General features: G+C 42.3%; 1 protein-coding gene across 1 annotated transcript; it reads left to right on the forward strand.

Moving 5' to 3' along the window:
- Nucleotides 1-20,512: 20,512 nt before the first annotated feature.
- On the forward strand, nucleotides 20,513-105,473 carry LOC137142846 (tetraspanin-15-like; the record flags this gene model as incomplete). Its single annotated transcript, XM_067532310.1, has 6 exons — nucleotides 20,513-20,587; nucleotides 30,386-30,481; nucleotides 48,274-48,387; nucleotides 68,048-68,101; nucleotides 72,593-72,709; nucleotides 104,450-105,473. Coding segments are annotated over 6 exons (687 nt in total), but the record flags the coding sequence as incomplete, so codon positions are not given.
- Nucleotides 105,474-134,843: the final 29,370 nt, after the last annotated feature.

Raw genomic sequence — 134,843 nt, forward strand, 5'->3', positions numbered from 1 at the left:
GAGTAATTAACCCTTGGAACAATTTTAGCATGGGGCATGGTGATGGAGAATCTACCACCAATATTTAAAATCCAGATGGGATGTTTTTCTAAAAGATACAGTCTAGGAATTACATTGGGAAGTTCCCTGACCTGCGTTATACAGGAGGGCAGACTAGGTGATCACAGTGGTTCCTTCTGGCCTTGGAATCTAAAAGCCACCTAGGTTGGTTGTCACGCTTCATACCATGACTGAGAAAACTCAGCTCCTGCTGCCATTTGGCCCAATGGAAAGTGTCTTACAGCGATTGTTGTTCCAAGTGCATCCAGTAAAGGGCAGTGATGCAGAAGCACTAACAATTGTCAAAAGAAGTGGATTGTTGCTGGAGCATAAATTTCAAGTGGCTGTTTTGACTCTCAGCCAAATTCATCCCTAATGCAACTCCCTCGACTTCGATAGACAAGTCTCCAAAACACCGGGTTAGAAGCATTGCCAGGTCACTACCCTGGGTGAGTGGTTCTCATTGGCACTGCAGATTTCGCAGCACCTAGAAGCCGCAACCAAGAGCAGGCCACCATCATGCTAGGTGGGGTATATACTACGGCAGGGGTATTCAACCTTTTCTCATTACGGAACCCCTACAAAACTGCGAATGGAGGTGCGGCCCTCTTTGGAAATCTCAGATTTAAAGCCACTGTACTATAGCATAATACATACACGCTAAGCATACCTAATAGATGGCATAGGACAGGAGGGGAAACAAGCACACTGAAGTGTCCAAGGTCAAATAGTGGGTCAGGAGCACAGCTAGGGATGGAAGTGAGGTCTCCTGACTCCTAGCCCAAACCCTACCCACTTAGGGCAGGCCCACCTCGGAAATCCTCAGCTGACTAAACCTAGTGGGATATCTGCAAGGAAGGTGCTGGCTCCAGTTCCTGCAAGCCCAGAGTGCCCTTGCACTTCAGTAGGAGTCCAACCCACTGCAGGCTGGGGCCAGGTTTTTAAAAGGTTCCTGTCTGTAGCTGTAGGGGCCTTAGTGAGATTCACAGAAGCCCTTAAGTCTCTAACTCCAATTGAAATCCCCAGGGGACTAACTGCATCCTTAAGCACCTGAAGACCTTTAAAAACCTGGCCCCTCGTGCTTAACTGCCATTTCTCTACAACTTATTGGCTCAAAACCAGATATGCTGCTTCTGGGGTATCCTAAAACCAGCGCATCTTAGCACACTTTCCTAGCACCGGCCTCGGCGTAAGGCTTGACTGCATTGGTGCGAGTCTGTCCCATCACACTACAAGGATTGATTTGCAAGACCGTGCAGGACCATTAATGTAGGTGCCAGGTGCAGATGTTAGCCTCTGCTTCCAGTGTATCTATGGGAGGGGTTTCCACTAGTGTAAATATAATCCGTGCAGTCAGTAGGGCAAATGTATTATACAAGAAGATAGAGCCTTAATGGGGAACATTTAGAGGCACTCTATAGGGATAAGAAACCTCTCAGTTTAGGACTACCCTCCACAATCTCATTCCTATCCATCCACAACTTCTAACTTGCTGCCCACTGTTCCTCCTCATTCCCCTCTTTTCCCCCTCACTTCACCTTCTGTCTTCAGATTTCTAGTATTCCCAATCTTGAGGCACAGTGTTTCCAATTCTCCCCTCATTTATTCTTGTCTGTTACAAACGGTACCTCTAACAACTGGAGCTTGAAGGTCCAAAGATCAGGGGCTATCCTGAGACTCAGAAGCCCTGGATTATTTTCCCTGCTCTGCCACAGACCCTCTGTGTGACCTTTGGCAAGTCACCTAAGTTCAGAACCTCAAAGGATTTAGGCACCTAACTTCCATTGGAGTCACTGGCAGTTAGGCTCCTAAGTACATTTGAGGATCTGGGCCTTAGTCTCTGTGGGCCTCAGTTCCCCCATTTGTACAATGGGGATAACAGCGCATCCCTCCTTCACAGGGGTAGTGTGGAAATAAATACGTTTAAAGAGAGCGTCAGATGCTCAGCTATCACAATGACGGGGCCCTGCGTAAAATGCAAGAGTAACTGGACTAAGATTCCATTCCACGTGGGTGCTTGCTAGGATGCCAGTTTGTACTTGACCTGTCACAAGTTTTAAAATCCGGGTCCCTAAAATTCTCTACAAAGAGAGACACTCGGCTGCTGTCAGGTGTATGAAAAGAATCTGTAAGAACTTCAGCCTAACACAAGAGGGGAAGGTGTGCGCGGCACTTCTACCAGGGCTGTTTTAGACTCAGACTTACAGACTAAGGGATCATGATCACCTAGTCCAGTGGTTTTCAGCCTTTTTTTTCCCCATAGGCTGACCCCTAAAACATTTCATATGAGATGCAGACCCCTTTGGAAATCTTCTACATAGTCTGCGGACACCCAGGGGCCCGTGGACCACAGGTTGAAAACCACTGATCCACTCTGATCTCCTGCACATCGTAGGCCACAGAACCTCACCCGCCCACCCTCCCACTCCTGTTATAGACCCATAACCTCTGGCTGACTTTTGGAAGTCCTCAAATCATGGTTTGAACACTTCACATTACAGAGGACCCACCATTATCCTTCATCGTTCAGCCGGCCAGAAGGCGTCAAGAGTGTTTGAAACAAGGACTGATCTCTCAGATCTGCCCAGTTTGCTCATGAGGAACGAGACCCCCATTCACTCAGCATTAAAGGAACACTACTCACTCGCTCTTGGGTGAAAAATTAGCCCCACATATTCCCAGACATTCTGTTTTTAAATTTAAGGTCAAATAAAGTGTCCCCACCGTTTTTAAGCCATGCCAAACAAATCCCTGCCTTGATTGTAACCCAGATCCTGCAGAGACAGGCTAGCGCCCAAGACCCTGACTTGTCTAGACTCGTGGTCCAAGCAATAACACAATAAGGCGACACAGTGAAAAGCAAGGCAGATTTACATGTCCCACTCATCTGCTGCATTGGAGTAACTTTGTGCTGCTTCACTGGACAGCTGCATTGCGAAAGTTGGTGCAGGCTGGCCTAGGTGCATCGCCCAGTATAAGGGGGTGGATCTTCTGGAGGCACAAAGCTGGCATATGATGCCAGTCCCACCACTGCAGTCAACATAAGAGGTGTGGCTGGGCTATCCCTGCTCCCCAGCTCTTTCCAGCTTCCACCTAAGCCCCTTGGACTCTTAACCAGAGCAAGGAAAAGGCTCGGGAATCAGGGACTGGGGCTGCATTCCCCAGCGTTATGAAGCTCTGCGTCACCGGCGGCGCCGGTAAAGCTGGGTGATGGAAACACGCCGATGTTGCAGGCAAAAACTGATTCAGGCAAGTTTTCAGTGTCTCCTCCATGATGGAGAAGGATTTTGCTGCATATATGAGCGAGTCATTGAAAAAACAAACCAAGCAGAAGCGAGCGGATGAGAAACACCGAGTCTCTCATTCAGATCCGCCTGTTTGGATTCCTAGGGTGTTTTCTGCCTGCCCAGCACCCCACACTGCACAAGTGATCCCCCGCCTTCACCTCCTCTGTGGTTTATCTGTTTGAGACGCTCCTCAGTCATGAGCAAACACCGCAGGATCTGCCCTGACGTTTATTTCTCATCCTATACATTACTATCCTGGTTACCAATCACACAGCTCCCGCAACGCCTGAGCTTTCCTTGGCCGGAGAAAGCACAGCTCGTTATTGGCTTACGCTACCAAAAATGTGGTTTAATTCAATTTCTGGTGTTCTTGGGAGGAGTAGGGCTGCCGTGTGTGTAAGTAATTCAGATCCGGCTCCATGCTCTGCTTGCCACAGGGCAGATTTTGATCTTAGCTGGAAAAGTACACCACTTTAGTTGGGGAGAGGGCAGGTATGAAAATCAGACAGACAGTCTTTAAACTTCACTTGTCCAGGGATAGATTAAAACTCAGCAGAACCAGTTACCAGCAAAAACACCGCCAGACACATCTTCCAACCTAGCCCTTTGCTTAACACAGGCTGCCTCTCTCACACTGACTATTCCTCCTCCTAGATAGATGCTTGACCCTCTTGCCTGCTTGAATCTTTGATCTTCCTCCTAAGCAAAGCAGCCCTGTCACACTCCAGCAGGCAAGGAGCCAGCGGCCATCAGCTGTACACAGTACAGAATCCTGCTGCTTGCTCTCCTATTTATATTTGAAGCAACAGAGCAAAAGATCATGACAATCCACTCCCTGGCATTTTAAATTTAAGATCCCAGGTTCCGTTGCTATACAATATCCTTGTGCTCACATGAGGTTCCTCTAGCAATTGGGTTCTAGAACTGGGTGAAAATTTTTCAAAGCTTTTTTGTCTCCCTTCCCTTTTGGCAAAACCCATTTTCATTATTTTTGGGCAGTTTTCATTTGGAGTAGGAGTGGGGGAGCCAAACAAAAATTTCCATTCACAAAAATGGAAAACACAAATTGTTCTGGACAAAATCAGCAAACATTCGTTTCCTTCATAGAATCATAGAATCAATAAGAATATTAGAGTTGGAAGGGACCTCAGGAGGTATCTAGTCCAATCCCTGCTCAAAGCAGGACTACTTCAGCTATATCATCCCAGCCAGGGCTTTGTCAAGCCTCAGCTTAAAAACCTCTAAAGATGGAGATTCCACCACCTCCCTAGGTAACCCATTCCAGTGCTTCACCACCCGCCTAGTGAAAAACTTTTTCCTAATGTCCAACCTAGACCTCCCCCACTGCAACTTGAGACCGTTGCTCCTTGTTCTGTCATCTGCCACCACCGAGAACAGCCTAGCTCCATCCTCCCTGGAACCCCCTTTCAGGTAGTTAAAGGCCGCTACCAAATCCCCCCTCATTCTTCTCTTTTGCAGACTAAACAAGCCCAGTTCCCTCAGCCTCTCCTCATAAGTCCTGTGCTCCAGCCCCCTAATCATTTTTGTTGCCCTCCACTGGACTCTCTCCAATTTGTCCACATCTTTTTGTAGTGGGGAGCCCAAAACTGGACACAATATTCTAAATGCGGCCTCACCAATGCCGAATAGAGGGGAATAATCACTTCCCGGGACCTGCTGGCAATGCCACTCCTAATGCAGCCCAAGATGCCATTAGCCTTCTTGACAACCAGGGCACACTGCTGACTCATATCCAGCTTCTTATCCGCTGTAACCCCCAGGTCCTTTTCTGCAGAGCTGCTGCCTAGCTCGTTGGTCCCAGTCTATAGCTGTGCATGGGATTCTTCCTTCCTAAGTGCAGGACTCTGCAGTTTTCTTTGTTGAACCTCATTAGATTTCTTTTGGCCCAATCCTCCAGTTTGTTTAGGTCACCCTGTATCCTATTCCTACCTTCCAGGGTATCTACCACTCCCCCCAGCTTAGTGTCATCTGCAAACTTGCTGAGGGTGCAATCTACCCCATCCTCCAGATCATTAATAAAGATGTTGAACAAAACTGGCCCCAGGACCTACTCCTGGAGCACCCCGCTTGTGACCGGCTGCCAGCTAGACACGGAGCCATTGATCACTACTCGTTGAGCCCGATGATCTAGCCAGCTCTCTATCCATTTTATAGTCCATTCATCCAACCCATACTTCTTTAACTTGCTGATAAGAATACCGTGAGAGACAGTATCAAAAGCTTTGCTAAAGTCAAGGTATATCACATCCACCACCTTCCCTACATCCACAGAGCCAGTCACCTCATCATAGAAAGCAATCAGGTTGGTCAGGCATGACTTTCCCTTGGTGAATCCGTGTTGACTGTTCCTGATCACCCTCCTTTTCCCTCTCCTTTTCCCCGGAAAACAAACTCTGCTCTGTTGGCTTCCCTTGGCATTTCTCTGTGGGGGGCTCACGACAAATCAAGCAAAGATCTGGTAGTTCTGAGGTCATGCAGGTCTCCTCCTGGAGCTACTACATCAGCAGCAAGGGGAAGCTCGCTGCTTGAGCAGCTGTGGGAAAAATGTGATGCATGTGGGCCTGCAACTAGTGGAGCCAGCTAAGACCTGGCCCTGGAGCTAGTGCCAGGCACCAGGATTGCTAAAACCAAACGGTGGGGGCGGGAGGGACGGGAAGGACTGAAAAGCAGCAGCACATACAAAACCAAATGCAACAGCGGCTTGATGACTCTGATCTAGACAGCAGCAGCTCTCACTCAGCTGCAGGGAGACACTCCTTTTGCATTCTTTTGAAGGCAGTTTTTGAAGCATCTTCCCTGTTAAGGAGGATGGATGTTGCTTGGCATGTCTATGAGATTTACAGCCATGCTCAGACTTTAAAAAAAACAAAAACAACACCCTGTCTTCTTTAATCAAGTAGCCCCAGCTGGCCTGCACTGTAGGAGGCGCTGGGAGAACTCAGACATGCTAGCCCAGAGCCAAATCATGACGGACCTAGTCAGTGCCGGACAGTTATATTATTGCAACACTAACCCTACGAAACCAGCCATTTCCTAATGGACCTGCAGCCATTTGGGGGGCTGGGCAAGGAATTGATGAAAGCCTTGTGAATTCCCACCTATCCTCATCAAAAGTCCCAACAGGCATTGATTTTTGAATCACAAGGCACAATATGGTGCTTTGCTGACTAATCACTTTTCTAAGGGGTATCAGCAGAGCAAACGATGTTTGTTTAGCCCGGTATAGATCAGTCTGGCTCACAGACCCACAGCACCATATAGAAACTGGCAGACTTCCTTCAGGAAGGGCTCCGGGACAGAGCTTAACGTGAAGAATGAATAAATCAGCTCGAGAAAGGCCCCTTCTGCAGGACATTGTCAGAGCGAGGGCAGGTGAGGCAGCCTCGGTATTGAGATGAAACAAACATGGAAAGCAGCAGACCACAGCCACACCTGTAGACTGAAGTCCGGCAGAGGTTCCTAGTACTGGACAGTCTAGCCACAAAACAACAAGTCTCCCAAACTGAATGTGAGATTGCGGGGGAGAGAAGGGTGTTTGCTCAGCTTCTCGGGGCTCGGATCACCACCAGAGGGGTCCGTGCAGGGGCAACGACTTGGAGGCTGCACAGCCAAGCTGATATTGGGAAATTCGGCGGCACTTATTGGGAAATTCGGCAGCAGTCGACAGGCGTTACGGAAGCTGTGCTGAGTAGCTTCAGTAACTCCTGTTGACTCCTTAGCTTCCCTTTAGCATGCCATCTCCACTGCACCGATGGGAAACGCGGTCCTGTCCACGCAGCGCTACGCCTTTTGAGGAGGTGGTTGAATTGGATTGACTTCCGGATTGACTGAGTGGGTCTTCACAGCTGCTCCATCGATCCGGATAGATCGATCTGACGGCGGGAAATTCGCCGCTGTCAGTGTGTACACAGCCTAAGTGGAACACCAAGCTGTGGGGGTTCGCCTCATCCCCATGACCCTTTCCTACTTCTCTGATCTTGCTTTGGATCCTGATTTCCAGCGATGCCGTGCTCCCACAACTACAGGTCTTTGAGTTATAGTTACGACAGCTGGCGCTTACTGAGAAAAGCCTCCATTGCACTGGAGGCTGGACATACTCCGTTCCAAAGAGCTTATCATCTAAATAGACACCACAGAGGGTGGGAGGGAGAAACAGAGAAGTGACTTGCCCAAGGTCACACAGTTGGTAAGTGGAAGAGCAGGGATTAAAATGCAGATTTCCGGAGTCCCAGTCCAGTGCCTTGGTCACTAGATCACGCCAGCAGAAATACATACAAACACAGAAGCAGAAATCTTGCTCTTGCTGAAATCAGTGGAGTTATTCTCTTGGATGAAACAAGCAGGACTGGCTAGAATATTGGGTTATCATTTTAGTTTACATATTGTAGGCCTTTCCTAAATGAGTTTCATAAGATGAGATCCTGAGAACTGTAGCCTTTTGTTGAGAAAAATCACTTTTCATGGTAAAATTAAGGCGTTGTAGTATATTAGAATTGCCAATTGCTATAAACAATACAAAGTCAAGGGAGACTTATAAGATGTGTTGCCTTTTGCAAACTAAGTGAGAAGTGGATGATTATTTTTCTTGGCTGATTTGCAAATGGTGCAATCATTTCCCCATGCTGTTCTTTATAATAAGTATGCCATATATTTATATTGCACCTGCTTTCCAGAATGATCCCATCTAATGAGCAGACCTCCCTCACTGAAGCTGTGAACTGTTGTTACATTCTGGATCTATTTATTCTTTGCTTTGGATGTTTTAACAAGGATTATATTTCTTAAGATAATTTCAGTGACATATGATGTAGGCACAAATGATAGGGATGTTTCTAAACAGCTAGGGAGAGCAGTTTGATATGTCATCTTTTGTCACAATATTCTCATAAGATCATGAGGGGGAAATCCGTTGTTTTTAAACTCTGAATGCCAGGTTTGAGAAAAGCTGTTTAGTTCTACCTGCCTTCGACAAGTTTCTTAATTGCAAGATGCTAAAGTTGCCGGATCAAAATTACAGAGTGTATTCTCTTTGACATACACAGACACACCACCTACTTGTAATGCTAATAAAAGATTTGTATCTCCATCAAAGTGAGTTTCATTTCGGTCCGGATCCTGCAATCAGATCAGTTAAGCATGTCCTGAAGTGCTTTGCTGAATCAAGACCGAGGGACACTACAAGGTGCCTCACTCAGCTTTGTGGATCACAGTCTTATTCCTGTAATTTTCTAGGCGCCCAAAATTTAGGTCCTGCAACTCTCACCGTTTCAACATCTAAGTCACTTTGTGGATCTGGACCGAAGTCTCTAAAATATCCCTTTTCAGAAGCAATATCTGAGGAAGCATTTATTGCAGAATGTTGATGATGCCAGTTCATATTACAGCACATTTTTGTGTTTGTTTCTGTATTTAAAAAATGAATATTGAGGAAAATAATATTTTTAAAAAAGAATCATGAAGCTGTGTGCAACAGTGTCTTTAGCTGGAGTATCTCGCAGTACCTTACAACCAGGGATGACACCCCTTGGCACCCTTGTGAAGTAGGTAAATATTGTACCCAGTCTACAGGAAGGGTGGCAGAGGTACAAACAGGTGAACTGAGTTGCCCAGGGTTGCACGAATCAGTGGGTGGGAGCAGGCCCGCGAATGGGGAGTTAAAAGGGGGCAATTGCCCAGGGCCCGGCAATTTAAAAGGGCCCGGGACTCTTCCACCTGCAGCCCCGCCCCACTCCATCCCCACTCTTGCTGCTTGCCAGGTCATTCCTTCCCACATCCCCTCACTCAGCCCACCCCGGCTCTCGCTCACCACTAGGGGAAAGGGGAGTGTGGAAGAGAGGAAGGGGACCGAGTAGGGGTGGGGGAGAGGGTTGCGGTGGCAGGTAGGGGAGTGGCAGGGGTGAACTGTGGGCAGGGCCACTGGTGGAAGACGTGGAAGGGGACCATTCTGCCCTGGGGTCTGGAATTGCTGTTGGTGGGCCTGGGTGGGGTGCAAGAGTACAGAACTCTGAGAAGCCCTAGTTCTTGTTCTTATCCCTAACCAATACAGCTTTCACAGTCATGTGTTATATTCATAGCACAGCTGGTCTGCGTGTTGCTTTACTGATGTGTATAAATACAGGACCTGCCCCCCAAGAATTTACAACAGCCAGCTAAGTACAAAACCCACTTCTTATTGTCCCAAACTTGCTAACTGTTGGGGGAAAATCACTAAAACAATTGAATGCCACAGAGGAGGCTGAAGTTCTGTAAAGGCATTGAAGTCTAGATTGAATATCGATGTTTGGCAACTCCTATCTCCCTTTTAGCCTGGTGGGGTAGCAAGTCACATGTTTCAGCGAGTCAGCAGAAACCACCTAACCCTCTTTCAACAAGGATCGCCGCCTGCTAAGAAGATAGGTGAGTCAGGCAAACACTAGCAGCCTGAACTGAACTGAAATCTTTGGTCTTCCCTACAGAGTTAGATCAACCCAAGGCAGCTTACATCGATCTAGTGTCTACACTTTAATTTTGCTCCTTCCTCACACTGACAGCACCATCAAGACAAGCACCCCTGGTCAGAACCTGCAGCAAAGTGCAGATACACACAAGTGATGTAATTACTGTGGCAACTGTATGCCGACTTAAGTTAGGTCGACTTAATTTTGTAGTGTAGACATGGCCTTTCTGGCAATTCTCCAACATTTTTTGAAATGACAAAGATATATTTCATTCTTGGTCAGCTCATTGCCATGTCAGTACACACCCGCAGAGTTTTATCTTACCACTCTCTTGCCTCCTTCATAAACAAAAGATGGTACCTACTTATCCCATCTCATATGCCTTGTAAGGCCAAAAACCAATATTCAATCTAGACTTCAGTGTTTTTAGAGAATCACTCTGTTCAGCTTCCTGTGTGTGGTCCATCTCCAGTAAAACCAAACTGAAATTACAAGAGATAATTGTAACAAAGAACAAAATGTAAAAAACCATTGTCACAAAAAAAGGGTACTAAAAGCTAGTGAAATCTGTGTATGTTTAGCTTTTATCTGTAGGAATCTTGTGACCACCTGCAACATACATGGGATTTTATTTCTAGATTTAGGGTCATTTTCTCTGTCATATGCCGTTTTCCTGTGACTGTTGAGCTGAAGAAGGATATGGAATTATGTAATCAAGAAGGAAAGTGCCCTGTTTACCACTTCCTGTTTTGAGTAGGGCTCTTCAAGTCTCTAAGCAGCATGCCACCTGCTGTATGAATTGCATCTTCAGAGAAAGCAGTTAAAGGTGCAAATGCAGGTAATGTCCAGAAAGCTTTGATAGAACTCACTCGCTCTTTTTTCATCTCCATTATGTTTGCAGGCCGTGTCGAGGGTAGAGATAGAGTAGAGTAGATGCATGTAGTTCTGCTCACCCCATCTCAAAAAAGATCTATTGGAATGGAAAAGGTACAGAGAAGGGCAACAAAAATTAAGAATATGGAAGAGCTTCCATATGAGGAGAGATTAAAAAGACTGGGAATTTTAATCTTGGAAAAACAACGACTAATGAGAGATATGATAGAGGTCTACAAAATCGTGTGGAGAAAGTGAATAAGGAAGTGTTTATGCCTTCACATAACACAAGAACCAGGGGTCACTCAATGAAATTAAGAGGCAGCAGGTTTAAAACAATCCAAAGGAAGTACTTCTTCACACAACGCACAGTCAACCTGGGGAATTAATTGCCAGGGGAAGTTGTGAAGACCAAAAGTATAACAGATTCAAAAAATAATTACATAAGTTCATGGAGGATTGGTCCATCAATATCCAAGATGGGTCAGGAGTGCAACCCCATGCTGCAGGTGACCTAAACATGTGAATGCCAGAAGCTGGGAGTGGGTGACGGGATGGCTCACTAGATGATTTCCTGTTCTGTTCAGTTCTTCTGAAGGACCTGCCATTGGCCACTGTCGGAAGACAGGATATTGGGCTAGATAGACCATAGGTCGGAACCAGTATGGCTGTTCTTATGTTCCTATAAAATGGAGAGCAGAACCACATTGCTTAGACTTTTGGTACTTCAATCCAATCTTTTTGCCCCCCCTTGGGGTGAAATTCCTCCATTTGCTCAGTGGTACATTAGACCTGTGCTGGCCCATTGCATGGATCACCAATCCACCTGTCCTCACCTTTTGCCCACTTTGGGGTTTTGTTGTTGGCGGGTTGGGTTTTTTTTTTTTTCCCCAAGAAATGAGCTAGCCTCCCATCCATATGTCAATCTGTACCAACCATTGGCCATCTTAGGTAGTAACTACAGAAGGCCTGACTTTCAAAGGTGCAGAGCACCTATGAAGTCAATGGCAACTGCTGGTGTTCAGTACCTTTGAAAGTCAGGCTGATAGTGATGGATTGATACCTCAGGGGAAGCTCTCTAGTGATGAGTGAACTTCAAAGTGTTTGAGGTTTGATTTCAGATAATTACCCATAAGACTGGATGTTCAGGCTCCTCCTGATCCTGGAATTGGGCTGGAAATCTTGAGGCACTTTCTGGCAAGGCTTTAGTGGCTTCCTGTCCTGCCTGTAAATATCTGTCAATTCTGGAGCAGAATCCTGGAAGTTACAATCATCGGATGTGTTTTTTCCAGCTCCTAGCTATTCAAAGGGAGCAGTTGGGTCCAAGTCCCAATAGCACCCTGCCCCAGGCCTGCCATTGGAAGGAAAGCCCATTACTCCTGTGTGTACAGCAGGAATCAAGTCAGACTCAATGAGGGGTATGTGTTTGGCTTACAACGCCCCACTGCCCTTATTATCTTGTTTTAACCCAGAAGGACAGAACCTTCTGATCTTATAGGCAAGGTTCAGAGAGGAAAAGACAGTGAGCCTGAAGGCCAAGGTAGCTGGAGGTGTTCTGCTTTGGTTTGGCCTGTTCTTTGATTTCCACAGTTCTTAGTGAAGACAGCACCTGGGTAATAGAAGGCTGAATTGTTTCTGAATACATTAAAATCCTGGAAAGGAATGGGAAAGACTATTTTTACCCATGCCTTAGTGGGATCTATTTTGTTGGCAGGAAACCTTGGTCATAGCTGAAAGAAGTTTTCCGAACATTTTCAAAGCCTGAAAAAGTCGAAGTCCCATAACTGGTGAAGTTTGGATCTGTTCCTCACCAAATCAGGTTCACGCTCCCTTACTGTTGCCTTGAGCTTCTGAAGATAGACTGAAGACTTGCTTTTGAAGATTTTGTGCATGCAGAATCCTTTCCGTAGGAGGAAGTTTGAGGAGCTGCTTTGGAAAAAGAGAAACTTTCATTTTTTTCATACATATTTAAGGTTCCAGAGAATCCCTGCAGCTACAGGGAACCTGTTTTCCTTTACATACAGTGTAAGATTCTAGAAATGTTTCATGAATTGAGACTGCTTTCATTAAATAAACATCACAGAGATTATCTGCGCCTGACACTTTTTTCAGGTTACTGTGAGAGCTTTGTCTTCTTTTCACACCGACTATGTTGGGCTCATGTGTCCTCATTCCTTTCTCTGTCCCTATAAACAGACAATGCACCTTTTTGGACAAACAAAAAATGCCACAGTGTAATCCGTTCAGCAGCCTGTAGATACATAGTGCAGAGGCCCCATTAGCTTACACTGTGTTTTTCAATTTTCAGTTGAAATGTAGCAAAGGGTGTTTATGGAGTTAGCCCTCTCTCCGTTCCATACGACTGTGTTCCACCTGGCATTGATGTTCTGTGCTGTTCTTTGTGGTGAGAGTGCTCCATGGCTGTCATGTTTCCAAGGGAGCAGACAACAGGGTATTTGCATCTTCAGGCTTATCTATAAGAGTATTTTCCAGTTTAAGGGTGTAAGGTGGGGTGTGAATTTAAAGTGCTATAATTATACTGGTGTCACTCCCCCCTGGCTTAGTGGAAACCACTTTCAAAGTGACATAAAGTAAAGAGGAAAAAGGCAATCTTATTCCTGGAATAAGAATTCCAACACAGGAGAGGTATACAAGTATTCACACTCTACCTGATACTGGTATCACTTCCCCATGTAGACAAGTCCTTATATAAGGGAATATCAGTGGAGCCCAATTTAGGGATATTGCCTCATACACTGGATGCAATAGGACAGGTGCTGCATTGCTAGAAGATTTGATTCGGTTGTTAACTCATACAAGCCCCAATCGAAGGTGAAGACGTTCTTGTTTGTGTCCATCCCTGACTGGGACAAAGGCCATTGATCATACATTCTATCTTCTTTCCCTGTGAGCCTTGTTTCTATCCTCAATTTTGCTGTAGGCAAGACTAATAATTTTTTTTAAGAAAAAAATAATGCTGGGCATGTGTAAAATGAGTATAAAGTAGTCACTGAAGTGGCTTCACAGCAATTGAAATGATTAATCTTTTTCCAAAGCATCTGAGCAAATAAGTATAATTTATTGCCCTCACTGGGACTAAGGAACTTTTTAAAAGGAACTGGCTCAGGCAAAGTGTTAATTTAATAAGAAGTGAAGAACTTGTTCCCACGTCATCTGGCCTGTTTTGAGCAGGATAAATGGGTAACTAAACCCCTTTAATATCTATTTTTGCTCTTTAAAATGGACTGGAATTTTGCTGCCTGTTTTTTAAGGTGGCTGTTTAATTTTCAGGGGAATGGACACATTGAGCTAAATGTATCCCTAGTATGACTTCCTTGACTCTAATATAATGACTTTGGCTCCTTTTGGCTAGCCATATATATATATTTATATACATAAGTCGAGCAAAGGGGCCATATTACCAAAGAATCTGCAGTGTAACAAGTGTTGCAGTTTGGCCTAGTGTCAATGGCAGGCAGGTTACCAACTGGTAAAATGTAATGGCTTCAGTAATTAAGACAAGCAAGAATGTAATATTGTTGAAGAAGCGAGATATATTAACATGCATGGGAAGCAGGGAAAAGGTTAAGGAGCAAATTCTTTTCTGCCGCTTCACAGAGTTGATGGATGAAGGCTGTCAAACTGATATCTACATGATCTCAAAAAAGAAATTCGCCATCTTTCAGGGGTTCCTAAATTTTATGGCACAGTTGGGGATAGAACTTTGGTCACATGACTCCTGCCCCTGTGCATTAGACATGCTCTTTGCATTTCCTTCTCTTTAGCTAACTGTAACCCCTTCCTGCTCACAGAAGGTTCACAACATGCACTCTTCATTGACACTGCCAATGCATTTTGTGGTACTGAAGTATTTCAAATTCTGTTGAAGTCTTCAAACATTCCCGTTTTTAGGGTGAGCCTTTAGTTGGCTTGATGAAATCAAACATGAACAGGGTGACTAAAGACAAATAGTTTTGCTATTTTAGGATTGAAAATTAAATTCAAACCAATCTGATAAAAGCAAAACCAGTTGCTCTGTCAGTTCCTTGACATCAAGGGCATTTCTCTTAATAGTATGTGCAGCCTTTAATCACTCTGATAGACATAACCACTGACTCTTTATTCAAGAGGAGGGGTTAACCTGAGTGTCCTGGACATATTCCAACTCCTCTGCCCTATCTGAGTATTAGTCATCATCCTGAGATCTCATCATCTTGATTAATTATCATGTTGTGTTTCACATAGACTAATGGTATGTCTAGACTGCAGTCACTGGATGTTTTTATGATTTAAAGCGACATTCTCAAGCCAGCTGTAATCTAGCTATCTCGGGTCACTGAGCAGTGAAGTTGTGACAGCATGTGCTGTACTAACCTACCCAGAACCCTCGGGAGCGACTCTCGCAACTAGCCTGAACCGAAGTTTGCAGTGCTGCAGCCTCACTGTTTTGAGAGCTGAGCTAGCTAAATTAAAGCTAACTTGGACATGCTGCCTCCAACCACAATTACACCCTGTGACTACAGTCTAGGCATACCGTAAGAAAAAACACACCATTTCAGTGTGGATGGCTTTTATTCTAAAGTGAAAGAAACTACAAAGGAAGACAGGCCAAATATAATGGCTACACAAGGAGAGCACAGTGTACGGGCTCATTTGAACAGCAATCACCTTGAGCTGACTCTGGCATTGTTCTGCTAACAAGCAAGGAGGCCTGCTTTACCCTTTAAGGTTGAATGGAATTCAGTTACTTAACTTCAAACCCTGCTCTCTCTGTTTTCCTAAATTCCTCCTGGTATTCTCCATTTCTTGTGCTAAACTGCCATGCAGCAGTGCTGTGCACTGTTCCTGGGTCTCCCCTTCATTTGGCAACAGTTAATGGTGGTTAAAGTGACTGCTATGGGAATGGCTGACGGGATGGATCACTTGATGAGCACCTGTTCTATACATTCTCGCTGAAGAAACTGGCATTGGCCACTGTCTGTCTGAAGTAAGGACAGCGAGCAACATGGACCATTGGTCTGATCCGATATGGCCGTTCTTATGTGTCTGTGCAATCAGTTAAAGTCTAAAGGTGTGAATTTTGACCCACTGTATCAAAGGAGGCATTGGAAGCCAAATATTGGGGAAACTACAGTATAACAGAATAGAAAAGAACTACTCACAACTCTTGGATTTATGCCAACAACATACAAATATGTTTATAAGCCAACAAGACTTTCTCCATCTTATCAGGTCAAGTGTGTTCTTAATAAACACAGAGGAGGCTGAATTCTCTAACAGAAAATGATTATCATGATTTGAGAAAAAGTATGCAATGGACAATAAGAGAGAGGGAGGTGTATTAATACAGAAAATGAACGGAGAGTATTAAAGCAAAGCCAAGAACTGACAAGGAATTCAGTGTATGCTCTGTGAAGGGCAAACGCATTAGAACGCAAAGAGAAATTACACATCTAATTATCTACTTGGGGTTTCTTTCTTACAAATTGAAGCTTTGCAATTTACAGAATTAATTAAGTGGCCTTTCTTTGCAGACTCGCTGCTTTCTAAGAAGTCTCATTTCAGTTTTCCACATACCCACATTATCAACAATTTTTGCACTCCCTTTGCTAAACAGGTGTTGGTCTGGTGGCATTTTTACCATTCTTTGAAGAGCTCATCACGTTTCACTGTAACCACAAGGAGCCTGTGGGCATCACAGTTTTGCCCCTTCCAGCATAACACCTTCTAAAACTAATTTCACTTGAGTGTCAAATCCAGTGATTTCATCCAAGATAAGGTTAACAAAAATCTGCATTCATTTTCACTGGATGCTGGTAGGTTCCATTCAGTTTTCTTGCATTTTAGCTGGATTAGAGGTGAATAAGGATTTCTAAGATCACAGTGTTAAATATTTATTTTCACCAGTGAAACATGTTCATTGTTTTTCCTTAGTGGCAAATTAGTGCAGAAATATTTTGTTCTGATAATTTGAGACAAATATAAAGTCAATGATTCAGCCCGTGTGTAAACACCCTGATTCAGGATTAAAGTGGCCTTAATTTGATTTATCTTAATTCACTTTGGAAGTGAATTAATCCAAACCATTTGCATTTTGAATGAGGGTCTTTGCACAGGGACTGAATGCAGTTTAACTAATTCACTTCAAATTCACACCTTTAATTAATTTGGATTGATTTTCCCGGCTATCCCATGTCAACAAGCCATAACAGTTAATTGTCAATAGAAACTATCAGGTTAACAAATAATCACTCCAGTTTCCAGTGGAGTTACTGTGAACCTGCATGTAATTTCATCATAACCATGCTATTAAATTATCACCACTTCCTTAAGCCTTTTGATTGGTCTTGTTGAGTTTGGTAAATGATTTCTTTATGTACAACTAACGCCCTGGGATACTTAGAATCATAAAATATTAGAGTTGGAAGGGACCTCAGGAGGTCATCTAGTCCAACCCCCTGCTCAAAGCAGGACTAACTCCAGCTAAATCATCCCAGCCAGGGCTTTGTCAAGCCGCAGCTTAAAAACCTCTAACGATGGAGATTCCACCACCTCCCTTGGTAACCCATTCCAGTGTTTCAACACCCTCCTAGTGAAAAACTTTTTCCTAATGGCCAACCTAGACCTCCCCCACTGCAACTTGAGACCGTTGCTCCTTGTTCTGTCATCTGCCACCACTGAGAACAACCTAGCCCCATCCTCCCTGGAACCCCCTTTCAGGTAGTTAAAGACTGCTATCAAATCCCCCCTCATTCTTCTCTTCTGCAGGCTAAACGAGCCTAGTTCCCACAGCCTCTCCTCATAAGTCTTGTACTCCAGCCCCCTAATCATTTGTGTTGCCCTCCGCTGGACTCTCTCCAACTTCTCCACATCCTTTTTGTAGTGGGGGGCCCAAAACTGGACACAATACTCCAAATGTGGCCTCACCAATGCCGAATAGAGGGGAATAATCACTTCCCGGGACCTGCTGGCAATGCTCCTACTAATGCAGTCCAATATGCTATTAGCCTTCTTGGCGACCAGGGCACACTGCTGACTCATATCCAGCTTTTTATCCACTGTTACCCCCAGGTCCTTTTCTGCAGAACTGCTGCCTAGCTCGTCGGTCCCCAGTCTGTAGCTGTGCATGGGATTCTTCCGTCCCAAGTGCAGGACTCTGCTATGGCAAGCGGAGCAAAGGTCTGGATCAGGACACGCAACATTTGGAGGTGTTCATAATCCAAATCTAGATTCGTATTTTGTAAATGGCCTTGTCTTTAGCATGAGCAAAACCGAATGATACAAGTATCCCAAACTTTAGAGCACTCAAAATCTAGACACACGCGCTGAGCATAAAATGTATCCCTGATGAGGAGGCACTGATTGGATAGCTTGGATCCATAGCCTAATTTGGCTAATTTTGGCCCATTTAGTAAGATCTACCAAGGCATCCAGGTTCCAAAAGCAGAACCCAATCTCAGTTCCTTAATTGGCATAACTGTGTGTGCAGGAATGTTATGGTCTTTGTCTAAGAGACAAATGCTCGCCATTGTCAGAGACAGGATTCTGGACTAGATTGACCACTGGGCTACCCTGGTACTGCAATTCTTCTGTTACTAACCTGCGTGCACCCTTGCGTGCCATAAGTTGGTTCTCCGCTCTGTGGAGAGGGCTGGGATGGGAGGGCTAAGGGAAAGAAAGAATCTCTGCCCCTTTGTGTCACTGTAAGACCTTGTCTTCAGTGTGGAAGAAGGTGCTTTTTTAACACGTTAGTACTCTAGTGTAGACAGGATAATCTGTATTTAATAAGATAGCTGGTCAGGACCAACCTTAGGGGCAGCATAGGGTTTACCTCAACTCAGTCGATTAACAGCAACTGACTTCTGCTGAGTAGAGCTGCATGGAAGCCTCTTGCTTTTCTGTGAATAAAATACATTGGTTATTGTATTGGTCATTTCTCTGCCATTTAAGTTTTCTAAACCCAGGGCACCATCCAGCAGAGATGGTGACTTCAGGATCAGATTGGCTTAGGAGCAGCTGTTAATTAGGACAGTGTTTCTCAACTAGTCAGTTGTGACCCCCCAGTGTGGGGGTCATGAAAGGCAATCACAGGGTCATGGGTCTTTACAATCTAAAACAAAGAAAATCTAATATTTTAATCATCCACTCCCCAAACACCCTTACACTTCAAAGTCAAATATTCTCTGTCAACGTCTCAAAACACACACGATTAAATCATGTAGGCTTATTGTTATCATTGTTACCTTGTTTTACACTGACAGTAAATGTAAAGTGAGGGATCCTGAACATTTTTTACTCTGAATAAGGGGTCATCATCCTGAAAAGGCTTAGAAGCACAGAATTAGGACATTTTGGGCAAAAATCCTTGAACCATCTGGGCTAATTGGAAACTATAGCGTTCAATGCAGACAGCAGTGAAGTTAGAGCCCACTCCTACTTGCATGAGAATCAGTGGCAAAATTTCCATTGAGCTCAGTGGTGTCAGATTGGGCCCTCCTGATGAAAACCAAAGGAATTTGTGTGGGATGGAATGTTGAAGAATGACATGTTTAAACAGCCCCACTTGAACAATGAGAAGCTGTATCCTAGAAGGTCCTGATCACCTGCGGTGAAAATAAAGCCAATAGGTGGTGAAATGGCTGGTATTCTGCGAGGAGAAACCAGGAGTAAATCACCCTCATTACATGTATTATGCTGAAGAGTGATAACATTAACTCAGACACGTCAGAAAGATGAGCAACAAAAGCAGAGGCATGATGAGGATAAACAGATTAATTATAAGGACTGCTACCACCAGGGAGTTATGGTTAATAAGTTATCATGAATGCATGGGTATAAAAATTGTGACCAATGCTCGTACCAATTCTCGTCACCTTCTTGGTCTTCCGGCTTCTCGCTTGTGCATCTACTTGCTGGGGAGGACACCTTTCTCCAGCCCTTCTGACTGAAACTGATGCCGGGGTGTAGGTTGCAGAAGCTCTTTCCCCCTGAGTCACTCTAGAGATTGCAGGGTTTTCATTTCTTTGAGAGTGCACTGCATGAAATTATCCAGACAATACATCTTAACAAAGGCAGATTTATTAAACAGAACATTAAATTTAAATACAAATTTTACTAACACTTTGAGATTGGCCTTTCTCATAAGTTAAACTAGATAGGGCATTTTCGGCTTATTCACAGGAAAAAAAGCAACGTGACTTCTTTATTCCTAATGAAAGCAGTTTCCTCTCTTTGACCATGTTAGTCATCCTATCAGCATTGCTTGCTTGCTTTGCACATACTAACTGCCTCGGTATCCAGAGATTTCTTATCAAACCCTTTGAGCTGGGCCAGCTTATGGATGGATGCCTTCCTTATCTAAAGCAGCCCCCCTGTTCTCCAAACCACTTTTCTCCAGTTACCAACACACTGAAAGGGGTTTGGGGCTCATTGACTGCTAGTGGCTGTCTGGCTCCCCAGGGCAGATTTTGGAAAAGTAGTGTTAATGTTAGAGCCCTAGCTAGAATCAAACTGAGTCCGTATATTCTGCTTCCCTAAAACTCTCTCTGTACTCCCAGTTGGATAGGAGATTTTTCCTTTCCTAAACTATTAAAAAGTTTTGTTGCAGCTGCTGCATTTCAGTGATGGGTGAAGCGATCCTTAATATATACCTAGTATGTGATGTGCTTTGTGGTCCTTCATGATAAATGTCTGTATATATATTACTGTTATAGCACCTTAATATTTATTCAAACTAGAATGTGATGTAAGTAATAACACCTTTAGCTCATGGCTTTATGACCACTGTAATGCAATAGAGTGAATACATTTTAGGCTAAAACAATACCAATGGCCTACTTTCTTTTTTCTGTGCAGTTCTTCTGGATCCTTCTGGTGATCTTCATCACTGAGCTGCTGTTGATATTCATTGAAATAATCTTCGAAAACAAGGTAAGCTTCTTAAACTCCTTTCTTGGAGAGTGCAAATCACATTGGTCCTGTTTGAAAGAGAATGGAAAATTGCCTGTTCAATTAATTGTTGACTTGAGCAAATGAGAATTCGGTTTATCCCAAGTCATAGTTTTCAGTGTTATGCTATTTAAGACCTGTTTCAGTATAAAATTCATTGCGTGGCTGAAAGCTGAATATTTCTCACTGACTATTTATGCCTTTATTAGTTTTTCAGTTATATAGTCTCTCTTTCATACACTCTGAATTAGGAAAAATTGTCAGAATTATTCATGAAGATATGATGCCCTTTAACTTTCCTTTTGCCCACAAATTAGGTTAGAGATACACCAGATGTTAGCATCAGAGCTGAACACCTGGTTGTTACCTTAAAAGAAATTTTCTTCTACATTATATGATGACATTGTTAGTAGGGTTTGGTAAATATTGCAAGCAACGCATGAAAATACTTTTATATCTCTTGGATACAACCAAGATTCTCTGACCAAACTTGGGGATTAAAGTTCTGCATGGGAAAATTTTTAAGGGGAAACCCTCCACTAGCCGTCCCTTACCGACGGCATTAAGGTTAAAATGCCTGTGACTGGTCTTGGGGTATTACATCAATGGAAAGTAGAAGTCAGTAGGAGTTAGGTGCTTAATGCATTTCAGTTCCTTTGGAAAATCCCAATTGGTCTTCCAAGATGTCTATTCCCTTGGGAAAACCAAGTCCTGAACTTCAACGATGAGTTTTTTCAAAGACCATTAGTGGTTTGAATGCCCAACTCTCGTTTATTTTGATGGGAATTGAGCAAACTTAATCTCCAACTAAAAATCCAAGGGAACTTTCTATAAGGATAGTGGGTTTTGTTCAACAATGCTTTGCCAGCTAGTGCACGACACCTTGCACTACTGTCCTGCTACAGTGGCAGTTGTGTTTTTTACTACAGTATAGACAGAGAAGTGCTGTGGGATGGGAGATGGTCCTATAAATATAAAATATATAAACATGTTTTAACTTGTTGCTTTAGATACTGTACTGTTTTCTTTTGTAACTTGCTGGTGTTAAAATGGGATTTCTGTTAATGCATTTCACATTGGATCCTAATTACACATGCCTAATGGGAGTGTTAAATAAGCATTGGGGAAACATAGTTTCCAGTCTTCTCTTTGTCCAGACCACTGAGCTCTCTGACTTTTGCCACTGTTTTGTATAGAAATCTAGTTAAATCTGACAAAATAATGGAGGGCCCAGCAAGAGCAGAAAGTGGGCATGAACTTTGAGTGAGCATGTCACTCCAGGAGGCTGCTTTCAAAATAGCAGGAAGGTTGGTTCAGGGGCTTGAAATTGCTAAAAGGCGTATGGAAACTTCTCCAGACATTAATTAAATTCACTCCCGACTTCCTCTTTTGCCATGTCAAAGAAAATGAAGGCCATTGATGAATTTTTCTTTGCTGAACTTGATTTTATAGAGCCAGAAGAATTGAGACAGGGACAGACTGCATCAACTCCAGTGTCTCTTCTCACGCAGTGGTCAATACCACATGCTGCAGTGGACCTGTGAAACTCGCATGATGCACCTAGTTAAATATGCAGCTCTGTGTTACAATGGGGCAGAGAGATCTTTCTGACCTTGGTTAAGGATCAAGGTTTGCCCTGAAGCATGAGGATCAATGGTCCTTTTCACTTTTACCCTCGCTTAGTTTTATACACTGGAGGGTGAAATTCACCCCTGTGCACAAGGCCCCACTCAAAGTCTTGTGAATCACTTAAACCCTTTTGCAGTTCCTCCAGCAAAGGATTGATTCCTCCCGGTCCCCCTAAGTCCTCTTTGGAACTCGCTGAGCTTTTTGCCTCAATTCTGTTAAATGACACTTTAAACTTTGCATGTGATGCCTGTATATCCCTGTAATGGACAGATTGTAAATGCTTATAATAGGTGTTCTTTTCTGCCACTCCCTGAATTAAACCAAAGAAACCCTGCTACTTCCAGCATTAACTTGACATCACGATCAGCTAAATGCTTTAAATACAGAACCATAGTCTCTGCTGGCTCACACAATACCCATATGGCTGAACAATTTCTAAAATGCATATTTAGGGGCTTTATAAAAATCTATTCTGTTTGTACAAATGATTTAATGGCTCCTTTGTGACTATAAAAGCTTGCGGGGTAGAGGGATTTTAAGAGTGTATAATCTCATGAGTGACCTCAAACCCTAAACTCAAATCAATACTCAGGAGGTCCGATCCTATACGAGTCATAGCCAAAGAAAAGGTTTGCATGAGCCCCTGTAGTGAAACAGATGAAGTTCACACGGCTAGGGGTTGCACTTCGGGAGTTGCAGAAGCTATCTGGTGTGTGTCAGGCTTCCAGTTCCTCCTCCTGGGTTGGTACCTTAGACAGATTGTTTCTGCATTAGGCCATCAAATTCCAAACAAGCAGGCTGAGACTCCTGAAGTTAGAGATGTGGAAGCTGACTCTGCATTGCCTTGTATCTTATGTTGTCGTGTATACCTAGGGACAGTGGGTATAATGCTTCCACTTGCATAGCAGAGCGGAGAGCTCTGTTTGGTGTCATTTTACACCCAGTCTGCACAACCGTAAATTATAGCACATCGTCTTAACTCTGATTTCTTCTTCGCACTGTGTCCCTATCGGTGCTCCCCTCTCGGTGTGCTTGCGTCCTCTACGTCTTTGATTGGAGATTGCTCACAGCAGTGTCCATTCGTGCCAGTCAATCCTGGGCCATTGTTATATAGAACTGCCCTCAGTTCCTTCTCCACTGCGTTAGCCTGAGGTGGTGCTCTGGCTGTTGTCCCGTTGAGATTTCCCCATCTTTTTCCTCTTCTCGTATTAATAGCACATGCCAAACACCAGAGAGAGGGAGAAAAGCTGCAAACATTTTGAAATGGAATTGCAGCCCTTCTGTTCAACTTGTGGCTTGAGAAAAACCATTAGCATCTAAATCATCCCTTAATTTAATTTAATGAGCGATATCAAAATTTAATTAAAAATCAAACAATTGGTGAGAGAGAACAGAGATTTAACAAGCGATGCATTTTCCTGACCTATAATTGTCACGCTGCACAAAGCAAACGTGAATCTGCATTTGGACTAAACTACCAGGCATTTAATTATGCCAGTTGATATGTAAATGTGCTCATGGAGTTGCAGAGGATTTAAATTAGGTACCTGTTTTTGCTGCCTTGTGCCAATTGAGGTGGAGAGTTTATGCAGCTAGAACTGAATCATTTAGCCTTTGGTCATTTAACCACTGTCTTAAAGTCTAGGTTTCATTCAGGATGATGTAAATGAATTGTACCATTGTCTAGGATATAACATTCTTTCAACTGGGGAATAATATGTCTCCATGGTACCTATAATATAAAATATTCTGGAGTGTTTAGCTTCTGGAAACATAGACATAGAGGTGGTCACAGATGGCGCTCGTCATCAGAATGTGTCTCGGTTTAAATTACTTCATCACACTAAACAAACAGTTACCTAATTATAGATGCAATACATTTTTAAAGAGTTCTTTAAAATTTCTGAATACCTGTGGAGAAGTGCTGTAGCGCAGTTGCATGCGATTGCAGTGGACCATACATCGCTTCCACCCCTGCTCCTGAGCCACCTTCTGAAAGGAGTATCTGAAATAAGGAGGGCAGTTTTCTTCAAGCCATTCACACACTGGTCCTCTGCTGTGACTGCTAACAAGGATATCAGTTACTATGGTGGGTTCTCTGATATTGAGACATCTCCACTAGAAAATGGAATAAGACCATCCACAGACTGATTCCTTTCACTTTGACCAGTGAGCACCTGTCAGACGGTAATGGCCTGCCGTCATTAATACCCCGGGCTTCATTCTAATGCTGAATGGCCTGCTACTCCATAAGAGTCAAGACCTTTGGAAGCAGGGGTGATTTCTTCCCTGTGAGACCTTGAGCAAGTCACTCTCCGCCTCAGTATCTTTATCGGAAAAAAATAGGGATAATCCTTCCCTCCCTCAGAGGGGATTGGCGAGGATAAATTCATAAATGTTTTTGAGGTACAACGGTGATGGGGCCGTGTAAGTATGTCACCAAGACTAGTGCTCCAGCACTTGGCAGCCTGAGAGTAGTGCCCCACAGGTGTTCTCAGGATGTATTTTGCCTTTTTCCAGATGAACACAAGTGTCAAAGACTTCCATCTTTATACTGCCAGCAGAGAGATGTAGCATATGCATTTGCACCTGTTCTAAAAACCATGTTGATCATCCCATGAAGACATCCAGGGGTGCGCTGGATGCATGATAAAAGCACAAAGAAAGCTGTTCATTCAAACAATAGGGCTAGACCTGTGAACTGTGGCAAACCTGGGGCTTTTTCTTGTTTGTCTTCAAGCTAAAGATGGGCTTTTTTTTTTTGGATGACCAACAGCCTATCTTTAGATGTGGAAAAATTAGAATTAACATTTTAATAAACTTCTGCATGAGCAGTTTCTTAAAAGCCCTTTCAAAATAGCCTGCTTATTTTTCCATTTCAGCAGGCTGCATGTTCTGTAACGTGCCTGTCTATCTCCTGCCACCTCTTCTTTTTCAACATTACTCCAGCATTCTTGTTACCTATTCCCCAGCTTGCCCAACGTCTTTAATTTTCATGTCAAAATTAATTATGCAAAACAACCTCCTCCCCCCCTCAGGTCCCTTCCCTTCATTAATATTTCTGAGTGTTTGTGGCCAGAAGTATGTTGTCAGAAGTCAAATCACAAACATACTCTGGGAATAGGGCCTCCTTTCTGGCATTAAAGGTTTTGCTTTGAGCAAGCTAATAAGCTTTCCAAAAATCTGTAAACTGCATTTTACATTAAAGTACAGCTTAATTTGAAGTGTCTGACATATCAAAGTATCCTTGATATATGCTCTTGGAATTGCAGGATGAGTCCTTGACTGGCTACCTCTGTCTCTCCCTTAATGCAGCTTAGCTCATAATTAAATTACTGAAAGTAACAGCATAAAGATTAAGCAGTATTATTGCTCTTAGGGGGCTTCTTACCCCTTTGTAACTTCCTTACTCCCTTGAATTTTTTCTGCTCTTCTCCCTGTCTTGTAAAGATCCCTTCATGGAGCATGGAAGTTTATACATAAAACCACACTTCTACCCTTTCTTTACTAGTGAAGAGATAAGAAGGCTTGATGCCACTCTTGTCACCCTCAGCTGGGAACAATTTTCCCCTCCTGCCATATTCCATGTAATCAGGATACTCCACCAAGCAATTTGACCACCTGGGGTTGAAAATTGACTCTCCAAACCAGAAAGTCATTCTTGAATGCAAAATAATAATGTCATTGCACAACCAGTTGAATGAAATTTAAAGCGACCTTTCCTTAAACTTGTTTTTTGGGCAGCCTGCTGAGGGTGCAGTTCAGCCTGATCGACTGTAGAGACAGGCTGTAGGAGTTGGCAGAGAAAGTGTTAGTAGAGGCGCTGCTAAGAGACCACAGCTGCCGGCCCTGCATTCAGGAATTGTGAGGTGGCAGGAATGGCCCAGCTGTGTTGAGTGAAGTCGTTTCTCTCAAAGGCTGAGCTCTGAGGAGACCAGCCTAGCTCAAGTTTGGGCAGCAGTGGGGGAAGGAACTGGGGAGGGGGAAGCCTTTTTGTGAGGGTGTGTTTGTGGTCTCAAGTTTTAGCTGCACAAAGCTGCCTCTCTTGGGGTCTAGTCCCTCTAACAACCCGGCTGAAGGACTCTTAGCTCCATTGGGGTGATTTTTCTGAGGTATTAAGTTTTCATGGCCCCCTGTCCTTTACAGGTACCACTTTCAAGAGCCTGGCTCAGGTGTCTGTCTCCTGGGCTCTCCCTGAGGTGATTTTTCAAGAGCAGGGAATTTTCTGAAAGTGACTGACTGTCCCCTCAGATTAGTTTCCCTTAACTGCTGTTTGTTTATTATTTTGAATCTGCAGTGGGAGTGCCCCAGTGTTTTACTCAGAGACAGGCAACGCTCTGAAAGAAATTGTATTCGCAGTGGGTGAAAACTGCCTTAAAATGACTTAAAAGCTGATTCTGCCCTTGTGACTAGCAGGAGCAATTTTGTCAGCCTCACTTGCTCATGAGCTGTGGGACGGTCACTTAAATATGCGCTACCTAAAAATCCCAGTCCCTCTGTTGAGAAATGCTGGGATGTCCTTAGAAAGAGGGGCCGATCGCCAGGTAGACTGGCCGGCTGCTCCTGGTACCTGCTTTTAGCTGAAGAAACTTCTAGAACACTCAGTGCTGCGAGATGGGTCTGGTTTACTCTGGGCATTCCTTACCCTCTCCTCTGTGGTGGTCAGCCATTTTGTTTTTTTTAGTGAATTTAGTGCTGCTGATGGCTGTCCGGTTTCTCATTCTGCAGTCTGAAGCCTCCTGTTTGCCCGTTGCATTGGGGGTTGCTATCCAGGCTTCCCCAGCCTCGTTCTTCTGTGAGGTCCTTGATCCATTTGGGTCTGGGCAGCCTTGGGAGGCAGGCAGTTGCTGTGAGTTGTGCAGTGTTATTTACCTGCTGTTTACATCCCACTGCAGTATGAAGTTGAGGGGTGGCTGCAGGCTGCCCTTGACAAACCCTGCTCCTGATGGTTGATTTAGTGAAGCGCAGGATTGGGTCCCCAGCACCATTGAGGCAGAAAGGCAGTTCCACTCGGGTGACCCCCCCCCCCCCACTAGTGCTTTTGTGGTAACCTAACCCTTAGCGAGAAAGGTCCGCTGTCTTGGCCATTAGCACAGCTCTGTTCCAGTCCTAGTAAAAGGACTGGTTTAAAAATTAAGGCATAGAAATAAATGGATCCTATGCTCCCCCTCCATCCCTCCTAGATGAGGTGGAGTTTGTGGTGCAAATAGTCTTCTGTTTGCCCTGTGAATTATGTCAGAAAAGCAACATCCATGATAAACTGAATTTCTTGTGGGGCATGTGCCTGCAAGGGAAGTGCTGTGGATGCCCTAACAAATCGATGCGCTGCAATCAATGTGTATCTCTTGCTGTCAAAAATGGGGCTAGAACCCTTGTCCTGCAACCCTTAAACACAGATCTCTACGACCTGAGGTAAAAAAATTCTGTAAGCTATTGGTGATATTGTACCCATATCCCCTCTCTATGCATCTAGTCATTATGTTACAATACAAGCTCTGTGATGTAGTCAGACTGATACTAACAGGATGAAAAATGTTCAGTAGAGAGAAAATAAACTGTACATAGGGCTCTATGGAGAGAATACTTCGCTCTCCAGTGTTAGTAGCAGTATAGCATTAGTTCACTAACACTAAAATGGGTACAAAGTAAAACAAAAACAGGGGAAAGAATCAGATCCAATACAACAAATCATAATTGTAGCCAACAGCAGTACGATAAATCTCATGGATCTTTCTGCTGTCCAGCCTTGTCTTCAAAGGGCTGAAATCCCAGTGTATTTTAGTCAATCTAAATAAATCCCATTTTGGGGAGGGATTTCTCTACAGACACAATCTAAGATGCTGTTGGCTTCCTTGACAGTTATCTTCACTCGTCTCACTAATGGTGGACAGGTGGATAAAGCATGCTTTTATTTACTAGAGAGAGTGTGCTTGTATAGAAAATAAAGGATTTGTGTTTACTTAGAAACAGCTGCTGCCTTTTGTATCGGTTCTGTCTTAGAGATCTTTGTCAACTTGCTGCTTGTGTGGCCCATTCTGCATGGCAGAGTCATGTGTTTCATGACCTTCACAGAGAAAAATAGTACATGTTGATAAATAAATGCCTTTTGAACACAAGGGTCATATCCTGCTCTCTATTATTAGGGTTGTCCTGAAATCTCCAGGAATGAAAGATTAATGTATAATTAAGGATTGTCATATGATGAACCCTCCAGGAATATGTCCGACCAAAATTGGTAACCCTATCTGCTACATGGGTGTAGCTTCCATTGAAATCAATAGGCATTGTTGCTGCACCAGCAGAACAGACCTCTGTAAATGAGTTGCCCATCACCTACGTTCCCTCTTGTGGCCGGGATGCCTCTGGGCTGCCGGCTCTTTATTTCCCCTCTCCCAGTCCCCTTTACAGACTCCGCGCAGCTTTGCTCAGCCACTCAGTACCCCTTCTTGGGGTCTAGGTTAATTCAGCTAACGTGAAACTCAAAATCCCAAAAATCTGTCCCTGGGCCTGGCTTTTACCTCAGAGCCTGCATGAATGAAAAAGTTCCTTCTGCAGAGTCATTTTATCAGTTCTTAGGAGGCAACCTGCTCTGAGGCTTGTTTTGTAGCTGTCGTGCTCAGAGCTGGCTTGCTTGCAGACTTCCCAGAGCCAGCTGTCCTCTGTAACTGCCTCATAACACAGAACTATTTTTATACAAGATTTAGAAAAAATAGAGTAGTTAAAGGAATGCACATTTTTATGGCCTGTCTTCGGGGTTAAGTAGACAGAACCTGACCATATTCTAGTAATAAATTAATATTGAAGTGTTTTACTGCCCTGTAAAGTTTGGACCATTTGGGAAGTCAAGCTTAAGGGGGGAAAAAACCAGAGAGCAAGAATATGCTCTCTGTGATCCAAAGGCATGAAGGGAGTTGGAGTGTTCTCCTGGGACATGCCCCTAGCTCCGGGGTGGATAAGGACCAACATGCTATCCTGCACAGCCATAGGCATGGGCTGGAAGTGGGAGTGGGGATGTTGGGGGCAGGAGGAGAAATGGCTGGTGTGTCTTGGTTTGCAGAGTAGCCTATAAGCAGCTGTTGAATGGTGTTTTAAGTTTGGGGCTGCTCTGAATTCTGCTGGGAAAGGTACTGGCCCCAAGAGTTTGCCCAGAATGAATTGGCTCCTGGGTACCTTTGGCCATGCATTCTCAGCTGCACCTCCTGAGATGTATAGCACAAAATCTGACAGTGTCTGCTGACCTGAACACAAAATGGCTGTGTCTGTAGACGGCAAAGCCCTTAGGCCTTGTCTACGCTAGACAGTGAGGTCAATGTAAGCTGCCTTGCATCCACCTAGCTGTGCAAGCGTCTTCACTTAAATTTGGTTCCCGCCAATGTAAGTGTGTCTATGCCCATTAAGTAACATCACCTCCCCGAGTGCAGTAGTAGACCCTGCAGTGCTTACGTCATCTGTTACTGGCTTTCAGGAGCTGTTCCACAATGCCCTGCACTGACAATACAATCAATACAGGTGTTCCTAGTGAGGAGTCTGTCTGCTGACACAAGGAGCCAAGCGTGTGCACATACAAGCAATATAATAACTTAAGTGGCTCTATGCTGACATACATATTATAAATTGACATAATTTTGTAGTGTGGACATGGGCTTAGATATTTAAAACTATGGTGTGCACCAAATAAAGGCAGAGGCTGTATGCAAAATTGTTAACCCCAAAGGTTCAAAAATGAAGAGTCAGGCCCCCAGAAATCATGAGATTTTAAACAAGTTTTGGATTCTTATTTGCCTTCCACTGTTTCAGTCTTTCGGAATCACATTTTCAAGCTTTTTTTCATAATCACAATGATTAGGAATGTTGGTGGGGTTTTCTTGTTTTTTAAATGAAAGCAGCAGTTCTCATGCAATCATCTGACTCCAGTAGCTGGGGCTTTGAAAAAGATCACCAAGTATTCTGAGACTCAACATCACAAGCAATGGCAATGCTGTTTAAAGAATATAGAAGGGCTAATCTTTGGACAGTGATCTAGAAAGATAGTGGTGGTTTGTAAAAAAGGCGTCATCTCTGCAGCCTTGTATTTTATCTTCTGTTCTTGGTATTTTTCCAAGCATCTTTTTCACTTTGGTATTGTGTTGCTGCTTCTTTTTGTTTCCCCAGATGAATGCAGTTTTCCATTCCAATATCCAAGAGGGGATTAGGCACTATTATGATGACCTGGACTTTAAGAACATTTTGGATTTTGTGCAAGAAAAGGTTAGTGTTGCTGTGGTTTGGATTTTTTAAAAGGGTTGGCATGTCATTGTAAAGATTGACTTGACAAAATAATTCAGTCAGTGATGCTTTCAGAAGAACCACCTGTGTTTCACTGAATAGCAACCAAATAAGGGGAATATTAATTGAAAAGAGTTATTGATCTTTGCCTGAGAACTGTGTTTCATGAGTATTAAGCTGCAAAGAGAAATATTCTAAATGCGGCCTCACCAATGCCGAATAGAGGGGAATAATCATAATAAGTTTGTCAGTTTGTCTTAAAAATACTTCTGCCCATCAATTATTTTTGGTTCTGCAATGATCCAGACCATTCTTACAAGTGCTTTACAATTGCATCTCACTGTGCCTCTGAGGTTAAACATTCTAGTCTTGTGTACTTACCATGAAGAAACTCACAATTTATTTAACACACACAATATATAATCGTGTGTGTGCGCGCCTGCTCCAGGAGAGAGTGCCTGTGTGCTTTGAAAGAGGTTATTTTTTATTTTCAAGTTTTGATGGATAATCTCAGTTAACTCCCCAGTATTGTTTCATTTTTTATCATCTGAAATATTTTTTACAAAAACCCAAGCTCCGATGCTAAGCTTTTTTGCTCAACTTTATGATGATTGAAGCTAATATTCAGAAATAAAACAATACTTTATAATCCAGTTTAAGGCTGTGGTTTACACAGGAGCTAGCTCTTCACCTATACAAGCCCTTAGGGGCCTTACTACCATTAAAATTCAGTAGTCGCTGTGTGGGTAACATTTTCAAAAACACATTGGCGTCTTAGGAATCTGAATTCCTTAAGTTAATTTAAAAATCCTACCTTACATTTGTATTGATTGTCAAGTAGTAATTGACAGCAACAAAGCACCCCACTACTCTCAGGGGAGGAAGTGTGGATTACCTGTTAGAGCACTATGATGAAATTCAGGAAAGCTGGGTTCTATTCCAGCTCTGCTATTGACCTGCTGGGCAACCTTGGGCAAGTCACATCGCCTCGCTGTGCCTCAGTTTCCCCATCTGTAAAACAGGGATAATGAAGCTGATCTCCTTTGTAAAGCGCTCTGAGATCTACTGATGAAAGTGCCGTATCAGAGTGGGCTATTTATTATTATATATTATTCTCTGCAAGTGGAACATATTCTTTTCCCTCTCTGTAAACTTAACAGTAAATTAACAGTAGAATTTTTTGCCCTTAGTTCTTGGGTTGAGGATGAAATCCGTGGTTACCAGCACCAAATAAAATACTTTGTAGCCTTCTTGTGCATATGTTGTATGTTTGTATGCCCAATATTTTGATGTGATATAATTATAGGCACACAATGGTAGGACCGTTCCTGCAGACACACAGGTATGTGACTAATTCTGTTCATAGGAATAGTACCATTGACCCAAACTTTCAATTTGCTATTGGTGTTGTAAACTGATGAGAAGCTACCCAATTGAAAGAAAGACTTTGCTTTATGTACAGTAGAGTTTGCTTTGTTTTTATGTGTGCGCGCACCTTCATATATCCTGTCATCATGCCTCTTAAATTTTCTTCCCAAATGTTATTTATTTACTATTGTATGAATCCTAAAACTCCTGGTGTCCCCATCCAGGTACACCCTCCAGGTAAAATGAATAAACCATTACATACTATATTTCAGAAACACATCCCCTAATTTATGTGCAAGTTAAAATTGCTTCTAAAGGGAGGACTGGATTGTGCTGTTGGAAATAAATTATGTAATCTGCACCTCCCTAATCTGATGCTTCGGCAAGTTTCCAGCTATAAAGTGTGTTTGAAATGGATAATGATGAAATGCCACAGCTAAATACTCTTGTAGAATTGTCTGTCTTTTGTGATTTAATTTGAATGTCAGAATCATTTCTCGTCTCAATATGTTTCCAAGCTGTGAAATCCAGAACTGGTCAAAGCAACTTTAGTTGGTTGAATTTGTTTTAATAATACAGGGGGAAAAATGAGTGTGAGGTCTGTTAGAATGTAGAGTTGCCCTGTCTCTCTCCCAATTCAGGTAATTGTTTTCTGTTTTTCCAGACTCCTATCTTATTTGGCTAAGGCATTCACTTTCTGTCCTGAACTTCTGTATAGCGTTGCGATAGGATCCATTTCATTCATTAGTAGATGAGGTGAATATTAGAGGTGGCTTTGAATGAAAGTAGAAGAATACCAGCCACTGTTGTTTGTAGGGTATTTTATGCAGTCAAGGTACCATGGCTGCTGTTTAAATAGTCAGAATCTACCCACAGTTTCCATACAATGCAGTGTTTTACTGTACACAGAGTAGGAAGATTTGCAGGAATTCCAATACTTCCATGGGTAAATATTGATTTTGAAATGGTGACCTGTGATTGACAGATTTGTTAAGTATCTGCTAGCTGCAAACATGATACTTTCCTAGCAAGAATTAAGAGGGAATCACAGGAGTGCTCATTCTACACTCTCCCATCTCTGTATATCATATTAACGGGAGGTGATCTGGCTAATTAGCAGCACGATTTAAAAAAATATCATGTGGTTTGCCTGAATCAAACATTGTAGTGAGAGTTTTTCAACTGCTCTCCGCCCTCTGACTGGGAGTGAATAGGCTCATGTTTTAGAAGTGAGGACAGCTTATGAATCCTCATGGCCACAATTTGAATTCTGCCCTGTTGGCTGAATGTCATTACCATTTTATATCTGTTCGGTCATTTATGTGAAATGCACAGATGGCATTGTAGTTCCTACAGGACAGGTAGTCATCTCATAAACCTGCCTTCACTCTGTTCTTTGCTGGGATTCTCAGCACAGAGGTCATGAAAGGAACAAGGCAAGTTGAATGATCTACCTCCTTGTGTTCATGAGCTCCCGCTGAGACACCTGTAGTGCAACTATTAGTGGCTTGACTAGAGAAACTTCCCCAGCATCTGCTGACTTGAGACGTGCATATTTTATTACAGGTATCTGTGGGGCCCCATCCCTATAGTAGCTGGGCATAGTATACATGCATTTGTGTAGAAATACCAAGCAATTCCTATATGTAGGGAGCTAATAACCTACAACCCATATGTATATCAGTCTTATGAGATTTCTCTTGCCAGTTACCCACAGCAAGGGGGTTTTTGATAAGTGACAAAGTATTAATAGTTCCATTGCCATCCTCATGAGAAGGGAAAATGGGGGTGTTACAGACTTTGTGTCTGAGCTGGTACATTTTCATAGCAATGTGACAAGGTTGCTGGGTCCTGTTTCTTTAAAAACAGCAAGATCTAATATCTCCTGATACGTCTTTTAAAAAATCGCTAAACACCAGTGATTGCACAACAGGGGTCAAGGAAGCTTCAAAATACCGTCACTCGGCTTCACTTCCTGCCTACAGGTTCTGCTCACATAGGCTCCTAGGAAATGTGTGCTTGCTGTCGGTGGTTTAAGGAAGGATAACAGCCAGGCAACTCAAGAAACATGCTCCCTGTCACAAAAAGGAACCATGTTCTCTTTTTATAGCCGTGTTTGCTGTAGAAAAGGCATAACAGATAGAATAGATATTCACAAAGTCCTGAGCAGCAGATCTTCAATTATGTGCCTCAATAAGTCCGTCAGATAAACTAGTCTCTTTTGCACTGGCTGTAAGATCTCTCTGCTGATTAGCTGGGTAACATCTGTTTTTTTGTTTTTTTTTACTGTAGAAAATAGTTCACATAGCACAGGTCTTCTCCGCCCCCCTAATTACACATTGACTTAAGCCTTTTGCTTGGGATGTTAATTGTGAAATGTTTCATTCCATTCTGGCCAGTCCATGGTTGTGCAGTGCTGCTTCCTTCCTGTTTAAAGTTGACATCCTTCTGTGCATTGTGAATAGCTGTAGTGAATCTCCATGCATAGGCATACACGCACAGCACACTGGCCAGCTAAGCCACAAAAGGGTGGCATAGGGAATAGAACCACCAGCCAGAAGGATCTGCCGCTTGATCTGAAGGAAGCATCTGTCTGTACCTGTCATGTCTATGCCAGTGCTCTACTTGCTTTGTGGATAAACAGAGGATTTGCTCCCCTGGGTGTCAGATGACACCATTCACCAGGCGCTTGACCATTTCAAAACCGAAAGTATCTTGTGATTTAAAGCATCTTGGTTCCATTGCTGGTTCTGCTCCAGATTTTGTGTTGGACTTTTTACAGGTCTTTCCTGTGGTCTGAGTTTCAAAGGTGCTGCGTACTGATGCTCACTGGAGGCTGAGCAACTCTGGAAAATCAGGCTGTCATCTTCTCTGTAGTATAGATTTCCATCTGCACAATAAGAGTCCTCCCGTAGGTCACCAAGGTCTTGCAGCTTAATTAATTAATGTTGTTCATTAGCGTTTGTAACATATTGCAGTCCTTGGAAAGAAGAGACACTAAGTGCGTTGTACCGTTTGTTTTCAGCATCTTTGTTGAATTTGGGAATAATTCCATTCAATAATTCCAATTCAAGCCTGGATTCAAATTCAGAACAGTCCAGTACTGCTGAAAAGATGCAGTTCTGAGCATAGCTGAGTCTCAGAAGGTGCACAGAACCCTACTGCAGATCACTAGTGATATTCCAGGCTTGAATCTGATCAGCGCATCTTCAGTACATCAAGTGCAGAATGCAGGAAGTGAGTTCCTTTCTGGCTTGATTACCTTCCTTTTCCTTTGTTTGTTTGTTTTGCTGTTTTTTGGACCAGTAAAGCTAGCGAGAGAAGTAATTCAAGGTGCTAATGCTGCTTTGTAGTTCCCCAATTACTGCTGTATTCTTCCCCTCATCTCTCCCATCACTGTTGCTGCTGCTGGCAATGTGCTTTTATCTCTTTGATTCAGTTGTTTCTTTTAAATTAAAAGAGCATAAACCATTTGTCCACAAAACATCCTCATATCAGGCAGTTCCCATCCTCTGTTCTGCATTGTTTTCTCCCCCCATCACTGGCTTCTCCACATATCTCCAATATCTTAAGCTTGAACTCTCTCATTATTTTACTTCTCAGCAATACTAAGCACCTAGATTTGGCTAGTTAAATCTCCAGAGTGCAGCCCAAGCCACTTTCTTATGAAAACAAGGATGCTTTCTACAAATCACTTAGGGTTTTGCCATTGATGAGCCCATGTGTAGTTTAAGCTGAAAGAGGAAAGGCCTTTAAGGTCTCTATTAAGCATTTTCTGGTGACTAGCCTCTTACATTCCATCAGGGAGGACTACACAGGACTTCTTTCAGTATCCCTCCGGTGTTGCTTTTTTGGGATGGCAGGGGTTATTGCAGATCAGTGAAAACTGGTGATCTGTCCCATACCAGGTGCACACAACAATAGCACTTTGAATGCACCGTGTACTTGCACTGTATCTAAGAACTTGACATGACTTGTCTACCAGTGATACAACAAACTTTAGCCAATAGATGTCATGCTGTTATGAGAGAGGCTGTCATCATGGCATTTCCACCTTGACCAGAAGCAGGAAACATCAGACGGTTCATGATCATGTTCTCAACTTCCAGAGCAAAATCCCGGATACTTTGAAGAGCATCTTAAAATCTCTGTGCTCAGCTGGACCTCTTGGGATTGGCCCAGAAGGGCTTCCAGTGCTGTTGGCTATCCCACCTTTTCCTGTCTCCTCTTCATACTCCACCTGCTCTATAGCCCAGTGTCTGTTGTTGTTTAATTTGTTCATTCAAGCCTTCCCTCGGGCTTCCATTTCAGGCAGCTCAGGCAAGATTTCCGTATGTTACACAAGATATGCAGTATATGCACAGTTCTTGACATTTGGTATCAAGTAATTTGACTGTACAGTAGTTTCCCTTTACAGGGTACCTGATCAAGTGTTATTGCATTTATTTGTGGTACCATCAGATGGAAGTGTGGGAGCAATAGAAGTTAAAATATTAGCATAATAAATATTGCAACCCACAAGCTTGGGGGAGTTGTCCCAGGTCCTGACTTGTAGATACAAACATCCTTGAATGAAGCTTTAGCTTTGAATCAGGAGTCAGTCCCTTGAAAGCGATGTGTTTCTTGTTCATATCTCAAGCCTCTTTTCGACCAGAAAGCAGCAGAATTAATCTTCCAACATTTCTATAGTTCTTTCCCTTATGGAATTTAATAGATGACCCTTCTGCTGGCTAGTCAATCCATCTCACAGAACTTAACAGAGACTGATGGATGTTGCCCAGAGGTTCAAAATCTCAAGAGATTAGATTTCATTTTTTCAAGTTTCAGAGTAACTTTCTTTTAAAACCATAATGCATTTCTACAGAATTCTATTGGATTTGGCCAGGATTTTCAATGGGAGATAGGCATCACATTCCCCTTGAAAGTCAATAGGAGTTGCAAATCTTGGCCTTCCATCAGCCTATTCATTCATATAGGATTTTTCCATAGGGGTTTTCTCACTGTGAAAGGAAAAACATTCTATTCCACCTACTGAGGCCTGCTTCTTGAGCTGCTAACTGGTGTAAAACAAATCTACCAAGGGTTAAATTCATTTTATGTTGACTCTTAAAACAATGCCATTTACTGTAGCCTGCCACCCACACAGGAGCACCCTGCGGGATTAGCTTTTAAAAATGGAAAGCCTTGCAATTTCACTCTAAGTTTAAAGTCAGCTATAATGCAGTACTTCACATTTGTATAGTCTCTTTCATCTTATGATGTCAAAGCACTTTACAGACAATGCACCTTGTTTCTCAGACCTGAGAGAGACGTGAGTGGCTATCCTCATTTCATCAGTGGGGAAATTGAGGCACAGAGATGGTGGGAGTAAATTTCCCTTAGAGAGTCTGTTGCAGAGTTAGGAACAGAATGCAGGAACTGGACTCCAGTCTTTTACCTTGAACAAGATCATTCTTCCTTCACGGAAAAATAAGCCAATCCCTCATATTATTGAAAGAACAAAGTGTAAAGAACAAGATTCTTGCTATAACAAATGTATATCTTATGCATGCTTGGAAATAGCATTGAAGCTGATATTTACTATTGCTAAGGTTTGACAGTGACAGGTTTTGCAAGTCATACCTCTATTCAGAACTCTTTTGGCTGTCTTAACTGAGGGAATAATGAATAAAGTAGACTTATTGTCAAAGATAATAAATAATGCAAGTAATAATGCAAAGGAGATTTGGTTAGGAGTCAATAAATCATTTAGATTAGTTTCCCTTACACCGTATGAAAAAGCAGCTGGAACATTGATAATACTGGTCTCATAATGACTGTTGATTTTTATCTACATATCAAATGGAATTCACTGTGTGGGTGTCAGCAGCATGCTGAATTCTTGAAGGCTGCAAAATCTCAGCAACTGAATTGCCAAAGGCAAAAGTCAGCAGGTGCAATTGGTGTCTTGGAAATGTCCTTTTTGTCTGACTTCATGCACTACCTTTGCATTCTGTTAGAGCAGAAATACTTTGCATTTCAATAACAACAAAAATCTCAAAGCACTTTACAAATGTCAGTTAAAACTTTGTCTGCATACACTTGCAGCAGACAGTTAGACTGGTTTAATTCAGTTGGGTTAAACTGGTGCAAATGTATTCAGACATACTCTTAGGTTATGTCTACACTGCAAAAAAAAAAAAAAAAAAAAAAACCCTGGCAGGGAGTCTCAGAGCCTGGGTCAGCTGACTGGGGCTGGTGCTGGCGCTACAGGGCTAAAAATAGCAATGTAGATGATCTAGCAGGAGCCCTGGTTCTGAGCCCTCCACCCACCCCCCCTTGCCGGGTTTCAGAGCCTGGGCTCCAGCACAAGCACAAATGTCTACACTGCTATTTTTAGCTATCAAACGTGAGCCTGAGTCAGTTGACCCGGGCTCTGAGACTTGCTGCCGTGGGAGCTTTTTGCAGTGTAGATGTGCCCTTAGGTTTGGGCTACTTACCAAGGTTTGCCAGCATAGCTGTGTTGGTTCAGAGTGTGGAGGGGAAAAAAACCTCACTCCCTAGCTGATGTGCCAGCAACTCCCTGCCCACTCCTGATGTAGCCACAAATACAACTACAAAAGCAGCAGTGAAAAGTAAAGGTGACTGTGAGGTGCTAAGTCTGCTCTGAAAAGTGATATTGACAAGGTTTATTTGACCACCGCCTCCACCCCCAGGATTAAACAAACTATTTTAAAAAATAACTTTTCTCCTTATAACAATAATTGGATAAGGATGTGTTTTAGTCTTAATTTAAAAGCAGTGAGAAAAGGTAAATTCATTTTAAACAACAGGGTTATAAATTTAGCATTTAAAATAGTGTTAAATATAAAAATGTATTTTTAATTTACAAGGGGGTGTCGCACTCAGAGGCTTGCTGTGCAAAAGAGGTTGCCAAGCAAAAAGTTTGAGAACCACTGTCCTAACTCCTCTATGAGGTGGGTATTAATATACCTATTTTACAAATGGGTAGACTGAGGCCCGGAGAGCTAACAGTTTTTTCGCAAGATCATATGGCATGTCTCTCAGTAGTACAGCCAGAAATCGAATCCTTAAATCCTGACTTCCAGGAGCCTCCACTGACAGATGGGAAATTTTCAAAAGTGCTTAGGGCTACCTCTGCGCTACAAGCTAAGGATGTGCTTCCTCCGCTCATGTACACACACTTGCTTTGCTCATCGAGCTAGCATGAGTATAAATAGCTCTCTGGTGGGTTTGTACTCAGCCTGGCAAAACCATATTTTGATTGCCACTACCTGTGCTACTGCGGCTGCACGGCTATTTATACTCGCTAACTAGATGAGAGCTAGCGCAAGTATATGTACGTGAGCAGGGGAATCACACCCCTAGCCTATAGGGTAGACATAGCCTAAGTGACTTGGAAGCACAATTTCCACTGGAAGTCAGTCAGTTAGGCATCTTAGAGCCATTTCCTCCCCCTCTGTTATGGTTCTTTTCTGAAGAATAGTTCATTTAAAAACCAATGGAAAAATATTTAAACCAAGTTAACTGCTTAGCTCAGAATATTTGCACGTAAACGACATTTTTTGTATCTTGTTCTTTAGATTGAAAATTCAGGCCCACTGCTTGCCTATAAATGGGTGTTCACTTGCAGACATGTTCTTCCTTTTTAGTCTCTTTTATAAAAAGATGAAAGGTTTCTTTCACCAGTCTTGCTCATTATCCCATGTCTCTCTGAGTCTGCCACTGGGATGTGTGTGTTTGTTTTAACAAACACACACTAAAAGCCATTTAGAAGACAGGATTGTAATACCACCATCAGATTTTTTGTATCTGCAATACCTTGCCTGTCATCAACATGAATCATTTTTGATAATGTGACCCATAAGGACACATCTGTTGGGTTTCATCAAATTGTAGCAAGAAAGAAAACATGGAAACAAGCTCTTATGCCTCTTTCAGGTCTAAAAACATATTTAAGTGTGTGGTGTCTTGTGAGAAGTAAATACTGGCACAGTAAATAGCTAGGAATATGTCTATAACTTCCCAAGAAATAACACCCTCCAAGTTCCTGATGAAGACTTTGAAGCAGATAGAAAATGCCACCATGAAGAATCCACACTAAGTTTTCTTCCAACACACAGTCATCCTTGTGTAAGACTTTTGGCATTCTAGTGATACCCATTCTGCTGGATAACTCAGTAAAGCTTCATTTGGAGTGTGCACTAGAAAAGGGTACTTCAAGTTGTTGAGCGTCAAGTAATTTTAACTCCAAAAAATTTACCAAAAAAGTGTAATCTAGAGAAACAAGAAATGATAGGGGCCAATTCTTAGCAATCGTTTCTCTCAATGCCAGTTCAGGTATATGAGTCCCACTGTTTCAGTCACATGCAGCTCTCTCCATGCTTTAGGAGACGCTACAGATAAGCCTAGCAATCACAGTGATTGATTAGGGGAAGTAGAAGTGGGTGGCAACCTAGGCAGCAGTGACCATGAGATGGTCGAGTTCAGGATCCTGATGAAAGGAAGAAAGGGGAACAGCAGGATACGGACCATGGACTTCAGAAAAGCGGACTTTGATTCCCTCAGGGAACTGATGGGCAGGATTCCCTGGGAGGCTAATATGAGGGGGAAAGGAACCCAAGAGAGCTGGCTGTATTTTAAGGAGACCTTATTGAGGGCACAAGAGCAAACCATCCCGATGTGCAGAAAGAATAGCAAATATGGTAGGCGTCCAGCTTGGCTTAACAAAGAAGTCTTTGGCGAACTTAAACGCAAAAAAGAAGCTTACAAGAAGTGGAAGCTTGGTCAGATGACTAGGGAGGATTATATAAACACTGCTCGAACGTGCAGGAATGAAATGAGGAAGGCCAAAGCACAATTGGAGTTGCAGCTAGCAAGGGACGTGAAGGGGAACAAAAAGGGTTTCTACAGGCATGTTGCCAACAAGAGGAAGATTCGGGAAAGTGTAGGCCCCTTAAAGAAAGAGGGAGGCGACCTAGTGACGGAGGATGTGGAGAAAGCTGAGGTACTCAATGCCTTTTTTGCCTCTGTCTTCACAGACAAGATCAGCTCCCAGACTGCTGTACTGGGTGGCACAGAATGGGAAGGAGGCAAACATCCCGCAGTGCTGAAGGAACAGGTTCAAGACTATTTAGAAGGATTGGACATTCACAAGTCCATGGGGCCGGATGCAATGCACCCGAGGGTGCTGAGGGAGTTGGCTGAGGTGATTTCAGAGCCATTGGCTATTATCTTTGAAAGCTCGTGGCAACGGGGGAGGTCCCTGAGGACTGGAAAAAAGCAAATATAGTGCCCATCTTCAAAAAAGGGAGGAAAGAGGATCCGGGGAACTACAGACCGGTCAGCCTCACCTCAATCCCTGGAAAGATCATGGAGCAGGTCCTTAAGGAATCCATTTTAAGGCACTTGGAAGAGAGGAAGGTGATCAGGAACAGTCAACACGGATTCACCAAGGGAAAGTCATGCCTGACCAACCTGATTGCTTTCTATGATGAGGTGACTGGCTCTGTGGATGTGGGGAAGGCGGTGGATGTGATATACCTTGACTTTAGCAAAGCTTTTGATACGGTTTCTCACAGTATTCTTATCAGCAAGTTAAAGAAGTATGGGTTGGATGAATGGACTATAAAATGGATAGTGAACTGGCTAGAGCATAGGGCTCAACGAGTAGTGATCAATGGCTCCATGTCTAGCTGGCAACCGGTCACAAGCGGAGTTCCCCAGGGGTCGGTCCTGGGGCCGGTTTTGTTCAACATCTTTATTAATGATCTGGAGGATGGGGTAGATTGCACCCTCAGCAAGTTTGCGGACGACACTAAGCTGGGGGGAGTGGTAGATACCCTGCAAGGTAGGGATAGGATACAGAGTGACCTAAACAAACTGGAGGATTGGGCCAAAAGAAATCTAATGAGGTTCAACAAGGACAAGTGCAGAGTCCTCCACTTAGGAAGGAAGAATCCCATGCACAGCTATAGACTGGGGACCGACGAGCTGGGCAGCAGCTCTGCAGAAAAGGACCTGGGGGTAACGGTGGATAAAAAGCTGGATATGAGTCAGCAGTGTGCCCTGGTTGTCAAGAAGGCTAATGGAATATTGGGCTGCATTAGGAGGGGCATTGCCAGCAGGTCACGGGAAGTGATTATTCCCCTCTATTCGGCATTGGTGAGGCCGCATTTAGAATACTGTGTCCAGTTTTGGGCCCCCCACTACAAAAAAGATGTGGACAATTTGGAGAGAGTGCAGCGGAGGGCAACCAAAATGATTAGGGGGCTGGAGCACAGGACTTATGAGGAGAGGCTGAGGGAACTGGGCTTGTTTAGTCTGCAAAAGAGAAGAGTGAGGGGGATTTGATAGCGGCTTTTAACTACCTGAAAGGGGGTTCTAGGGAGGATGGGGCTAGGCTGTTCTCGGTGGTGGCAGATGACAGAACAAGGAGCAACGGTCTCAAGTTGCAGGGGGAGGTCTAGGTTGGACATTAGGAAAAAGTTTTTTACTAGGAGGGTGGTGAAGCATTGGAATGGGTTACCTAGGGAGGTGGTGGAATCTCCATCCTTACAGGTTTTTAAGCTGAGGCTTGACAAAGCCCTGGTTGGGATGATATAGCTGAGGTTAGTCCTGCTTTGAGCAGGGGGTTGGACTAGATGACCTCCTGAGGTCCCTTCCAACTCTAATATTCTATGATTCTATGATTCTATGATTATGACTACCTTAACTAAATGAAAGGAGAGAGAGGCAAAAATAACAGCAAAATGAAACCATGTACAAACAGTGGTTACTTCAGTTCCAGTCATCTGTGGATGCCTCTCTGTGCAAGCTTTTAACAGAGATCACACTGTAAGAGTGGGGTCTTCCCTAAAAGGGACACTTATTTAAGTAAACTACAGCCAGAATATTATTCCCCAAAATTAGAAGTGAGGTCTTTCACAATGCATCATAGATAAAGGATACCGTTTATAGATGGGGAAGGACTTTCATTTAAAGGTTGGTGAGTGCTGTTCATGGATAAATAAAGAGTTTATAAATAGGCAATGTAAGGCATCTTAACTAAGTCCTATGAAACCAAAGAAACTGTTTAAATCAGTTACTTAAAATAAGCCATTTAAGGAGCTGTCTTGAGACAGACAAATTAATTAATATTAAGAATTTAAAATCTGAATTAAATCTCACTGTTTCTCTTTATTTGCCAAGATTAATTTATGTCTCCTTCCCTGAAATACATGATCTAAGCACTCTGGTGTTTCATAGGAGAAAGCTATCAGTACCTTCAAATACAATAGTATTACAATATCCCATTAACTTGTTACCAAAAAAAGAATGTAAATCGAAATCTTTGGTGGTGCTTTTGAGAACTTCATCTCCCCAATGCAGGTTGTATTTTCCTGGTGTCATGCTGCAGAAACAGTGAACCGGAAAGTTTCTACTTCTTTTTTGTTGTTGTAGAGGTGTCAGCTTGAATAGGTTGAACTGAACTGAGGGGCCTTGTGAAGTCTTCTGTGCTGCTGTTGAAGCTGAGACATGGCTGCATGGTGTGCTGCTGGTTGGCTTTCTCAGTTCAGACCTTTTATATCCCCCATCTTCTTTCCATAACTTCCCTGAAGGAGGAAGGCATGCCTCTTTCCAGGGCTGAGCTGAATTCAGCTATTAGCTGTTATCCTTTCTGACTCAACACCGTCCTAGGTTGGGTTCAGTAGTACGCGCTCCCTTCATACACGCGCAGCAGAGTTCTGTTTGTTTTTGTTCTGGTGGTGGAAAATTCTCAAGCATCTTTAAAGTTTGTTTTAACTTTTTCTTCAGTTCAGTTCATTTTCTGAGATCCCTTTAGTTCCAGCAGGGTTTAATAAGAGCTAAAATAGTGTTTCAAATGAGTCTAAACCCCCTCGTGTCATGTAACCTCAAAATCTTTTTAAAGTTAGCTAATTCTTAGGAGTTTTAATTGAAATAGTCATTATGATGGGGTAGTCTGCCCTTTTAAGACTACTAGCACCTAGTGATCAGCCTACCCCCATCGTGTGTGGGTGGGTGGATGGAGAGGAATCCCATTACCCTGCCTGTAGGGACCTGGGGCCTGGAACCTTGTAGAGAGGGTAAGGCAAGGCTCCACTCTCACCCAGCCAACTGGGGATGAATCGGAAGAAGGGAATGAGCCTATCTGCTGCCTCCTCCCTCCCTAGGAGGGCAGGCACCAGCAGGAGAAGACTGGCCTTCTGAGCCTGTGGCCTAACTGGGGAAAAGGGAGAGCTGAGGGTAAGGCCCTACATCTGGCTAATTCACAACTCAGCTCCATGGCAGAGAGCTGGGGACTTCTGTTTTGAGGGAGTGACCCCTTTCAAGCAACCCCAGCTCCAGGAATGGGAGCTGAGGTATCTCCTGAACTGGGCCGAGAGTGCACCCAGAGTGTGGCGACCTGGCGCAACTAACAAAGTGAGTTACGCTTTGTAGAACAACTTAGTAAAATCAGACCCCATGAATGGGATATGTGTCTTGAACCCATCTCAGTTTGGATACTTGACTGAAAGATCCAAGGGGCTGTGCGCAGTGTGCCTCCAAGGCCACAAGAGTCATCCTTGAGGGCAGTGCGCTACAAAAGTCATCAAAGACATTATTGTCCTTTCTTCTCAACCACCCTTGGAAAGGTGACTCTACTCTTATTGCGCTCAGTAAGGAGTTGCTTAGGCATTGCCAGATAGCTAATTAATACCCCAGTTAATATAAATATGCTATACTCCAGTGCTTCATCTATTAGTAACCATTTCTAGCATCAAATGACCTTGTTATATTGCATATAAACCATCTCACAATTTACATAACATGTATCGGGAAGTTTTTGTCTGAAGGTTTGCAAGCATGCATCTCAAAAGAGGCTTATGCCATCTTTAAGTCTTTATGGGATTACAAGGTTTTTGCCACTCAGAGGAAACATGAGCTTTAGGGCTTGTCTACTCACAGCCCCGCAGACCAGTCTATGTGGGTGTGAACCGTGGAATGCGCTAATGTGTTGCATTCTAACTGCCTCAGAGCCCATGTAGTCCTGTTTGAAACGGCTCTATGTCAACACAAACTAGGCAGTTAGAAAGCAACGCACTAGTGCTCTACAGTTCACGTCCGCAGAAACCACACTGCAGCGTCTTGTAGACAAACCCTTAGACATAACCAATATATTTCCCAAGTACACATTTTCTTTGAAGTTAAATGAATGAAGAAGACTGGAGAGCGCCTCTAAAAGAAATTATCTTCAATATTTCTGTACTTCTTTGTGTGGGTCTGAAACTGGGGTTTTTCTCTATGAAGCAAAAACTCTTGATAACACATTTCTACATATTATTTCTCTCTGAATTGTTCTGTTACTTGAGAGAGAGCTCATCTCTATACCAGATCTGTATCTCATACAAGAAGGCTGGGCCTGGGTTTATGATCAGAGGATCCTGCTGATCCAGTGGCTCTTTTGATCAAAATTGTCCTTTTATTTAAGATCTGCCATTTGCAGTACATTCACAGCTAGCCATTAAAGACATTTATCAAATATTCTATTCAAAGCAAGAATCACAATAACATTTATATACATCTTTCAAAACAGAATATAAAAAAGGGTAGTGTTAAAACAAAATAGACATTGTGAGCTGGATTTCGGAGTCTGTGTAAATATATTCGAGGTGATAAACATGGTGTTATTTTCCTTTGACACTTTGGGAACCTGTCACTAGTTGGCAGACAGCAGATTTCCTAGGAATCTCCTTAGCTGAACATATGCTTCTATTTCGGTTATTTAATTATAGGTTATATTATCAAGCTGTGTGTGTGTGTGTGTGTGTGTGTGTGTGTGTGTCTAGTTTTGAGACCCCCCCACTACAGAAGGGATGTACAGAAATTTGAAAGAGGCCCAGCGGAGGGTAACAAAAATGATTTGGGGGCTGGAGCACATGACTTATGAGGAGAGGCTGAGGGAACTAGGCTTGTTTAGCCTGCAGAAGAGAAGAATGAGGGGGCATTTGATAACAGTCTTTAACTAGCTGAAAGGGGGTTCCAGGGAGGATGGAACTAGGTCGTTTTCAGTGGTGGTAGGTGGCAGAGCTGGGAGGAATGGTCTCAAGTTGCAGTGGGGGAGGTCTAGGTTGGATATCAGGAAAACCTTTTTCACTAGGGGGGTGGTGAAACACTGGAATGAGTTACCTAGAGAGGTGGTGGAATTTCGATCCTTAGGGGTTTTTTAAGTGTGGCTTGACAAAGCCCTGGCTGGGATGATTTAGCTGAGGTTGGTCCTGCTTTGAGCAGTAGGTTGGACTAGATGACCTCTTAAGGTCCCTTCCAAACCTAATCTTCTATGATTCTATCTTGCAAGCTCATTTTCCCTCCCTCCCTTCTGAAACATATGGCCAGAGTGGCCCAGTATCAGCGATACAGGCAATGTTCTGTGCTCGCTTTAGCAGGCCGAGTGTCTGTTCTCTTCTTGGGCCATATGTGTCAGGAAGAGCAAGGCATGCTACTGACTGAGAGAGAGGAACATGGTTGTGGTGTGCAGATCTGCAGGATTCTCCCCCACAGCAGGACTGGAAGGAGGTGAGCAGTTAGGAGGTGGGAAATTTGTGGGAAGAAGAAAGCAACAAAAGAAACAAAATGCAAATCTCCTTCCAGTCGTTTACAGTGTGCTCAGTGCTACACAAGGCACTAAATACAGTCCCTGCATCCAAGAACTGCTATAGTTACAAGATGCATGTGAACACAATGCTATGGAAAGCCTAGAGCAGTAAGTGAATGGGAGTTCTTGTGGCCATCTCTGAACACTTAACCAAGAGTGAGACAGTAGTGTATTGGCTTTGGGCAATTTCAACATAACTAATCAAAGTAATTACACACCAGCAGGAGGCTTCATTATTTGGTTCGCAAACTCCTGCAGGCGGTTGTTTAAAATCTAAACAAACATTATTTTCTTTAAAATTTTCATTGAGTTCTGTTAGTGTGTAGAGATGAGCTTGCGTTGCAAAGCTAGGGTCCAGATCTTGATTTTCCTAGAACTTTGGAACGTGTTTGGATTCAATTGAGAGTTATCGGCCGTGAAGTTTGGATCATAATCTAAACATTGTTTTGGCAGTGGAGAGGGATGTGTTTCTCATGGAGTAGGGTTGATTTGGATCAAACTCTAAAGTAAATTCTGTGTTAAAAGAAACAGCACACAAGTTTGGGACATAAACACATACTAGCATTTCTTTCAAACAGCACATGCATTGCTAGGGATAGGCCAGGAAAGGAAAAAGATCGGAATATGCTGTTGCTTTTTTTAAAAGCCTGTTTTTCCTACTCTCCTGAAAGATAACCAGAGTTGCTTGTGGAGAGTACAGTAGATCATCGCCACTGACCTGTCAGCAAGAAGAATGTTTGAGGTTTACAGGATTGAAACTCCTTAGGGAAAGCTGTTACTTGCCAAATGTCATCTCTTGCTAAGGGTCTGAAGGACGCGAGAACAGTTTACTTAGCCTGTTCTCTGGGGAAATGAACTGGGATCAGCACATTGTCACTCCTCAAAAATGTCAGTCCAGCTAATCTGTTTGCTCATCTCATATTCTTGCAAAGAAACCTAAAATCCTTGTCTCTCTCTTGATCAGCTGTTTGCTGATAACATCGGGTTTGACTAGAACTGACCTGCCTTGTTCTACCTGAAGCAGGGAGTCATGTTCTAACCAAAACTCTGTCAGGCTAGGGCCCTTAAAGGACCCTGAAGGAGTGAGCTGCTGAATTTTCAGTGGGAGTTGGACACCTAATTTCCTTGGGCTCCTGTGAACATCTCAGCACTTGGGGCACATTTCACTTCAGGATTATAATTTGAGCTCTTTTAATGTCTGTTCCATAAACTAGCTCTTGAAATCCTAGCCGTACCCAGGGGAGAGATGGGCTTAGATGGATATGTACTATGTACACATGGGTTGGAAATTTTCAGCATTAAAAATTTACTTTAACTTTCCCATTGTTCTGCTTCAGGCAAGTCAAGGCTGCCTACCTAGCATGATCTTGTTCTTAGCCTCATTATCCTGATGGAGGGTCATCTGCTTTAGTTTAAAAAGTAAATGCTGCACTTGGTCTGAAACTAAGTGAACAGTAAACAATCTTATATCCTTTCTCTGCAATTCTTAGAGACCATGCCAAAAACATTCTACCTGATTCCCATAGTGTGGCTCCAGAATTACTGTGACTTAGGGAAACTCCTGTCTGATGACATTAGACAAGGCTGTGTTTGTCAGTCTGAGCTGTACAGAGCCAGAGAGAACCAACGAGTCGGTTCATGCCCAGCAGCATGAATAAGGAATCCTCTTCTCGTTAGGTTCAGGCGGATGTTGCCAATATTTATCATGCTACAAACGTGTTTTATTCATCACTTGATTATGATGCTTTTTTTTGTATTTCTTTCTTTGCAGTTTTCTTGTTGTGGAGGTGATGAATATAAAGACTGGAACGTCAATCAGTACCATTCATGCAACAGCAGTGGTCCTCTGGCTTGTGGGGTTCCATACACTTGCTGTATCAAGAAGGTAAGTGAGACTGAGTGATTAAGACAAGAAATTGAAGAGTGTTAATCAGAACAGTTATAAGAACTCACGAGGGTCTTTGAGCATTTGTCTCCTCTGTCACAATGTGGCTCATAGCATGAGAGCCTTCTCCTCTGCCTATCCAGCCTTCCCGTATCTCTTCATATCTTCTCTAATAACAGATCTTTTCTTTTCTCCCCTGCCTACGTGTGGCTGCTTTTCTCACTCTCTACCATTAGCCGTTTTATATAATGCGCTGACCAAAGGATGACCACCCCATTTCACAGCAACTTTTGAGGTTATAATTTTTTTCATTCTGCTTTGGAATGAAAACAAAATCTTTCAAAAGGGTTTCATGAAACGTTTGTATGAATCAGAAGCGTTGTATAGCCTGGAGGTTCAGGGCACTGGCCTGACATTCAGAGCAGTTTTTCATCCCAGATGATGCTAAAGCAGGCAGAGCCAGGACTTGAACCTAGATTTCTTACTTCCTGGGCCAGTAGCTATATCACCAGGCCATAGAGTCTCTTATAAAACCAACACACATTAAAGTTTTAGCAGAACCAATATATTTTGACATTCAGACCAGCTCTATTTGTCATCCCATGTAGACCAGGCCTTAGTCAGAATTCTGCCTGCCAGCCACCCCTCTAACGACTAAACTCTGCTTCCTCCCATGCAGTATCACATCACAGGGGTTCAATGTTAATATCCTCCAGTCGGCTTATATGTGTGTGCATACGCTCTGCATTTCACGGGGTTGCCCATTTGGATGACCCTATCTGCATCAACTTTTTTCAAAGCAACCTTTTGATAGTCAGTCAGTGCACTGTCCTGTTGCAACTGGTGATCTTTCACAAGCACCAAATGTCAGCTTGGAGGACTAGTCAGCAGCTTACAAAGTTGGTTTGTAGGATTCTGACAAAATCAGTACAAAGACAGGATGAGAAGTCAGGCTAGTGAGAAAATCTATAAAGTCCACTGTGGTGATGGCCTTGGCCAGAGACCCTGAAAGAGGCACTCAGTAAAAACATTAGCTCTACTTAAAAAAAAATCAATGCAGTCTCTATTGATTGGAGACCAGAAGATACTTAACACAGGGATGATCCTTTTGAACCTAGGAAGGCCTGATATTGCCTCCTTACCGTACTTATCCTTATCCTACAACTTAAACCTATTAACCACACATTGATTACACATCAATTATTGACCAGGATAGATGAATAATCCAGTCAGTCACATAATGATATAATCACATCAAAGGATTACCTAACAAACCCCATGTAAACAGGAAAAGGAGTCAAGAAGAGAAGTGAATATGTATCTAGTTCTATTTAAATGCATTGCTCTACAATAATTATACCTGAACCTACTGTAAATTGTTACATTATACATTGAGAAATTGTAAATTGAAAAAATGGCTAACATTTATGAAACTTCTTTTTCACTGGGAAAATAAGCTAAGTGCTAAGAAGTTGCTTGAGCTTCAGTCAGTGGTCTTTTTGATGGTTAACATTCTAATGCATGCCTTGTAATGAGAACCAAGAACTATGCCAAGATGCAGCTAGAGATAGAAATATACTGCAGCTGGTATAATGAGGCCAATAACACCATGCAGACTGGCTATAATAGGCTCCTCTGATACGCAACACACAGTGAGGAAAGATTAAAGGGAGTCGTGTGATCTTTCCACCTGGGTCTTTTCTTTCCAATGTGCTAACCAACTATTGACTCCATGGGGAGCTGTAGATAGTCAGCAGCTCTGAAAATTGGATCATTGTTGTATGACGTTGGACAGGCCGTGTAGGGTGGGATTTTCAAAAGTCTCAGGATACATCTACACTGCATCAGAGCTGTGACTGCAGCCTGTGTGGACAAACCTGAGCTAGCTTTGATCTAGCTTGTTTGAACAGCAGTGAAGCCACAGCAGCACAGGTTGTACAAAGCCACCCCAGATCCTGGGTATGTATTCAAACAGCTAGCCTGAGGACTAGGATAGCAGGAGTGTGATTCTAAATCAGATTACTATAAAACAAGGGATTAATAATAAATCAATAAGTTCGTCACAATCAACTAAAAGGTAATTCGCATCCTAAACTAAGATTAAAATTTCAATAGCTTTTCGTCTATGACATTATCTTACCCACAGCTGGTTGCAATGTCTCTTGCAACCAGGCCCTCCCGCTTCCTCCTGTGGATAGGTGCCACTCCTTGATGCTGCTTAAAAAATGGATTTCAGGGGAGAGCCCTGAGACAAAGACACCTCCGCTTTTAACAAGTTTCCTCAACACCCTGTACATATGTATGACACCGCAGGAAACATGCTACCACAACAATAATGTTCAGTATGCCATGAGCATTCCAAAAACACCTTACATGACATACTTTGCATCACACAATACACAGTTACACTGTAAGGGTGAACATGAATGATACACAAATCATATCATATACATGGGGTACAGCGTGTCACACAGAGGTTATGTAGGTTGGAACCGGGATGAATTAACTGACTAAGGGGCTTTAGAAAATAGCAGGACTGTGCTAGTAAGGGAGCAAAGCAGGTCAGGATTGAGGTGCATTGGCAGAGCAATGTGTGGAGACCCAGGACTGCAGCAGCAGACAGTGAGGAAGATAAGAATCATGGTACATCGGCCCATCTGTGAGCTGGATGAGTTTCGTAATACACTACATCTTGCTCAAACCTCGGCCATTTGTTCTTCCTCTCGTGAGCAGTAAACTCACATCTTTTTGTTAAAAAATGCTGACTATTTCTGAAAACTACCCCTAAATACACTACAGGCATCGCTGAATTGTTGGAAAGGTTTAATGGCTGCTCGTGCTGTGCATGTTCCTCCTTTAATCAGGAGACTTCAGATCCTTATTAATTCATAGACATTGCCTTTGCTCTGCTTCTGACTCCCCTTCTTCCTCTACCTGTCTGGTACATCGGATAGATGTTCTCTGAAGCTATAGTGGCTCTGAAAAAGTTTTTGCAGCAGTGCTTATATTAACTGCTCTTTTCCTTGCTTGTTCATGGTCTTGTCTAAGATGCCTCCTGTCCTGACTGGTTCAGCGGGTGGAGAGAGGAAACATTTTCGAAAGTGGCCACTCATTTTAGATGCTCAACTAGACACATTGAGCCTGATTTTTAAGAGGTGCAGAACTCCAGCAGCTCCCCCAGACTCTATTTTGGAGTTATGGGTGCTCAGCAGTTCTGAAAATCAGACCAAGTATCAAGCTGCGTATCCAAAATCACAAGAGGTTTTTAATCATTTTTGTTTAAATATTTACACTAAATGGACTTTGCTAGCTCATAGCTTCTTCACCTTCCATTGATAGGCTAGGCTAGAACTTGTCAAGGGTAAATTGTGTAATGTACAAACTAATTTCCTCCTCCTATTGCCAATTCCCTGCAAGTGAAGGGGGTGTGAAGTTCAGCTTTGGTGCTCTGAGTAAGTAGGGAGTGAATGAAGTGTTCTCTTCTCTCTGACAGCTCTTTACAAGGCTCAGCATACTGTGTTGCAGGGTGGGATTAGTAAACTCCAGATTCGCATAGCCATATAGATTTACAGCTAGATAGAATTTCCTTTGTCAAAGCACCTTTGATTTTACACAAATGGCTTATCAAACAAAACTATTGGCAAACAAAAACTACTTTTGATTAAATATTCTGGTTTTGGTTTGGTTTCTGAAACAGGAAAAATGTCCCCCAATCCGAAGGAATTTTATTGAAAATGGTTTTTGAAAACCCAAACATTTTAACAGAAAATCTGGCAACAAATAACATTTTTCTGAATTTCCCTCAAAAAAAAATTAGCACTTTTTCAACCAGTTCTATATAGAACCTGTCATTTCTAGCTCATTGGTCCATGCCAGGCTGTGGTTATCTGATTGGTCTGCAAGAGATGAGCTGTGCGGGGAGATCTCAATCCAGGTTTTAATAGACAGTTGCCTGCATTATAAAACACACCACAATGTGGTGAGGATGTCCCCTTGTTGGCATTCTCACATGACAGGCCAATTATGACTTCAGCCATGGAGATGGACTTGTAGGAGAGTCCCCCGGAGGGAGCTGGAGGCACAGTGGTGGGTAGGCATGCAGTGCCGCTTAGGGGCCCGCAGCAATTCTATTGCTGCATGGAGCATTCCAGTCCCCAGCACCTCTCATGCATGACATTCACAGAACTTTAAAAAATCAGACAAAATCCAGTGAGCCAGATAATAAATTTACCCTGGCAGCTTCTTGCCCAAACAGCATGGGGAGTTGGAATTTGCCCATCCTAATCCATCCAAGCTTAACTGAAATGGAAGCCTGTCGCTCACAGCACAGAATCCAATTTGGGTAAATGTCCTTCAAATACAAGACAGCATTTGCGAGTGGCTCTTTTAAGGCTACGTCTACGTGCTGAGCTAGGGATGTGATTCCCCTGCTCATGTACACGTACTCCTCTCATCGAACTAGTACCGATTATAAATATCAGCATAGCTGCCATAGCATGGGTAGCAGCAGCAGGGGCACGGCTTCGCCGAGACAAGTACAAACCCCTTTGAAACTCAGCACAGTTAAGCCATGTCTCTGCTGCTGTTACCCATGCTACTGCCACCACACGGCTATTTATACCTGTGCTGATTCCGTGAATCCCACCCCAGGCTGGGACCAAGCTCTGGGACCCCGAGAGGGGAGAGGGTCCAAGAACTGGGTTCCAACACCAGCCCGAATGCCTTCACTGCAATTTTACAGCCCTGTCAGTTCAAATCAGCTGACGTGGGCCAGCCACGGTGTTTAATTGCAGTATGGACAGACCCTTTTGTAGTATCCTGTTGCTGGCAGTGGCCAATGCTGGATGTCTTAGATGAAGGTGCAACGCATCCTCCCTACAATAATGAACCAAATTCTGCAATTTTATACTGTAAAAGGCCACTCAATTATTGCAGTGTTTTATATTGGGATGTTTAGTCTCTCAAATGTTCATTGTTAGCATATATAACTTTCAAAAGAGATGCATGCAGGAAAAAAGTACCTGAAATAGATCACATTTAAAAAAAAAAAAAAAAAGCATATTTGGTGTTGTATTATGAAACACCTGATATGGAAATAAGCTGTAAAAATAATTCCTGCCTCCAATCAGTGCACTGATTAAGGCATCTCTGCCTGCCAGTGAAGATGGCATCAGAAATTCATGTGCTGTTCTTTCTTAATATCAGTAGAGTAAGAGTTGAAAATATTCTAGTAAATTTTAAAATATTTTTATTCTCCCCCCAGTTTGTGGTGACCACACAGCAAATGAAATGTTTTTCCTCTCAATTTCATACTTCATTTTGCAAAGATCAGTCTTTTCTCTTCCTCCCTCCCTTTATTCTGTAGTGAACATTCGTGAAAAGAGATAGTGGCAGCTGGGATTCTCATACAGGGATCTTTGCCATTAGGCTTCACTTCCAGTTTTTGTGTAATAAATAAATCAATGAAATATCCTGTCAGGAGATGGCTAGTGGTCTGTGATGGTTATTAATCAGAATTTATGGTTTGTTTTCTCAGCTTGGGTGGTTGGTTGGGGAGTCAGAGAGGCAGTCAGTTGTGTTTTAGCACTATGTTGGGAAGCTAGAGAGAAGTTAAAAAAAATCATGCTTGGAAAATGAGGTGGAATGGAACCATCCAGGAGCACAAGGTGCCCATTTTGGAGAAGGAAAAATTACAGGTAGTTACACAGTAAGCACTTTGGGATGGAGACCATCTTTTTATTCTATGTTTGTAAAGCACGTACCACAAAAGGGTCCTGGTCCATGTCTGGAGCTCTTTGGTGCTACCAGAATACAAATAATTAATAGGCATGTAAATTTTATCTTGTGAATAAACAGAAATCAGATGCAGTTAGCAAGTCACTGCTGCTCTCTGTGCCTCAGTTTCCCCATCTATAAAATTGGGATAACGTTCTAGACTGCCATTGGTAAAGTGTTTTGAGCTCTACAGCTGAAAAGTGCTATATACAAGCTAGGCAGTATTGTTATTTCAGCACATTAAGGGATTCGTTCACTGTAACATAACAAGAAAGTATCTGCTTTAACACAATATGGAATCCTAAAAATGTGTTCTTGAAGTTTAGGTGTCCACTTCCGCAGATGCAGCTTGTGCTTTATAGGTTTGTAAGCAGAAAGCGAGACTTTTCATTTTAAATTAGAAGTTGCAGTTACTGCGTGGTTATTCATAAGGTAAGACATGTAGCTCAAAGAAAATTTGTATCCCATCTTAATTAGTTACTTCTGAATGTTTTTTTAGCACTCCATCTGGTTAACTCCGTCTTGTTTATAGCCTAATGTGCTGCAGACTGACAGTTTGCATAAGAGATGAACTGAAAATGATCTGCAAGGCTTTTAGGCATATGAAATGCAATTGTCAAAATGGCAAGTGAGATGACCAAAGTAATTATAAGATGGTCAGCCTGACATCTATTCAGGGCAAAAAAATAAAAAAGCTGATATGGGATTCAATTAACAAAGAATTAAAGGCTAGGAATATAATTAATGCCAGTCAACATGGTTTTATGGAAGATCAGTCTTGTCAAACAAATCTGATTTCATTCTTTGAGGCGATTACAAGTTTGGTTGATTTAAAAAAAAAGTAACTTAGTGGATGTAATATACTTAGACTTTTGTAAGGTATTTGACTTAGCACAGTATGAGATCCCGATTAAAAAGTTAGCAGTGTACACTGTCAATAAAGCACATATTAAATGGATGAAGAATAGGACAATTGACAACTCTTAAAAAGTAGCCATCAATGGGAATCATCATCAAACAGGATTGTTTCTAGAGGGTTTGTTTGGAAGCAGTACGAGGCCCAGTTCCATTTAACATTTTCATCAGTGATCTGGACATGATTATAAAATCATTACTGATAAAACTTGCAGATGACAAAGATTGGTAGCATGGTAAATGATGCAGATGGGGCAATCATACAGAGCAGTCAGGATTGCTTGGTAAGTTAGGCCCATTCAAACAAAATGTGGTTTAATACAGCCAAACGCAAAGGTACCTGACTAGGAAAAAGTAATGTCGGTCATATGTGCAGAATGTGGGATTGTATCCTGGAAAGCTGTGATGGAAAAGGATTTAGGGGTTATAGAATCATAGAACATTAGGGTTGGAAGGGACCCCAGGACATCATCTAGTCCACCCCCCTGCTCAAAGCAGGACCAACCCCAACTAAATCATCACAGCCAGGGCTTTGTCAAGTCAGGCCTTAAAAACCTCTAAAGATGGAGATCCCACCACCTCCCTAGGTAACCCATTCCAGTGCTTCACCACCCTCCTAGTAAAAAAGGTTTTCCTAATATCCAACCTAGACGTCCCCCGCTGCAACTTGAGATCATTGCTCCTTGTTCTGTCATTTGCCACCACTAAGAACAGCCTAGCTCCATCCTCCTGGAGCCCCCCTTCAAGTAGTTGAAGGCCACTATCAAATTCCCCCCCCCCCTCCAATTCTTCTCTTCTGCAGACGAAACAAGCCCAGTTCCCTCAGCCTCTCCTCATAAATCATGTGCTCCAGAACCCTAATCATTTTCATAGTGGACAAGCAACTGAACATGATGAGTGCCGAGCTCAATGCTGAAGCAAAAAGAGCTAATGTGATCCTTGGCTATAAACAGGGGAGTCGTGAGTCGGAGTAGAGAGGTGATTTTTACCTCTGAATGTGACATTGGTGACACTGATTCTGGAATAGTGTGTACCATTCTGGTGTCCACAGTTTTCAAAGTAGATTGTAAAATTGGAGAGGGTTCAGAAAAGAGCCCCAAAAGTGATTTCAGAGCCTCACAGTGAGAGAGTTGATTCTGTGTAGCTTATCAAAAAGAAGATTGGACGTGGCTTGATTACAGTGTCTAAATACCTTCACAGGAAGAAAATACCAGGTATTAAATGGCTCTTTAATCTGGCTAAAAAAACAGATCAGGAGATAATGGCTGGAAGCTGTAATTAGACAAATTTGAATTAGAAATAAACCACATTTCTAAATGGGAGAGTGATTGACTGTTGGAACAAACTCCCAAGGGGAGTGGTGGATTCTCTATCTCTTGAAGGCTTCAGATCATCAAGACTGGTTGCCTTTCTGGAAGATAGATTTTAGCCAAGCAAAAATTATTGGGCTCAGTACAGGTTAACTGGGGGAAACTGAATGGCCTGTGAGGTACAGGAGGTCAGATTAGGCGACTTAATTTAGACGCCATGAAATTAAATCAATTGTGATGCAGCAGCTGCAGTATACTAGCACAAATCCCTCATTGCATGTGTATCCTATTCTACTATTAAAGCCCCTGAGGGCTTTGAGTGCAGAAAGATTTCAGGATGGGACTAGGAGGGATCCAGTTGGACAGAAATTTGCAAGTGCCTCACTTGCAAATGCAAAATGTGGCTACGCAAGGAGGCCGTCATTTAAAAATCGGACTTTAAATCCTATAGTATTCCAGGGAATTCAGAAAATATTATCCTGTGTGTACAGCTTGGGGAGGCCCCCAATGTCATGCAACAAGTTGATGGCAAACCAAGTAAAGCGTCATGTTAACCAGGCCTCCTGCTGTAACCATTAGATTCCCTATCTCCCTTCGAGCACCTCTGTTTTCATTGGATGACCCTGAACCCCTTGATGAACTACAGATCTTGAATTCTTACCATCCCAAAAGATGCAGCTAGTCATGCACCAGTCTCTCTGCAAAGAACAAATATCTCACACCTGCATTTCTAGCTGACTTGTAATAAATTCATTGGGGTTGTTCTTTCTCTTTCTCCGTGACATGTAACACGCTTAATAAAACCAGCTCAGGCCCATGTCAAACAGCAGAGCAATAGAACATAATTAACTCCATAGTCAGCCTTGTTTCTATATCTCTTGGTTAATAAAGTGGCTTTGTTGCCACCTTCCAATGTTCGAAATCGCACAGCACTTCAATCGGTGTTAGTTGGAGCATAAATTTTTGACAACGCAATTGCAATGATATTATTGCTGGTCTCCCCAACAATAGAGGAGGTGGGGAAAACATCAGTGTAAATCAGGTTAATGAGGGTGCTTTTGTGAACGATACATGGGGCATACCTGTCCCTTTTTACTCTTACAGAGCATGATGGCTTAAGTCGGAGTGTACACTCGTACCGTCATTCCCCATTACTATCAGTGGTGCAGCTCTGAGGCCATCACTCAGCACGTAGCCCCCCAGGCCAAATCCACTTTAGAATGACCTTTACAAAATCTTTCTATATCTGCTAGAGAGTTCCATTAAACTGCCTACTGGAGTTTCCTTCCTTCATACTCCTCAGAAGGGATTGGGCACTAGGGATCCAGAGACATCTGTTGATGATGTTGAGATCTGAAAGCAACCCCTTTGCCAGTGTCACTATTCATACAAGAAGTTTTGATCAGGAAGGATTAAAAGGGGAGAAAAAGACAGCTAGTGTTTGAAAGCAGACCCTTATGTCAAATTTCCTGAACTGCTCTGCCTCTTGACTGCAGGGAAAATGCAGGGTGACACTGCTCTGAATGTATTAGTTACATTCAGAATGTTTCCTAGACCATCCTTTCCTGGTAAGACATTTAGGCCACATCTTAGGCCAAAATTATGTCTACCTAAATTATGTCAGCATACAGTTATTACATCACTTGTGCATATGCACAGCACACTCCTTGTGTCAGTGGTGTATGTCCTCACCAGGAGTGCTTGTATTGACACCGAGGTCAGTGTGGGGCATTGTGGGGGAGCTCTTGGAGGCCAGTAACAGTCAACATAAGTAACACAGTGTCTACCTAACTGGTCGGCCATGACTCTACACCACTCAAGGAGGTGGTGTTGTTAAGTTGGCGTAGCAGGAGAAAAATTTAAGTGCAGACACATCTGCTGCTAGGTTGACATAAGTTGCCTTGCGTCAACTTAACGGTGTAGTGTAGACTAGGCCTTAGGAACTTAGAGCTATGTAGACCGGTTTGGGTCAGGTTATCCTTCCTTAATGAGGTACAGTCCTCTAACTTTGGGAGGGAGGATAATCACTATTATAACTATTTCCATTTCTGGAATGGAGTAAGTAATTTGCACCTGGTAAATTATCCAATGAATGTAGTCTTAGAATTATAGAATATTAGGGTTGGAAGGGACCTCAGGAGGCCATCTAGTCCAACTCGCTGCTCTTTTTTGGGACTTCCTCAAATTTTATTAATTGTTCAGTAGCCGTCACTGTTTGATGGAAATATCGGAATATGTTTGCTGTACGGATTTGCTATTAGAATCTTAACGTGTTTTGCGATCGATTAGGTAAATTGTATGGTGGTGTTCTGCTTCCTGCCTGGATGAATCCAAAGGCAGAAATTCTTCCATGTACGACCTAGTTTTCTGTACATATTCACACATGTAAGTTGGAAATTCACTTTTCACAAACACATATGCCAATAGAACTTGGATGCACAAATGTTTGTGGAAAGCGAGCGTAAGGAGTGTGAGCATGACCAAGAGAATTTATTTGAAAAGTAAATGAATATTCATGCCAATTTTTTTTTCCATTAGTCACCCAGCTGCTTCAATTTCTTTCCACAAAAATCTGAAACCTAAGCAGGGGCATTGATTTAAATTTAACTGAGTTGTAATCTATATTACTACTTTGGTATTGCCTAAATTAGCTGGTACCTGGGGCGAAACACATCTCCTGTGCTGCCTCCAATAGCTGGTTAGTCACTTTTTTAAAGTATAGATGTTTCAATAGGATTTAAGATCTGAAAAGGCTGCTTTTGGGGTACTGGATGACACAGGACTGGTCATTGGGTTTCAGCTGTAGGTCAATGGTTCAGCTGTAGTGCAGGATGACAATGACCAAAGGATCTTCACACCTGATAGCAACACTTTGTGGATCTCAGTTCTGTTGCTAGTGGACAGATCCCCATATAACAAAACCCACCTTTACAGCTGGCAGTTAGTACCAATGGAATGGTCAAGATTTGAATGGGCCTGGAGACAGCCCTCTCACCCTTAGGGTATGTCTGCCTTGGAGGAGGAAAAATAAGCTGTGATTTACTTATTAACCAGTCTAAGTTACTAACCAATCAGGATGCTTTTACCGTGTTATTAACCAATTGTAGTTGATAAAATAATACTTAGTCAATCATTTTGCTGTGAGAATCATATATAAATAATAAATGAAAAACGAATTCACACGACCGTGGCTCTTTTGGGTAACATTGATTGCTAATTTGGCTCCTGACCCGCTGAGGTCTGAGTTTCATGGATCTATAAGTACCTGCTTTCCGCTCTGTTCTGTTAAAATTCTCCACTTTGGGTCAGGCTGTATAATATGTCTCTGTGGGGTGTGATGCTTTGCATCCTGATTCTTTGCAAGTTTCATTGCTGACATTCAGCATAGGATTTTCCTTTTGTTGGAAGAAGCAGTTTTTTAGATGAAAGGAAAAATAAAACAACTGTAGCTACATGCTTTTATGTGGAAATGTGTTAGCATAATTGCATTGCCATATGCAGTGGGCTCTAACTGAGCTTTGCAGTTTGACTAATATTGAAGGTGAACAGCAAAGCAAAAAATCCTCTGATTTTCCCTTTTATTGTTCCTTTATGATGTATAAAGGCATCAAATTTTGTTTTCTAAAGAATAAAGACTTATTTTTACGTTAGAAATATAGAATCTTCTCTTCTTTTCTCTTTAGTGGAAGACCTTTGAGTGATCTAAATAATACTGTCACCCAAGGGTGTAACCTGAGTTTCAACCTTCCCTGTCCACACCTGAGTGGAAAGGGACTATCTGATTTATCTTCCTTTTGAGGAGGAGCTGCAGCTATTAAGGTACAAACAGAAAGCAATAACAAAGAGGAAAAAGGATGTATCAGGATACCAGCCCAAATTCGGGAGACCTGAGCTTTGTTCCCAACTCTGCCACTGATGTGCTGTGTGAACTTGGACAAGTCATTTCCCCTCTGTGTCTGACCTATGTATGTACAGTGCGCAGTCAATGGAGTCCTGATCTTGGTTGAGGCCTCAGCGTGCTATCATGGTACAAATTATAAGAAAGGAAATAAAATAGATGGTGAAAAGGCAGCAACTCTGCCAGGGCATGGTACGGCACAAGGAAAAGTGAAGGAGATGGGCTTATGCTTGGAACAATTGCAAAGGTGGGTTCTAGCACAAAAATAAATAATAATAATGTGGGGAGACCATGGCATGAAAGGTATCTGATAGCTAACGAGGAAACGACTACCCTTCATTTTTCATTTGGATTTGGAGTCTGGGTGGAAATGCTATCCAGTTTTGGCTGAAAGTGGACACAAAGAGCTTTTTACAGTCTGCTGGGATAGAGGCCGAGGTTGGAATATGTATCTCCTGAATTTGCACAGCGTGTGATGACCTGCCAAAATGACATGCTGGTATTAAAGAGACAATGGGTGGGTGAGGTAATATATTTTATTGGACCAACTTCTGATCCAATTTATTGGTCCAATAAAAGATATTACCATACCCATCTTATCTCTCTAACATCCTGGGACCAGCATGGCTATGACAATACTGCATACATCAAAGCTTGTATTAAATCACTTCAGGCCAATCCACTTCAGTAACGAATTCTGCAATCTGCTCTGAAAGAGGTTGGATCCGAGGGAGGCTAATAAGTTTCAGCTACCCTGATGAGAACTTGCTGAAATATTTTACATTAAACTGTCAGCTGCGTTTAGCAAAAGGGAAGGAGAAAGTGCACAATTAAGAAAAGAAAAGATCAATATTGGATTTTCTATTTTGCAGTCATTATGAAAATCTAGTTGATTGGAATCGGCTTCCTGTGAAGAACGGAGTATGACCCTGCAAAAGGGAGAACTATCCCTCCCCCAGGCTTCCTCCGAAAGGAAAACTCCATCTTCAGTCCCCCTGTCAAAGTTAATAAGCTTTTCTCAGTATGAATACTGTTGCTGTGCATTTCCATCCTAGGATCTCCTAATGTGTGGATCTCCTATGTACAATGTGGCACCATCCAAGAACTTTCGCATACCCATCAGTAACATTCCCAAATATCACATTTACTTCTTTATTTAATTTAATAGGGCCACACCCTGAGTGTAAAGCGTACTCAGTTTTCGCTCTTACTCAGGCAAAACTCTTATCTGCATAAAGGCGTAAAAAAACTGAGGTCCACAGACAGAAAGAATCCATCATGCTGTCGTCATTGGCAATCCCTCGAATTCAGGATGATCTCTACCACGGATTTACATATGGGTTCTAGGATGACTCAGGAGTTCAATCCTGGAACCACAGATCTGCCTAGAATAGATATAGACATTTCCTAGCGGGTCAGCTGCCTGCTTGTAGAAAGTTCTTTCTTTTTCCTTTCTTCTCTCTCTCTCTTCAGCTTTGAGGGCAAGATGCTTCTCCTCAAAGCTGGCCACTGCCCAATGGAAGATCTGGCACCATTGATTGGTTGGTGGCTTATTCCTCCCAACTTATGATGTCCACATCCGTTTTCTTAAGATATGCTTTCAGTGTATTTTTTTTAGCGCTGCCTCCGACCACCACGAGATCTCTGACCATAGGTGAGCTCAGAGTAGAGAGCTTGTTTTGGGAGGCAAAAAACCTGGCATCCATGCCCAATGTCAATCCCAGAATAGTTGGTGCATAAGGATCATTATTTCAATACTGGTGACATTGGCTTCAGTGAGGATGCTGGTATTAGTGCAGCAATCTTCCCACTTGATGCAAAGGATCTTCTGGGGGGTATCATTGGTGATACCTCTCCAAACTCTTAAGGTGTTATCGGTATGTCACTCAGGTTTCGCATCCATAAAGAAGTGTAGGAGTGACAACTGTTTTATAGACCTGAATCATGATGTCCTTCCATAGGTCATGATCTGTGAAAACGCATCAGAGCAATTTTCCAAAGGAAGCACTTGCGCACTGGATTCTGTGCTGAATCTCACTGTCAATTTTTGCATTTTGAGAGAGTTGGCTACCGAAGTAGCAGAAATGCTTGACTGTCTCCAAAGTTTGTTCCTTGATACTAATTTGTGATGGATCATGTGCAAGACCTGAGGCAGGCTGATAGAGCACCTCAGTCTTCTCAATGTTAATTGAAAGCCCTAGGCTTTGGTAGGCTTGTGCAAAAAAATACAGAGTGGACTGTAGGTCATTCTCAGTATGCTCAAAGATAGCACAATCATCTGCATACTGAAGATCGATAATGGACGCCCTGAGGATTTTAGACTTCTATCGGAGGCATCGAAGATTAAACAGCCACCCATCCATTCTATATTGAATGTCAACTCCATGGGGTGACAGCCTTTGACTGCTAAATAGAACAGGATTCATAAGGCCTTGATTAGGAGTCAGAATAACTTTGAACAGTTGAATTTGTAGTGTTACATTTGTACTTAGATTCATTTTAGAACAAATGCTCAGGTCCTCAGATTTGTATCTTTCTGAAATTCAGTGCCGCTTAGCACCATTCTGAGGCATTGTTTCCATTCTGACTCCATTCTCCATTTGTATAGTGGTGTCCCATCCAAACCTTGCCTTGTCCTGCTCTATTTACCTAGTGAGTGCTCAGATCACGGCCCGCCGTGGAGTGGCTGCAAGAAACCTGAAATTATTCCTCATTTCTTTAGAATTTCTGGAGGCATTTGCATCCTGCTCTTAATCCCTGCAATCACCTCTAGAATTCTCAGAAGCCCCTACTTTTGCTGTCAAGAGATATGTCTTCTTTCAAACAAATCTGCTATAAACAAGCTAACTCCAATATCAAAGACAAATAGCAATAGAGATGTGCAGATGTCAGGTTTCCGCCTGCTTATTTTTTGGTGGTGCTGTCACTAAATGATGTCTTCTCTTCCACAAGGTGATATTTTCAGGGCACACAGTAAAACTCTTGATTTTCTTCCTTAGAAAGAAAAGTGGGGAGGAGAGGGCTTCTGGGAAAGTCCACCAGTCACTATTTATGTAGACATCTCACAAGGAATGCTCTAAGAAATTGGAATAAGGTCTCTCACAACACCCACAGCAAAGATATGTACTAAGTATTCCTTTTCCTATTAGTTAGAACACGTCCCACTTCTATATTGCCTTATGCCCATGTGCTTTGCGAACACTCCAGAGGGTTAGCACGAGGCTATGTACCTTTTAAATATTTAAGGATTATTAGAGACTTTAGTGATATGGAGGGCTCATGATGGCCTTTTGCACATAGGTATATTTAATGCATTAAAGGATTTAGCTGCTTACATGAAGTTTAGTGCTGTTATCCATCCCCATCTTGCGGATGGTGAAACAGACACACAGAGGAGACGTGAGTGTCCCAGTGTCCCAGAAGAAGAGTGACAGAGTTTGGAATAGGATGCAGATTTCCTGACTCTCCCCGTCTTGCACTTCCCTTTCAGTATGCACAATTGTAAATGACAGCACTTCTCTTAAACTAAAGCCGTGAAATATTATTGTCTAAATATCGGTAAGTGGGTGGAAGGTATTTCACAGTGAAATTCAGATTTCTTTCGTGGAAACAAGTTCAACTTTTCTACCATCCATTATGCCTGTGCGTGTGAATTCTGCTCTGCATCTTGATAAGAACATAAAAATGGTCGTACTGGGTCAGATCGACAGTCCATCTAGCCCAGTATCCTGTCTTTTGACAGTGGCTGGTGCCAGATGCATCAGAGGAAATGAACAGAACAGGATGATTCATCAAGTGATCCATCTCCTGTCATCCAGTCCCAGTTAGAGGTTTAGAGTCACCCCGAGCATGGGATTGTGTCACTGACCATCTTAGCTAATAGCCATAGATGGACCTATCCTCCAAGAACTTATCTAATTCCTTTTGAACTCAGTTATACATTTGGCCTTCACAACATCCCATGACAATGAGAGCCATATATTGGCTGTGCATTGTGTGAAGAAGTACTTCCTTTTGTTTGTTTTAAACCTCTTGCCTATTAATTTTATCAAGTGACCCCAGGTTTATGTGTTATGTGAAGAGGTAAATAATATTTCCTTATTCACTTTCTCCACCCATTCATGATTTTATAGACCTCTATCATATCTCCCCTTAGTCACCTCTTTTCTAAGCTGAACAGTACCAGTCGTTTTAATTATTCCTCATATGGAAGTTGTTCCAGACCCCCTAAGCATTTTTATTGCACGTCTCTGTACTTTTTCCAATTCTAATGTATCTTTTTTGATATGGGGTGACCAAAACTGCACACAGTATTCAACATGTGGTCATACTATGAATTTAAAAGTGGCATTATGATATGTTCTCTTTTATTATCTATCCCTTTCCCAATGGTTCCTAACATTGTTAGCATTTTTGACTGTAGACACACATTGAGCAGATGTTTTCAAAGAACTCTCCATGCTGACTTCAAGGTCTCTTTCTTGAGTGAAAACAGCTAATTTAGACCCCATCGTTTTGCATGTATAGTTGGGATTGTTTTCCAATGTGCATGACTTTGTGCTAATCAATATTGACATTCTTCTGTTATTTTGTTGCCTGGTCACCCAGTTTAGTGAGATCTCTTTGTAACTCTTCGCAGTCACTTTGGACTTAAATATCAGTAGTTATGTACCATGTGTAAACTTTGCCATCTCACTGTTTTACCTTTTTTCCAGATCATTTATGAATATGTTCAACAGATGTTCAAAAGCACTGGTCACAGTACAGATCCTTCGGGGACCCTGTTATTTACCTCCCCATTGTGAAAACCGACCATTTATTCCTACCATTTGTTTCTTATCTTTTAACATATTTCTGATCCATGACAAGACTTTTTCTCTTATGCCATTACTATCTAGCTTCCTTGGGAGCCTTTGGTGTGGAACCTGATCAAAGGCTTTCTGAAACTCCAAGTACACTATATCCACTAGATCACCTTTGTCCACATGCTTGTTGACAACCTCAAAAAATTCAAATAGATTGGTGAGGTATAATTTCCTTTTACAAAAGCAGTGTTTTTGATTCTTCCCCAACGCATTGTGCATCTGTGTGTCTGATAATTGTTAGTTTCAGTGAAACTGGCCATCACATACAGTTTGATTCATTTAAGATATTCACTGTACTTGACTCTATGCTTTCTTGCACATATAGGGCCAGTCCCTCATCAGCATGACCTACCTGTCATTACTATATATATTGTATCTTGGTATTACTGTGTTCCATTGATTATTATCATTTCACCAAGTTTCTGTGATGTCTATTATAACAATATCCTCATTTAAAACCAGCACTCAAGCTCACCCATCTCAGTATTTAGACTTCTAGCATTTGTATACATGCACTTGTAAAATTTGTCAATACTTAGAAAGACCACCTCATTATTTACAAGCTGCTATTGGCAACCTTGTATCGTAAAATTAATATCCCTGATAATGGGCCAATAATACAGCGAATATAAATGTTATTTGAAAACCCATGTTTTTCCCATATTTTATCTATCAAGGTCTTTCCGTTCAAGGAAATTAAAATAACTGTTAATAGAAAGAGAGAAGAGATTGGCAGAGATGAAATCTAAAAGCTAGGGCAGATGTATTTAAAAGCTAAGTAGACCAGAATGGGATTAGTGTAACAGAAATATCTGATGCAGCTGGGAGCAGGTGTCATGATGTCATTACTGAAGCTGAAGGCTGTGTGGGTACTGGGGCAGGAAATTAAGATGATAAAAGAACCTTGAATCATTTGATGCAAACTTGAAAATAGCTGGAATAGGAGAAAGTGCACGACAAATACATTTTAAAAAATTAATCAATGATAGTATGTGCCTTGCAACTAAGAACCCTTATGGACAAGTCCTATAGAATTTAATAGGGATTATGCCAAAATGATTTTTATTGAAATTCAATGGGTTTGCATAGAAAATACTCTAAAAACCTAAGGAATCTGAGTGAGAAAATTACCCATTCCATAGGTTTTTTGCTCAACCCATGGAATTCCATAACCAACATCATGGGTATATCGTATCAACACCCAAAATAGTTGGGCACTGTACAAACACACAGAAATGCAAGCCCAAGCAAGGTCCCAGAACAGATATCAAGGCTCCAGAACAGTAAGTCAAGCAAGATTCAGGTCTGCTATAACTATGTTGCTTAAGGGTGTGAAAAATCCACACCTCTGAGTGACGTAATTAGACCAACCTAACCTACTGTGTAGACAGCACTATGTTGATGGGAAAGAAAAAGAGAAGCAGACCCAAAGGATGAAATCCTGATCCCACTGGTCAATGGGAAAGCTTCCATTGACTTTAGCGGAGCCAGTATTTCACCCAAAGTCTATAATATGCCCTGCACAATGCGTACACGCATTCTTGAGCAAAGGAGTTATCTCAGTGATGTCTTTTTGCCACAGACAGGCAGAGTAGCAGTGCATAAATGGAAATTGTAAAAGACATGTTTTACAATAGCTCCGAGCTGTAACATATTGTCGAAATGAATATTTGTGGTAAAGAAATATTAGAATAATTTCCTCACCAGTTGTAGAAAGAACAGACTGAGGCTTAATGGTTGGAGGCTGTTCTACAGTGCAGTTTCTTTTATGCCACATTTTGCAGAAAAGCACAATTTGCTCCAAAATGTGCACATTTCCCCTTTACATCTCTGTGCCTCTAAAACATGGAAAGTTTGTTTTGTTGTCCAGCAGCTTTTACTGGTTGCCAAACCATCTCACTGCTAAAATTATTATGCTTTCAGTGTGGCCACTTTATGGATGCCAAGCACCTTTTGAAATACATCCCTAGCCTCAGTTTACTGCCTTGAATGAAGGACGCTTCTGTTTGAGCCACAAAATAAGCAGACATTACATTACTGGCCTGGTCCTGAGAGGTGCTGAGTTCCCTCCAGTCAGCACATTCAGCAGACCTTTTGCTAACTTCCCCAACAATTCTCAGGTTCCTCTGCCTTTCCGCATTTTAGCAAGAATCAAAACTACCAAAAAGCAGAAGGAGGTCTGGTCTTTGACAGAACTAGGATGGAAATGGTGAGCAGCTCATGGGAAACCTGCTTCTTTGTGATTCCCAAGCCAGTTTCTAAACCTTTGGTGGAAAAATCCCATGGAACTTAGAGAATGAGTTTATTTTCCAATGTTATAAAGTTCTCTGGTGAGGGTAAAGGCCCAGATTCCCAAAGCACTTAATCACCCCAAGGGGAGAGATGCTATTGAAGGTGGGTGTATTAGGCCATGTAACTAGGAGTAATGGAATGAATTAAACATAGAGAAAATAAATTTCTTTTCCTAATTTGTATAAACTCCCAAATGAATCAGTGAGAGCCTCTCCCTGAATAATTGAAAACTGGATTGAGCAAAGCATTGGACATCACGCTGCAGGCAGCAGTTTTGCATTAGCCAACATGGAATTGGCTAATATGGCTATACGGGAAAGACCTTACTAAAGCCGCTCTTCCATGTGGAAAACTCCATGCTTATTTCTGACACTCAAGCATCAGTTAGAATGCTGCATAGTATTTCTGTTGCTTTCGTGTTGGGATGGAAAAAATCTCCACTGATGTCAAAGTCAGAGGCTTGTTAACTACCTGCCTTGTGTTTGTGATGACAGGTCTGAGATGCAAGTTGAAGACGCAGCGGTAGCAGCTTTTATATTTCTCGGGATTTTTGTGTATTTCCGCAAATCTGTGCCCTAAGCCTAAAATAATTTTTCTGTTAATAGGTCCCTGAAGAAGTCATTAATACTCTGTGTGGATACAAGACCCTTGAAAAAGAGGTAACGTACGCCTTTCATTTGCAATACATCTCTTTGCTTGCTGGCTCCTCCTTCATTGTCTAAAGTCACATGCTATTTTGGGAGTTATATGCAGGACAGGACGATTAGCGCACACTGCATATCTTCTCTTGTTAAGAGAACTATGAGGCACGAATGCTGCTTTGAGAGGTGGTGTTGGGGAGAATGCAGTATCTCTTATTTGTCCTGCAGGTTTATTTGGTTCATGAGTTGCTATTCATTTTCATATTGATTTGTTGTGTGTCTAATCAACCACTGGGATGCCTAACATGTGAGAAAGGTGTGTCTCTGGGTTTTGTTGTCTTTTATAAATCCAGTCCTCTGGTGCATCAGAACCAAGCAAATTAATAAATGTACCTTCGTTCTCTAATAACTGATTAGCTGAGGAATGCTTAATTGGGGTAATTTGTACTTTTATGACTAAGCTATCTTTGTGATCAGTTTCTTTTTTTTTTTTTTTTTTAAAGAAAACTTTTAGAATAGCAGTCCACTCTCCAGGAGTCTGCGTGATGGACAGAAATTCCGTGTGGTGTCAGCTTTTTGGGGCAGAGACTGTCTCGCTGTAATGTCTGTACAGCACCTAGCACTGTGGGATCCATGACTGGGGCTAATAGTCTCTACCACAAGGCAGATAATAAATAGCTTATGATTTTTAGCACCTTTCATTCCAAAGGACATCATATCACCACTAAAATCCATCTCCAGAAAGGGGCATGCACTTGGTTCCCTGCACAATTACTGTAATTTAATATTCTTGTTATATGCTTAATGTTCGGGTCACTCTCAGAAGCTGAAATAAGATCAGGACCTCATTGTGCCAGCTGCTGTCCAAACAAAGAGAAAGAGCTGTCCTTGCCTCAGCCATGGGAGGAGCATAACATTTTTTTAACAACACTGTCAGAGCACGGCCCCGATTCTTACTATTAGCATCATCAGATTTGTAAGGTCTGCACAAAGCAGAGAAGAACTTGGGACTTTTAAAGTCCCATCTAGACTGAGCAAATTGCATGGAGTTCAATTTATCAAATTCAGAAAGGCAAAGGGCCAAATCCATCTGCTTTCCATATTAGGATGAAATTTGTAATGCAGCACCATGTCCTGCCACCTAGTTAATTCTATACACAACTATGTTTTATGTTTGTTGACTATAGGGGAATGGAAAGATTTCATTACTGTCAAAGGGAAAACAAACAATGGAGGCTGAAGTTTAAGCTGACGTTATAAATACAAACGTATATGCCATAAATTGCTCTTTAGCAGCTTTGTAACGAAGGGCGTTCACCCAGAACTTTTTCCAGCTGCACAGAACTCGCTTGGGGATAATTAAGTTAAAAAGCAGCTAGGCAAATAGAAAAGAATCAGAAAGCCAGCATGCTAGCACTGCTTTATAAAGGACTGTCTGATGTATCAATTATGACTGGTTTGTCACACCGATCCTGAGCCCAGCAGCTTAATGCCTGTGGAAATAAACACGTCCAGTGCAAATGGTAACTTGTGTTCACAGCTTAGAAATATCATTAAACCTGTCATCTCCTCAGCCCCAGCTGATTCTGTGTGACACACATGATAATTAAAGAGGTGAGGACAGCACATTGCAGCCTGTCAAATAACAATGAAAACAAAAAGGGGGTAAAGCAAAGTGTATGGATCCTGCGTCTTCATGACAGAAGGTGTGTTTGTCCTCTAAAAGGTGTGTTTCACCTCCAAATCTGACAGGAAGGTTGTCTCCTGTTTTACAAAGGCTTGGAATCCTTTGGGATGTGCCCCCATCTGTCATAGTCACCTACTTCACTGAGGCAGCATTTCACTGTCATCCTGTTTAATCTCTGAGTATGCATCTCAGCGGACGATATCATCTCTGGATCGCTGGGGCTGCTTTTCCTTTCCAGGGCTGCCCAGAGTTTGCTCTCCGCTGTGGGCTGACAGCAATGCGTCTGTGCCATTGCTTTTCCCTTTGTAGCTGACCCACAGTGTGGTGATGGGGGTGCTTTTACCTCAGATGGTTGACAAGCCTCCTCTGCCCCTGCTTGGATTGGGTGGCAGTCGCCAACCTCCTGGGCTGGCAGCCAGGTGGCAGCCCCCTTCCCTGGCTCAAAGCCCAGTGCCTAGAAAACTTGTCAATTTCACTGCTCTATGACAGCCCCAGATTTTAGCAGTTACCCTCTTTTCCTGTCTCTCTCTCCCTCTCGCCCCCCTTCCCTGTCTCTCTCTCACCCCTTCCTCCTCTCAAATATATGGCAAAAAATTGGGCATGGCACTTCATATTCCCCAGCATTGGCATGCCACTCAAAGCCTCCTAGCTTTGACCAAGATCACCTTTAGCCCAGATATATACTTGAGTTGTGCACCCCTGGTGTAAAGGTGGTAACTCTACCCACACTAGATCTGACATCTGTCATATCACGACCTTATATACTCAGCCCTTCTTCCAAATATGGCTCACGTTAGTCCGTAAACATAAAATCCCGTGGAAAATTGAGTGTTGGGATACTTATTAAAGTTTTCAGAAGTTAGGGGGTACTTGCTTCTTAAAAGGTTGAGAAACATTGCACTAGAGACTATCAATTTATTTAATTTAGGCTGCCTATGCTAACAATTTTTGGCCATTACTATCTTGGACTGGATTTAAACTGGTGACGCAGCAGACTTCATATCACAGACCGTGAACCTCCCTTCTGAGCTCGAGGCATCTTTCTTGGGCCAGTTCCAAAATCAGATACAACAGATGAACTGTAGTGGATTTACAGTATACAGGAATAAATGAGACCAGAATTCACCCCTTTTGTCTTCTAATTTGTGAATGGTCTCTAAAACTCTGGATTAGCTTTTTCTATCCTGGATATTTTCCAGCTAGTTTCCTCTTAGTCATACATCATCAAAATGCAGCCTCTGTTCTCTTAATGGGAATAGAGAAAAGCAACAGCAGTACCATACGCCCAATGCAGATACACAAGTTAAACACAGCTGCTGACTCAAATGAGCTCTAATACCTTAGGAATCATAGGTCATTTTAAGAGGCCTCTATTGTCTGCAGGGGAGGTCAATATCCTTAATTTACTTTGATGCATTTTGCTGTTACTGCACTGCACAAATTTTATCAAGGCCAGTTAAATTACAGCCACGTAAGAGCAATCCTTTTTTTTTAAAAGCATTTATGGCTGTCCCTTATTTTGTTCCCAGGTTTTAGCAGATAGATGGGTTCATTTAAGAAAGAGAGTTCAGTGCACAGTGATGCACTTTCAGAGATCTCTCAGAAAACACATCTAGTAACCACAGCCAAAAAGGGCAGATAAAACTGATCTGGCTGAAGTTGTTCTATTTTTAGGCAGAAAGGCTTTGGGCTTAAATGTTAAATGCACAAGGAAGGTGAAGGTGGACTGACCATGAGGTTTAGTCTGATTTCAGTGCATTGTGTAAGAACTGCACCCAGTTATGTCTTAGTATAAAAGACTTTGAAAGTGATTATGCAAAGAAATAAGTTACAACTGGTGCAGTAACATGTACCTTGGGAGCTAATCACTGGTGTAGCCTGATTTTGGGTGTTTTAGTAATTTGAATGGGGTTATAGGCTCACCAATCTCTTTGATCAGAAGATAATGAAGTGCTTGTCCCAGAATCAGAAGAGTTTTATAGGGACCCCGGGTGCATGGAAGGAAGGTTCACAGTGATAGCCAAATTTGTATAATTGTATAAGCTTTTATTAAGATAACATAAAATGATAGACAAATGACTGATTAAAAGAGAATGAATAATCTAATGGATAATACAGTCTTATTTTGGAGGCTTGTGTGATATATATATATGTTTCTACGGTATGCTTTGGATTAATATACTCTCACCCTTCCCTGATGACCTGGTTGAGAGAGAGGTCTCGTTCCTCAACTGTTGAGTAGAGGTGTGGAGAGCTAGGCAATGCTTCAACTTTTCCTAAACAAAATTTTGGAATTCCCATTCTATGGGAAATCTCCCCCACCCCCTCCTTCAGTTTCTGAATTTTTTATTTATTTTTTTTAAATTTTGGAACGTCCCACTGAACAGGAATCCCCAGCGTAGACAGGGCCTATGTGAATCTTTACCTTTTCTGTATTATCTTCCTGGCTGGTTGACGTGTGTGTCATGACCTGAGTTTGTAAGAACATTGTGGCCATTCAGTCCAGGGTGTTGTTTTGGGGTTGTTTTTCCTTAAGTAAGTTTATCTTTGCACTTAAAGGCCAACAATAGTGTGAGCGGCTGACACACGAGTTGGAACAGACGCCTGAACCTACCAGCACTTCCTTTGCGTTACCTTGTGCATAATAGTTCCTTTTAATTCTCACACACAACCCCACTTCCTTTTAGATTTGCATCAAATTGAAATGTTCCTCACCATCATGACAGAGAATAAAGCATGCTGGGAGGTGACTCCTGTCCTGGGCTCTGGTTATGCATATTGAAGTCAAAATATCTCACTCCCTGGTTTTGTTCTGCCTGCAGCGACTGCAGCTGGTTGATGTTATCCACGTGCGAGGCTGTATCCATGCAGTTGGCCTGTGGTTTAAAGACAACTTTGAAGTCACTTTGGGGATAGTTTGTTCCTTGCTGCTTCCACAGGTATGTGAGAACTTTTTGTCACTCACTGTCATCGTCCTTTTCCAATCATTACTTGCAGGGTTATGTGAAAAGGGGGAAATCTACTTTGTTTGCACCTCCAGCTTTGTGTCAGCTGGAAAAGGGGTTTTTGTTTTTGAAGAGGACATGGGGAAGGATGGTTGTTACCTGCTATATTGGTCTGCTAAAATTAGATTCACAGTTCCTTCAGCTAAGTGCCAATGTACGGGTACATCTTGGAGTGAAAGGACATGGGAAAGCTCTTCTTGTTTTCCTTTCCAAAAATTTAACAGTGGTGTGTATCCTGTTGTGAGGCATTAAGCACTTTTGGGGGTTGACTGGATTCTTGGCAGGTAAAATCTGCAAGTAATGTGTTGAACTGTTTTATGTTCCCTCCTGTAGGAGAATGGACTTTCCTGTGTCCTTTATAAATTGTTGGAATGAAATTAGGTATTTTGTCCTTAAGGCAGGCCTCTGCTTCAATGAGCTTTCAGGAGTAAGATCAGATGCCATGGGAGGTGCACCATCTTCTGGAGGATACCTGTAATCCTGACCACCTCTGCTATATTGTCCCAACAAATATTAACTCTTGCGAGAGTACTAACTCTTAACAAATATTAACTCTTGGCTTTGATTTTGCAAAACCAGAAGTGGTTTGGATTCAGGTCCTATATCATGTAAACTCCACAAAACTGGTGTTGCTCCACCTCTGATTTTTGTTTATAGAGCATTCTTTAAATGTAAACATCAAGGTGTAGACATTGATGCAAAAGGGGAACTTTTCTTGTTCCAGTGGCAGTGCACAGCATTGAAAGACTATCGATTAATTCTTAAGCAGAAACCTATTTCTGTAAGAGAAGGGTGTTCACAGAAACTCTGGGAGTTGAATGTACAGTCCAGTGTCCTCTTCTTTCACTTCTCCATGAACACTGTGATACTGTTGCCAGTATCCATGCACTTTGTCAGCACCCACTATTGTTACTGCATCCTGTAGTTCAGAGGATAAGTCACAAATAAAATATCCTAATTATGTTGGTATGTTGCCAGAAAACTTTCTTGAGCAGACTCTTGTGTCACCAGTCACATCTCTTGCCCGTTAACCAGTGAAGGCCTAAAGAATTGGATAAATGGTCGGGTTTTTTTCTATTTTTATTTATTTGCTCCTAAAGAAAGGGTGTGACATGCACTGATGCATATAGTTTATCTGTGCCTGCTACAAAACATTCTCTAAATGCACAGAAATGCAATCCATTCAGTCTTCCGGGGTGAAAGGAATCTGTATGCTGATGAGTATGAATCTGAAGCATTTATGGCCAATTTTGGGGTCTTGGTTTTGAGCTGAAGGGTTTTGGATTGCTTTCTCAGCTGACTGCATGTTAAATTGACCCAGTATTTTGACATAAGGTGCTTGGAAGAGCTACCAGAAGAACTCAGGTTGGGGGCATATAACAATACGCTAGAGGCTAAAACAGAGGGAGGCCTGATTGTGACTTGATATGAACTATGTACAGTTATTGTTTATCCCACCTCGGCAGCGCTAAGAAAGGGGTGAAGCTTACACAGAGAGAGGATATAGGTTGTTTACCCAAAAACCTATTCACAGCAATGTAGTTTTCAGGATGTGCTTTACCGTATTAACCCCTTTAAATTATTGCAAAGATTTTATTTTAATTCAGTACTGAAATTTTATTATTAATAAGGTAATAGTATATAAAAACTGAAGCTTTCATTGGAGCATACCTTACTGCAGCAAGGCTCTTCTACGTTTGTCTTTATAACACTTTTCAAACAGAAGACAAATATTGAACAACCAACATAAGGATTAACTATAAACTGGCTGCTGTGGTGATTACGTTCTGCATTACAGACTTTCAATAGGATGAGGCATTCTTTTAAATTTCCTGGCCTAAGTAGGGCGACCAGATACCAAGTGTGAAAAATCGGGACGGGGATGGGGGGTAATAGGTGCCTATATAAGACAAATCCCTGAATATCGGGACTGTCTCTATAACATTGGGACATGTGGTCACCCTAGGCCGAAGTGTCTGTGATACAATGCTGTGCTCTGTCAAATAGCTGCCAAATTTCACCTCAGAGGTGAATCTCTATGTTACTTCCTACTTACCCCACATGGGTTTTTGGTGATTAGAGCTGGCTGGGAATTTTTCATTGAAATGTTTTTTGTCAAAAAAGGCCAATTCGTTGAAACCGAAAGCTTTTGCGGGAAAGGGTCAGTTTTGACCAATTTCTCAACTCAAATAAATTTTGAAAAAAAATTGAAATTGCCAGAACATCATGTTTTGACATTTTCTAAATGAAAAATATTGGTTTTCCAGTTTGAAGTGAATTTTTGTTTTAAAATTTAAGCTTATTTTAGTAAAAATAAAAAAAAAACTTTTTAATGGAAAAATGGTTAAAATCTAAATGAAACATTTAGAAATTATCAAAACAAAATTATTTGATACCCTGATCTGACTTTTCAGATTCTCAATTGGTGAAAATTTTCAAAATTTTGATTTTTTGTCCCAATTCAGGATGGGAAAAAATTCCAAAATCTCAAATTTTCTTGGGATGGGAAAACAGTTTCCTACACAGCTGTAGTTATGATCATGAGTGCTGGAACGATTTGTATAATGCGAGTGCTGAGAGCTATTGAACCAAGCTGTAAATCCTTTAGATGATGGAAACCGCTTCAAGCCAGGGGGTGCGGTAGGCCAGGGGTGGTTGTGAGTCCTACTAAGCAGTTGTACAGTGCTTTGGATGAACAGCATTACTGAAGTATTCTTGCTGTGTTAGTTTTAGGAAATTAAAGAATATGATTGAAGTTCAGCAGATATGAAAATTCAACTTCATAAAAGTACCTTCTTTCTTCTGCACCACAGTAGTCCAAGAACATGTTACACAAGCCATCTCTAGCATTGCAATTAACTCACAAACATGATGTTCTTAACTGAAGAGGACAGGGTGAATGAACAAAGACAATAATAAATAGAGCAATGCCTGACAGGTTTCTAATGCTTGTTAATGAGCTTTTGAGCAGGCTAGCTGGCTCCTTCTGACATACAGTGAAACTCTGTCAAAGCAAAGAACAAATTCTTCTCTGTTCACTCCGAATTTTTTATTTTTAATCATAGCTTTCTCATGTTCTAATTGTAAATCATATTTGATTCCTGTCAAGTTTTCAATGGAATTAAATTATAAACGGCCATCTGTGCTGCCAAGATGTCAGCCCAGAAACCGCTGTACCCACAGCAGCTCCAATACCATGGCATAAACCCATAAAGATTCTGTGGTCCCGTAGGTGCTAATCTGAAGAGAAATGGGTGTCACACGTGGCAATGATGATAATAATCCCTAGCTCTTATATAAGGATGTGCAAATGTGTTGGGTTTCAGATCACAGATTTTCAGAACATCATCCTCATTGACGCAGAGTTGTGGTCAAGTGGATTCTGCAGAGGAGTGGGAATCAGGAGGTTTGCGTTCTATTCCTCACTCTGCCACTGACTCACTATGTGGCCTAGGGCAAGTCACTTTGCCTCAGTATCCCCATCAGTAAAATCAGGATGGTGCTTAGCTTCCATTTATAAAACAATTAGAGAGTGGTTGATTTAAAAGTCCTAGGCAAATGCATATTTATTTATTTATTTATTTATCTATTTATTATATTTAAAAAAGAATTGCATGTTTGGCTTAACCCAGCAGAATGAAAGTCAGATGTTCACATCTGGTGATATCTGCCCCCCCCCCCCAAAAGGTTATTGGATTCTTTACATGTACCCCAAAAGGTGTGGGCCTGAACATGTGACCTGGCTGGAAGGCTGAGTCGCTAAAAGGACAGCCCACCCCAGGTCACAGCTGTCGCAAGAAAGGGACAACATTTCCCAACCCGGCCTGACCAGGTGACACCGGTGGTGAATGGACTTCTTCACAGGGCACTCTGTGAATGGGTGAGTGCCACCCTCCAAGAGTAAACTATGAGATGTCTTTAAACCTAGCAGCTGGAATTAGGGCTGGAATTTCTAAATCGTCTCCTGTTGGCTGATATCATGGGACAAGGGGGTTTTATTCTTCAAACTAGCAGAATCTCCTACTGGCCCCTGGGTAGGGTGCATCCCTGCCTCAGAACCCCACACATTTCCATTATCCAAACCATCCAAACCTTCTTGCTGTGCAAAAAGGAGCTGGAAAGGGAGGCAAGGTGTCCAATGGCTAGGAGTCAAGACCTAAGTGTTCTATTCCCGGTCTGACGTGGACCAACTGGGTGACCTTGAGCAAGCCACCTTGTGCATCAATTTCCCCATATGCAAAATGGGGAATACCCAGTTTTCTCAACCGTTAAGATAAGGACAATATCCACCCTCTTCTGTAAAGCCCTTTGAGTTCTTCTGTTGAAAAGCACCATATAAATGCAATGTATCATCAAACCTCATGAAAGCATAGTTTGCTGTGAAATTTCTGCCACACTTCTGGGAATTCGTACTGCAAAAACATTCTTTCTCATGGTATTTTGCTGCCTCCTGCTGTAACCAGCAAGTGCAAAGACCCATGGGAAGGATAAGAAGCCAGCAGAAAAGTTTAACTTAAATTTTGCCTGAAGGTTCAGACTGAGTTGTCATTATTAATCAGTGCACCCAAATCCCTGCATATGGCCTTTGACCCCCTGCTTATGTTTTTTTCTAATGCATTACCAGCATATTCACTTCATATATATAATTAATTTCATAATACCAAGTGTGCCTTACATTTTGTCATTTCAAGTTTCACTCTGTTAAACAGGTTGTGTTTAGACTCTAGCCCTGGTGCTATAACATTTCCTGCCTCTTTGACCATCTGAGCAACTCCTAGTTCTCAAACAATTTGTCATAGCCCTGCCACCTTCCCTATTATGCTGACTGTTCTGCCATCACTTTTATGGTCAGCAGTTTAATCATTTGTAAATTTCTTTCTCAAGAGCCAGTATCTGTAGAGCACTTGCCATTAGACAATGGAAGAGATTAATATTTCTAAATTAATTACGTTCCTTGACTTTCTCTTCTGTCCTCTTTAAACACTTTTAATCCCCATGGCTAGCTGACATAATGGGATTTCCTGCTGGATATAGATAAATGATGAAGTATCTTTATTATTCAATCTTCAATTTCTATTTCACTGGAGGCTTTTAATAGCTATGAAGTAATATTAAATATATTAACTCGTGTACTATTTCTGACTTGTATGCATTAACTGTATAATTTGTTTAGGTGCTTTTTTTGAAGAAAAAAATATTGTAAAGAGTCACTGGTAAAGAAAATGTAATAGTAGCTGTTCCCTGACAGTCTGTTCCCTTTAAGATGTCTCGAGTTGGGCTACTGAAGTCCCTACACACTTTTGAAAACCTTGACCATTGTTCATAACCAAAGTATTGTTTATAATTTAACAGTGGGAGTGAAGACTTCCTAAGCAGTTAAACTGCCAGTTCATCTTTGTACTCTTTAAATTGTGTTCACTTCTTTTGTCTTATCATAACCTTAAGGAAATGCATCCATTAATTCTAAGAAATTGTCCAGTTCTATGGTGACACCACTTTGGTAGTGTGCTCTAGGGGTTAGAGCATGGGACTGGGATCCTGAGTTATATTCTCAGCTCTACCAATTCAGTGTGATGGTGGGCAAGTCACGATCTCTTTGTGCTTGTTTCCTATTCTGCAAAATGGGGAAACTACCCATAATAGTAACTTCCATCCAAAGCTCTCAAAGCACCATAGACACCTTACACACATACTCATGGCAAACTGAGGCACAGAGAGGCAGATTGGGCTGGCGAAGATCTTTCAGAGAGTAAGTAGCAGAATTGGGAACAGAAACAAAAAGTCCTGTGTCCTCGTTGTGATTTAGCCACACCACCATCTTTCCTGAAATCCTGGGTCCTTATCAGGACTAAGGTTTGTCTGTCAGTCGCTGCTGCTAGGCCTAAAACTGCTAGTAAAGAAACCAATTTCAAGTGCTTGCTCAGATTCCTATGATCCTCATTCAAAGGGTGAATTTCACCCCAGTGCAGCAGGCCAACACGTAGTCTATGCACTCAACTTAGGTTTAAAATGGTACATGGCCCTCACGCTGACTTTCTGCACAGGTGTTAATTTCTACCCCGAGAGAATTACCAAAGAAAAAGTTTATATTCCCATTCTCCAATGAAATACCTGCCACTAATTGGCAGAGCAAGAAATCTCCTTGTGAGCACATTCCTTTAAGCAATTTTTATTCCTAATGCTAGGTTTCCACTGTGTTTGGGAATAAGGAGTATTAGAGAAATTTTGCTAAAAGCTGGTTTTCTATAGGTGTCTTTATAAAGTAGTTAAACAATACAGTAATTTTGATGTGATGTGGGCACGTATTTGTTTTGTGTGGTATATTTAATTGATTGAAATTGTGTGTGTGTGTACACACGTGTACCCAGTCAAAACAAGCACAGTATGGAAACTCTATCTATTGGAAGCTATAACACCCCTTTAGCCCAGACCCTCCCTGATTCAGTTCAGGACAGAGGTTCTTAGTATATTTTATGCATATCTTATCTTGTTAGATCCACGATCACTTGGATTTTTTTAAGCAAATCACCCAGCAATTGAAGTGACTCAGAAACATCTAAAAAAATAATCCTCCACTGTAGTTAGAAAGATAGTAGTTGAAGATGTAAAAAAGCTATTTTTCTGAGTCTTTACCCTGCAAATATAGATTACGCTCTTGTCCGTCTGGTAAAGGATGCGTCAAAGTCAAACTAATATGACATTGGATCTAGGCCAAGAAGTGGCAGCTTTTACTTCTGGGGTCAGAGGAACAACATGTCAAGTTAAGACTCATTAAACTTCAGGGTTTCCTCCACTGAAGTTCTGACTTTTTAAAATCTCTTTTATATTAGAAAGTATTTGAAAAATGCTATTCCTCATTCCCTCCTTTGCCTGTTTATTTTGACAATGAGGGCTAGGCAGAGGTGGTGAACCGAATCTCCAGGATATTACACATGCTAGACAATCAGAGGTAAATCAACAGCATCACAGCCCCAACCAAAAAGGTCATTTGTTCTTTCAACTCTCATTAAAATGTTATTACAGGGCAGCTCATCTGTAAATAATAGTGGCAGGTGCTGGAATGCAGTACACCAATTATACTTAGTGGTGCCTGCTATATACAGTAGTATATGAACACTAGGCTTGATGCATTCTCTAGAGCTGACAGGCAAAAAAACACAAAAGAAGTTAAGAATTCAGAGCATCTCTTGCAATGCTGCCATAATTCACCATAATACATAAGCAAGCTCTGCCGCTGTATCTCTCTTTCTCTCCTCACTCCTGTACTTTGGAAATGCACTAGGGAGGAGTTCAAAACGAGTTTGAGGATAGCAGGGGCTATTTCTTAAACATGTTCTTTCTTTCCCATTCCTCAGTTTCAGCCTGGCTTGTCCCTATCTATCCCTGCTACTAGTTAGAACAGAGCAGCAAAGACAAACAGAAAAGATCACTGTAGCATAGACAGCATTTTGGAAATCGGGGAGCATGCCAAGTTCTCTGCTTGTGGTGTTTGCACACAGAGCAAAGTACACAGTACCTGTTTACTGAGCGAGGTTGGCGTGTGAAAAGGCTCGTTCTCTTGACCTTAAATAGCTGTTAACCAAAACAGTGTTTAAACATTCTGAATGAAATGCCCCTCTCAATTAGCAGTATTGCCAGCCCCAAGAGTTCAAAAATCATGAGCTGAGCCACCAAAATCATGATTGGCTTACAATCATGAGATTTAAAAAAACCAAAAACCTTTTCGGTCTTATTTGTGATATAGTTTTGGGCCTTTTTGTGTTTGCATTTTCAAGCTTTTCTCCACAACTATGTGAACAAGAAACATTTTTATTTTACATGTAATCTGTGATTTCTTTTTCATGTAATATCATGACTCCATGGGCTAGGACTTTAAGAGAAATAGAAGCTATCAGGAGGCTTGTGATAAAATCTTGACAGTTGGCAGCAATGACTCAGTTTTATGTGCTTTGTATGTGATAAATAGATGTGTTCTTCAGTTGTCCATAGAGTCCACCAGGAAGAACAGGCTAGACAAATCCTTTGGGGGGAATAAAAACAAATATTAAAAAGCCTTGCTCCTGGAGTGTTGAGGAGAGAACTTTTATTTCAGGCATTCTTCATTCACGGTAAAGAAGCAGAAGTGCACCAAACCCAATTATTTTTTCCAATTTTGCAAGATGCCTTTAAGTATTTCTTTTTTCCCTGGGCTCCCGTCTCTAGTAATGATCATGTCTCTTGCCATTAATCTCAACCAAGCTTCAGTCTGAGGCCAAACAGCGATGCATCTCGTATCACTTTGTAAAGGATATTGTAATTAAGTTGCTGGCAGTCATCAGAGAATTCACACTGCAGCTTCGTACTTTTGTTTAATTATGGCACAAACCTGTATCTCTCAACAGGTACGATGAAGCATATATATTTTATTCTTGCATATAAAATTTTTGCTATACTGCCTTTCTAGACCAGTGGAAGATTATGTCCTGGAGTTAATAGCTGGCATAAAATCTCCCTTCACTTATCCCCTTTTGGACACCCCAGTGTTTTCTCTACAGCAATAGAACCTTGGCTGCTGCTTTCATAATTTTCTTTTTGCTGACCCCGAAAGGAGGACTAATATAACCAGTTCCTGTGGACACAAGAAGTGCCTTCTAATTACAGGCTATATTTCTGCAATACTGGCAGCTCTCCCCCTCTTCTTCACTGCATCTTCCAAAGGGAAATCAGCACCTGTCAAAACAATCTGAGATTCTTCTATAGCCTGTTTGTTTTTTAATTTAAAAAAAAAATACCCACACTGTGCTGTAGGGGAGTCTATCAGCAAACATATTGGCTTCTTTGGGTGTACAGTCCAAAAGATAAAGCCAGGCTGCAGGTGAGAGAGAGATCTAGGCTCTTGAGTCTTGCTATGTATGGGAGGCACCTGGGTTTAGTTTTTCTCTGCCCTGATGTGTGCAAGATCCCAAACCTCTCTGGATTCAGTGAAACTCTACACCTTCTTTTGCAGCATCTGCTGCTGCCACTGGCAAGAAACAGGATATTAGCCTGAGGGCTTGTCTATGCCAGAGCTTTGGCCGGTATAGCTATGCTGGCTGGACCCCAGTTGGAGACACAGCAGAAGCTGATAGGAGTTCTCCTGCCAGCATAGCTACACCACCTCCCTGACTGACATTAGCAAAGGGATAGAAGCACTCTCTTCGACATAGTTGCATCTATACCAGCAGTTTTGCCAGCATAGTTATGGGGATTTTTGGGGGGGAATTTTTTTTCTCGCTCCTAGCTGGTTTAGCTATGCCAGCAAAACTGTGCAGTGTAGACCATGTGCAAGTGGACCACGGGTCCTATCCAGTGTGACATTTTCTTTGTTCCTATGGCTTTCCTTTCTTTCACACTTGTCAAACTGAGGCAATAGCAAAGCTGAATATCTGAGTTCTGTCCTGGGGCATTGTATCCTAAGGCAGCGATGGCTCCACTGTCCTTAAATACTTGTGCTGCAGGTCATCACATACAAATCTAGGGGATAAGCACTGAAGTCTTCAGTGCAGGAACTGTCTGGGGTTGGAGGGTAGGCCCAGCAGTGAGACTTCTGCATGAAAACCTTTACATTGCAGAGGTGAAAAGGTCAGTGTAATGTGCTGTATAATTTCTCCTTTCCTGCACGTAACACTTCTCTCTCTCTCCTATATACTTTCTGTCTGAGGATCTCAGTGAACTTTACAGTCCTTAATGAACCAAGCCTCACAACCCACCTGTGCAAGTGTGCAGGTATATATTATCCCTATTTTACAGATGGAGAAAATGAGGCACAAAGGGATTAAGTGATTTGCCCTAATCCTGTGCAGTAGCCACAAGACCATCCTTCCCTTCAGTGAAGAATCTGCTAGATTCAGCATCCCCATCACCCTTTCATTATTGTTATTCGTTTATATTGAGGTAGCACTAGGAGCACTAGTCATGGACTAGGACCCCATTATGGTAGGCGCTGCGTGCGCGTGCACGCGCGCACACACACACACACACAAAGCTGGCCCCTGCTCCAGAGAGCTTACAATCTAAGTATAACACATGGGACCGGATGGATACAGACACTGCAGTAGGATAGTACAAGGTAACACTGAGATGACATAGGTCAGCATAGTTGTCTCAGCACACCAACAGCCTAACTGCTGTCAACTTTTTTATAGGTCTCACACCAATGGAGGATTTTATGGAGGAAATGCAAAGAGGATAATGAGGTAGCTTTGTAGACATTCATAAGGAGCGCCTCCCACGCATGTGGGGCAGCAAGGGAAAAAACACTGTTTGAAAATTTAACAAGTGGGCGAAGGAGGCTGGCATCCTGGGCTGATCAGAGGCAGGAGTTGACATCTCAACAGTGAATGAGAGATGGTAGGTAGGCGAGTGCAGACCGTGAAGAGCATTGAACATGAAAACAAGAAGCTTATTTTTGATGCCATAGAGAAGAGGGAACCATTGGAGGGATGCAAAGAGAGGGGTAACGTAGTCAAAGTGACTGGTTAGGCTTTGCAGCAGCATTCAAGGCCAGAGAAAAGATTGTTCCAGTAATTGAGATGCAAGAGGATGAGAGTCTGGATAAGTTTTAGCTACGTGGATGGATGGCATAGGCCATGTCTTAGAGATGTTATGCAGGAAGAACCGGCAAGATTTAGACATAACCTGGATGTGAGAGAGGTCTGAGTTGACAGTGACACCCAGATTACGGGCCTGAGCGATGGTCAGGATGGAAGTGTTGTCTACAGTGATCGAGAAAGGAGGCAGCAGGGAAGACTTGGGGCGGGAGGGGAAGATTGAGAGTTCTGTTTTAGCCTTGTTGAGGTTGAGATGATATCTAGATAGCCACAAGGAGCTGTCAGAGAGACAGGCCGAGATTTCAGTCTGGACAGAAGGAGGCAGGTCAGGGGTTGAGGGGCAGAACTGTAAGTCATTAGCATAGAGATGGTGATTGAATTTGTGTTTGCAGATGGATTACTCAGAGATAGGTACAGAGGGAGAAGAGAAGAGGACTAAGGCAGAGCACTGGCACTCCCACAGAAGATTGGCAGGAGGATCCTTTGAAGGACTCGTTGAAGGAGCAATTAAAGAGGTTAGAGGAGAAGCAGTAGAAGATGGAGTCACAGAAGCCAAGGGCTTACAGTAAACATTCTTTGATTCCCAATGGTGGGCTTTCAAAATAAAAAAAAAAGGACCAAAATTGGTGATTGACTTGTAACAAGGTTAAAAACAAGCAAAGAAAAAAGCTTTCCAAGCCACCTTTGTCTATCATATAAAAGTAAAAGAGGGCACAAATCCAATTTTTTTCTAAATCCCTTGGAGGCCACTTCTAAGGGATAGTAGCTATTTAGTCTGAACCATAGCCTACTCACTGTAAATGGTTGCTGTTGATTAAAATCCACCTCAGTTTTACTTTGGTATTTCATGAATCTCAAAAGCGGTTAGTTGTGAGCAAGTGCTAGCCTGTTATAGAGCCGGTTGTGATATTGCAACAAAGTACTGGAATGTGTATTTCCTTTCTAGAACATGCGAGTCCAGAAAAATAAATGTTAAGGGCCTAGAAAATTCAGCATTAAGGTTAAATGTACAAGATAAGAGCAGAGGTTAATGCAGTAACAAATCACTACTTAGAATCAGAAACATGTGTTTGGGACAGATAGTAAAACAAGTGTTCTGGGGCACACATTTTCAGTACTCAGCAGCTGCTATGCCACCATCTTCCCTTCTTTGCCTGTATCAAGTCTGGCTTCCTTGCATGTGAATTTCCATACTTCCAAAAGATTGGGTTTCTTGGAGGTTTAAACTTGACTGTGAATTTCCTGGGTTTCTAAATCTAATCATGAAATGTGATATACACTCAAACCAATGAGACTTGCCTGCAACCTTAACTTCATTGCAGTGAAGATTTTGGTGAGGGGTGTAAAGGAACTAGTTTCAACCACCTGACATGGCCTCCATGAAAACCCTACCTATAAATAGCAATTTGAGGAAGTTATAGCCATTAAGAGAGAAATGCATATTCTTTATTTGATTAGCTGCAAAGCAAATTTGAGATCATTAGATTTTTGTTTTATTTAGCTTTATAGTTGTCCAACCAGAGAAGCATCTCACTAGCTGGGGAGAAAGCATGTTCATGATTTACGCAGAGACAGATTCAGTGTACAGTACCCTCCTCTGCACCATTATCCAAACCTCCACATTGTCCAAAACCCTTCCTTTCCCCCCAGCATGAGAGAGAGGCTGCAGAGAACACGCATCTCATGCTGAGAGACAAGAAAAGATTCGGATAATGCAGAGGTTCGGATAATAGGATTTTGGATAAACGGGAGTATACTGTAAATGATTGTTAGCCAATGCATCTAGATTTTCTGTAACACCTTTTTGTAAGGCTACTTCACAGATGGGGGCTTTGTCCTGGAGCAGTCCACATACTATGCATCCTCTTCAGGTGAACTGTCTTCCTCTCCTGGTCTCAAAGCTATAAATATATGGTATAAGCATCTACTACCCACTTTTGCACAAGTAAATCAGGATTTGTGGTCAAAGTGTTGCTTCTAATATTTGCACCCCCTTGCAGGTGTCGCCACAGGGGTGAGTTTAATACCTTAAAACCACCCTGAAACATCTAGCAAATCCTATAGCACACCATGAGCCCAGGAATTGGCATTTAAGGGCTTCCATATAATATAAAGCAATGTAATGCTGTGGCTAGGAGAGCAGGAGAAAGACCATTTTGGCCCCCTGAAGTTGTAAACATTGCCTGAGGAAGGCCATGTGGGGCTGTATTCTGCTTTCTGATCTCTGTCTACAATATTAACCCACTTAATATACAAGCTCTTGGGCTTTGATGCCTGTCTCTTGGCAAGCCAGAGGACTTGCTAATTATTTCAGAATTTCCCTTCTTTAGAAGCTTTGATGTTTTACATTTCGCTGGCTGATGGATTAGCTCCTTACTGTACATAGTTATTTTAGCAGGAGTTTTTGATTCAGTGCCCTATTAGAAGTTTGACCATGGGCCCCCATTCTTCACATGATCACCTGGCAAACTTAACTGGATTATCCTTCTATTCTGTAAATGTAGTGCCTGTTGGTGGTGAGGGCTGGTCTAACACCTCTGGAGATAGAGATGGTCACAAAGTGGATGCTAGCAGCATAAGTTTCCTGGCACTTATCTGCCAACATGTCTTAACCTTGCACTAGGGAGATCACATCAACGACGGATCAACCTTTGCTTTTCTGCTGAGGTGTCAGCCAGTTGTGACGTGGATTTTTGTCCACTAAGATCTGTTTTGAACCATGCCATTCTTCTCACACAAGTCACGGAACAGCAATTAGATGAGCTTAGGCTGGCTTCAAACTGATACCTGGCCTGTGTATAGCATTTTTCTATCAGTAGATCTCAAAGCTCTTTTATAAAAAGAGGCATGTTCCATTATCTCCATGTGAAAGACTCCGTGTCCCAGTCCCTTGAGCCGTCTGTTTCCCAGTTTTTCCCAAAGTGAACAGGATACAAATTGGATCTTGGGTAATTGACTGCCCAAGAAAATGCTCTCCAGCTTTCTGCTTTTTGCAGGATGCAGTGATGTCAGATTTAAGACTTCATTTGAAAGGCAGTTTGCATTTCATACTTACACTGACTCCACTTACGATAGATCCTTGCTGCCTTTGATGCCCATGTGCATTGAGGAGAGAAGCTGAGCATCGTTTGGGTACAACAGAGAATCCCAGAGTGCAAACTTTCACTGACTCATCTCCCCCCTGACTAGGCAGCTGAGCAGAGCTGCTCTGCCCTAGATCACTCGCACACCTCTGCTGCTGAGGGGAAACATCTGTTGTTTTCAAGTTCTTTAATCGTTACCTAACAATTCGCAACGTATTGTTTAGTCCCTTTCCTGGTTTGCTTCCCAGAAATGTTTCTGAGTTTGAAATCTCTTGCAACAAGTGACATAGATTGCATAGGGTATGTTCCATCCATTTTTTTTCAGCCAGTTTTATTTCTGGCAGAGGAACTTCATTGCTAGGAGGACCTTTCTCACATGCTAATGCAAATGTAATGCTGGGCTTCTGCCACGCCAACATTTCTGAATTGAACATTTCTCTTCCATTTTCCTCCAAACTCAGTACACTGTTGGCAGAAGGGTTAATTCGTAGACCCTAGTTTTTGCAATGATTAAGTTTTCTCAATCATCAGAGTGCCACAAGTTAGCACTATGAAGAGGTCAGCTGCTTCAAATAAAACAAGCATCAGCCCACATCTCAAACCTGGTGGAACCTGAACATTTTTTCAGTACTGTTCTGAAAAGTACCAATGTAAAAATAGCACCGGCTTACTCAGTAGACGTATTTCTGCATGTAATGGGTCAATGGTCTCTCAGCTTTTCCTCTGTGCAAGTGAGCAAGACTCTTTTCCTCCTGTGCATCTTCAACACAACGGTTTGCTAAGTTCCAACTGGACACACACATGCAGAATCACTAAGAGCAGAATTTGGAAGCATGTTCCAACTGCATATTAGAAACCCTTATTACTGGCTGTGGGGCATGAGAAGGAAAGAACTCAGGTTGATTCTGAGCCCAGGCCCAGTTTGCGTGGTTGGTAGTTGGGAAAAAAAAAAAAAGTACTTGCTTTTTTTTTTTTTTTTTTTTTTTTTTTTTTTTTTTTTTAAGAGAAATTTTTCAGAGTATTACCATATTCGGAAAAGTTATTCCCCCCTGTGGCCCTGACAACCCCAATGAGACTCCTGCCTTTTGAAATCTGTGTCTAAAACATTTCATTTAAAAAACCAATTAAGATTGCTAAGTGACAACAGGTTATTTACCAAACACCTCATTTATAAAAACCCAAGCACTTAAAAGGAAGGAAATGAGTAGTTAAGGGCTAAATAAATCATAAATCTTGTGCTGCCCACATAATAAACTCAGACACATTATTCATATCCAGTACAAAAACATGTATATTTCACCTCAACACAAAAATCTGAACTCTCATCCTTGGAATTTTTTTTTTAATGGATTATGTCTGGTTACTCTGATTGCAGGAAGACACAATAATAGTTTCATTTGCATTCAGATATGTATCCAAAACTTTCAGGGTTTATACAGACCAATCCCTAGCTTTTTGGTCTTTACAAGGAGAGCACCTTGGCCATGGGCAATGGGCCATGATCCTAACCCCCGCTACCTACGGGTCATTCTCAATCACAGCCTTGCCTAGCAACCACATCTGAAGCAGCTGAGCTATAAAACAAAGAGTCACATCAATATCATCGAAAAGTGAGCAGGTTCTAGCTGGAGTTGTGGTGCTCGAATGCTACAAATGGTAATGCTGGCTTCAGTTTATTCTACAGCCGAGAACGGCACATCTGTTTGGGGAAGAGGCTTGCACACGAGCCTCATCAATATCCAGCTAAATATGATGATGAGACTTCCAGTTCTCACAAACATCCTTCCTCCAACCATCCAGAGAGAGGTGGCTATGTTTTGCAAGTACAAGAAAGCTCTTGCTGACCGAAAGCGCCTTCTCTGTGACAACCTTGATCACCTGCCTCGCGCTCACCTTAAATTCCACCACCCATTCTAGGCAGCTGGAGATCTTCTGTCATTCAGAAGACACCTGGCAGATGCAATAGACAGGCTCTGACGTAAACAACGAGCACCTCATAGATGATCCCACTATTAAACCGCCTGGTGTCTTGCTCCACCAAAGACCGTGGGTGACCGTCGACCATATTAGGACGTTAAATAGAAGATGCACAAATGGAAAACCAAGGATTTGCCATAGTGTGAATGCAGAGACCTTCAAATGATCAAACACACTCTGAAGAAGTGGCCTCATCTTTTTATTTCCAGGAGGTGTAGTAGGGATGCACTCTGCATCTCCTGAAGCCTTCATATGGATTTCAAACCTTTCTAATAACTTGTAAATGTTGCTATTTTCCATATGAAAAAAGAAGAATGAGATGGATTAAGTTTAAATGTGAATGAATGCAGCTACTCACGGCTAAGCTTTGCTTACAATACAGGGTATCATGGCACATCCCTTTCTATCCCCAGGATTAGTCCAGGAATTAAAGATTAAACATTAAATCTTCAAATACAGATGGTCGTGATGAAACCTTCAGGAATACATGCAATCAACCCTACTAGCCATCTACGTTCTGTATGCTCCTCACATCTCCTCTCGTATAAAAAGCCAGTCCCTCCATTTTAGAATGACAGAGCTGAATTAGCTGTTTGCTCTCTTGCCTGTGGAAAGCTGTAATCCTTGTCTGTTTGATTAAATTGAACTCACTCTGTCAGATACAGTAATTATTTTACTTCTCCCACCAGCTAGCATCCCTGTGAACATCAGCTTGGGGGTATGACACTGGCCCACCCAGCAATACAAACCAGGACACCTGCTAATACGTTAATTTTGTATTAGTTCAAATAGTGTCAGTGCTTCAAGTTGCCCAAAATAAAATTCCTTGGATCAGTAACTGGAATGAAGTTCTTATTCTTCATTAAGGGCTGGATCCAGCACAAGTTGACATCAGTGGGGAAAATCCCATTTGCTTCACTGGGCATTGGATGAGACCTTAAACGCTGATTAGTGCTGCTCCTTTTTTCCAGCATCATAAGCTATACCAAAGGGGTGTCAAATCTGCCTTTATTTTACAAACAAATTATCTGGTATCTTTCAGATGAGAAACTCAGAGCTCGCTACCGATAACAACGAATTCAGGCTTTACAGCATCCTATGGATATTATCGCTATTTAACACACAACTCTTCCAAACTGGCATCTAATTTTGGGTGCCCCCATTTCTGGGTATCCAGCATCAGACACCTACTGCCTGATTTTTTTCAGAGGTGCTGAGCACCCGCAGTTCCCACTGACGTCAGTTGTAGCGTGGACCATTGGTGTCTCAAGTTGGGAACCCGACAATTTGAAGTATTCAACCTTAGGGTTTTTAAATGTTTTTAAAATGTAGAAGTAGAAAAGGAACTTTTCTGCTTTACACAGACAGAGGCCAATTTTAATGTGGATGTGAACACCTGTCCACTAGGACGACAACAAGTAAGAGGAAGACATGAGTCACTCTTGGTTGATTTGTCAGTTCTTCTGAAAATTTGGCCACATGTGTCCAGATCAAAGCTTTTGACTTCCAGGTTCCTGCTTTAACCATTAGACGCACTACCTCAGACATCTCTGTGAAGCTATCAATCTGCAATCACACACCCCATAGCCTCACTGTCTGCACCACCAAGCAATCAGCATAATGTCACAAGAGCCTTTAATAACTTGTCCCTGCTGCCATCCCTTTCTCTCACTCAGTGAAATGCACATGGTCTCTCCCATTATGCAGATGTTCCCATTGCAGATTTCTTAACATCAGACTAACACAGCAAGGAGACCCCCTTCTAAGACTCTTGCTCTGAGCAGAAAAATATGACTGAGCCACTTGATTAAGTATAGCAGGGCGGTTTGCTTAAAGCCTCGCTTAGGCTTTGAATAAAAAGCAGCCCTTTTCTTTGGGGAATAAGATGTTTCTATTAAAAATGGAAAATATGGCTCTAGAGAGAGACTGAGACAATGACAGGGTTTTTAATAGATGGATAGGAAAAGGATCAGGAGTACAAACGACACATCTGCTTCATTGCCTGTCAGCATTTGCACTCTCAGGTGGCCTATAATAACCCTACGGTCCTGGAAAGTAAAATAGGATTGAAATTACTGAGGCTTGAGGATACTGGTGCTATTTCTTTTATTTAAAAAAAAAGAGGCAGCTCTGATACAGTTGACTTCACTCTCTGATGCTGCTGGTTTGGAGAATGTTAATTCACAAGCAATAACTAACCTTCCAGTTAAGCCTCCCAGCTCTTCCTGATAGATAGCTGTCCTCCCTGCTCCACAGACGGAAACTGAATCACAGAGAATTTGACTTGCCTACGGTCACAGGGTCTCAGGTGGAGCACTGACGGGCCTTGAAGCAACACAGTCTGGGAAGAGTCCATGTGCGGACTAGTCTGGGAGAGTTGCACAGGAAACCTGCTCAGAAAGGAGGGAGCAGCGTGCCAGCTCTGCCTGCGGAATCAGAGCACCTAATACCAAATGTTTCAGCCCAAGGTGTAAATCTCCCTACTGTGCCGTGTGCATCTAGTCTAGTGAGTTCCTCAGCTTTGGTCTGTTGGCCACCTGCTCATGGTCTGTGGAGACCTGGCTTTGCTGCTTGCTGTGCTGCATCCACAGGCCTCCGTGCTCTTTGCTGTAGAGAGAGCCTGGACCCATAAGAGGAGATAGTTAACAAGAAGGCAGCTCAGCTCCATTGAAGGCCACTGTTGAGTATATGGAAGAAGAGAGGAAACAGTAGCTGCATTTGTTGGCCAGTGTCCCCAGCGGAAGGAAAATGTCCAGAGGAGCAGGTCAGAAAGGGGACCACGTGGCTGGGTAGCAGGTGCAGGGGGGTAAGGGGAAGGGATCCACATGAATGCATCAGTGCAAATAATTGCATACTCCCCACTTAAATTCTCCTGCAGATTCAACTGAATGTGGTTCAGTGCTTCACTTCCTGTCCTAAACTCTTAAGTAATGTTGCTGGGCACACTTAATCCGCTATGGCATTGCACTTCCAGAGTGGCTGCTTCCAAGGGCTTATAGCTCAGTTTCTTTGTGAAGTGCTTTGAGTTTAAACATGTTCTATACAAAGTGGACTGGGATGCAGAAAACCTGGATTCTGTTCCTTGCTCTGCTGCTAGCCTGCTGGGTGACCTCAGGCAGGTCACATCCAAGCTCTGTGCCTCAGTTTCCCCATATGTAAAATGGTGTTTATGATACTGACCTCCTTTGTAAAGTGCTATATGAGATCTAGGTTGTATTTGTGTTATTTTTGGGAGGTGTTTGTACAGCACCTAGCACAATGGGGTCCTGGTCCATGACTGGGGCTCTGAGGCACTACAACAATACAAAATAATAATATAAATACAAAAAATGTTGGGCCAAATTCTGTGGTGGGTGTAAACGAGTAACACTCCAGGGAAGTTAGTGAAGTTGCCTGCATTCACATCAGCATAGAATTGAGCTTGTTGGGCGTGTGGAGGTGACACACCCCCGCGTGCACACACACACACACACACCTCTCCTTCCCACACACCCTTCCTTCTCTTTAGTTTGCATAGCTACAAATATTCTTTGGCTATAAATATTATCCAGAACTTTCTTACACCCAGCTGCCATATTTGGCGCTGACCTTCTCTACGGAGATGCTATTTGCTCTGCAAAATAGCATTTCCTTTTATTTGTTCTAATTAATAGGCGGTAATTCGCAAGGGGGCCCTGAGCAACCTGTTAGTGATGGTGGATCAATTTTTCAGACCAGAATTAATTACCAAGATCAGATGCATCCTTCAGTGCAGTTGGTGAATGTTTACAAACACCCCATGCTGGCCTTCCTTCATCACACTTTAATTAAGATACCTCAAAGCCTTTGAGCAAAAGCTGAGCCATCAGATGTTTATGACAGTCACCTGGGCAAGATTTGAATTGGTGAGTTAAAGGTGAAATGCTTTGGATGCCATTTCTAATCCCAGGAGCCGACCGGTCCCACTGAGCCTCATTACTGTTGTTACGATTATTATTCAGTTCTCATTCAGCACTATCCATGTGCCCAGCACTGTCATGACTTACAACAGTCAGTCCTTGCACCCCACAGTCTATTGTTTCTTCCGGTAGCAAGAAGATCACTTTGTTGTAGCTACCTGTTACTGAACAATTCTCTCAATTATAAAAATATCTGTGGACACGTTATTTGGAGAGTTTACACCTTCTATAGAAATTGCACTGAATGAAATTCACCCTTTTGCAGAGACCCAGCATAAGGTCTGGTTTTCATTTAAATCCCATATAAATCCCAGTAGAGGCAGTATGTAGGCCTTGCACAGGGATGAATTTCATCCAAAATGAACATGCAGGCTTGTTAGAACACTTTAAATCACTGGCAAGCAGTAACTTCCACCTACTTCTCCAGTCATTCAGAAGTGTTCCTAGAGGTAATGGGAGGAAAGTCAGGGAAAAGATAGAGATTTCTTAGATAGAGATTTGCTACATTTCGTAACGTGTAGCTAATGCTCTTTTGTGCAATAATATGTCCCCTGATATTGACAAGTAATAAAAGCAGCACTCACATTAGAAGTCTGCCTCTGAACGCATGATGCCTTCAGTGACTGGGCTATGGAATACATCTATATTCCTGGCAGCTTGTTATATTTTCATTCAGTTAAAAAGACATTTAGGGCAAGTTGTTATGGAAGCTTGTTCACACTTGGAGGAAAATGAAGACCGTGGGATGTGGACTGGTGAGGTTTGAAGCTCAGATGCCTTTATTCTTCTAAAGGGTCTGTGGTTAAAACCTGAAATCAAAGCACGATGTGAATCTTCAAAGTTCACCCCCCTACGTTGTAAGGTGAGTCCATTTATGTCTCAATCAGCCTGATTCTGACATTAAAGTCAAAGGCTAGATTCCAGTTTTAATACTCTCTTCCTGTTCAGCAGGGCCTTGATTCAACAAAGTATGTACGTGCACGATTAACGCTAAGGGTCAGCTAGGTGCTTTACTGATAGCGTGTGCTTAAGTGCCAGATCAGCGCCTCGTACCTTGCACCACATGTAGCCCCACTGAAGTCAGTGTGGCCATGTATGGAGGAGAGCACACTTCAGTCTGAGTAGGGGCAACAGAAACTGGCCCTAAGGGACTTGAGGGCATTCAGGGTCAGATTCTGCACCCATCAATGGAAGCTTTTGTCTTTTGATTTCAATGAAAGTAGGATCTGGGCCTCAAGGTGCCCAGCACCTTAAAGGACTGGCCCCAGCAGTGACTCAGCAATACAGTGTGACATTTCCACAGCACCTCTCATTCCAAAGGATCCAGTTTCCCAAACCAGGTACTAACCAGCCAGCATCACTAAGGGTATGTCTGCACTGCAGTCAGAGGTGTTAGAGCAGCATACGTAGATACACATGTAGAGAGATACAGGTAGATGTCCTGCATCTTGGCAGGGAGTTGGACTAGATGACCCTTGCGGTCCCTTCTAACCCTATGGTTCTGTCCTCAATAGCAGTGATTTTGTAGCAGTGCAGGCTACCCACTCAAGTTCTGGGAAGGCTTGGACAGCCTGTGCTGCCACAGCTTCAATTGCTCTTGTTGTTCAAGCACACTACATCTCAAAGCTAGCTGAGGTATGTCTACACCTGCTGCAGTCACGCCTCTGACTGCAGATGCAGCCATCTCTGAGGTGGGGAACAAAAACCAGCCAATACCCAGGACAGTAATGAGGGAAAGAGAAATTTTGATTAAGAGCAGCCCCATAAACACTAGCTGTTATGAAAGTTGCCATAGGCTCTCTAATGTCTACATCAGGAAGATCAGATCCATCCCCATAATAATAAAGGTAGCACAAAATTTTGAGGAGCTGGATGTTTGAGTTTTCCACATGAGAGAGAGGCAAGGGGGGTGATTTTCACTTTATTGTGAGGGTCAGATTTGGATTGCCTATCACAACTTTAAAAAGCACAACATACTGCTTGAAAATACCCTGCACTCTTGTCAGTTTCAAACAAAATGAATAATGATATTATGATGCCATGTAATTATTTTTCTACTAAACTGAGCCTCATTCTTTGTCTGACATTTGTCATGCTCTACATAGTTCTTCATGAGAGCTGTTGTGCCAAGATGAATTTGGTATGCAGCTGGGTAGAGCTGGAATATTTTGCTGTCTGTGACATACTTTTGTGGTCTGCTGTGCCAGGTATTAACGGATTTATTATAGCTTTCATACTCTTGAAGAAAACCAGTCCAATGCTCACAGCAGGTTCAGGAACCTGGAGAGAAAGCATACCTACTGCAGAAGCAGTACTGTCTAATAGCTTTTCAATTAATCAGTCTGAGGCAGCCTCTTGCAGAGCCTATGCCATAAAACCTGCCATTCTATGCAGCATAGTCACAGGGCGCTCCCTCAGCTACCCCTCATGCCATGCTGTCTAGCCTATTTGTCACCTCACTATCATCAACGTCTCCAGGCTGTTTTTCTTTCACCACGTGTATCTTTTATTCCTCTGCCCGTTTACACACACAACATAACACAGGCATCTTGTAGCAGGCGCTTTCCGTACAATCTCCGTCCTCAGCACAGCTCACCTTCTGAGCTTCCCCTTGCTTCCTGTAATTTCTACTTATATCCTTCCAAATGCATCATTAGCCCAAGACTTACTCCCCAGCTGCTCATAGGCCCCCAACAGGAAGTGTTTAATTGCTCACAGATGAGCCTGCAGCCTTCTTCATGCTGCAGCACCGTCAGTGGTCAGGGTGCTGCTCTAGCACTCTATCACATGCACAATGCACCAGATACTTGGTCCCTTGCTCCCCAGTCTGGGAGCTGGTGTAACATCTTGCTGTCTCGTGACAGTCCCACTCTGATTGTTTGGGCTTTGGAGGTGGGCATGTTCAAGTGATCGGAAGGAGGAATGCCCCAACTCAAGGCACGTGAAAGTGCTGGTGGAGTGGCAGGTAATGGGTGTGCTCCACCAAATAATAGAGCTATTGGGATGGTCTGTGCGGGTCTGCTTTCTATGCATGTCAGGAGTGGGTTTTGCCTTCTTCTCTTTATTTCCCTGGTTATCATAAAATGTTGTTCAGAGCGGCGGATCCACCCAAAGAGAACATTGCATAAGCTCCTAGCTGAAAGGTTCATGAACTGTTCCAGAAACAGTGTTTTTTTGGTAAAGTTTGTTAACCAGTGCAGCCTTCTGCTTCCCCTCTTACTGCTCTTAACTTTTTCTTTCCCATTTTCAGTGTCGTGAGGAAAGGGAGAATTTAGGCCTGGATCCACAGAGGCATTGCAATGTCTAACCTTTAAATGCTGAGAAAATCACAGAAACAACAACGTGATCCGCAAAGCCTGAGTGAACTGCCTATGCTCCTTATTCAGTGCAGGGAGAGAGAGACATGCCTAAGAATGAGATCCACACAAGCCAACAGATTAGACAGAGAGCTGCCTAAACTAGCTAATGGGAAATGCTTAAAAGAGAAGTGTATCCTGACCCCTACCCTTCTCATGCAGATAGGTGCCTAGTTCAGGCTGCAGGGAGGCACCTATCTCTGCTAGTGATCCACAACTGGGAACCCCTCTCCTGGAATCAGCCGGCTTAGGCGCCTAAATCGTTTCTTGTGAGAATAGGATAGATTTTAGAAAGGCTTTTGACACAGTCCCGCATGACATTCACATACGCAAACTAGGGAAGTGTGGTCTAGATGAAATTATGTAAGGAGGGTGCACAACTGGTTGAAAGATCATACTGAACAGTAGTTATCAATGGTTCGCTTTCAAACTGGACAGGTGTATCTAATGGGGTTCTGCAGGGGTCAGTCCTAGGTCCACTACTATTCAATATTTTCATTAATAACTTGGATAATGAAGTGGAGGGTAAGCTTATACATTTTGCAGTGGGGGAAGGATTGCAAGTATTTTGGAGACCAATATTAGGATTCAAAACAAACCTGACAATTTGAAGAATTGGTCTGAAATCAACAAGATGAAACTCAGTAAAGACAAAGTGCAAAACTCAGGCAGGAAAAATGAAACGCACAACTGCAAAAGGGGGAATGACTGACTAGGTGGTAGTACTGCTGAAAAGGATCTGCAGGTTATAGTGGATGACAAATTTAATATGTGATGTAGTTGTGAGAAAGACAAATAGTATTCTAGAATGTATTAATAGGAGTGTTGTATGTAAGACACAGGAAGAAAGATGTGGATAAACTGAAAAGAGTCCAGAGGAAAGCAACAAAAATGAGAAAAGGTTTAGAAAACCTGACCTATGAAGAATGGTTAAAAAAACTGGGCATGTTTAGTCTTGAGAAAAAAGACTAAGGGGAATCTGATAACTTCAAATACATTGAGGGCTGTTATAAAGAGGATGGTGATCATTTGTTCTGCTTGTCCACTGAAGGTAGGACAACAAGTAATGGGTATAATCTGCAGCAAGGGAGATTGAGTTTAGATATTAGGAAAAACTGTCTAATGCGAAGAGTAGTTAAGCTCTGGAATAGGTTTCCAAGGGAGGTTGTGGAATCCCCATCATGGGCTATTTTTAAGAACAGGTTGGACAAACACCTGACAGGGATGGTCTAGGTTTACGTGGTCCTGCCTTAGCATAAGGGTTGGGCTTGATGACTTCTCGAGGTCCCTTTCAGCCTGACATTTCTATTGATTTGATGGTATTCTAATGTGGGTTTCCTTCAATCTCTCCTGGTGGTTTAACAGCACTAGAGCCTGAATTCCCCAACTGATTCCAGGACAGCAAGGTCTAATGGACTTAAGTTCTGGAGTGGGAGTCAGGAACATGTGAGATCTCATCCTGGTTTTGCCACTGAAATATCATGTGCCCTTGAGCAAATCACTTAACTTCTCTGTTAAGGACAACCTGGCCCTTAATTTATAGTAATGGATTGTTTTCTTAGTGGGCTCTGGAGACCATTGCCTACTGTTTTAGAGCACAACATTCCTTTTTGTTTGTGGCCTGAGTTTGCAATTGTCCCAGAGATATGCACAGCAGCAGTAATGAATACACGATGAAATAAAATGTTTTGAATTTCTAAGCCGGCTATCAGATTCCATCAACCAGAAGTCTATCTGCTTTGCTTATTTCTTTCTGTTTCAATTCTATGGCATAAGAATCAATTGAACTTAAAAGTTCTATATATTTCATTGCACAATTTCTGGGTTGTAAATAATGTTGGGAAGTTAATATATTTCATGTGCCTTTAGTTTTTGAGAGAATGGCATGAGAAACATTACCATCTGTTTCATTAGTGAATTATTTTCAAGGCCACAGGGCAAAAACCAGACTTATTAGAAGATCATTTGATCTGCAACATATGTTGATTTCAAGCCATCTGGATAGCTAAATGATGTGAAGCATTTCGAAGATTCTAATGTTCACTTTTCTTTCAGTTTCCTTGGTTTTATTTTCTAACAAATAATACTAAGACCTTAGTATTTCATTTATATAGTGCCTTTCAAAAAGAAGAATCCCTAATAATAATACTTCTAGGGCTGGACATTTGACTGATCCAACAATAATTGGTCAATTGACTGGCCAAATATTGTCAAAAATGGTCAAATATTTTAAAGCGCTACTTTATTTCAACAGAAACAAATCAGTAACAAAACCTACATCGGGGCATTCTTGCCAGAATATTTGACAGTATTTGACTGTTGTCAAATAATAGACAGTCAGTTGACGTTCTTTGACTGGTCGACTGACCGGCTGGTAGGGTGGCCAGATGTCCCAATTTTATAGGAACAGTCCCAATATTCAGGAATTTGTCTTATATAGGAGCCTATTACCTCCCCACCCCAGTCCCTATTTTTCACACTTGCTATCTGGTCACCCTACCGGCTGGCCAAGCCTAGCTTTGCGCTCTGTAGCACCTCTCCAAGGTTGATGAAAATATACTGTAAGTGCCGACAATGTGCTCAGTGTGATAAAGACAGGAAACACAGGGATCATCCCTGTCCCAAAGAGCTTCCACTATAAAACAGCCATAAAGTAGATAGTATGCTTAGTGAAACCCAGTGGATGGAATGACTGGGACTCTTGAAACAATTATGGTAATTCAGTTTTAATTACCAAAGGGTGTGTTTGCCATGGTGAGGTTGATCCTGGTCTCTGCTATACAGTCTCCTAGCTCCCTTACTATTGTAACCTGTGAATAAGAGAAGACCCCTGCACGTGGCAGAGCTTCCCTTCTTTGTCCAAAGCCAAAATAATAAAATCCGGTAGTGTTAATATTTATCTGTTCACTGGAGGCCACTGATTTGATTAGTTATTCCCCAATAGTCGATTTGCTGTTAAGTTTGTCAGCAAATTGTGTAGCCTCTTGTTGGCAAACCCATTTTCCTTTCCACTTAAAGGCAAAAGTGTTGTGTAATTTATAATGTATTACACCCATGCCTACTTACCCTCATTTATCGCTTCCTCTTACCATTCTCAGTTTCCAGACAATTTCATAGATTGATTAGGACCCAAATAAGTCATTAGTATAATTTTTCAGCTCTAAAAACAATGTGCCACAATAATGTGTTAGACTCGAATTAATAAATGTGGCAGATGCAATTTGAAGTGTAAATCAGTAAATAACCAATGTCATTTGAGCAATGTTAGCAGAAAACATGTTTGCTAATAGCATTCGCAAAATGCCAGGGAATGCCCTGTGGACTTCAAATTGGGTTACCTTAAATCATAGGATTATAGAGCTTTAATCTGACAAAAAGCCCCTACACCATGGCATGAAGTTAATTGCTTGGAGAATAAACACCACATAACTTAGTAACATCTTCTTCTTCATGCATCCTCCAGCAAGTGTGTGCACTCTCTCTCCACTACATCGCAGTGCAGTTTTGGTCGCTCAGAGGTTAAACAGCAACTCATCGCCTTACAGTAAGCAGCAGAGGACTATTTAGAGGGCATGTCAACCCCTGGCCCCTCCCCACCCCAAACCATGGAAAAGTTCAATTCAGTTTTAAACACTGTGTTCCTGTCCTCGCGCTAGACTTACTGTACTGTATGTTCCCATCGTATTACTCTAATAGCTTTACTGCAGTACATCAAAGGGATGTCCTACTCTTGGATGCCAGCAGTGCGTCAACGGCCAAAGTTCTTGAGGGATTGCTCTCACTCCTTTGTTTCAAACAGCAGTACATGCAAGTGCATGAGTGTGTGGCAGCTGGGTCTGCCGAGCAACTTAGGGCTGGTCTACACGAGCTCCTCATTGGTGGTGAGCTGTGGTGTAAATATAGCCCCATTTGCCTGCCATGCACTATGTGTCTGTGTGGACCCTGCTGCCTCACACTAAAACTTCCCCGATGCACTTTGATCCGCTCCCATTTCAAAGCGAGGCAGATCACAGAGGAACAGGGAACTTTCGGGGAACAACAACGGAGGGTGCTGCAAGCTAGAGAGGGGTAGAGTAACACCCCAGCTTGCTGCAAATGCAAAATTCATATAGACAAGCTCTGCAAAACATAAAAACAGCCATATTGGATCCCTCACATCATGTGTGATGAAGACCGACACAAAGAATTCATTTAGTTTCTCCACAACCACCTTGTCTTCCTTGAGTGCTCCTGGGGCATACAGAGCCTGGTAACAGTTATACTGCAAGTGCAATTTTCAAGCATAAAACCCCTGACAATACATTCAAATTATATATCAGAATTTTCACTTGGCACTTAAATGTGTCAGTGCCTATGTAATGTGATTTGAACATCTTAATATGAATCCTGATGTCCTTAAGGCACTTGTATTTCCAAATTGAACTCATCTGGCTCAAAACAATGCATCATAGTCAAAGGCTGTTTAGCCTTCACTGCTTACAGAGTATTTTCAAGTCTCTTCTGTTTCACAGAAAGATGTTTTAAACTGAATTTTGTCTAGCCAGGAGCATGGATCATGACAACTGGGGGAGGTCCCTGATGTTTGGAAAAAGGCAAACATAGTGCCCATCTTCAAGAAAGGGAAGAAAGAGGATCCAGGGAACTACAGACCAGTCAGCCTCACCTCAATCCCTTGAAAAATCATGGAGCAGGTTCTCAAGGAATTCATTTTAAGGCACTTGGAAGAGAGGAAGGTGATCAGAAACAGTCAACATGGATTCACCAAGGGAAGTCATGCCTGACAAACCTGATTGCCTTCTATGAAGAGGTGACTGGCTCTGTGGATGTGGGGAAAGCGGTGGTGCAGATGACACTATGCTAGGAGGAATGGTAGATACCTTGGAAGGTGGGGATAGGATACAGAGTGACCTAGACAAATTGGAGAATTGGGCCAAAAGAAATCTGATGAGGTTCAACAAGGACAAGTGCAGAGCCTACACTTAGGACGGAAGAAGCCCATGCACAGCTACAGACTGGGGACTGACGAGCTAGGCAGCAGTTCTGCAGAAAAGGACCTGGGGGTTACAGTGGATAAGAAGCTGGACAGGAGTCAGTAGTGTGCCCTGGTTACCAAGAAGGCTAATAGCATATTGGGCTGCATTAGTAGAAGCATTGCCAGCAGATCAAGGGAAGTGATTATTCCCCTCTATTCGGCATTGGTGAGGCTGCATTTGGAGTATTGTGTCCAGTTTTGGGCCCCCCACTACAAAAAGGATGTGGAGAAGTTGGAGAGAGTCCAGTGGAGGGCAACAAAAATGATGAGGGGGCTGGAGCACAAGACTTATGAGGAGAGGCTGAGGAAACTGGGCTTGTTTAGTCTTCGAAAGCGAAAAATGAGGGGGGATTTGATAGCAGACTTTAACTACCTGAAAGAGGGTTCCAGGGAGGATGGAGCTAGGCCGTTCTCAATGGTGGTAGATCACAGAACAAGGAGCAATGGTCTCAAGTTGCAGTGGGGGAGGTCTAGGTTGGATATTAGGAAAATGTTTTTGACTAGGAAACATTCTGAATCACTGGAATGGGTTACCTAGGGAGGTGATGGAATCTCCATCTTTAGAGGTTTTTAAACTGCGGCTTGACAAAGCTCTGGCTGGGATAATTTAGCTGAGGTTAGTCCTGCTTTGAGCAGGGGGTTGAATTAGATGACCACCTGAGGTCCCTTCCAACTTTAATCTTCTATGATTCTATGATCTGGAAGAACTAAAAGAAGCAAGAGATTCTAGAGCAAAAGATAATGAACCAGGTGTGTTTGCTGTGGCTGGGTTTCTAATTTTGCAAACCCAAGACTCCGGCCAATGTTCAGATTAGCATCGCCTCTTTCAAATGCTTATCCAAACCAAACCTAAGCATTTGAGGTATGCCTACCAATCATCATTATTGTTCATAATGATCTGTCATTGCACTGTACTTGGATTCGTAACACCATACTCGGCTCACATGCCAGTGGACCTTCTCTACAGAAGTCAGTGCAGTTGTACCCATGTGCACCAGAGATTGAAATTGGCCCAAAACCTTTTCTTTCAAGGAAACAAGGAAACTGCCATCCTTGGAAATCTGAGTAATTGAGGAGTTAATACCAAATAAGCAACTTGTCTAATTTTGCTGGAATGCCTGCTGTTCCAAATGAGCACAGGAAAGCTCTGATTATTACTATTATTATCATCGTCTGTTCTTAAAATAGTGTCTTGTGCCTGTTTTTACGGTAATAAATGATCTCTCTAGCATTTTGCTCATAACCACTGTAGTTGTGCCATTTGCAAGGAAATGTCAGGTGAAAGCAAAGTGATACTTTAAATCTTGTGCTAATGGAAATACTTTTTTAGATCGAAAAGCTTTGTTTGTTTCTCTGCATGGTAGCATATAAATAACACACATAACAATCACCTTTTCCCTTCTGGCGTGATAAAGTTTTTAGTAAAAATCCAATAATTGGCTTCTGTTCCTATAATGTGCACTATGGCAGTACCATACAGTGATTTCATATCTGAATATGATCTGGTTAGAAAGGTACAGGTGTTGTAATTAATGAGAAAAAGCCATTTAAGAGTCTGATATAAATGAGGCAATTATTATAGATGAAGATTTAATGGGAACTTGTTTTGGTAATTTTGTATTAGGGACTTCTTTGGAGAGGAGGGAGGGTCCAGTGGTTAGGCCCTATCCTATGACATGGGAGACCAAGTCCCTGCCCTACTACAGATTTCTGGTTTTATTCTGGGCTTGTCATGCCTGAGGTTCTCATCAGTACAATGAGGGTAATGGAATTGCCTTACCTCAAAGGGGCTTGTGAGGATAAATATGTGCTGTAATGGGGGGCCGTATAAGTCCTTAAAACAGATCAACTCTCAGTGACTCTAAGTATCAAGGCTGCTCCAGACTGGGCCTTAAAACTGGAAGAATGGAGAAATTAGTGGCTCAGAAGAACTGAGCGCCCACAAATCACACACTGAAGTTAATGGAAGCTGAAAATCAAGAAGTTGCTAACTAAGGGATGCAAATCCAGTTCAGATCTACATCACTCCTTCATATGCATCCCAGATCAGCAGCAAAGACAAGTCTAACTGATGGCTCTGGTATGAGCCACATGAAAAGGCTGGTGCCTCAGTTCCATTCCTAATAAATGGCAATGTCAGCAGGGAGGCCAAAGACTGAATGGACCATTGAAACTGAACTTTTTTCTAGACAAAAATTGGCAGGCTGTTGCAGAGGAACGTATGCTGCTTATCAGTAGAGAACTTCACTCTTCAGGAGTTCCAAGTTAATAATTTGCTTTCATCCAAGAATCAAAAAGAGGTTCTTTTCCTGCATTAACCATGTACATCTGCTAACACTCCTGCCTGTCCCCTCTGTACAGATGAGCAAACTGAGGCAGAGAGTGGGGAAATGACTTGTGCTGGGTCACACGACAGGATAGTACCAATACCAGTTTAGAACCAGGGAACTTCTGGTTCTTATTTATGGGCATAGTCCACTCGAAGCCAAGTCAAACTCATACTTCAGTGCATAATCTGATACTATTCAGGGGTTAAGAGGATATTTGTTCTTCTAGAGCAGGTGCCGCACCATTGACTAGATGCATTATACTGTATTGGCTTTTTGCCACTCTCTGCAGTGTTTAGCATTGGACTTTGCTGAAGGCCCAGACCTCATGGTCTGAGCCAGTTCGTTGAATTTATTCATTCAAATGGACAATAACATCAACTCAGGAAATTCTGATATTTTTGCTTTGATGGCTGTGTGGAAACATAAATTATGAAAATTAAAAATTACTGCACCTTCTACATTTAGAGAAGCCACACGAGACTGCCTGGCTTAAATTCTTATTGTCAAAATGTCTCAGATTTCTTGGATATGTTACATCTTCTCTCTTGGGCCTCTAGGAGTCTGACTGTCTTATGCTATCATTGCTATGCCCAGGATGCAAGTTCATGCATATCATGTAAGCCAAACAGGCTTTTAGGACTGTCACAGAGCATAAGGGGAGTCTGTTTTTTGAGTGACTGAGGGAGAAATTGGAAAAGGCCAAGAGAGATGTTCACCAAACTAAAATCAAATTTTTGTTCCTTGATGCATCTTCACACAGCAAAGCAGTAATAAAGTTATATAGAACTGTTGAACCTGAAGGATCTCAAAGTATGTTAGATACTGTATGTATATAGGGATCACTTATCTACCACTGAAATGCAGCCAACTTTAGCATCATACACATTTGCTGCTATGCACAAACAGCTTTACAGGACAAGTTTTAAGAGCAGTGTCTCCACCTGAAACTCCATGGAAAATTCAAGGAGGTAAAATGGAATGACTCCTACTGGATTTTAACCAGAACACTAAGGTTAACACCCCTACTTTTTTGTGTGTGTGCAAAAGTGTCAGGGAGATACTCTGAAAGCTATGTCTAAAAATGCACCTGTAACAGCACAGCAGTGCTGGTTGCTGTGCTGGGTCATTCAGTACAGACTTTAGTATAGTACCACCTACGTCTCTTCCTGCAGCATCTTGCATTTTCCCTGGACATCTCCCATCCAAGTTCTGATGAGACTCAGTCAGCCTAGCATGAGATCTGAGGATTTATTATGTAATGATGCAGCACACAGGAAAACATGGCCAGGTCTAAAAGACTGTTAAAATAAACCAAGTTCTTGTATTTAAGGAACTGCATAAAGAGTTCAAATAACTAAATCTAATCACTTTCAATAAATGTTTCTTGCAGGTACTTGGCTTGGTTATGGCCTGGTTATATTGGCAAAAGCTTAATGACATTTACTTCAAACTGGACACTGTTGATTTCAAGATACTCAAGGTGAAAGACTTCAGCTTCAAATCAGTGGACCTGACAGGTGCTGGCTGGTGCTTGTGTCTTCCCAGAGAAGGAGGCTACATTCCTGTCAATGTCACAGATGATGAAGATGATGATGAGGCTCTCAGTCAAAGTAAAGTATGAAGGGGTACTGGTACCAAAGATCATCCTCAATGAGACATTTCGGAGCACAGCCCACTGGGACTAGAGAATGCATGATGGATCTTGAGTAGGGAAATAACTAGACATCACACAAAATCATGTTTTATCCTCGAATTCATGGGATATCTTAGCGGGAGTTGTAAAATAACTTAACTTGGATAAATCAGTAAGAATGTAGGCCCCAGCACTGTGATGTAGACCTGAACCAGAGCAGGCCCGGACCATGGATACGTATTTGAAGCTTAAGGGTTAACCCTCACACTGAGAGAGAACAAAACTAGGCACTATAGTGTGAAACAGGAATGAAAGAATCATGAGAGAGCTGTCACACTTGCGATATCAAACGTCATTGACGATTACATCAAACCAGGAGACTATCTGACGTGACAAAATCCATAGACCCGAATGGGGTTGGATAAGTATAAAAATTGAAGAAGTGAAGAAACCTGGACTTTGGGCTCGTTCTGCAAACCCCAAAGAGCATCACGTCGCGACCCACAGAGCCTGACCCCATCCTCGTGTCTGAGTAACCTGGCCAGTGATTCAGCTAGAGCAACACAGAGGCTGGTAATTATATCCCTCCTGCAGAACTGTGTGTGTGTGTGTGTGTGTGTTAGGCAATTGTTTTTTCAAATATTTTCTGTATTCAGCCTTGTCCCCTGAATAAGATCCTGCTGTTTATTTCATAAGTGTAATAAGAATCAACACACCCTGAAGGCACACAAGCTCCCTAGTTTACGTGCACTGTCTTGGCAACCCTAACTATTTGTATATGCCTCCCTTTTTACAAAATAAATGTAACTTTTTTTTAATCTTGATTGTTTCTGATGCTTATTTCTAGATTCCAGAAACTGGGTGGAATTGGTAGAAAACATTGCAGTTAACAATGGGAGTATGAGCTTTGATATCCTGAGTTAGTTACAAAGAAAAGGAGTCGAGTCTGCAAAGAGAACTTCCTTATATAACCAACATCTCTTGCAGAGACATGTTTTGAATGGCCTGCTCTTACCTGCACAACGTCTGATATTATTATGGAGAGACAATTCTTAATTGCAGCTGTCTCTCTTGACTTACTACTAGAGCTGCATAAGGGTCAAATCTTGTCCCCTTCTTCCCAGTAGTAGGAAGCCATGGCCCAATGGAACTGAGGTGGTTCTGCTCCTGAAAAAAAGGTTAGGGGTGGAGCATTTTTTTGCTTTTTCAGAACTCCGGGCAAGGCTCTGCATCACCTGAGCACCACAGAGCTCTGCTCAGGAGGGGTGGTGTTGGGTACTCTAGTAGGTGGAGCTCTTCCTTCTGAGCCATAATGAACCAATGTCTCCAGCATGGTGCTTCCATCATGGGTAGTTTTCAGATGAGCCATAAAAGTGAGATCTTGGCCATTTTGGGTTATCAAGGTTCCTGTAGCACTTTTTGCAAGTTGATGTATGTTGTAGGTGGTGATCACTCCAATATCCACGTTAGATCATTACATTCTGTTTCCTTACATTCACCTTTTATTTCCAGTGGGATGTGTTAGTCTCTTCACTACCTGTCCTTAACAGGTGTGTCGCTATGCTCTGTTACAGAGCTGCTGCAGTTCAGTGAAGGGCGAGGTGTCCCCTGTCTACTTGTATATAAAAGCTCTTTGGTAATATCTAAAAGTAAAGGGGTAGCTTTTATTGTCTTTTAGGTAACTGGAACGCAGACCCACTTGCCCAGAAGTTCTCCGGTAGCTTGCTTCAATGGAGGATGCCAATAGCAATTGAAAAGGAGTTGACTTTTCCAGGAATGCAAGTCAGAATGGGGAGCCAAATCTTGGGTTATGGGTGCAAGTTTATGTGCTGCTAGGGAGCTTCCTGCGGTAATGGCATGAAAATGTAAATTTTTTAAAAATAAATTTGTAACTGTAATTTCTTTCTTTTAACCATGTTTGAAGGATGAGATACATGAAAGCATCTTGGCACATATCACCAGCAATGAAAGCTAAGCCATCCTGCAGTTAGATTAGATTAGAGAGGGAGGTCAGACTGGGAGCCCAGATTTTCAGAAGAGCTCAGCGTGTTTGGCTGCACTTTGGGTGCAGAATTTTCTTGAAAATCTAGGCTGTATCGCCAAAGCTGAGTACTTAGAAATCTGGCCCTTGGAAACTTTAGTCTCCCAAGCTCAAGTGTGATAGCCAATAGATGGGCATGGGACAGTGTTTAGGACTCCAGGGATCACAACTGGCTCTCTCATTCATTTTTGGACAGCCTTGCACTAAAGATTTCTGCAGGCTTATGGAGGTAATTGCACAGAACAAGTATTATTACTATTAGGAATTATTACCTGGTGTCTGGATTGTGGTTTAACTAATGCAGTAGTTAGATAGAAATGAAGCCTTTTTCTATTGTGGAGTGGAACCTGGAGGTCACAGGATTCTGAGACAGCCAAAATATTTATTTATCTTTCAAACTGGGCAAATAATTCACAGTCAATTCATTTTGCAGACTCCATCTCTTTTCCTGTTCGCGAATTGTCCATGAATAGAGTGGAATCTTCTCAATCAAAAATTTCTAATGAATAATTTATCATAGCTCGTTTGAGATGCAAACGTGATATTCAAAATTTAATTGGCCATGTAAATCATGTGGTATTGTCTCTATTCCCTGCCTGGTGGAGCACTATCCGAGAAGAGTTGGTCTAGACTGAAAGTAGAGGTGCAATTGTAACACAGTAGACATACCTATGCTAGCTTTAATATGGTTAGCATGGGTAACAATAGTAACGTAGACGTGATGGAATGGGCTAGCAACCCAAGTACGTACCCAAGCTCCCTGGCAGGCTCACACTCTGGTTGCTAACCTGTGCAGAAGCCTGTTCTGCCACATATAAGCTACTGTTTTTATAAGTGCTAGCAAGATTAAAACTAGTGTTGTTATACCTGCTGTGCAACAATCACACCTTCCCTTGCAGTGTAGACATATCCTAAGATGCAGACTTCCAAGTGAGAATTCTCAAGCTGATGAATTCAAACTCACTGGAAAACTTCACTCTTTTTCTTTTTTTTGGAAAATGCTGTGCATAATTCATTCAGCTATTCAGACTAAAGGCTGAACCCTGCTGCCTCACCATTCCTTTAGCATGTTTGTCTGATGAATAGCAAACATTTCTTTAATATTCCTAAGCAAAAAAACCAGATCAATAAATATAGAGGTATAACTGTAGATGTGAGATGTGTCCTTCCACTTTGAGTGTGTCTAGCTCCCGTTTTTACCAATTGGCTTTATAGCAGGTGCAAAGATTAAGTGAAACATTTAGCCTTCAGGGTTAACATACAGTATGATCATTTCTAACATTAATCGCAAACGTTGTAATTTTAGGAATGAGAATACATTTATAGTGACTCTATAAACTCCATGGAAGACTGTTTAAAATGCCCTGTTTAATTATCATATTTGATGCATCTCTTACTATTAATCAAGAATCATGTTGAAGCCTGGAACTGGATTTATTACTCTGACCATAAATTGCATAGTGCAGTAATTCCAGTGTGGGTAGAAAGCATGGAATGTGTGTTTCATCTGGGCATGGCGCCCTGTGAGTGAAGCTAAAATTTCCTCTGAACGCAACTGACCTATCCATTTTGCTTTCAATTTTATTAATTGGTTGAGTATCATTCATATGTATCATGCTGCTTTAAAGAACTTTTTCCATCTGCGTTACAAACTATAGAAAGAGGAGCCAGTTCACCCACCACTGAATGCAGCCACTGTTGGGATGGATTATGCCAACTGGTTAATGGAGCAGAGCAACACCTGGTTCAATTCAAAGTTCTTCCCATTCTGACAAGTTAAAAATGACTTTATGGATTTTCTACAAACTACACACATGTGCACAGAGAAAATGTTACTTCTATCCTGAGAAGCAACATGAAAACATAGTCTGGAAGGAAGATGGGAGGTGTCGTGGACAAGACAGAGGATGCATTGTCATGGCTCTGAACAGCTGTGCAATAGTCTACAAGAAACTTGGCAAGCCAGGGCTTCTCATGGGCAGCAGTACCTGACTAGCTCCAGGATGTCTCTGCACTCTGATGGTTCAGAATAACATGTTAGCATCTTGAGAAATACAGGAAGCCTCTGTGGACTCTGTGTGTATGTTGCACATAGGGAACATTAGGGTTTCTAGCATGTGTGAGAATGCACAGAATCATGTTAGGCCTATTTTTCATCAGCGTTGGCTTTCTCTATCCACATCTCACACAAGCCAGAGCATAGGACACTGCAGGTTCCTCAACAGGATACCTGCAGCTTTTGCCTTTCTCTAGTGGATACGTGGAACCACATGCAACATGGTGTAACTGTGGATCTGAGGGGCAGATGAGAGCTGCCAGAGACTGTGGGACTATGGAAGGTGTTGGATGGAAGCTCTATGTGGTTCCTGGAGAAAGGCAGGAGACAAACAAGAGGGGTTTGCTGGTTGGCTGGTGTCCCCAAGCCAGAGAGCCAGGGTCAGAGAGGGTGGAGGGCCAGAGAACAGCAGAGGGAGTTGCCTACTAACATCTAAGCTGCAGAGCTGAAGCCGAGGGCAGGAGAGCAGTGGATGTCTCGGCACTGGATAGCTGGATGTGGGGGGAAAGTGAGAGGGCCAGGAGAAGTGAGGGGGTGCTCCCCTGGTAAGGATGATCTCCCAGTAGTGTGTGGGGGTTTCCACTGGGAAGAGCAGGGTTGCATTTCAGCTGGAAGGGCTGGGGTGGCTCTCCTGGCTGAGAACAGAAGAGGACCAGCAAGGAGACCAGAGTATGGTGAGGATGCACTCCCAGCAGAGAGGCTGAGGGTGGGGTTCCCGCTGGGAAGAGCAGGGTTTTAAGGACTATGTACAGTGGGTGTAGGAAATAGATATGTTTGGAATTTTGTTGGAGAATATTTGAACTATGTTTTGGTAATAAACCAGCCGAAAGAAGGGTGGTATTTAAGCAAGAGAGCCTGAAATGGAGTTACTGGGGACTCTGAAAGTGGGAAACTGAGGCAGGTGCACCTGTCATGCCATGGCCTGCCACAAGGGGGCACTCCAGGCAGGTACCAGTTTTATGGATATTGATTTCAAAGGCCCAGACAAAGAGTTGAAGGTGTTTATAAACTCTTTCACAGTCCAACATGAAACAGTGATAGATAGGTTTGGGGTTATTTTCAAACAGCCCTTAGTTTTATTCAGTTACTTGGCAAACAAACACCCAAAACCATTTATTTAAATTGAAAGTTTATTGATTTAATGTCATGTTCTTTCTTGTGTTTAAACAGTCCTTTTTTTATTGAAACCCTGGTTGAGTGATGATGCAAAACAAACTTAGATAGACCTTATCAAAATCTTTCTCCTTTTGGAGTCAAAACATTAGTCTCTTATTTTCAGAGCAACCTTTCTTTGATGAAGAGAAGAAGGTTAATTTTATTCTCTGTCCTGAGGTGAAAGGCATTCATTCCTCCTGTTCTGAATAAGCACTCAAACACAAGGTGGAGGAGAGACGGGATAGAAAAGATGAGTGAAGTACGGCTTTTGTTGATGTTTTTGGAACACTGCATGGCTGGTTAGCCTTGAGTTGATGCTCTGGCTGACAATTCAACCATGGTACCTTCTGTTTAGACCCTGGTTACTTATGATCTAGTCAGGGCCAGCTTCTGTTTGGATCCTTTCTCCTTAGACAAAGCAGGTTTGAATGGATGCAATATGATTGACTTCAGGAAAGAAAAAGGCAGAAAAAAACCTCAACAAGGAAAAGGGAATACAATGCAGGAGCTTGCCTGCCTTTGCAGTACTGGTAATTCAAGATCCCCACTGGCAAGCTGGGGGAGAGGGGGTGATAATGTGATGACTTTTAACACTCACAGGTGAAAACAAATTTTCTTAACAAGGGTGAGGCCAGTCAGCCTTCCTCTGAGGAAGAAGGTCCTTTAGATCAGTGTCTCAACCTTTTAAGTAGCAAGTACCCCCTAACTTCTGAAAATTTTAATAAGTACCCCAACACTCAATTTTTCACGGGATTTGATATTTACCAACTAACGTGAGCCATAAATTGGAAGAAGGGCTGAGTATGTAAGACCGTGATATGACAGATGTCAGATCTAGTGTGGGTTGGGTTACCACCTTTACACCAGGGGTGCACAACTCAAGTATGTACCTGGGCTAGAGATGATGTTGGCCAAAGGTAGGAGGCTTTGAGTGGCATGCCAATGCTGGGCGATATAAAGTGCTGCGTAATGCACGGCACGCCAAATTTTTTGCCATATATTTGAGAGGAGGAAGGGGTGAGAGAGAGACAAGGAAGGCGGGCAAGAGGGAAGATTGTGGTTGCTTTTTTTCTAAAAAGGGTATGTCTGCAGGAATCCTGTGGTGCAGTGGGTGAAGGGAGTGTTTGGACCTGTAGTTGAGAGATAAAAAGACACAAGGACGTAGTCAGACACATGCAGCAACATGCTGAGACACACACATGTGCAGGCAGACATGGAGGCACACACACACAAATAGGCATAGAATAATTCAGAACGTAAGATTTATTCTTTTTTATTTAATTTTACAGCAGTTTTTTAAACAAAATAACACGTGAATCATAAAAATTATAGAAGAGTAAAAACAATATAATGCAAACATTTATATTAATAAAACTCTGTAAACATAGATATCTTTGACTGGAACTGATATTCCCCCTCTAGAATTGTTCTACATATGTGGGACTGGACCGGAAACTTTTGCTAGTTTTAACAAAACAACATAAAAATTAGTTTTTGTAAGAGCTGGATTTAATGAGAAACTTGGGCCTGTTTGGATGACATAAGCATTCCAAATCTCGGTTTTAAACTACTTATTGCTACTATCAGATCATTTTCCAGGCACAAACGATTTCTTATTTTACATTTTAGCCCAGTCAAGTGCGAGAAACTGGTCTCACACAAATATGTTGAGGCAAATGGGAGAAGCTCTGTGAGAGCCATGTTTCTCAGCTGTAGGTATTCCCATTTCATTTTCTGCCAAAATGCAGGGATGTCACCCAGTCCCATGCTCTGCATCCTCTGCAACATACTGTCTGTGCAAAGCTCAAAAAGTTTTTCCTTCATGCTTTCTGGAATCCCTGCTTGTTCAATAGCACTGTCATTAAATGGATTCAAAATCCAGTTTCTGTGGATCTTCATGCTCTTCAACATTAGGGAAATAACGTTCAAAGCTTGACTCCAAATTTACCAAGTGTTCTTTAATATTTTCTTTCACGCCTTCATTCAGAGTGATTTTGTTTTCTTCACAGAATTCTGAGAGCTGTGAAAATGAAACAAAATTTCCACATAAAGCTCGATTTTTCCAGAACCTCAACTTTTTTCTAAAAACTCTTACTTTGTCATGCAAGATAAATATATTTGTATTGTATCCCTGAAGCTGAAGGTTCAAGTTATTGATTTTATCAGACATGTCACAAAGATAGGCTAATTTGCAAATCCATACTTCATCTTCGAAATGCTGTAAGAATTCAGATTTCATATCTCTGAGAAAGACAGTAACTTCATATCTCAACTCGAACAGGAGATTCAACAACCTTCCATGTGACAACTCCTGAACTTCAGTGTGAAGTACAGTAATATGTTCAGATCCCATGTCATGGCACAGAGATTGGAAAAGACATGAATTCAGAGCCCGCACTTTTATGAAGTTTACTGTTTTCACGGCCTTTCCTAGCATGCTGTTTAAATCTTCATTCAGTTGCTTTGCAGCCAATGCCTATCTATGGCTAATACTATGGTTCCACTTGATTGAAGGATTTATAGTTTTTAAGTGAGCAACAAGACCACTTCGTCGACCTACATTGCTGCTGCTCTGTCTGTGCATACAGACACACATCACTCCCATAACAATCCATTTTTACAATGTGCTCACTTAAGATCTTAAAAATGTCCTCTCCTGTTGTTCTTGTGTCCAATTCTTTGCAGCCATATATTTGTTCCTGTATTCCTTGCTCATCTTCATCATCAATGTATCTGACAAACATCATCAGTTGTGCCTAGTTGATACATCCGCAGATTCCTCAATCTGTAAAGCGAACTGTTTTTTCTGGATGACTTTTTCTGAAATTTGTTTAATTATGTCTTCTGCCATGTCATCAATTCTTCTTGTCATGGTGTCATTTGAATGTGGGATGGTTTTAATTTTATCTACTTCTGTTTTGTCAAACATGATTTCATCAATTCTGCTAACAGCAAGAATGACAAGGTTCTCAGCAATGGTACATGGTTTCTTCGTTTTTGCCACCATGTGTGCGATTTCAAACGAAGCTCATAGAGCTTGTTTAGGGATCGCAGAGTATCATTTCATAGCAGCACTTGATTTTGTCAAACTTTCACATTTTCTTGTGAAAAAAATCTATTGACTTGTCCTTCAGATCAGGATGTTTCATGGCTTGTTAGTGTATCATTAGCAAACACGGTTATTTGGGACCCAACTGTGCACCTTGAGGGTTTGTCATATTGTCGATTGTTGGGTAAATAGTAGAAGACACAACACCTGTGTGATGCAGGAGGCCAGACTAGATGATCACAATGGGTTGTTCTGGCTTTAGTCTAAGAAATCAATTTCTTTTTTCTATTCCAATGTGCCTGTGCATCTGCCATTTCCTGCCTAGTCTCTGCTAAGGACCTTCACCACACTATTAGCTCTTTGGCTCATCTTAACCTTTCTTCTGTGCTCCAGCATGTCTGTATATCCTTTCACGCATTCAGAAAGCTGCAGCTCTCTTCCTCATTATAAACATGCTCTCTTCTCTGTAGGATTCAGGTATGATCATGTATTTATAAAGTCTTGGAAGTGATTGCTGCTAGTGATGATTTTACATAAAGACTGGCATTTAAATTGGGTCTTTCTTTTCTTCATCTTCTCCAAAAGAACTGGAGCAGCTGTGTTTACTCTTCTGATGCTGAAAACAGCATTAAGAAAATATTTAGATATGTGCTTGGAACAGTGAATTACTCCAACAGTTTAATGGTTCATTAGTTCTCAGTTTATTCACATGGCGTCCATGTGAGCTGTTCTTTTCCTACTACTCAAGCCCTCTAGGATAGGCTTCTTTCCCCCCTTAAAATTTCTCATTGGTGCAGGTCCCCCAATGATGGGAGCAGGGGGTTAACAGGACTACAGGTATCTGCCAGTATTTTAACCACCATTTCATCTCCCCTTGCTTCAAGCAGCACTAAATAACACAATAGATAAAGCATTGCAGCCTTTGGCCTGCAGCCGTATCTACACTATCACAAGTGACATATCATCACTTGACACTGTTTTTTCTGGTGGAAAAGTTTAAGGAGAAAAGTCTAACGTAGACATGATTTTGAGATGATGCATTAATGCAACTGGTGTTCTGAGTTTAGCTGAAATCTGGGTGTGCACAGCAGGTTGAGAACTGTTAGTAGCAAGCTGGTTTCTAATCCTGTTGCACCGGAAGTTTTGATTTCTACTGCTTTGGAATCTTCTTTCCTGATTTAAGTAAAATTAGCTGTTGAATGTACTTTCTGATGACATGCACAACTTTAGCCTCTACCCATTAGATTCAAACCAATGGCTCAGAGGGATGAAAAGCTCCATCTCCCTACATCAGCTCCTTAAATACCTAGTCCATTCCTGTGATTTAATGGCATTACTTCCCAGTAAATCCTGCTACATTACCATATGATATGCAATATTTTTGCCTCCAACTTCATCTTTCATTGACTCCTGTGTAAGCTTCATCTAACTGGAGTCAACGAGGAAAGTCTACTAAAAGGGATTCAGTCACTTGAACTCACTCCTCGACCTCTATTTCGCTTTCACACTGCAGTAAGTACAATTTTGCTGTACAGGCATATGGTGTCTGCAGTTGAGGCAGCCCAAGAGCATACAGAATTTATGTACTTGCTGCATTTTTAAGGTATTTTCATCATATTCCATTCGCTTGGTTGAACACTCTGAGATTTAATGCCAAGGCCCATAAAGGCTGCTTGACCTCTAGGGAATGAAATGTGGTCAGTAGACTTGTAATGCATTGTGTTGCTTCTCTGAATCTTATCTTCCCTTGCTCAGAAGGCCATGGATTAACTACTAATCTCAGGTTTTTTTGGAATCCACACCAAGGGAAAACAAATCCATTAATCCAGACTACATTAAAGAAAGATCCAAGAGAAATCACATTGTCAATCCAATTATTCTGCTGCTTATGTGATTTAGAAAATTCAGATCCTTATCAGAAACTGATTGGACAAAGCAAGGACAGAGATCTCACTAGTACTGTGGTATTACAGTCCTTTACTTTCCGGTACTAGACAAGCAGGAAACACAAACATGCTTGAAAGGGAAGCATAAATATTAACTGAATTTAAAAACATTTAAAATTCTGTTGCTGAGCACTGGTTGTATGAAGGAATCTTATTGTTTTGCCCTTCTCTAATATATTATGGTATAGCAACCCCCACTTGGTCTCAACTATTGGCAACAGTCTCCTTTGGCAGTGGGGCCTGAGATAACTCTGCCCCAACCTGGAAACGCTTTTGTCTCTTCCCCTCGGTACCTCTCTCATGGAGCATTTGGTGCAGGCTTTATTTCAGGTCTATAGAGTGTCCTTCAACCCCACAGGGGAGGGGCAGGTGGTCCCCATCCATGTCTGTGACCCAGGTCCAGGGAGGTACCTTTCTGTGGCTCCTTCTCAGGGCTCTAGAGGTGGTAAAGCCCTGGAGGGTCGGAGACACACAAGTTCTTCCTGCAGGCTGGGGCCAGAATTTTTCCTCTCTCGGCTTCTCTGGCTGCAGAGAAGCACTATCTCCTAGTCTGGGGAAGGCTCTCCTCCAGCCATCACAAACCTTCTGACTGCTCCTTTCTCCCCTTCTCCTTTGTTCCCCCCTCCCTCTAGGGGAGGCAGGGTTTAAGTAGGCCTGGTGTAGCCCTTAATTGGGTCCAGGTGTCGCTAACTGACTTGCAGTAACCTCACCTCTGCCTGCAAGGAAAAGGGCCTTTAGCAATCTAGGGCTCACATCTCTCTACAAGACCAGGGAGAGGAGGTTGGCTGGGGGGGGCACTCTGTGACTGTGGGGCCTACTTCCGTTCTTCTGTTCGCTCACGCATCCGGGCAGAGTTCCTCTGGGCAGCATCCGCTGGCTCCCTTGACACCTTCTGGGAGCAGTGGGCGCTGTCCGGGGTTGTCTGCTCGGTGTCCCGTTCTGGTTCCCTCCGTTTGACCCTGTGACCCCCACGTCTGCTCCTTTTTTCATTCTGTCCCATGCAATCGGTTGTGTCCTGGGTCCAGTGACTCTTCCCCCTCAGGCTCCCCGTCCAGGCTCACAAATAGTCATACCCTTTTGTAGCCATCTGGACTGACTTTACCACAGTATATATATATATACACAAAAAGGAGAAAAAGAGAGATGAAAGATAGGCCTCCAATTAAAGAGGGACTTTTAGCTTTAGCAATAGTCACCCACTATTAGGATAACACATGTGAACATGCTGTACATAAACATCTCATGCTAGCATGTCTCGTTTTGCTGATGCAGGTTAACCTCAGTTTTACAAACCCTGCTAACCCCAAAATGCCTGTGTCCGTATCTTGACTGCAGGCTATTGCATGAATCCAGAGCTGCAATGGAAGGATTTTTAAAAAAGCTTTGGAAGATGCACAGTTTCAGGGATCTAGCCAATTGCAATTTAATGGAGTTTAGGAATTAACTTCCCTCTGGACAAGTTATCCCATAGCTGCCGCCTCCAGGGTTTATTGCACCTTCCTCTAAAGCAGCTGGCCCTGGCTATTGTTGGAGACAAGATAGTGGGCTGATCCAGTCAATGGAACACTGTTCTGATCCAGCGTTTCAATTCCTAGTTTCCCTCCCAAACACTGGACTTTTGCATAATCAAGGTTTTTGCCTGAATTGCCAGGATTCATGAATATACACAATGATTTGAATAGTCTGTTGAGTGGTTGTTTTTTTGGCAGTAAAGGATGCAATGAAGTAATGTGGAACCTGATCCAAAGGCCCTCAAAGCCAATGGAAAAACTTCCTTTGATTTCCATAGGTTTTGGATCCCGCTCTCTGTGGGGTGGATATTAGAGACAGGAAGCTGAGCCCTGAAAAGTACATAACACCAGAACATCAGTCTAACAGAGAGATGCTTAATATTTAAGTAATGGCACCCTGCAGCTTTAGCTATGTCATTTTACCTTGCAACTTACAAATGTGTTTAGGTGGGTGCAGTGGGAATGTTATCTTTCATTACAAGCAGTTGCCGTTCAGCGAGTTTTAGCAGATAATCCCTGTGTAAAATCTGTGCAGCGCACACAGGAGCGAATATCCTTAAGAATAATTTCCCTATCGCACCTCTGAGTCAAGAGGGATGATTGGGTGTAAACACTGTGCATGATGTGACAAACATGCCTGGGATGTTTCTCTTTAACAAGCACTTTCAGGAGGCAGCAGCTTGGGAAAGATGCTCTTTTTAATCTTTTTCAATTATTCCCTTTATTTTAGCTGTGTTGTGCTACTGCACAGGCAGGTCCCAGATTTGATATTTGAGCTGGGTAAGGGATGGCACGTGTGGCCATAAGGTTTTACAAGTCTTGTCTTCAGCGCCTTGGCAAGATTCTAGTCTGGTTAATAACATTGTTTGCCCAAAATTCTGCACCATATTAGTTGCAGAGCTGAGGCTACAGCCCATGCAACGATCCCTGATCTAGCCACTGCCTCACGCTTAGAGGAAGGATGGTCCAGTGGTTAGGACATTAATCAAGGACCTGTGTTCAAGTCCCAAGTCTGTCACAGACTCCCTGCGTGAACGTAGACAAACCACTTAACCTCTGTGTGCCTCACTTCCCATCTGTACAATGTGTGACAGGGCCAGACCAGATGGCTATAGGAGAGTATTGGAGGGTATATACATTAGCCCCAGGAACAACAAATCCTTGTTCCCTGGGTGATTCAGCCGGGGTTACTCCAGCTCAATTAGGCCAGCTGAGGCCAATTAAGGAGCTTGCCCCAGCAGTGAGCTTAGAGCTGTTGCTGCCACAACACCAAAGTTCCGGGAGTTAGGGAGAAGCCCGTCAGGGCCGAGGGTCATTGGCACAGAGGCCTGAAAAAGGACCCAGCCACTCAGACAACTGGGCAAAGGAGTTGAGGTGAGGTGACCTCACCCAAACAGGGGAGGATCACAGGGACAGAGACACCCAAGATGAGGAAGGCAGATAAACCCTCGCCCCGGTTCCAGGAAGTGGACCGCAAGCAGTGGGGCCAAGGACAGTTGATCCAGGGAAGGTAGTAGCTCTTATGGACTAAGCAGTTTGAGGCTACTCCTCGCAGGGTCCCTGGGTCGGGGCTGGGGTAGAAGATGGGACCGGGACCCCCCTGCTCCCACCCAGCCATACCACCAGCGTAGCCGAAGAGAGCGCAGGACCTGTAGAAGGGCAGAACAGGCCTCCCTCGCCACAAATGAGAATAACAGCACTGTCCTGCCTCACAGGGGCATTGTGAAGATAAATATATTAAAGCCTGTGTACTGCTCAGATACTACAGCAATGGGGGCCTACATACACAGACTGCCTCCTAAAATCATGTGTAACCCACCCTAAATGAGGGTGGGTCGTCTTCTCCTCCTAGTGGCTGGTCCATATAGACACTGAAGGTCTTGGGTTCAAAACCCATTGTCCAGCCAACATGGCACAACACTGGGGTCTGAACCCAGAACCTTCAGCACTGAACGCATGAGCCGCTGTCCTTTACAGAAATTGTATGAGACTCATTAACCTCTGGCGTGGACCAGCCACTAGAATGGGGACATGCTCTTTTAGGGTTGGTTATGCCTGCCCTCCGTTGAGAACAACAGTCTGTGGAAGTAGATGATGTACTATAGTGAGGGATAAACTCAGCAACGTGAGGCTGAGGGGACTCAGGTGGAATCTGTGGTGGAAACCAGTGCCAAATTATGTAAAGGATGATGATGGAGAGGAGCCTGTACCCACTATCGTTTCCGCAGGAAAAAAAACCCAGAAAAAACAGTGTTTGAGAGGTAAGAAAGAATAGTCCAAGGAAATACTGGCGAGCTAAAGGGCAGGGCAGGAAACAATTACGACACTTTCAATCAGCCAGGCTTGTGAAAGGTTACAACATTCATCATGGGAACTTTCCAATTAGCCTGGCATAGGCTGGGAATAACAATTGAACGATGACTAATCAAGGCTGCCGCTTTCTGGAGTGTTCATTTTTGCAACCTGATACGCAATCAACACTAGCGGAAATGTTCTGAATGGAGACTGAGGCAGCTCCGGTGCTGAGGATGGAGTTGACTGGTGGTAGACACCACATACACAGAAACCTCCATGCAGAGCAGTCTCTTATTTCTTTTCATTCCCCCCCTTCCCCTTCTCTTCATCCTAAGGAGGGAAGTGTCAGTATATAGAATATAGATATTCAGGCCTGCCTGTAACGGCCCATGTTTTGTAAGTATATCCTTATCATTTAGCTGGTTATAGGAGTATAAAACAAAGAATCAAAACCACAAGCCTTCCCTCACTGTGACAGTCTGAGGCCTTGTACTTTGGCTCAGATGCCGGAGTGGCAGCCATACGCTGGGAAGCGTGCAGTCACATACGCACATTCCAACGTAACGTCTAATACCAGGCTGTTAAGATGGTGATCCAGTCTAACAACTCCAGATAAAGAAAAGATCCTAGAATGTTCAAAGGAAACTTGGTTTGATAGCGTTCTGTCTGGAAAAAGAATTACTTATCTACTGTTGTGGTTGTAAAATCTACACTCCTCATTCTTTCGTCTTTATGGTACCCAATTCTGTGTTATCTATTTGAATGGTTTCTATCTGGTTCTTTGATTGTTTCTGTCTGTCTGCTTAGGATTGGCTACAGAATCATCATATAATATTGTTAAAGAAATGACTGGTTAAGATACATTATAAAAACTGAGGTAAAACAGGAAGAAGGGGGAAGATTTATTGGTGTAAATGACTGGGGGGTCCTAATGGATGCTTGCTTGGAAAGATCCCAATAAACCTGTCGTATTGCCTGCTGCTGGACTCTTGACTTCTGCTTCTGTCAGCGAACTAAGAACTGAAAGGCCTGGGGGGGGGGGGTCCTAACAGGAAGCTTTGCTGTAATTAGGATTGCTGGCATGATCTAGTGATTATAATACAGAACAAGAAGCCTCAAGCACCTCTCCTTTACCTACACTACATTGATGACATTTTCATCATCTGGACCCACAAGAAAGAGTCCCTCAAATAATTCCACCGGGATTTCAATAATTTCTAACCCACCATCAACCTCAGCCTGGACCAGTCCACACAAGAAATCCACTTCCTGGACACTACAATACAAATAAAGGATGGTCACATTAATACCACCCTATACCGAAAACCAACTGACCGCAATACATACCTTCATGCCTCCAGCTTCCACCCTGGACACATTACACGATCCATTGTCTTCAGCTAAGCCTTAAGATACAACCGGATTTGCTCCGATCCCTCAGACAGAGACAAACACCTACAAGATCCCCATAAAACATTCCAAAAACTACAATACCCCCCTGGAGAGGTGAAGAAACAAATTGACAGAGCCAGACGGGTACCCAGAAGTCACCTACTACAGGACAGACCCAACAAAGAAAACAACAGAACACCTCTGGCCATCACCTACAGCCCCCAACTAAAATCTCTCCAACACATCATTAAGGATCTACAACCTATCCTAGCAGATGATCCCTCACTCGCTCAAGCCGTGGGAGGCAGACCTGTCCTTGCTTACAGACAGCCCACCAACCTGAAGCAAATACTCACCAGCAACCATACACCACACAAGGTGAACACTAACCCAGGAACCTATCCCTGCAACAAACCCCGTTGCCAGCTCTGCCCACACATCGACTCTACTGACACTATCACAGGTCCTAACCACATCAGCCACACCATCAGGAGCTCATTCACCTGCACATCTACTCATGTAATATATGCCATCATGTGCCAGCAATGCCCCTCTGCCATGTACATTGGCCAAACCGGACTGTCACTACGCAAAAGAATAAATGGACACAAATCAAAAATGGTAACATCCATAAGCCAGTCGGAGATCACTTCAGTCTCTCAGGACAACTCTTGAAAGTTGCCATACTTCTACAAAAAAACTTCAAAACAGACTTCAGGGAGAAACTGCAGAGCTGGAACTCATATGCAAATTTGACACAATCAAGCTGGGTCTGAATAGGGACTTGGAATGGTTTTGTCATTACAAAAAGTAATTGTCACTGTTCACACAGTCTAACCTCCTAATCAATGGTTGTGAATAGGCCGGAACTACTGAATGGACTTTGCTTATACCTACCTTCCCCATTGCTGTTCCTTACCGTTGGATGTACATATATACCTCCTATCAGATTTCTATTCCTTACATCTGACGAAGTGGGTTACAGCCCACGAAAGCTTATCCCTGCAGAAATTAAATTTGTTAACCTTTAAAGTGCTACAGGACTCTCGTTGTTTTTGCTGTATACAGACTAACAGGGCTACCCCTCTGGAACTTTTCCCAACTCCATCACTGATTCAAGGGTGCTGCTTAACCTCTCTGTATCCCCAGATATTGAACAGGTATGTTGCATTTCACCTGCTTCAGGGTGGGTTTATGAGGCTTAAGTATGGAGGGTGAAATCCTAGCCCCATTGGAAGTTTTGCCATTGATTTCAAAGAGGGTAGGATTTCATCCTGAGCATTTGCAGAATCTCCAGTGAAGTTGCTGCGGACCTAAATAATGTCATTCCAATGAAATCCAACCATCTGAGACCTTCATTCTGCCTCACTGTGAACAAAGTATCACTATATGCAAGTTTTCCAGTAATACAGTCACAGTTGTACATGGGAGCCTTGGTCACAACTCTTTTTAAAAAAAAAAAAAAAAAAAAAAAAAAAAATTTTTTTAAATTTCCCTTGTTAGAGGAGATTGAAATTTTCCAATTTCACTCACATTTTGTTTAAATATTTGTATAAAAAATGACACTGGACATATTTTTGCAATTTTTTGTGTTCTCAACCCAAGTATCCCAGGACATCTGCTCTTTGTGGGCAGCTAAGGCCAATTCTGCCCATGACTGTCACGTGAGGCCCTCTCTGGAGTTATTGGCTGACCCAGGAGACTGATTAGTAAATGAGCATCTGAACCTCATAAAGGCTACCCAAGCTCAGTAGATGGGAACTCCAAAGGGAGACAGGAGGGGAGGTCCCAGGAAAAGTCCCAAATAGAAGGCTAAGCAGAAGGTGAGCTCTCTGGGGGACCCATCAAGTTGGGGAACCTGTAAGCGGGTACTCCTAGAGAGGTGAGCCTCCTAAGTGGAGGGCTGCAGTCAGCAGCAGGTATCTAAATGGGCCTGGTCTCAGCTTGGGGTATCCCAGATGTTGCCCAGAATCCTGGCCTACTAAGGGTCACCTGCTGTCTCTGGAGAAGAGTCACAGTGAATGGACGTCCCCAGATCGCTGACTCCAGAGAAGTCACCCCTGGGGGGGGGGGTGAGACTGGAACCGAGAGAACCCTGTGGGATGAGCCTGGGTAGAGGTGCTCACTGGACTAAGATTGACCTAATCACCCCATGGGAATGTTGGGGTAAAAATTTTGTTTGTCCTGAATTGGTTTGTCTCTTAATAAAGGAGACCCTCCACTTTTAAAAGGGTTAGGTATCTAGCCCAGGATTGCAAGTCAGAATTCATGTAAGTGATCAGCCACACACTGCGAAGAGTGAAATAATCAAAGTGAACAGTTATGAATAACCTATAGGGTGCGAATTGTTCATTCAAACGACTGGGCAAATCGTGGTTACACTGGCAAACATCGGATTTAGTTCACGGGCTGGAAAACAGGGCTACGTTTGCAACAGCCGTTCTTTGCAATGAATATTTCAGCCAGGTGGGTCTCAGCTGTAATTTTTAAAAATTTTTTTGGGGGGGATGTGCAATAAAAGTCATCCTCATAACCATAATAAAATAAATTTGGCATGCACCTCTTCTATCAATAACTGAGCCCAAATGATTATCCTTGGAAGGAAAGTTTCTTACTGTACTTTTCCTTAAATGAAGTACAGGCAGTAGCTATCCACTGTCTTTAAAATGTTCTCTTCTGTGCAGTCTAGTAAGTAATCAACGCCATAGGCAATGAGCATTTAATCAGTAGAATTCAAGTGTGCTGTGTGTTCTGAATACATGTATTTGCCGTGACAGTCATATAGTTCATTTTTAAGCAAGTAGCTGTATTGCCTTTCCAAAGCCGATTTTTCAGGACACCAGTCTTTGGATGGCAACAGCTCTGCGTGTTTGCAGCTACAACTGTTCTCTGCAAGAGACTAGCTTCAAGGCACTCTCTCTTCTGCAAGGTTTTGTTGCTTTGTGGGATAGGAGTACCTGCCTTCCGGAATAACTGGCTGGCCTTGGGAAACCCAGCTGGCTGCTTCTGCTCTTCTGCAGCCACCTTGCCATAAGTTGTAATTACAGGCCTACAAGCCATTCAAGTCAATGGGAAAACTCCTTGAGGCATCAATGGGAGAAGGACAGGGCTGACTTTCTAGAAATCTTGAAATCCTTTTGAAGGAACATGCAGTATAAATAGAAGGGAATATTAAGCTCTGCATAGTGATTTGTAAGTAAAGAGTGTGTATTAATTACATAGAGTTAGGAGAGCCCTGTCCTTAAGATGAGTATCTGAACGGAGAGTGGTAGAGTTCCCACACAGCCAGCACGTGTTTATGTATGGGGAGCCAGGTTAGGGACAGGAGAAACCAGAACGTGTGATAACTCAGATAAGTGGCAGATAAGGGGCTCAAATTTTCTTCTCTCCCAATTGCATTCACTCAGCTTATAAATCAAAGGATGGTTTTTTTCCTAAGGGCTAGCACTGCAAACGCAGCCTGGAAGCTAAAAATCAGACACTATTCTTTCTGCTTCTTACATCATTGGCAGGAATAAATACTCTGCTGTCAGACCCAAGGCTGCTTGCTCTGTGGGCGGTGCACAAGTCTGCTGAGAATCCAGCTAACCTCCCATAGCTGTGGCTGTTGCACAGCAATAACAGGGCAAGCATCTGTGTCTCATTAAAATCAGCAGAAACGACTCAGCTGTGCAGAGCCAGTGCAAAAGCCACACACCACTGAAGCCCCTCTGAAGCAGAGCACTCATAGGGAGTAGATATGCAGAGTATGAAAATGCTATTTATGGGTACACTGTTGGTAATTAAACTCTGGATTTATTATATAGGACAAGAAGGGACCATCGATCATCTAGCCTGACCTGGATAGCACAGGCCATTAATATTCACTCAGTTACCCCAGTACTGAGCCCAATAACTTGAGTTTGGCTCTAGCATATCTCCCAGAAAGATAGCCAGGCTTGACTTGAAAACATCAAGAGCTGGTGAATCCACCATTTCCCTTGGTAGCTTTCTCCAATGGTTACTCATCCTCACTGTTTCAAACTGGAAGCAAGGCGCCCATTTTTATTTGCCTGACTTCAGCTTCCAGACATTGGTTTTTGTTCAGCCTTTTTCTGCTAGGTTAAAGAACCCCTTAGAACTTGATACTTTCTCCCAGTGAAGATTAATAATAATACTTACAGCTTTTAAGAATGGAATTACATCCAGGAAAGTGTCTGTGTTCTAAGGCATACAATTAAATTACAAAAACAACTTCTAGACATTTTTATGAGCTGTGTAACCATTTTTCCCCTCTCCTCTTAACATTTCAGGAGTAACCTTTTCAGCAGCACTCATCCAGGTGCATGCTGAGAGATGCCAACCCAAGAGTACTGCTTGTGAGATGACTCACAGAGGGATCTGGAAACGTAAGAGTTTCACAAAGGCTTAAAAAAAAAATGGACCCTGAAAAACACCCAAGGTAAAGTGAGCTATGATCTGGAGTCTGGACTACAGCAACAGCACATTGCTGTATGGCATGCCTTAAGGGAAATTGTGGGCTTGTAGTGCCATCATGTGGACAGGAAAAATAGTGTGTGTCTCTCTCTCTCTCTGCTTTTCACTACTTAATCAAAAACCATCCCTAAAATACAATTCAGAGAGAAATCTGGTACTTCAGACAGAAAGGCACAACTCCATGTTTGGCATAAACAGGGTGCAGCTCCATAAAAGTCAGTGGTGCTAAAGGTGAGTTTTCTCTAAAAATCCTAGAGTCAGAGCTTTAAAAAAGAATCTACCAATAAAAATGGTTGCATTGTGATTTAGTATGTACAATTTTCTGTGATCAAGAACTGTTGCATACTGTCACTTTGTTATAGACCAAGACTGAAAATATAGGTGGCCAGATTAATTTGAGATTGAGAGGTTATTAACTCCTACTACCAGGGAATCTTAATGAGGTGTGGAGTACTCGTCTTGTGGTTAAGACAATGAATTGGACTTGGGAGATTTGTATTCAACTCCCAGCTGTGCCTGAGACTCCTTGTCTGAACTTGGTCAAGTCATTTCCCCTCTTGTGCCTCAGTTTCCCATCTGTAAAGTGGAGAGATTTCCTTTCTCCTACCCTGTCTTGTCTTGTAAAGTCTTTGGGGAAGAAACTTTCTCTTCCTATGTGTATACACAGGAGAGCTATAAAAGGAAAGGTTTCTCTGTCCCATGAACATCTTTGAGATTTCAGAAATTTTTCCCAGCCCAAATTAAGACAAAAAGTCAAAGTTTAGAAAATTTCTACAAACTTGAAAATCTGAAGCGGGAGGGGAAAATGTCAATTCAATCAAAATGTTTAATTTTGATCACTTCAAAAAGTTTTGTTTTGAGTTTGACCATTAAAAAAAAAAAGTTCTATAATTAGCTTACATGTGAAAACAAAGTTATTTGGAACTGGAAAATGGAAATGTTTCCCTTAGAAAATGTCAAAATGGGATGTTTTGACAATCACAAAACTTTTTTTTTCCAAAATCTTTTTTGAGTCCCCAAATTTTATTGCAACTGACTCTTCCTCATAGAAAGTTTTGGTTTAAGCAAATTAGCATTAGACTGAAAAAGTGTTAGAAGGGCTAAAACACTAAGGAGGGAGAGAAATGGTGCAGGATGGTCCAGCTGGTGTTTAACTATCACCAGTGGGATGACACTAAACAAAAGGAGCTTTAGGCTGAATGTCTGGAAAAGAGAGTCTGGAATAATCTCTCAAAAGGATTTGGGGGGAACGCGCGTAGGGAAGCCCCATCACATTATCTTAAGCTGCAAAATGTCACTTCCCATTCCTGTTCCTCCTTAGCAATGTGACCAGCTATTCAGAAATTATATTGACAGTTCGGATGCAGACTTATTGATATTTCATGTTAAAAAGATAAGTACATCTGAACCGTCCAGGCATAAAATACAACTGGAGAGCTCAGATAATTAGTGTGTGTGTGTGTGTGTATACAAGGATGTATCCATGTAAAGTGTACGACTGTGTGCAATAATCACAGTAAAACCTAAAACCCGCCCCACTTTTGGGAATCATTACAAACTCAAGGCTGAGATCCAAACTTGAGGCAGTGTAGGATTAAGGACAGAAGCCCATGGGAAATGCAAGGTTCCATATGAGATGAACCCAAATGAAAAATATTGAATCAGAACACACCAGAACTTCAGGGTATTAAAAATGGGACCCCTGATCTGAATTTTCCAGATGGTCCCTATTTTAAATGGACCAAACCAAAAAACACAAGATTTTAGGTGGTGATTCTAATCCAGGGTTTTGGTCCAGGCCTCCGTGCAATCAGTGCTGTGATAATGTCCTCGTTCAAATGGAGAAGGACCAATTGGAAATGGTTTTCCATATCTCACAATGGGGTCAGACTTGCGTACAGCTAGTGTAAGCAGCTGCTAGAAACCCCCAAAGCCCTGCGTCACTCCGTAGTTCATCGGAGAGATCAGAGGCAGAGGTTACTCTCATCTTGGTTTTTCAAAAGCCCCTCCTTTGCCAGGACATTGGTACGGCTGGACCTACGTCATAATTTTAAATTAATCCCATGAGTTTTGCAATTCAGGAGTTTGGACTTCATGAATGTGTGTTTCACTCCAGATCTGCCCAGGTGCTGAGTGCCCTCCATCCTCATTGAACTCTGTAAGCATTGAGTGTGCTCAGCACCTTGCAGAATCAGAACTGTAATGCTGGAAGGGATTTTCAACAGTATCTAAGTGATTTAGGAACAGGGGTCATATTGAAAGGGCCAGATCCTGCAGGTATTTGGGGTATATCTGCACTGCAATAAAAAACCCACAGCACTGAGTCCCAGAGCCCGGCCAGCTAATTCAGGCTCACAAGGCTTGGCCAATGGAGCTAAAAATAACAATATAAACATTTGGGTTCAGGCAGGAGCTGCTATTTTTATGTCTACACTGCTATTTTTAGCCCCACTATCCTAACCCAGGCCAGCTGTGGCCAAGCCTTGTCTTTTATTGCAGTGTAAACATATCGTTAGGCATAACTGGAAGTGTTTAATGGGAGCATATACATGCAAAAAGTTAACCACATGCAGCCCCGATCTTCAGTGGTCCTGAGTTCTCACAGCGCCCTTGACTTCAGTGAGAGCTTTGCCTGGTGGCGCTGAAAATCAAGCTCTGAATCTATATATATTTCCTATCACAAGTACAGGCTCTCTCATTTTAAATGATTTTAATACGGATTTAAAGGCTCATTCCTGGTGACAAAGATAATTTCTTACCTTTCAAACTTCAGCCTACTGGGATGAGGGAAAATGGGTGCTCTCTGTTTAGGGAGGCAGTATTCCATGTTCTAAAGGGCTGTGGTTTTAACTGAGGCTGTATGATATACTTTCAATGAAATCTCAAATACCTTAAATCTGAGGTTTTCATATTTTGTTTCACAAAATTGGTTCAATTTTGCATGAAAAAATCATCCACTTTTGAATTTATTTTTATTTGTTATTTGGATTCCTAGGAGCCCCCATTGTGGAAAATGACCCCGTTGTGCTAGGTGCTGTACAAAGACAGAACAAAATTAACTGAAGAACTGCCTGAAGAACATCTAAATCTGCAGTGTAGTTGTTGCTGTGTCTGTCCCAGGATGATTATCAGTGAGACAGGTGGGTGAAGGAATATCTTTTATTGAACCAGCTTCTGTTGGTGAGAGAGACAAGCTTTCAAGCCACATGGACCTCTTCTTCAGGTCATCTAAATAGACAAGAAAGACACGGTGGTGGGGAGGGGTGTAACAAAAGCAGAATGAACAATGTGATGGCAGCAAAAATCATGTTAGTTCCATGATTTCTTTTGGAAGTCCATTTTGGAGTGGAAATTGGGTCCATTTTAAGCAAAAATGGTTTGATTCTCCAGTGAAACCATCAAAATCTTTGACTTTTCACAATGCCATTTCAGTGAAGATCAATTTTTTGCATTCAGATGTATGAACTTTCAAAGTTTTGTGTTCTTGAGGTGGAGGGAGAATTAGGGTGAATGTTTCACACACTTTCAAAAAAGGGCAAAATACAGAGATTGTGAAATGGCCTGGAATGCAATCATTTGTTTTTTCTCTATTTTAAAAAATAACTATAATTATTTAATTCCCCATGAGCCTGATCTGGCTTAGGCTGCTATAAACTTCAGTGAGGCTTCTCATGCATAGGTCTTTGCAGGTTCCAGCTGCTTACTGGACCATCCTGTGCAGTATAACTTTGCTCCATTCTTATTATTACTACTGTTGATCATTCCTTAAGCATTGACAGAATATTTGACACTGCACAAAACTGAGACCGTTCCTGTCGAAAGAGGGGAGCTGACAATCTAAGCCAGACCGATGCACACAAGATGCCCTGGGAAGCACAGAAGAGGGAAGCAGGTTAGAGAGTGATGTTTTTGTGTTTTATGGTCTTGCTGTTTTTGACCCTCATTCATTATTGTGTCCGTACAAGGCTAGGTCCTCGCTCGTTTGCATGTCCCATCCTCCACTGAGATCTATTTGTGTCCTGTGACGTGGTGCTGCTCGGCTCTAAAAGTCAATCAACATTGCCCAAAACACATTTTAATGGGGAGCAGCAGCGCCTTTGACATTAGGAGTCAATATCATCCTTGCATCAGTAGTTTTCTCTGCCAAGATAAACTAGACTTCCTCACCCTACAGCACCCAGGACTTTCTTTCATCCTAGAGCTTCTGCTGATCAGCTACTGTACATCCCTTTCCACTTAGTTTTGAACATTTCTGGGGATTAGAAGGTAAGATTGCTTGTTAAAACTAGTACTCGTTTATGGAACATTGTGGGACCTAACAGTGCAGGTTAATATCTGTGCAATAATGTTCGCCGAAGGCATGTTTTAGGGTGAGTCTACCCTGCAGTCAGAGGTGTGACTGCAGTATGTGTAGCCATCCCTGAGCTAACTTTGATCTAACTAGCCCAAATAATAATAACGGTGAAACCATGGCAGCACGGGCCAGCTGCACCCTCAACTGGTTGGAGTTACACAGCCCCTGCTGCTATAGCTTCACTGCTGTTGTTGTTGCTATTGTTGTTGTATCATTAGTTGTGTCACTTCGGTATGTAATATAAAATGACAACTCCTCTAAGAAAATAAATGGTTTTTTTCCCCTATAATAGATTCCACCACCTGTTTATCACAATCTTCGAAGGAATGTTCTTGTAGAATGAGAGATTTTAGGTGTTATGTATTTTGATCTGAAGAGACTCTCGATCATTGTAATGTTAGAATACCTATTGTTGTGTCTATAAGTTCTACTCATGCACATAAATGCTAGGGGGAAAAACCCGACACTGTATTTATATATGTCTATTGTAAAAATAGAAATTCTAGGCGCATCAGTCCCATGCTGTGGGAAACTCTCCAAATATTTAAAATGTCCAATAATCAGCAGTTACACTGAACCACTGCATCAATAGTTACTATTGGGCTGCTTTTTCTCCTATAGGCTTGAACGAAGGGGAGAGAATGTTATTTCTGCTTTGAAATGCTTGGCAGCTACTCAGAGCTTTTTCTGTACTTACAGTGCTGCACCAGTGTGCACATAGTGAAGATGCTACCAACACCGATGGGAGAGCTTCTCCAGTCGGCATAGATACTTCACCTCCCTGAGAGGTAAAGCCCACCCACCCACACAGCACTGTCTGCACCATGGGTTAAGTCAGTATAAGCCATGTGAATTTCTCAAGAGTGACATGGTTATACTGAGATAAGTCTGTAGTGTAGACCAGGGCTCAGATACTTCTGTGATGGAGACCATATAAGTAAATAAAGTTCTGTATATTGAGATTAAAGCATCTGAAGCTAACAAAAATATCTGAAGGTGGAGTGTGATGAGTGTGTTTAGATGTGCAGGAACATTCTGACTATGTTAGTGTTGACGGATAGAAAATGTTTAGTCTTTACAGTTGAGAAGCAGTTTCTAGTGTAACACGCCCCTTTTTCATTTGCTCACTTTGTTCCCCAAAACTTCTTCATGGGCAGTAAACGTTGTGCATGTGTTTCATTATGAATCTCTAAAGTATACTTATACTCACAGGCTGTGTCTGCACTGCAGTGCCTAAGGCCACATAGCTGTGTCTGCATAGGCCCCTCATGTAGGGGCATCAGATGTCAACAGAAGGCATTTTAGCTGCCTAGTGTAGACGCAGCATTTGTCAACAGAAGGAGATTTTTCTGCCAATGTAGGAATACCACCTCCCTAACAACATGAGCTATGCCGACAGAAACACTCTTCTGATGGCATCTCTGCAACAACGCTAGGGGTTTTGTTGCCGTAGCTCTGTTGCTAGTGGGTGTAGTTCTTCCACCTCCCCCCACATCCCTGACTGATATAGCTATGTCTGTATAAGTGCAGAACAGGTCATAGAAACATCTTTGTCCACATGCATCTCTTAGTGAACCAGAAGGATAAGAGAATAATTGAACGTACAATCAGGATGTAGACTCTCTCTGTCCCTCTTTAGCCAGAGTCTTGGTGGCCATGTTAACAAGGGCCCTTTGCAGAGATGCCAAATGGGTCACTTCAGAAGACTCCCTACTCAAAAAGGCATTTAGAAAGAGCACAACATCATGGCAGCACATCCTAATACCAGACATCAAAGACCAGAAATGTTAAGCTCAGCTGGCTTGCTGAGGACCCCAAAAGGGAATTACGGAGTTAATTTACCTACGTTATTTTGTACACTATATGGCCTCCAGTTCTGCATCTCAGGTACCCATCACTTGTCTCTTTGTCTTCCTTTCACACCACATCTCTGCCTGTCCCTTTCTGTATTAGGCCTTGTCTACACTTAAAAGTTTTTCAGGTATAGCTATAGTGGTAAATCTTCCTAGTGTCGATACAATTATAGTAGCAAAATAACTCCTTTGGCTAGTAGAGCTTTTTCTGGTTTGACAAACAAAGTAAGTTATATCAGCAAAAGCACTATTTTGCTGGTGTAACTGCATATATTAGGGATCTTGCAGGCATAGCTAAGTCATATTAAAACAAAAAAATCACAACCCTAATCAACATAGCTATGCCAGCAAAACTTTTAAGTAGTCCTAGGGTTTTATACAGTCATCTGTCACCTAATATCTGAGCATCTTCCATATAAAATTGATATCAATAGCCAAGTCCCTTATGAACTTCACAGAGTCTCGGACAATTCTCATTTCTCAGGGTAAGACTTCTGCTTGGGATTAAGCTTATTTATTTGGTTGATTGGTTTGTTTGGTCTCAGGTTGTGGGGGATTTCTTACCTCTTGGGGGAGAGGGGTTTAGCTAGAAGGTTCATTGTTGTGCTGTCACTGGTTATGATCCTCTTCCTACCAAACAGCTGAGCTGTCCACCCCAAGTCCTAGTATGACATTTTTATTTGTTGGACCCTTTCTGTTCCTCACTGTACCTGGTATTGCCTGTCACACATTCTCTAACATCACTTCCCCATCCCCACTTCAAATCCTGGAATATAACCAGATAATCTTAGTTTCATGAAGCTGAGGCCTGATGTCAGGTTACATTTTCACTAGTGCAGTTTGGGCACACACTGTGTATACAATTGCACATCCAAAAAAGGATGTTTATCTACATCAGTGGAGCTAGATGCACACCGGCACATGCAAATACCCAGTCTGGTACACACAGTGGTGATAACCCAGGTTGGAATACCCATACTAGGCAATCTGGGTCTCAGCGTCCTGAAAATTGGACCCTATCAATAGTATTTTCTTTATTAAGAGTGTTGCAAACTTCCATTCGTTATCTCTATGGCCTAAGTAAAATTCTAATCTGAAACACTTTGAGCCCTATTCTTTCACTACGCAGGGAGTGTATGTCAATGGCTCAGATGAGGCTGGCAGTCAAAAAACCCAAATTCCGTTCTCTGCTCTGACATTATCTCCTTGTGTGTCAGATATGGATAATGTCATTCACCCACTTTTATATGGCACTTTGAGATCTACGCTGAACAGTGTTCTTTAAGGGCTGTGTGGTGCAGTTATTATCTATGGTTTTATTCTCCAGTTATAATGAATATTTGCCTGCGCTCACTGGCTTGTTATTGGGAAGCTACTGATGAATGATGGGACTGTGCCTGATGGCTTGCTTTTTGTAGCTTGTAGTTGGTAAATTTATAGTCATAAACTAATATTGCCAGTTTTAAACCTGTATAAGTGTTTGCAATGGTTTCACTAAATAAGTTTCTAAACCAATTTAAGTTAAATGGTGCAAATTCTGTATGTGGATCAGACATGGGACTCACTGGGAGGCTTTCCTTTTCCTTCCCCAAATGATTTAAGCCCATTATACCCTGGTTCTTGATACCATGGAAGTCCATTAGAATGCTTGTGGTGATCACTCATGTTGTTTCTTCCATAAATAGCCTCTCAGAGAGGATGATCACTTTTTATCGCTAGCTGAACTGTTCGTTGCTAATAACATCAGTGTGTTGTTCACAGCTCTTTCCTGACTCTCTCCCAATCAGTTGGTTATCTGGAGAAATTCATCAGATAACTCCATGTGGCTGTTTGTGATCTTTTCACTTTGACAGTTGATCAGACTTTGTGTTGTATGATTTGGACCTACAGGCTTGTCTACACACACATTGTGTCAATTTAACAAAAAGCTATGCCAACAGAAATACCTTTATACCCAGTGTAACCAGTCCACACTTGGAGGTTGTATTGATTTAAATAAATAGGTTTCTTTCTATCAATTTAGTTAAATCAATACAAAAACTGTATAAATAAACCCCGATTCATATATGTGGGACAAGGTTTATCTCCTCCATTGTTTTTGTACAGCTCAGCTCCTATATTTCAGTAGCTCTGATAATGTTTTATGATTCTTTATGTCTTGTGTTGTATGTAAGCAGCTTCAATAAATGAGAAAACGAGCTGGCCGTTAGTTTGCAATGGTACGCAGAGCCCAAAGCTGGCTATCCGACCAGTCTCAAAGTGACTTTGAACGGCATTGATTTTACTGCCACTACTAGTAACCATCCTCTCATCGTCATAGAGTGTGAAGGGCAATCACTGTAGGTGAGATCATTAGGAACCTAATTTCTATTTTTGAAAAAAACATAAAAACTCCATTCAAAATAAGACAGTGTTTGAAAATTATAAGCAAAAAGCAGAGCAAATATTTACCAAAATGGGACTGTGCATGGTGAAAATGCAAATTCCACTTAAGAGAAGCAGGAAAACAATATTTTGTATTTGCAAGTCACTTTTTAGCTGCTTTTTTCATCCTCAAAGCACTTCATAAAGGTGGCTCAGTGTCATATCCCATTTTTTTAGATGGGAAAAGCTTAGGCACAGGGGTGGAATAACTTTCCAAAAATCTCAAAGCAAAGTCTGCACTAGAAACCAGGTCTCCTAACTCCTAGCCCCCCACTATAACAACTAGACCACTTTAGACTTTCACTTCTACAAACAAGGGTTTAGGTACTCTGTGGGTCAGTCAGGACTACCAAAATATTGCAACAAAGTATCTGTGAATTTCCAGTTCAACAACTTGACCTGACTGTACTTGGCCTCTTGTTCATTAGATATTTTGCTTGTATTTATTATTATTATTATTATTATTATTTATTATTATTATTAATGCGTATTGCAGTAGAAGTTAGGAGCCCCAGTCATGGAGCAGGACCCTTCTAAGCTCTGAACAAACACATAACAAAACAATGTTTTCTGCCCTAAAGAGCTTACAATCTAAGCCCTTCCTTTCTCCAGTGCTTTGCCTGTCTTTTCTGTTTAGGCTGTAAGTTCTCTCACTAGCTGACTGTACAGTCCCTAGCACAAGGGCTGCCATCTTTATTGGGGTCTCTAGGCACTACTGTACTATAAATAATATTTAATAGCTGATATCCTCCACACTGCCCCTGCAATGTGTCTCAACCCAGGCCCAATAAGACCACTTCAGGAAACTCCAGCCTTCTTCAGTTTTGATTTATTATTTAATTGTATTGACGTAGCATCTAGAACAGGCTGGGCCCCATTGTGCCAGGTGCTGTATGAACACACAACAAAAAGATGGCCCCTGCCCCGAAGAGCTGACATTTTAATAATAGTTTCTTACCACTGTTGCATATACAGATGCCTCTTTCTAGAGAATCGCTTATTGATCTAAAATGAAAATATTTTTTTCTTAAAAGCCATGTTCTAATTATTTTCTTTATTCCCTCCTCCCCCTTGAATCACTCCGCTCTGTCCTCTAGTGGTCCGACCATGATGGATGAGGATGATGGATTGAGTGAGAGGGGTCTTGGCAACTCCAGGAAGAGATACGATGATGATGAAGGTAAGAGAAATTCCAGGTGCTCCACAATTTGCTGGGCGGGGGGAACTGATCCTGCTCCCACTGAAGTCAATGGCAGATCTACCTACCTACATGGCCCTCATAATTGCAGAATGTCACAATCGTTAATGGATGGGTTCTCCCAAACATTCATGGGAGATAAGGAAATGCTATCTCTGTTTATAGATGGCGAACTAAAGCACAGGACAGCTCTAAGTGACCTGTTCAAGGTCGCACAGGGGGTCTATGAGTCCTAGTCTAATGTCCTATCTACTATACCAGTGTTTCTCAGCTTGTGGGTCATGACCTGGAAAAAGGTTGTGAGGCATTGAAAATTGTATTTGCTCTGAAGAAAAGAAAATCTCACTCCCTACACACCCTTTTACCCTTCAAATTGAGTATTCTTTATCAACGTCTCAAAG

This window comes from Emydura macquarii, unplaced genomic scaffold (assembly GCF_026122565.2).
Source record: "Emydura macquarii macquarii isolate MOO-44397 ecotype Brisbane River unplaced genomic scaffold, CSIRO-AGI_Emac_v2 contig_3257, whole genome shotgun sequence".
Classification (NCBI taxonomy): domain Eukaryota; kingdom Metazoa; phylum Chordata; order Testudines; family Chelidae; genus Emydura; species Emydura macquarii.